The sequence below is a fragment of the Numenius arquata genome, chromosome 7, assembly GCF_964106895.1.
Source record: "Numenius arquata chromosome 7, bNumArq3.hap1.1, whole genome shotgun sequence".
In the NCBI taxonomy this organism is placed as follows: Eukaryota; Metazoa; Chordata; class Aves; order Charadriiformes; family Scolopacidae; genus Numenius; species Numenius arquata.
In genome coordinates this window covers 56,638,474-56,782,652 of record NC_133582.1, presented here as the reverse complement: position 1 = coordinate 56,782,652, position 144,179 = coordinate 56,638,474, and the positions used below count along the sequence as shown (strand labels likewise).

Here is a 144,179-nt window from a genome sequence, read left to right as displayed (position 1 = left end):
CCATCAAACACCAATGTATATCTCTGTTCGCAACAAAAAACTGAGATACTGTCTGTATCTGCATTAGCAAGTGGTGGATTGTAATAGGAGCATATCTTTAGAGAAAAAAAAGTTGTTCCTGAGGACCCAGCTTCTCCACTTTGTTCATTGCAGAGGATTTTACTGCAGAATAGTTCTAGACTGACTCAACAGGTCTGAAGAGGTGTGAGAGCACGAGGTGCCCGGATGGATCTCATCTGCTGATTCGAAAGCTGGTCCAGTCTGGTCCACATTGTAATGTGGTCTTGGAGTGAACAAAGTGCAAAAAGTGGGCATAACAGGAGACTCGTTTCAGAAGTTAACTCCTGATATAGACTAAAATGGTAATGCTGACAGTCTTATAGCAGTTGCTTTTCCTCTGCTTCACTGGTGAACAGGTTGTGAGATCAACATCCTGATAACAGGCAGAAAGGAGATTTACTGACCTTGCCAAGGAATTAGAGTGATGATCCTTGGAAGGACGGATCCTGTCACTCCCTCTGGGGTCACATCAGAGGGGTGACTTTTGGTCAGGAGTTGTGAGATCGCAGCAAATCCACTGTTGAGAATACCCAAGCAGCTATGGCACGACACAAGCTCTCCATTCCAACCCAAAAACACCTGTGTGAGAGGGTATATTGCTTAACCACATAATACGTCTTCAATGAAAGTCTCTCCTATCCATCACCTTTACAAGCTTTTTGAAGTTTCCTAAGAATGAAGGCTAAAAAAAAAAAATTTCACCAGACAAGAATATCATGTTCAGAGCTGGTGAAAATAAATATTCTCTTGCTGTTCCTTTTCTTGTCCAGAACTGATTGTGGTGCTTTGCAGTAGTACAAGCGCAACCAACAACACTTGGTTGCAGAAGGAAGTCGAAGGATACTGAATCAGCTCTTGGTTGGCTGCCTGGCTTCCTCTGAGTTAGCAGCAGGCTCCAAAGAAAACACTTGGAAGAGTTCAGAAAGACTACTGTGAAGAAAATGATCACATGCAATAGTGTCTTCTACCCACTGTCAAGCAGTAGTAAGCCCAAACCTTTGGAAATGCAAGTCATTCATCTTCAGAAGACTACAGGAGAAGCAGTGCTTTCTGGAGGAAAGATGAAAAAGCAATCTGACAAAACTCCTACCATGCCCATCCTGCTGACACATGCCATACAAGAAATAGAGGCTGATCTTCTTACACTCCGACCTGGCTATGTGTGACTATATGCCGTACAAAATATTGTCAAACACCCAGAAATGTTATCAAAACAATATTAGTGTTCTTGCTTGCATATACACAGGCAGAGGAAGTCTAGAATTATGGCTGAAACTCCAGCCCCAAACACTATTCAAAGACAACTTTTAGAATACTTTGGCTGCTTATATATTTAGGAATATGAGGGCCTACTTAATTATAAGAAATACATCCAAATCTGTATCTCCTGATTTACCAAGCTCCTAAAGTCATTGGGTGATTTTAATTTCATTTTTGTGTAAATTTCTTTCCACACAGACAATCAGCTGACTAATCAACATCAGGGGGTTAACTATTGCCATTTTCTTCACTGAATGCACGTGAAAACAAGGATTTAAGTTCTTAATGCATCATATATTGAGGGAAAAAAAAAAAAAACAAAAAAAAAAAATGAAAAAACAAACCAGGATCAACTGAATTCAGTACAAAACCCCATTGATTTCACTGGGGCTGAGAATTTCCTGTGGTCCAACAGCAAAACAAAGAATGAGACCAGATCCTTCTTTTAGTCTTTTCTTTCTGTCTTGCTGTGCCAATATCTTGTTATTTGACTCTGTTGATAGTGTCTAACACGTTTCAGCTAGCATGAGTTTCATTATCATCAAAATTCTTATTTTAAGAGGAGCTATTTATTATTGTTATTATTTTAGTAAAAATCCACTTCGCAATGTCTATGAAAATGCATCATGGTTCCCTGGCCCGTCAGAGGTGAATGTTACTAAGACAATCCTTGAATGATCATTTTAATTCCCTATAAACAGAAAATCTTATTCTGTCATGCTTCATCTCTTCCTTTTGATCATTTCCATAACAGATGACTTCTGAAATTTTCCAAAGTAGGATTAAGTAGAAACAATGGTTAATCAATAGGTTCCATATCTATCAAAAGAGAAATCTTCATGCCTTATCAACTTCAACTTTTTGAACAGAACATGGTGTTCTTGCGTTGGGAGCGAAAACGCAGCGAAAATTAGCACACAGTGGGACTGAAGCACATGTACGAACATAAGCACACACTTCACTGTTAAGTCATCCTCTGAGTCTAAATTTGATTAATGAAAGCTGGTTTCTCCTATTAGTGATCAAAGCCTCCATTAAAACTAAGTGGCTGATGTAAGATTGGATGAAATCGCAACCCGTAGCCTCAAAGAAAACCTCCAAAGTGCGCGTGTGTGCGCACACACACTCACACGCACCACCACCTTCCAAAATGTTTCTAAGCTGTCTGATCCCCGAGCAGTTCTGTGGATAACTCAAATCTGATACGATTGTGTTGAAATCGGACACTCCATAAAAGGCCTTAGAATGAGCAAAAGGGAACATGTGGCCCAACTCTCCTCTCACACTCGTATCAGTGCAAATTAAGACTAATACTGGATTAACTTTTTTGACAAGTTGCAGAAGTTTTATGAAAGAATCCAGTTTCTTGGAAAACCAAGGCTTTCACAAATTTCTGTTTAGCCTGACAAAACATTTCAAATAGGAAAGCATTTTTGGCATTTTGCTCAGAAACATTTTCATTTTGAAACTAATTTTAACATTAAAAGGTGTTAAAGAAATCAAAAGTAAACCAAAACTTTATGGATCATTTCTTTGTCCTTTCTGCAAACAGGAAAATCTTACATCAAGTTGTCAGTTTCATTTCTGTAGTGAAAATTAAAAAAAGGCAAACAGATAATTTAATATAGTTTCCAAGTCAGTTCAACACCGTCCTAACTGTACGAAAGTAATAATGCACTCTCTTTCCATGGGTCAATTTTGCTTAAACTGTAAAATCAATTAATATTTTCAGATTGTTTCATTTCACAGACCAGAACCGGCCTCCGGCGAATTTGATAAATTCCTTAAAGATTTCTTGCATTTATACAAAGGAAATTACAAGGAGCTTTACAGAAATTTCATACTCAAGAGCCGTGATTAAAGTCAACATATTCCCACTTGCAGCAAGTACACTTTTCATTCCTTGAAGAGGACAAAGTAGTAATGTAAGGTGTACTCAGTTCATTCCAATTTATCTTCGCTTCTATTTTCCTTCTCCCTCCCAGGAAGGTTCAAAGGGGTCTCAACATCAATCATGAATCAAAATGTAAGTTATATTCCCATTTATGCTTGTAACAACCTTTCAATAATATGGTAATGAATGTTTTGTTGCAAATAGAGCTCAGTGCACTCAGCCAGACCCCACTGGCCAGCAATTCCAGCTCTGACAGACTACCTAATGCTTCACATCTGGCTAAAAGGGAATAAAAATGGCAGTCCTTGAGGTAACTCCTTTTGAGTTGAAATGACAATTCATTTTCTCTACTCAAGAACAGAAGCAGATGCCTCTACTGAAAACTGTGCTAGCTCTGAAGGTAGGTTTTGTGATGGGCCCATCTCTGCAGCTACGTTACTACTGAAGACTTAGTTCATTTACTCTGTGTTGACAACTTTCAGGCTTTTTCAGTCTAAGACTGGTTTGAATTGGTAACAAAAAAAGTGAACTGATGGGTATGCATTTTTTTTTCCGACTGAGCTTCTTAAAATCTTTGTAAGACTATAAGTATTACTAAATTCTAGCCTTCAGATCTTTTCCTCTTTAGCTTGAACTCCAGCTCTGGTAAGATATAATTTTCATACACTGATGGTTTGTTTACAGGAGACTCACTGTGACGGTCTGACCCTCTTAGTAATAATAATAATAATAATGATGCAACTTGGAAAAGAAAAAATGTGTACGCCCACCAGCTTACCAGGGAATCACACAACATTCTTGATTGCTGAGGAGCTGTGAACATACAAGATTGATGTTACGTGTATGCATACACACCCACTTTGCCTTGTTCACTTGAGCAATCTTCAACACTACTATGACTATTTATCAGTATCACTTGGCAGCCAAGACTGCATGATGTGGCCAGAGAGCTGATCCAGTGCCCTCTAAAGTCAACAGAAATCTTCCCACTCTTTGAAGGATTACGTCTTGATTTCTTTTTGTCTTTGGAAAGTATTTGGAACCTTATTTTCTATGCTTAGTCTTCCCTGAAAGGCAGACTTTTTAAGGGTTAAATAGTCCCATGAAGCGTAGCATGGACTGCTCTCTGTGATGTTTTAAAAGCTGGTAAAATAGTTGCTCTCACTCTGATTTCATTTTCTTAGTTATCTCTCTATAAGTCTAGGTTAGACCAATAGATAGCCATCCAGATTAGACAAGTAGATATCTAGGGAGGGAGAGAGTGAAAATACCAGTCCTAAATGGACAGGATGAATTAATGGCAGCATTATTAGCTAAATTCTTGTTTAGTTTGGGCACAGGAAAAACACTTCAAAATCCTCTCTGTCTTTAAAGGAAAAGATGAAGAATGACCACAACTTCAAGGTGCTGGTTGGCTTTTACCAGAAAAAAATACCTATTGAACATTGTCGTCACACAGATAAGTCACTGGGAAAAAGCAGGAGTGAAGTCACAAGGAAGAGTTATGTCTTGCCAGTTCTCATAAGGAGAGAAAGGATATTGCCAGGCCACCACCATTAATGAGTTCTCAGAGCTTTCCCGCACACTGTGAAGGACTCGGTCATTGTGTTGGAGCTGCAGAGAATTTCCTTCCCAAACCTGAGGCAGGAAACAGGGGCACAAGGGAACAAAAGAAGAAAAAGAAGTCCAAGGATAGTTCCATTATAACCACATGTGACACTGCAAAATATTTCCCTTCTCTTCCGCCATAAAAACATCTAAATTAAACTAAACTACGAACCTGGACAAGAAGGGGTCTTCAGTTCTTGGAGTTGCCCTCCTTGACTCCATGTTCAGACTTTTGTCATATGACTGGTATTACTTATTCTTTCCTTTCCTGCCCAGCAAAAAGCCTGAAGGGCCTGACTGGCCAGCCAGGAAAAAGACACAGAGAGATTGGTAAGTTACCAGAAAACCCTCCTGATTAGCTCCCTCTCAGTTGAAATGGGATTCAACGGATTTATTGCTTAAAAATCTAATTTTTTAAAAATCGCTTTTCTTTTCCTTCTTTTCCCAGAGCAAAACACTAGTGCTCATACTTTCCTGGAAAGATATCCACTCCAGTCTAGCAAGTGAAGATTAATAAGTCACTGTTATTGCTAAACCAAAGGCACTGGAAGTATGCTTGCACTCCAAGCCTCCATTGACTCCAGTAGGCTTTGTACTGGGACCTCTAGGGGAAACATAATATGAGACTAAACAGGTTTTCCAGTAATCGCATTTATTCATTCTTCCTAGTGCAATAAGACACACTGAAGATCACTCATTATTAACCAAGAAAATTTTTAGATTTCCAAATACATTTTTCCCCAGTTAAATGCATATATAAACAGCTTGAGGATATACTTTAATAGTTCCCCTCAGTATTAATCACTGAAACACACACACACAAAAAAATAACTCACACTTCCACTGAAATAGTTAAATGCTGACATTTAAAAAAGGATCTTTCCATAACAGGATTGGGAGTATTACCTCTGGGCTAATGCATACAGTAAAGGAAATTAAAAGAGGCTGCAAAGCAAAAGTAAAAGTAGAGCTGGCTCTTACTGAAGTCAATGGCAAAATTCCTTTAAACTGCAGTAAGACAAAACCAAGCCCCAGCAGCCTGGATTCACTACAAAGCCACGGGAGATTTTAAAACATAAGTAATAAAAATAAGGAACAGCAAAACAATTATTAATACTACGAAGGTAGAAATCACACCTATTAATATTTAAAATACTTCTCCAAATGCACATTTTACTTATTTATTTTAGGATTAGTATGTGTGTTATTAATACAAAGCAAGGATCTATTTTCTTAGTCTAATTGTTGGGTTTTTTTCTTCACAGCATACATGCAGCGTAAATGCATTCATATTTGTATATATCTTTACCATGTGTGCCTGCGGAGAGGGAAGGACCATAGTTACATGGGCAGGAAACAGAAAATGTTCCATTTTCCAAGCTTATCCTTGCCTTCAAATCATTACAATGCCAGATTTTATCAGGAACGCTGCTTTAAAAAAAATTAAAGAGAATTTCAGTTCCAGATGGAGTCTACAGTGATGTTACAAAGATAATATAAGGAACAGAAAGTGGAAACAGATGTGTCATTTTTGCAGAGATGGATTACATTAGTGTAAAACTCTCCAAATGTTATGTGAGTTGTGACATCTGCGGCAATATTTTCAGACCTGGGTAGATCTCTTCCCCTCCCCCTGTAGATTTCCTGGTGTGGATGGTCATTTCTTTCTTTACAGCTTCACAGATTGCAAGGGACCATCTAGCCTCACCCTCTCACAGACTGCAGGACTTCCCTGAATTGATTCCCAAAACAGGCTTGTCTGGAATTACAGCAATAGACAACCCATGACTATACTTGCTAGTCCTACCAATGAATTTTTAGTTGCCAGACTGAAAAGCTGAAACCAAACTTCTCAGCAGAGCCATCCTCTGAGCCCACTCGCAGGATTGTCATCACTTTTGCACAGTCATTAGCTCCTCTGTTGCATTGCTGTAGCTTTTTGTTCTTGGATGAATGACCTTTCTGTATGAAAATAAATTATTCTCTCTCTCTGTGCATCAATTCTCTGAGCCCTTCTCTTTGTATCATCTCCTTCATGCTCAGTCACCTCTGAAAACCCCATCAGAAATAACTTTCATATTTTCTTTTGTATTAATGATCAAAATGTTACCAATGTAAAGGCCAAGAACCACCTGTTCTCTTATTAATGACAGCTTCCTTACATGCTTACAATTTGAGACGTCCTGTTGAGGTTTTAATCTACGCTATATTACTGATTGTCCCCTTTGTGTCTTGACCATAATCCCCAAAGCCTAAACACATTGATGCTATTGTTTTTTTCAACCAAACTTAACTGTTTTAAAATAAAATATCAAAACCTGCTTTCTGTAAACCTATGTCAACTGATGTTGGCATTAGGACCATCCCTTCAATTTTCATGTAAAAGTTCTTCAGCAGCTTGCCACAGTTCCTCCAGCTATTGGCATTACTCTCTTAAGCTTTTAAAATATCGGTACAGGATTAATTTTTCCCAGTTCTAGGTGAGAGCAAATATTTAGAGGGAGGTTTATCAAGATAGCTAATTTCAAAATACATAATTTTAATGATATGTGTTTGATGTCCTCCCAAATACTGGATTACTGACATGAATATATTTCTTGGCTCTTTCTCTGTATTCGGGACATGACTAATTACTGAGCGGTTCTGCCCCTTTATGTCATTATAGACAATTCCACCACTTTCTTCTAGCGATGGAGCAATACAGTTGTAAGATTTCTTACTATATGTTAAAACTTTCCTCTTACACTTTAGAAGTAATCTGGGGTTCTCTCTTTCTCTGTTTTTATTTTCCCTTAACAAGTGTTGGATGATTCCTACCTTCTGATTCGTACCACTATCAAATTTCCCTTTCTTCCGGTTTTGATATAAATATGCATTTTCCTGTTTGTTTGGGGGGTTGGGGTTTTTTTGTTTCTTTTGGGGGGTTGGATTTTGCGTTGGGTTTTTTGTGTGGTGTTTCATATCTGTTTCCACTTTCCCTTTGAGCCAGGGTTGTGTTTTGTTTTGTTTGGGTGGTATTTTTTTTTTTAAAACCAATATGGCCTTCTCTCTCAATTGTGGCTTTTGGAGCATTTGGTAAAATATTCCTAAACAGCTCCCAATTATCATTCACATTTTTCTGTTTAAATGCTTTCTCCCAAATGATTTAGCTCTTAATTGTTTTCAGCTTTATGAAACTGCTCTTTCAAAGCACCAAGAGAGGGGGGGTGTGAGGATTTATTTTACAGTTTTTGCTAGTTTGAACACTGTTTTGCTTTCATATACCTAATATAATATTGCTGAAGATGCAGAGCTAAGCATTAATTATAGTATTAACACTGGGTTTTAATCTTCCTCTTACCTATCAGAGTAAAGTGCTGAATTGAGAAAAGGGTAAAAAAAGAATCCTACAACTGTTATAATGTTGAAAATAAGCATTTAAAGCACCAGTCATCATGGTCAGTCCTGTCACTTGGTGCTGCAATATTCTTACAAGAAAAAAAAAAAAAAAACCAGGGTTTGATTCATAATTTGTTACCAGATAAGCAGATGAATCTTCTCCGTGCAAGATTGGTTAGATTTTTTCAAGAGACACACTCACCAGTGCACTTCAGAGTTCCACCATTCCTCTGAAACGTTTCTCAAGTACCTTGACTTTTGCTGGATGCTTGGTGTAAAGGCAGGTGGGGTTTTCAGTCGAACAACCAATCTCTTTAGGTACCTGGGGGAAATGGGGTTTGAGAGAGCAACAGTACATCAATTTCTATATTGAAAAGCAATCAAGTTTATCTATTCAAAAGAAAAATATAATAAAAAATTGATTTTTTCAAAACCACTAAGTGCTCAACTACTTCTAATCAGCAGGTCAATAATCAAGCTATGTCATCAAGCTCAGTTGACAGACACTTCAGTTTGCTCAGAAAAATCACAACTGGATGGAAGTACTTTTTTTTATCCAATCCCAAATTTTTTAATCAATTCAGTGGTAACATAGAGAAAAATAAGAAACCTGACAAAGAATAACATCCTTCCCTTCTTTGTGCTTGTAGTCAAAGTTAAATACATTTGAAACTGATATTCATTGCTGACCCACTGGAAATATCTCCCACGTGTCAAATAATTCAATTATGGGGTTTGTTTAATGATTCAGAGCACACGTTAGATCATTTTTCCGATGAACTCCTTAACTAAATAATCACTATTCTCCTTTTAACAGGATTAAAAGATATGTAATAACTCACATGAATTACAAGAGAATTAGTTAAAGTAGTCACTTGAAGACATCCAGTGTGGAATAGGCAGAAGTAATTTGGATGCCAAGTTCAATTTCCTTGTTATTGTAAGGGAGCTGGTGCTTCTGAAACTACTGACACTGAATGAAAAAACTCAAGATTATACTGCCAAACAGTTTTAATGAATTATTTGGAAGGGGTGAGGGATGGTCACTTGTGGGAGATGTGCCAAAACAAGTAGCCTTCAGGTTTAGTGACATATCAAAAGTGTTTCCAGACAACTTTTAGATGTGTAGTTTGGATTCGCCTTTTGACACAATCAACTACACCCCTCAGGGATGACGTGTTGTGTCCAAGCCTGGTCAGTAATAGGCTCAGGAGGGGACCTGGGGAGTTAAGGGAGGGAGAGGGTTTTACAATGTAGTCATGGAGGTATTTATTCTTCAGTGGCAAACGCATTGACACATCAACCACTATCTTGAATGTTCCCAGTCGAGAACTATTTCAAGAGTAAGAGCAGACTTATTCTGGTCAGCCACTTCCGTTTTGTGTACCAGAGGAAAGGCACAAAATGTTTCAGAGCAGTTAGTCTTCATTTCACTTATCATAGCACGAAGTGAATGATTTAAACAGGTAAAAAGAGAAGTTCAAAGAATGTTTTTTTCTCAGTTCGATGACTGATTTGAGGGAAACAAAACAGTGCAGAGTGGTTAGAAATAAAAGTGCTGGTTTGGCTGAAAGAAAAAAAAAAGTTTTTTAAAAGAAGATATCACAGACTGAAAAGAAAGTTTTATTTAGAAAGAGAGTACTTCCTTTGAGGTGTCTGTAGTAAGAGCCTCAGAACCAAAAACCAGATTTAAGAAGAAGATTAACACTTTCCCCTAATGGCTCAACAAGTAAAATAATGGCCACACCTATAGGGACTTCAGTTCCATTTATTAAAGAACTTTTAAACCTACATCACCCAGTTCCTTAATAAACGAACAACCAAGCTTTAGACTGGTATTGGAGAGGGTACCCTCAATCTCTCATTCATATTAAAATACAAGGTTATAATAGGAAATAATCACAGATGAGAAATCTGCTTTCCCATCTCCCAAGGTGACGGACTTAGTTTTTAGGCTGGAAACTAATTTTCTCTGTGCTTCAAAAAATATTTAGATAACTTACATAAAGCAAAACACTACTGCTAGAAGAAGGTAGCCTGTAAGAGGAAACTTTAGAGAAGATTACTAGAGCACACTTCCAAGTTCAGATTATTCGTTTCATGCGTACAATGCTGTTAAAACTCTTTAGAGCTGAAAAGTGCTTAGGATTTAAATCTCCCACTTTCTAAAAAAGTCCTCTGACTTCTGGCTATTATTCACAATACTAAACCATGCTCTCCCAAATAGACACACACCACCAGCACGTGAAGATGAATCCTACGCCATTACTGTGTATTAGGAATCCTAGAAATTACATTCCCAGAAATAAACCCTTCAAACTAAGGCAAAGAGATGTCTAACTTCTTGACCCCAAACCTCATTAAGCAGAAGGCAGGCTACTGTCAGGAGTTCAGTCAAACCGGACAAGCTTCAGGTGCACACCCAGTCACCATCTCAAGTGACCCAGAATGCCTTTTTTCCAGTCATCACTGGGAGCTGTTGCATCAGGTATGCTCCCAGGGGCTGGACCAGACTTCTAGCTCTCCATCCTCTGCATGTGTACTGAAATTGCAACTTAGCTACTATTGCAAATCTTGCCTGCCATGCATTTTTCTAAAGCTTTGCAGTTATCAAAGCAAATTACTGGTTCTGCATACACAGATGTCTTAAGAAAGACCCAGTAAAACCATGCAATATTCTCCCAGGCGTCTGCTAGATTTCCACATGCCACTCGTCCATTAGAGCTCCACCTTAGTCTCTCCGCTGCCAAGGCCAAGTGCAGCGGTTGACGGTCTTCTCTTCCTCCAACACCTACATTATTAGCTCAAGAGTTGTGCTCTACACTGTCTACTTCCATTTTATAGGTATTACTGTGAGTCCCTAGCTCCCTGGTGGATTACCTTCCTTCTTTAGCAGCTGCATGCTAGATGGTAGTACTAAGAATCTCAGTTATTCAAAAAAGAAGAGTAAAAGTTTGCTCCTAAGTATATTTTGAGGTTCCAGTCACCTTCTCAGTAACAGAGAAGCAGTATGATTTAGGACAAGACAGACGATAGGGGAGGGAAGGGAGACCTCCAATGATGGAGATACGAAGAGCAAAAGAAAAAAATATATCCATACATACAGACATACATAAGTAAATAAAAATGGAAACTAATAAGTAGACAAAATGAACTGAAAATAGAAGCAAGATTCAAAGAAATGTGAGCAACAAAGTATAAGAAAACAGTCAATCAATCACATTTTTAACAGTCAGGCTGAAATTAAAAGTGAAAAAAACCCCAACATTTTTCAATTCAAAAGTTCTGTTTAGAAAATGCTTTTCTTGGGAAAAAAGTTACATTGTGAAACTATTTCTATTTATTGCCTTTAAAAGCTATTAAGTGCTTTTTTCTTTTTTTTTTTTTTTTTTTTAGTTTTGGAAATAAAAAGCTATATCAAAAGGTATTACAGTTTTTCTGCTGATGCAGAAGAAACAATTCTTAGCTGCACTGAAGTGAATGGCAAAACCGTTTATGACCATTTTGGTACAGAAATGTCAACCATGCTTTTACAAAAGGTACAAGCAGAACATTTCCATCCTGATCTGTCCACTAAAACCTGAAACGTTGTACCAAAGAGTGGAAAAAATATAACAGATTGGAAGGTTTAATTAGGAGATCCTGATGGATTGTGTCAGCTTTTCTTCTATTCAAAATTTAATCTGGTGTAAATCTGAAGCTGACATGGATAGAGTAATAATGATTAGGAGAAAATATAGAGCAAATGCCCTTCTCATTACTTTCTCATTTATGTATTGTTATATGAGTCAGCTGGCTCTCAAACAAATCAGGCAGTGGGAGAGATTTAAGAGAAGTCGCAACTCATCTGAATGGCAGCAGTTTTCCAGAATAAAGAGGAAAATGCATTTTATTTACAAAATCTCAGCTGCTTCAAAGTGGCAGAATATGTCTGCAAGAAAAAACATCTATAGTGAATATAGTTAAGAGACTGAAGCTTTGCAATTGGAAAAGCCTCTCCTCTAAATGAATAAGACATATGGGAGATCTCTTTCCTCCTCTGGTAATGGGCACAGACAGTGATGCAGTGTCAGAGCTGCCCCTCTCCTCGTGCCAGTAGCACTGACACTGCTGATGAAAATGAGATTTCCCTGGGTACACACAGTGTCCAAAAACCAAATAGGAAGGGACAGTGTCAATGAGTTTTTTTAATAATCATGGGAATGCTGAGGACATTGTCAGGGAAATGAAGGTTATGGGGAGACAGACTGCGTTGAAGACGGAAGGAGACGTCTTGAATTTCTGGAGTCAAGGACAAAACTTCTCGTGGCATCTGCAGGGCCAGGAGCTCACCCTCAATGTGTAAAACAGTGAATGTAAAACTTACTGAAGGGAGCGAATCATTTCCATATCAGAGAGAATTCTGTCAAGGAATCACTGCCCCTGATAAACCTACCACGATGATTTATAAGCAAATCTTCCCATTGCCTACTAATGGTGATGTAAATGAAGATTAAAACGACCGTGAGAAAGAAGTTTCCAAAATAATGGGATGGCAACATGTTTACTTGTGACAGGAGTCACAAGACTTTTCCCTAAACTGAATAATTTGAAATAAATTTCAGAGCACCACAGAGGTATGTCAATTCTCGTCTGTCAAGTTACTGCAGAAAACCTCCCTATGCACCCAGGGTGAGGGTCTTCCTATGATCTAACACAATTAAATAACGTATCTGTAGCTGGCCTTGGTCAGAATACACACATTAATCATCCTATTTTACCTAGTATCCAATAAAATCCGTAAGATGGCAGTTAGGAACACCAACAACCCAGAAGAGAATTAGCTTGGATGAAAAGCTTACATCCCAGTTTCCAAAAGCTAAAATCTATCCCAGCTTCTTTCCTCTCTGCTCGTTTTCCTCTGCTGAAAAGTGACAGTGATTGATGTCTTCTCCCACCCAAAGTATGCTGCGGTTATTGCTCCTTATGGTTAGAATTAAGCTAACAGCCCAGCTCAAACACTCACCCATTTAGATGAAGTATTTATTAGCCACGAATCCCTCTGTTCTTACACCACCTCAAAGTTCTTGTGTACGTCACTGAGGAACACAAAGGGAAGGACTCTGGCATTCAGTCGGAGGCTCCAGCAGCAAGCCCTCTAATAAGGCATGGAACGGCTCCGAAGGCCCAGATGTTTAAACCATATGAAGCTCCAGAAGAAAATAAAGAGCAGCTGAATTACAAAGGCGGGAAGGATACAATGTTTGTCTATGGTTAAACTACTGTAAACTTTGAAATCTGTATTATGGAATCCATTAGAAAACCCATAACTTTGATTTAAAAGTAATAGTCGTAAGATTCTTACTTTGCCATTATTTATGGTATAATGAGAAGGTACGTTACTACAATCCCACAGACTAAATAGATGGATTTCATTAAAACTGTCCTGATGAAGAGTAAAATCGAAGGAAAAAGGAAATAACAATTTTTATTTGATGCCAATTTATTTTCATAGAGCGCTTTGCGCAACAGAAACCTAACAAGATGAAAAGACGGGGAAAACTTCTCCCTTTCTTCCATAGTATAGTGGAGCTTTTTAATGGTATTTGAAGGGCGGAAATGACCTACTTCCAGTTGCTTCTATATTAAGAATCTGGCTACATATCCAAGACTTGCCTGAAGAATCAAAGCAACGTACAAATTCAGATCAGGATTGATTTGTCAACACATCGGTTAAATAGAAAATTTGTTGCTAAGAACGTGTTGTAAAAATGAGTACTTGAAAGTCTGCTCTGATAGGGTCCTTCAGGGACATACCTCCAATGCTCACTTTGCCTCCCTTCCTGCTCGTCCTTCTTCTCTCCACTCTGATGGCTGTCCTGGGGAAGCAGAAATTGCAGGAGAATTATGGCTTTGTGCCCTTCTTTTGGGTCAGCTTTTCACTCCAAAGTGCCCGCAGCCCAAGTCTGCACAAAGAGGAAACAGGACCGCCATGGGTATTGGGCTTTTCACAGGGACCTCTCTCCCTGCTGGACTCCAAGGAGCCCCATGAACTTACTTACTCACCTCTGTCCCGAAACTGCTCCTGCCAGAGCGTGTTCTCACAAGACACCTCTTCCAGGGAGACTAGAGGCTGTCCTATCTTACAGATTCAATGTCAAAACAAGCAGGAGGTGAAGTCTGCTGGACTGGCAGAAGCCCCAAGAACTTGTCTCCTGGCTGGCAAACCGTCACTGCACCAATGTCGGTGCAGGGCATGCAGTAGAAAAACTGCTCTCCGCTTTTTCCTCCCCAAGAACATTATGTGGTGGTTTATGCTTGTGGTATCGAGACAGATGATATCTCACGTAACGTCACTTCTGGGGCTGTGCCCACCCCATGCAGAGCGCAGGTGGGAGAGTAATGAATGATCCAGCATTTGTATTTGATTATCTCATGGAGACAGAGGGGACACAGGCCGTCCTGAACTGTTAACTCCAGTCTTGTGTTATAATTAAGGACATGATATAGTCTATAGTTAGTTTTACAGTAAATAGAGAAGGTTCTGTCCCTGAACTCTATCTCTCTGCTTTCCAGCCTAAAATGGCCACTTCCCCCCTACTAGTTCTGTGCTGCCACTTTCCTCCACCTCAGTCATGTCTCTGGCATGCTACAGTTAGCTTCCCCGAGCGTGCTAGTGCTTTTCCACTTCCACTTCCACCTCCCAAGGCAAAGAACCAGAGCTGGGTGCAGCTTTCAGGTGAGCACTCAATGCTCAGCCAGCCTTGGGTCGGAGGTGCCAAAGCTCTTCTGGCTCCACTGGAAACAACAACCCTCCTGTTTTATTCTAGGCCATACTTACATTTTTTGATGACAGATTATATCAGCAGCTCATTAGTAACCACCATAACTCGAGTTGTCTTCTCTTGTTGCCTTACTTCTGGATTACTGTTCCTGGGGGTGAGCCTTTGCATTTCATTTTAATACGTATATCCCCTTGGGACGGTGGAGCCCTCACGCACACCCACCCGTGCAGCACCACATTCCGGACCTTACCCACATCGGCAGCATTTCCCAAATCTGTGTCCCTCACTCGTTTAGTAACGGCCTCCGGTGCGTTGAGTTGAGGCACAGCCCAGCGGAAGCTGAAGCCTGCAAACAAACCACATCCCACTGAATACCTGGAAAACTACATACTTTTGCTCGCAGCTTTTCGTTAGGAAGTCGCATCCAGTGGTGCGCACATGTGCCTCTCAGATGTACCCCTGTGTGCGCACACAGAATACGAGCATTAAAGGAGTAGGCTTTAGAACTGCTCAGTCATTTTGGTAATTTCACACTCTCAGCTATTAAACTAATGGCCTGAGCAGCTGAATTTTCTTAGGGATGACATGTTCTCAGACAGACTGTAAATTCCAATTATGAAGAAACTTTGATGCTCCCATTTCTTGTTCCTATTCTAATGTTTTAAATTGTTGATGCTGATTTATTAGGAGTTAAAGAATCATTTCAAGAAAATAAGAGCCATGAAGTCCTTTTCACTCGTCTATTTTTAAATCTACAGACTTTGACCATCACTGCCTTACAGTGACACCTTCTGGAAAAGCTAGGAGGAGAGGGAAAGCTGCTCTATAGGGGAACAGGATGTGTGTGGGACAGGCATAAATCAGCATGGATCAGCATTGGAGCACTCTTTTCTGGAAGACGTCTGATGTTAAAATACCTGCACAGTTTCATAGCCATCCTACAGCTTCAGAACTCTTTAAGAAAATTTATCTAAGTCATTAATCTAGTCATATTTGTTTCCTTCCATAAAAGAATACTCAAGTGTAGGGTGGCAGAAGTATCACATTCTTGTTAGCATCTCACAGAGGTAAAAACAAATAAAACCAGAATAAATTATGTTTGTTGAACAAAAATTTATTCTGTTTCAAATCATCTCAAAAACTATTGCTGTATGTTGAGAGGGACACTTGTGCTAGTACTCAAAGTCTTCAAGGGAGAATAATAGATGAAGTACACATATTTCTAGCTTGGTTAGGCAGGCAAAAAAGGGAAAAAAACCTCAAAAATCCATGAGAGGAGAGCATCAGAAGATGTGAAAACACATTTTCCATTTCTAGACAGCAGTTCAGCTGCTGACAATCCACTGTTGTGGCACTGCTCCCAGTTTCATCCACTGTTCCCCCAGTGTTTAACTCGGAAAGGAGTTGGGATCAACGGTAGTTTCTGAGGCCGCTCACAACACACTGTCGCAAGAGCGGCTCTGTTGTGTCTCACTAGACTTAGAAACAAGAAAGACTTTGATGTTGGTTGCCATTTAAGCAAATACAAGTCTTACAAGTAAGGTCTGTGATCTGGGGATGGCCACATTCAGTTTGTTAGCAGCGCTACGCTGAAGAATAGCCTGTGCAGGAATGGCGTAGGAGGACAGTTTATTATAAAAAGCTGAAATCTAACTAAAAGCAGAGCCCTAGGCCCCCACAAAGAGTGTGGCAGGGTGACTTTCCAAATTCTCAGCTATGGACGTCACGAGTAGGAACTCCAAAATGTCTCAACATCCTTACCCACGTTGTCGCTGATGACCCCAGTGCCATGAGTCTCCATCAACTTGTATAACAGTGCTAGCTGTAAATTTCCAGCTCATTAGTTAGCATACGTAAGCATGAAATCAGCACAGCCATACTGATTTAAACCAGATGAGGATCTGACCTTTAGTTTGGACACAGGATCATGCGGGAGAGGAAATTGTATCATATGGGAAAGAGCCATTACAACTGTGGAAGCATTACTCAGGTGAACTGTACTCATAGGGGACTGAACCTTTGTGTCCAAACCCACCAGGCTGTCTGGCACTAAATCAGCCCAGAGGACGCCCATCGCCAAGACCTCACCCTGAGAGACAGGGCAGGCTGGCACCACGGTGTGGCAAACCCTGACCTGACCTGCCACCCATGCAGATACGCTGTGCCCAGGGGTACCTGCCGTGGGGACATCCCAGATTTCCAATCTCCAGAGCACTTGAGGCTTCACAATTGGCCCATCTGGTCCCAACGTGGAACCGGCAAATGGCCAAAATCTACATTCAGTGTCAAGAAACTGAAAATCGTCCCAGTGCTGTGAGCAAGAGAAGACTTCAGTCTTCAGGAGGCTGCTGAATTCACGGCAGAGGTCTTCCCAATGCTGATTATTCCAATTATTCATTTATTTCCAAAGGTTTCCATTATCCTTCATGCTTTGGTAGTTCTTTTTTTCTGATTCCATCTGAAAGAGGACTTTACCAGTCCCAAAAATAAATTGTACTTACAACACAAAAAGGAGACAGGGAGACTTTGCTATGCAGACACACTTTACAGACTAAAAGAGGAGAAAAATCCATGGAGCAATAAAACAAGATCTCATATAATTAGGGTTGATTACATATTTGGTCCAACACCCATAAAATTTCCAGACTTGTGCTTTCCACCCCTTTAGAATTGATTTAGTTTGGTCATTCAGCCTCACACAGAAGGTGAGGTTCTAAGGTGACAAACGCCCAGCAGCTGGGGGTTTCAGAAATACCAGGTACTGTAGGATTTGCAATAAAGCAAAGAGTTGTCAACCCTGATTTTATTTCTGTATATATTTAATCTTATTATGTTCATGTTATTCCAAAGGCTGTACCCTCTTGTACCAACTCACTACGAAGGAGGTCGCAAGGTTGGGTATAATAGGTGTATTATGGAGAGCTAAAATGGAAGGAGACATAATGGATATTCACTGGAACTCACAGGAGCAAAAAAGGAAAGAGGGAGAAGTAGCAGGAATGATCTGAGAAGAGTGAGGAGAGACCAGCGCAGTGATTTAAACGAAAGGGGTGTAGAGCTGGAACGCAAGCAGATGGCTATCTTAGAATTCTATTTTCTTTTTTAAAAAAAATGGTAATCAGATTTGTCACAATAAGCTCAGACCATTTTTGAAGTCGTGCAATAGCTGCTCTTGCTGAGAGTCTAGAAACACCGCTGCAGCAGAAGCACTACAGAAACTGAAAGAAGGAAAGGCTTTTTGCAAAGAGCAGCTGAAGACCGGGACTGTGAGGTTTTCTTTTTTCCTCAAGATCTGCTGAACGTTAAGCAAAAATTATTCAAGATACAAGGGATGCACGTATTTTTCACTGACAACTATGAGAGTCGCATGGCTATAACAAGAAGCTTATTTCAGCCTAGATGTAAACTACTGGTCTTGAAACCACCAAATTAGAGAGAAAGAGAGGAAGACTGAGACATAAAAAGAAAGAGAGAGAGTGTGTGTGTTTGCAAAATAACACAATATGCTGGCTGCTATTGCTCAGCAAAGGACAGGGAGCCTTCTGTACTGTAAATATAATTATGATAAACTGCCCCTCATAAAATATTTAAATGCACGTTTCTTTTCAATTCAAGAAGCAATCTTCAAAAAGGACCGTTTACTGTAATAGTAATCTATATTAATTTACTACTACAATAACAGAAGTCAGTTTGCCAGTTAGTGTTTTGCTTTTACTATAAAGCTTGAAATGGAAACTGTGGCCTTGATGAAAACTGTAAAATTCCAGTAAATGGGATTAGTCATCCTTTTGTGTGCCCCAGTTCCACATATCAAATAACAAGCAGTGACACTCGCAGCTACCAAGTGGAAGCAAACATACTTCAAAAAGGGAAAAAAGCCACAGAGAGGATGAGTAACATTTGACATTTTCATGTCCGGATTTTCTGTAAATGTCTCCCTCCCAGAGGAGAAATATCTTCCAAAATATTTAGTTCATTGTGGTATTTCTCTTTGATAGAGTACTGTGAAATCCAGAGGGGGAAACCCTTAATGAAAACATCTTAGTATTTAATTAACTCTTTGCAACCTGGGACAGTTTAAGGACTTTCAAATCAAGATGAATATAGCAGATGGCAAAGGGGAATGGATTTCAATCTAAAAGATTTCTGATGGTTATGGAGAACTTCACTGCTTGCTTTCTCCCCATCCAATAGAGCCCTGAGGCTTTTAATTTCATCCTCATGAGAAGAATTCCATTGAACAAGAACCTATTGATCATGCCAACATTGTATGCCTAATCTCTTTGGTTTTGATGGAATTTGAATTGCATCAGCCTTTAGAAAGGATTAATATTTCCATCACAGAGCTCAATGTCCCCAGCAGAAACCCTATATATTCATGTTCTGCATGTGTTTCCATGAGTCAAGGCCGGATGCATTCTGTTCCTTGTGCAATCCCAAGAAAGGCAACTGGATTGAAAAGGTTGCATATGTAAGTTTCTGAGTAAATTGTCTGTTGTTTTTGAGTAAAGCACCCAACTTTCATAAGATTTCAGCATACTGAATGGATCTTAAACACGTTTCCAGAGCAAACTTGCTGCCAAGAACATTGTATAACAGGGTTTTATTATTCTAATCCATGGTCAAATTACAGGACAATAAAAATACATTCTAAAAATGTAGTTACAAATTTCATCACTTGGCTCAAAATGAAATCAACTGTAGTAAACCTAAATCCTTGCAAGTACTTAGTGCTTTTGTTATTCTAACTTCATACCATGGATCAGAAATAAAAATCCCAACATAATACCCCACTAACATCAGTTAAATCCTCACAAATACTGGTAACTCCACAGCATTGGAAACATCCTAAGTCATCTCTCTCCATCTTGCAAGAAAGCCATGCTCCACAGCAGTCCTACTCTTCAGCCTGATGAAGAAGGGTGTTCCTCCAGAAAATCAGCCCTGGATGTCTTCCTTTGGTAATGTTGGTATAGAAGTCAGAATGGGAGAGCTCTAACCTCCAGGATGCCCGTGACCCATTTCTAAATGGACAACTGAACTTCAGAGAGTGGAATTTCTTCTGCAATGGCAGGATGTGGACACAAAGGGCCACATCCCAGTATTCCCACCCTGACGGACCAGCCCAACAGTCAAATGTACAGTTGAAGAACGGACTGAAGCCCTCATAGAAGCCACCTGCTCTGCTTCTCTTGGGCACCCACAGCCACAGCAGTAGGTTTACACCTCAAAATACATTTTTTTAAATAATAGTCCCAAAAGGGAAATGCTCCTCTCTTTACCACTGATACAAACATTAGTTGTGCCACGTTACTGAGTGCAGGAATGTCAGTTTCTTTTCGAGATGAAGAGGAGAATCCATACTGCATAACCAGGTAATTCTTTGCACATTGCGTATAAGTATTCCCCATTTTCAAAAGGGAAAAAACAAAGACCTGGGAAACTACAGGATGGTCAGTCTTACCTCTGTGCCCAGCAAGATTATGGAGGAGATCCTCCTGGAAACTGCTAAGGCACATGGAAAATAAGGAGGTGGGCACATGGCTTCACTAAGGGCAAATGATGCCTCAAAAAATTTGGTGGCCTTCTACAACGGGGTTACAGCATTAGTGGATAAGGGAAGATCAACTGACACCACCTATCTGGACTTGTGCAAGTCATTTGACACCATCCCACATGACATCCTTGTCTCTAAACTGGACACACATGGATTTGACAGGTAGACAACTCGGTGGATAAAGAATTGGCTGGATGGTCACACCCATGGAGTTGTGGTTAATGGCTTGATGTCCAAGTGGCAATCAGTGAGGAGTAATGTTCCTCAGGGGTTGGTACTGGGACCAGTACCATCTAACATTTTTGTTGGTTACATGGACAGAGAGATTGAGTGCACCCTCAGCAAGGTAGCCGACAACACCAAGCTGTGTGGTGCAGTTGACACATTGGAGGGAAGGGATGCCATCCAGAAGGACCTGGACAGGCTTGACAGATGTGCCTGTGCAAACTTCATGACGTTAAGCAAGGCCAAGTGCAAGGTCTTGCACATGTGTTGGGGCAATCCCAAGCACAAATATGGGCTGGGTGGAGAATGGGTCCAGAGCAGCCCTGAGGAAAAGGACTTGGGGGTGTTGGTTGATGAGAAGCTCGACATGAACCAATAATGTGTGTTTGCAGGCCAGAAAGCCATCCACATCCTGGGCTGCACCAAAAGAAGCATGGCCAACAAGGTGAGGGAGGGGATTTCTGCCCTTCTACTCCACTCTGGTGAGACCCCACTTGGAGTACTGCATCCAACTCTGGGCCTACTGACGTAAGAAGAACGTGGACCTATTGGAGCAAGTCCAGAAGAGGGCCACGAAGATGTCAGAGGGCTGAAGCACCTCTTCTATGAAGACAGACTGAGAGAGTTGGGGTTGTGCAGCCTGGAGAAGAGAAGGCTCCGGGGAGAGTTTATAGTAGCCTTCCAGTACCTAAAGGGGGCTACAGGAGAGATGGGGAGGGACTCTTGATCAGGGAGTGTAGTGATAGGATGAGGGGGAACGGTTTTAAACTGAAAGAGGGAAGATTTAGATTAGATATTAGGAAAAAATTCTTTCCTGTGAGGATGGTGAGACAGTGGAACAGGTTGCCCAGAGAAGTTGTGGATGCCCCATCCCTGAAGGTGTTCAAAGGCAGGTTGTAGGGGGGCTTTGAGCAACCTGGTCTGGTGGAAGATGCCCCTGCTTAGGGCAGGGGGGGTTGGAACTCAATGATCTTTAAGGTCTCTTCCAACTCAAACCATTCTATGATTCTATGATTTCGTGGGCCCCAGGTTGAAATTCGCAGTATTTCACTGTTTGGTTTTCACAAGTTTATGTCATACGTTTCGTAGCCACTCTTTCCCAAGAAGAACTAAGTTGAATGAAGAAAATTAAGGTACTCTTCTCTGCATTCACTCACAAACCATGCCAGGCAATGCCTGTGGATGAAAGGACAGCTGACACAGGCTGACCGAGGTAGTTCAAACAACAGCAGGAAAAGGCTGTGTTCTCCAGGCTCACAGCAATTGCAGCACATGAGCTGCACAAAGCCTGGCAAACCCAAACGGGGCTGCAGGCAGAGCTGGCAGCGATGCCAGCAGAAAATCCCAAACGCCCTCAAAGTTCTCCTTTTAAGCTACAGCTGGCAGCCAACTGTTCAACAGCTGCAGAGAAGAGGAGGAGGAGGAACAGGGAAACTTTATCATTTAACAGCATATAGCTTTGGTAGGAATAATTTCAGGGAAAAATGCAGGAAGGAAAAAAAAAAAAAATACATGAAACATATTGCCGCCCTCCTCTATTTTAAAAGGAAAATGACATGGCCATTTACAAACACCAGGTTTCTGTCAGCAATAACAGCACTGATTATACCATTTGTGAGATGGGGAGAACTGGAGTTTAACTGCCCTAGAAATATCCAAAGGAGACTCTTCAAAGTCTACAAAATAGAAATGCACAAACCCCAGAAATGTTGACATTTAAAGAAAGCAAAGGCGTATGAACAGATGACTCAGGACACCTGAATCAGAGCACGATTATCAAATAAGACACCAGACCCGTCAGTACACTCCTCTAGGCTGATAGCATCCGCTGATGAGAAGATGTATCACCCATTAAGCTAAATTAAGATGCACAAAGGAAGAGTGGCTTCTGGGAAAGAATTCCCAGTAAAGCCACACTGGCACGAGTAGCACAGACCACGTAGTCTGACACAGAGCAGACCCACCGCAGAACAAAAATTAATATCAGATCTTCATGTTCCCCAGGCTGCCTGCTAAAAGAGGCCAATAGGTACAGCACGGAAGAGAAAACCCGGAGCAGCGTGTTGCTGCTTTTCAAAACATACTGATATGGGAGTTTTAAACTCATATGCTGATGATTTCCTCATTAGAACAGCGCTATGGCACTATTTGCAGACTAAATTGCTACTCAGCATGTGCACTGTGTCCCTAATCTGGCCCTTAATAGGAACATATTGATACACACTCCACCAGATGGAATGCATTACACATTAAATATAAAAGTTGTTTTTGTTTTTAGAAGTCTATGTAACTTCACACACATACAAAAAAAAATCCCATAGAGTATATATTAATCATGTTTACTGATCTCTGGAGAGCATTAGTACACTTTGAAGTTAGCCTACTGTGCCAAGCCTCTGTCAGCTGAAGGCATAAATTTTCTTCTTTGCTCCTTGTGTAACTTTTTCTTTCTCTTCCCACCTCCCCCCAAAATGAAGCAAGGTTAGATTGGAACTAGATGCATTTTTATCTTAGCCTGCAAGAACTTACTAGATGTGTGAATGGGTGACTCCACTTTGAAGGTACGTGTTCTAGTACCCAAGCCATCTTTTCCACCCAGTGAACTTCTCAAACAAGCATCTTTTTCAAATTGTTCTGCAACAGAATAAAAACTTTTTGAAAGTACAACTCTACCCATTAGCACATCATTAGATAGCCAAGATTCAAACCTAAGGCTGCAATTTACCTTTAGAAAGCAGTGATTATCTATAAAGCATCTGAGAGATGGTTTCCCACACGTTGTAAGGCTTAGCAATAACACTCCTCCTTTAAATGAATAAGTATTTTGAATCAGAGTACAGAAAATATAGTTTTCATTTAAAAAAACAAAAACAAAACAGCTGCTAGAACATAATGGAAAGATGTGCTGATAAAACTGAACACAGAGTCATGCAGCATTTCCTTCCTTAAGACACAATGCCATCTAGCAGTGGAAAAGGAGTGATCTTTCAGCCATCAGCTGGTGCAGGCATTCACGGATGTGGCATCAGCACGGACGTGGCATCAGCCATCCAGCTCCTGGATGTTGTTCCCAGCATCTCTCTGCAAATCCTAGCAAAGTGGGAATATCTCTTGAGTCTCTCGGCAAGAGGCTCTGAGAATTATTACGAATGCCACGTATAAAAGCACTTATTGGACACCAAAGCTTGATAGGAGCAGCTCAGGGAAGTCAGTCTAAACTATGTGTGTTTCCACTGTTAACACCATCCTTAGCAGAGCAAACAAGTAAATAAATACTACAAAAACTTCATCCTGTTCCTGCACTCAGATGAAACACGGACTGCATATAAACAAGAAAGGCACACAGAAATCTCAGCTGTGAGATTTCTAGCATACAAGTCAAAGTTAAGGAAGCAAGGCAAATTTTCCTTTCAATCATAGCAGCATAAGTGATTAGTTGTGGCTATGCATAATCAATATCTATATCCATCTGCATTGCACTTGAAAATTCAGGCTTCTGATTTTGACTGTCTGAACTGTATTGAAGAAAGTCAGCTGCAGTAGCCTGAAATCCACGATGAACATACATGAGCCTCAGTGTATTATTCATAGCAGAGAATGACTGCAGTCACTAGTTGCCATCTGAGTTCAGTTGTTTAAGATCAAAGATAGCTCTCTCAGCTGGAAAGGCCAAAAATCAAATAGCCTTGAAAGCTTATTGAGAGCCTTTTTCCTCTCCCTTCCAAAAAGACAGCCCCCCCACAGCTAATCAAAGAGAAATTGAAAGACAGAGTGCACAGAAAGCCAAAGTGCCTCTTAAGCTACCAATAACACCAAAGATGGCAAAACTGGCCAAACACACTAGAGCATTTCAAACATATTAACAGATAACTTTATTTATTTAAGTATGAAGTGGGTTTTTTGCCGAGGCAGTGTTAAAAGCCAACCTGCAACAAGTCCTGCTGTGTGAACCTGTTCCTTCAGGGTGGACCCAGACCACCAAGCAGGGCCACTGTTCTTTGGGGGGAAAATCACGAAGAGGCTCGTAGTTACCAAATGTGGTCTTCTCCATGCAGCCATGATGGGAAGCTGCTCAAACTTTGCTTTTCTTCAGTGTTGATAGGTTGGGAACGTATAAAATTCAAGAATGGGAGCATAGGAGAGGTGTTTAAGACAGGGATGTGACACAAAAGCTTGTCTCTGCCCCAGGGAAACTATCATTAACCCAACAACACCTGGAAAGACATCGATTTGCCTCACAAATGGACAAGTAGGTTTTATTTGTCCATGCAGCCAAAAAAATACAGCCTGTGTGTCCGAGTTGTGTGATCCCATGCCAAGACCTGTGCTGGCTCTCAAAAAGAACAGGTTTGAAATAGATCTATCTCCATCCCCTTGGAGGGGCCTGTCCTGTGCTATTCCTGTAAATGGTGGGTGCCAAAAACTTACCCCAGCCTGGGTTCCTCACCATTTTCTGGTTTGGTTTGGTGGGGTTTTTTTTCTGGCATTGTCTGGGGACAAGAAGAGTTTAGTAAAACATTGTTAAAATATTAAAGAAAAATGCTACATTCATTTTGAAATGCTGAAAAAATCCTAAGACTTTCTAGTCCACTTAAGTCTTCCCATAGTCTTCCCATTACACCCTAAATATACACACGTTGAAAGGGAAAAACTGTATGAGGAGCACACTCAAAATATATTGGTAGGTCAGACCAGACAGTGTTACCATGATTGTGTCGTGAAAGATCCTGCTATCAAAACAAACGCACGTTATTCACAAGGAAGTATGACTAAGGTAACAACAAGCCACCTGAACTCTAAATTCCCACTTTTTTATTTATATATGAAATTTAACCTAATAACAGTTTGATTTAGGGCATTAAACAGGATGGCCTCTTGGGAAAAAATGCCTGCCAGCATCTTTGTTGTTGCACCAACACAAGATCTCTCTCCCTATTCTTAGCACGCCCAGAGTACACAAGCTCTTTCACCCGCAACCCAGCATGGATAATGATAAAAGATCAGAGACCCTTTTGAAGGCTTTAGAATTTGTTTCTACTTTGGACGAGTTAGTTATCAAGGCTGCAACGCAATTCAGAGGCAGTTTTCTGATGAAGCTGAAATGGCCACTCTCTCGGGCTGGGAAAGGATGTTACTTAAAGGGCTCCATTAGTCACCAAAGCGTTTTTCTCTTAAATGTGCAAGTTTTTGACCTTGGAGGTCAGCAATAGACTCTGCATCTGTTGGTGGTTGGTTTTCCTGAAGACTCATGTCTAAGCGCTCAGGCTGCTGTTTCCCTAATTGCATTTCCTTTCTACGACAATTTGCCGTGGCCCCATTCAAGAAGAGGGTTCAACCAGCCTGGAAGCGCTTTGAGAGGCAGTCGGGACAGAGTCTGCTCCGTTATTTCTGGCTGAGGAAGACCTGCCACGCAGAGCAATCTCAGACCTTCACATCCCAGTAAAACTAACCAAAGGGATCCGTTCAGAGAAGGGGAGGGGAAAAAAGAACAATAATAATATACAATTAAATCAGAGACATCCCACAACAGGGCCCAGCCAGGCTGCGTCAGGCCACAAGGCAGCTTTTATTTCCACTCAGCTACAGGCAGAGAGCTCCTAGCATACAAACAACGGTATAAGAAGGGGAATAACAGCAATTACTAGCAAAATCAACAGAAAAATGCAAGAAAGAAATAAAGAAAATTATTTCCTAAATCCTTCAAACAGAGTACAACTACAAAGAAAAATTTCTTCTTTAAGAATCTCTCTCTCTCTTTTAGCAAAAGACAAGCACATCAAAGCAGGAAGCAAGCAGTGTGACACATCAAGGTTATTGATGGTAAGTGTTCTTGTTTCCAGTAACTATTTTGATCTCAAATGTGTGTTTCAGATGGCTTAAATAGAAGAAAGAATACAACAAAAATACAAGAAACGCTTCAGCCAAATACAGAGAGGCAATCTTTTTTTTTTTTCCTTGTTTTTCCTTCCATGTTACTTGAATTGCTCTTTTTGTGTGTGTGTGCATATTTTAAAGCAAATACCTTCAGAAACCTGTTTGCATTCACCCAGGTTGTGATATACAAGAAAGAGACACCACCGAGTATCCTGTATGTATCTTCTGCAGGTGCGCAAGACCTAAAGCGCACATCTCTGTGCAAAGTCATGTTATTGGGCTACAATGGAGAAAATCAGTTTTTCTTCACCCCAGCAGCTGAGCAGGTCACCAGTAGCCAAGACAGTGCCTGAAATCACTCAGGGTTTCATCATGTTAAAAACAGTCCCTCAAGGAAGAGAAAGTGGTCCCCCAGGTCACCTTGGAAATGACAGATAACAACATATGGATTAATATTTCCAATCAAAATCTGAGATTTCAAAATTTCTTAACAAAAGGAAAGGAGGAAAAAAAAAAAAAAATACAGCTGCACTTCATTTCCTGTTGTCCTATCCTTAAACCCTGCCAGGGAAAATGTCATTCAGGAACAGCATTAAATGCACATGCTACCCCTGTGTGCATACTTGAGCATAAAACAAGTTTATATAGACACAGAATGGGAAACTTTGCAAAGAGGTCACAAAAAATAACTTGCACTGGCTTGATGAGAAATTACATATCTGGAAAAAAAAAAAAGTCCATGGTGTAGTAGTATCTATTACCTTGAGGCAATACTTTGCCAAATAGACAAGCCTTTGCACAGTAGCATAAATACAGTCTGTTGTTTAAAGCCCAAAAATTTCAGACTTGAAATCCAAGGAAAATATATTTACTTCTTCAAGCTACTCTTTTTACACTTTATGATATAATTGCAGAAGCTGAAAATTCATTTAGTAGAGGGTTGTCTAAATTTGCTAATTCTTGCTTCTTCACTAGGTGGCACTATTAGTCCGTCAGTCCTCTGCTAAGAAACTTGGAGCTCATGGGCATTTCTCCTGTAGTTGATCTCTGTCTGAAAAGCAATGTCATGTTTTTAAGCCTTCCTTAAGAGCTCTTCTGAGTTTTAACGTGGCACGTTCTGTCATCTTAAGCAAGAGAGCAATTTTTGAAAAAAGGCTGTAGAAATTAAAGGTGCAAAATGCAGCGCATACATACGTCACTTCATATTTATAATGCTCTGAATGGCGATACAACCACGTAAAGCAAAAGATCCAGCATGGGAGGGGAAGGAAGAACTAACACGTGTCTAAAGCTTCACTTAAAGTGTTTAGACTTGGAAGAAAATATTGAAGGAAGTTAAAAAAAAGAATTCTGAGGCAGCAAAGAATTTCATCCATTTCTATGTGTTCAGTTGTGGAGCCTGAGCTATAATAATAATACAAGATACTTACTTGGTAAGCATTTGGTTATTGATTACTAAAACGTAAAGCAATAGCCCATGTAGTAGAGGTTTGCTGACCTTTATGGAGAAAATGATGTGAAGATGAGGGAAACTGAAGTTAAAGCCTGACTTTCCTTAATCTGAAGGGCTAATAATGTGGGACAAAACACCCAGAACTTTCCACCGAGGACCATACACTAACAGGGAGGGCAGATGTGCCAACCCAAGGGTTTCTCACTGAAGAGCGCATCAAAACGCTTTGAAACCCAACTGGAGCTCTAACATCGGCTTGGTCAGAAAGTCATCAATTCACAAGGCTGATTAGAAAGAGAAAGACAGAAAGAAAAAGCTGATTTTGCTGTGATGGCCCTGCTGTATGCCTGTGCTGCTTCTCCAGCCCGCTTGGTGGATTATTTTTCCTGGAGGCCCCTGCAGCTTGTCCATTAAGCTGCGGACATGGCAGGGGCAGCCAGGAGCTGGCATGGTCTGACCACAGCAACAGCCCATGGAGAAGGAAAAGGCAAAGGAAAGCCAAAATAAGAAATAGCTGTGGCGCTGCTCAGTCCAAGTGCAGACTCAATGGTTGCTCATGAATGGCCAGTGCCCACTCCCCATGGGAGTCTTCTTGAGGTAAAGGTCACTGGCAGGTTCTGCTATAAAGCTCCTTTCCACTTCCACAGGAGAAAGGGCCTCTATGCATGAGGAACAGTTTTTTAGAACAATTTTAGAACAGTTTTTCATGGCCTAGCTACGAAATGGAGCTAATTCTGGAGGCATTAGGTGAGAGCTGAAGAGTAGAGGCCATAGTGCCAGGGCAGGTCCAACAGCCACCTAGTGCCTAGGGAGGAGGTGTAGGAGCTTTTGCAAGTGCTTATGAAGGCCACGATTCATGTCTAATCAGTGCGTCACAGAAAAGAAAGGTCCATTCACACCTGTGTCCCGTTCTTCCCACGGGACAAACCCCAGCCTTGCTCAGAGAGTAAATCATGCACCAGGTTTCCGAATGACCAAGAGGACTTTAGGATTATGTTTTCAAAGGCACTTACCGGTTTGGCTACTTCTGAAAATCAGGATCTCGGGTGATGAAATAGGATATGGGATAAACCTGACTCTTAGGAGGTGTCAGGATCATAAATATTAGAGATGAAAATCCCTGTTAAATCATCCCTTCCATATTAAACATATTTCCAGTGTTTCCATGCAGGCCTTTTTTTTTTTAATCATACATTAATATTCAGGGGAATGGGTGCTTCTGAGTAATTCCCGAGGCCTTTTAAAAGTATTTATTTGAATGTTTTTCTTCTTCCACTTTGTCACTTACTCACATACCAGAAGTTTAGGAAAAGGCACAGAGCACCACTGTGCTCACAAGCAGCTCCCTGAATAGTCCCTCTGCAGCTGTAACTCAGCAGGAAAGCTAAGCTGCTTGGATGTGTTAATTAGTTGGCAGCTCTCCTCAAATTTTCAGCAGTAATGCTTAGTGCTATAGGTCCGTCTCCAGGCATCCACTTTCATTTTGCTGTTTCACCAAGCAAATCCTGTGAAAGGAAGAACAAGCACCGAGTTTAATAGGAGTTAATGCATTACTTTATGAGCTCTTCATGGTTGGGAGTCTAAAGTCTTCCTTGCGGTGATGTAACAGACAGCTGCGAAACGCGAGTAATGACCTCCCCTAAATGAGTCAGTGGGGTCAGTCCAAGTCCCAGCAGAAGAATAACCGCAGATATATCTACCCTTCAGCTATTTGACTCAGCTTGGGGAAGGGAACAGCGTATGTGAGCTCTGCGGCGATGCAGCTTCACATGACCGGCTAAGTGAGCAAGCGTGACCTTGCAGCCACGGTGCGATGGGATGTCCCCGTCCCACAAACCACCAGAGAGCCTTAACAGCCTCCAACACAGCATCAGTTCATTACACACAGAACCTGGGCAGCTTTTTGTTCTACTTCATGCTATATCAGTGGCTCACTGCATCACCTCAGCCAAACGAGTGATCACCCAAAACTGTGAGACGGGTTTTTTTTTTTTATTATTATTATTTAAACTCAAGGCAGTATCTACCACAAACAGTCAGCTCAAGCAGTTCTCTTTCAAAGCAAGACTTTAAAAGCGCTTATTTTATACATCACTGAGTTTAAACACAATTTAGAGTACTGTGCTCTCTCTCCTCAACACTTGAGCACTTTCAGACAGCGTGTTCCCAGCACCTTCCACATGTTATGTGCACTGCAGGAAGCTATCTCTGTTGTCAAAAACAACGTTAGGCAAAACCAGAGTCACCTCTGAGCACTGGACAGGTCCAGTTTCCAAAAGCTTGGGAATTTTATTTTTCTCTGTTTCATCAATAAGCAGCAAGTAATTTGCACTCACAGGGTTACTTTTACCTCTGTTTTCTGGATGTCCTTAAAGTACACACTGAAAAGGTTTCTTTCACGAGTAGGTTTTCCTCTGCAGCTTTTCCTTAACATCATAAGAGGACTTCAGTCACCTGTATGTAGTAGATACGAGTTCAGCTCACTTGAAGTGCCATATTGTAACCAACAATCACATATAATTATTTGTAGTGGTGCAAAATAAATGCATGAGGTAAAAATAAAATGCAACACATGAACATATTCAGAGGTCAGTTAAGGTAAATGGAGTTTTCCTAGTTTTGTTTGGGTGATACAGCATTTAGCCACATCTCATACACACCGGATAAGTGTGTTTATCCTTAGTTTGGATGTATGACTACACGACTTCCATACAGCCTGTCTGCTCTTCCCTTACAGTTGAAAAAAGATCAGTGAAGCAACTTCAGTTTTCATAAATAATTCTGCATTATGATGGTGTAACACAAGTGCCATTTCAAGTGGCATTTGAACGGCAGAAAACAGCTGCCAGTAAGTGTGGCCCTTCACGGAAATGGGTCAGGAAGATTAAGTTGTGTTTAGGTAAACTGTGCAAAAAGTGCAAAGAGCCAAACATGCTGCTTATCTCCGTTATTAGCGTCCCAAGGGAGAGATCAGTCACAGCGAGAACCGGTAGCCAAGAAACAGCACAAACGTAATTTGGCAAGTGAGGAGAGGACCAGCCACTGTCACCATGCATGTGGCCAAGGCAAAGGTACCCACCAGGGCAGGGGACCCACAGCAGTGCTCCCCACACACCGTGGAGCCAGGCAGCTTGGAAAAACACTCCCTTTAAAATTATTAGGGATGCAGTTCATTTATAAAATACTGTGTCATAAGGTCTGTAGCCTCACTTTCTTCAAAGTGACTCACGCCAACTGTTAAATATACTCCTTTAAAAGGAGTATCTGCAATAGAAGAGGAAATGTGGTGTTGCTTGCTCCGCTGGAAAAATACTGGACCACCTCATCAGTGAAGTGATTCAGTTCTGATATTGCAGTTTCTGCTTTTTAAGGAAGTGACCTTTGGTTTGGAGCTGAATAGGACTGCCAGTGTTTACCCACACAGCTGTACATTGGGTATTGAGATATTATCACAGTGCTTAAGGCAATATTTGCTAGAGTCATTTCCAGGCATCAAACTGGGAAATTGAAAAGAAATTCTAAAAACAAGTTGTTGCTGGTAAACATCCACATTGCTCACAGCTGGATTTTTTAAGAGATAGTTTAAAGGCATCAAATATAAAATATCTGTCCTTTCTTATCCCCACAGGAATATCTGAGGCACTACAATTCTTTTCCCATTCTTAAAATGGCAAAGACAGCTTTAACTGGATGCACTTCCTACACCTATAATTACTTAATATCTTTAAATCCTTTATTATGTATGCCCCCGTGTAATCTAGGCCTTTCTAGGGTGCTCAGATCAGGCTAAAGGTGATGAACACCCTCCCTGTGATTGCAGCACCTTCCCCAAATGTCTCTCCCTGTGATACCATGCACTCATCATGGTGGGGGAACCCAGGCTTTGACGGGCTACGCAGTTACTTAGCCCATAGCTGGAAAAGCGGGTATTAATATTTACTGTCATCTTAGATCTGTTAAAAAAAAAAAAAATTAAATTAAAATTGCAATGCATCCCATTCAGTTCAATTTCCAAGGCCTTTCCAGAAGGTGGCAATCTTGTTTCATATTTGTGCATTTCCAGCCAGACTCCTGCAGCAGGACTGCGACCTCTGCACCTGCAGAATAAATAAAGAGAAATTCAACTCAATATTAAACTGGCAGCTACAGGCTTATTATAGGCACAAAATGAAAAGAAAAGGAAAAAACTCCTCATCCCTAGAGATAAAGATATTACAAAGCTGAGCATTTTGACTGAAAACAATGATCATTTTAAAAAGTTGTTCTTGGTAGATAAAATTATTTTGGAACTGTACTTTTATTTATAATTACCTTTTAGGACTGAGAAACTGATCATAAACCTATTTTTATAGGCAGAACTTTTTAAGGGGAAGTACGTGCAATGGAAACCTTTTGTTTCTTTCCTGTAGGTGCGATTTGTCTGCCTCACAAAATGAGCACAGAGGAGCTCTGTACAGGAACGATTTTGCTTCCTGGAAGAACCTGGAAAAATACAAAAGTAATACGTGTCTGAACACACAAAAAAGTTGTTTGAATAGGTATTTGAAAAACAAGGAACACCTCAAAGCAATTGAGTTTGCATAGAAAATGAGAATAATTTCCCACGAATAAAAGGGAAAGAGTTACTTCTTGCACAGCGCCCAATCCAACCTGTAACACCTTACTCAGTGAAGGACGTGGGAGATTTACCACAGCAAAGCCTGCAATCCCTATGGAACTGGAGGTAACACGAGTCTGGGATGATTTTTCACTCCTCAGGTCTACTCTTCCGCCACAGCTCTCCTGTACCTTTGGGGATAGTTTGGCCATTCTGCCCTTCCAAGGTCCTGGATGCAGACAGAAACACAAAAGTGTGTCACAGAAAATAATTTTACTGGGAGTTGGACTAGATGATCTCTATGGTCCCTTCCAACTCTAAAAATTCAGTGAAATCCAGTGAAATTCTACAGGCGTCACAGCCACAGGCCTGGGCTTTTGCCAGAGCCCGTGCTCTCTGGAGGGATAACTGTAACACAGGCAATACTTCACATAATTTGGTATTTCGCACCCCAGAAACGCTCTCCAGACCGAGGACCTCTTGAAAGAGATCTCCCTCTTGCACGCTGTGTGTAAAAACCCAGAGATTGGTCTCTACAGAAGCCTAACCAGGTAGTAATAAACCATTTCCAATGTTAAAGATTTCAAAACATTTAATGTTAAGGGAAGAGCTTGTCCACAAACAGCACCAGAAGCTGAGGTTTCTCAGGAGCATCCCATGATGTGCCTGGTGTCAGGATTTCCCATCGCTGTACTTCAGACACGTGCCAAATCAGGCTTTTGGTGCATTAATGTACTTCTGCACCTACAGAGGCAGCAGCTGAAATGGGTTGTTTTCTCCGAGACTCAGCTGTGCCTTGCAGCAGATGCTTTTTCATCATCACCTACATTTTTTTCAAAGATCCTCCCTGGTACTTTAAGCAGTCATATTTTAAAGGAAATAAGAGCACAGAAAAGTAAAATAAAAGTGTTTCTGGTTCTTTGAGGCATCATCCCTTCAAGTCACGTTGTGGCTGCTGGACCACAGGGGTCCTCATCCCCTGTCTCTGAAAATAATTGTTGACATGCAGAGGACATGTTTGTGCTAGTGTCTGTAGGAGCATCCAACTCTCAATCCTCTGCAAGCGGCCGTTGTTCTGGGCGTCAGCAGAGCGCAGTCACTGTAAAGGACAGAAAGCAAGAATTGAGCCAATAAATTATATGTTCCAAAGCACAACAATCATTATGTCGTGCACAGACATTCGCAGTTAGCTTAATGAAGTGAGAGTGAAGGCCCCAAGACCAAAGGGTGTGGAAACCTTCAATCCGCGGCCATGTAATCGCAGCAACTACCCAACTCAACATAAGGCCACAATAAATCACTGAGATAAGAGAAGATTTCTCCAGGAGACTGAAAAACACTGGAACATCTGGAAAGGAAAAAAAAAAAAAAAAAGATTTAGTTGAATGTGTGTTTTGGATGCTTTGTAGGAAAAATATCTGCAAGAGACTGTCTTGTCTTTAAGCACTGAACATTGAGACCCAGGACGTTTCCTGGGGATTAATAACTACCGAGGAGAGTTAATGACCCAGAGAAAAGCTGAGGGTCATTAAAACCAGTCAGTCATCAGCTCATCGGGAAATGCCCTCTGCTGAAGTTTGTTACGGTTGCTGCTAACACCCCTCCTTCTTGGTAAACACAGGAAAAGAAAAAAGCAGCAGCACTCTTCTCCCTGCGTAGCCAGAAAGCCCTGCAGCCGTGCCTCTGCCAGGGGAGATGATGGGGGGGGGGGGCCATCACGCTAGGCTTCCCAAGAAAACATGGTAAAAATTCTCCCCTTGAATTTAGACGACATCATGCAAACACTTAAATAAAATAGTTACAAAGCATTCAGCTAACAAGGTACCGATGAGGTACCCAGAGGAGAATGTCACTAACAGGGCAGCACGTTGATGCGTGACAGAAGCTGTCTCCCTCCTCACCGTCAGAAGAGCCTCAGGGGCTACAGGGAAAGGATGGAGAAAAATTTCTGCCGGTTTTCTATGTGTCCCCAAAAGTGAACATGGCATAATTCAAACTATAGAGGAGCTGGAAACAACATTTCCTCCACAAAAACATTTCTAGACCTAAGAATGGTTTCTCCCTCCCTTACTTTCGCCCAGCGAGCTTGCTGCCCCGCTCCCAAGCTCTCCCTGCGCTGAGCTGTGCTGCCCATCAGCCCGGGGTGGGGGTGGAGGGGGATCAAAGGGACACCTCAAAGCCCAGGTCACCCCCAGCGGCTCCATCTCACCCTGGGATCACAGTACACGTGTGATAAAGAGACCTGCTGTGACACAGCGGGCACAGCTCGGGCTGGGGCACCGCCAGTAACGCACCCAGCCCCCAGATGAACCTTATAAAACCCAGCGAGAAGGAAGAGTGAAAGCATGACCTAGAACGTATGGTGACAGCGCGCGTTCCTTCCAAAATTTTGTGCAACCATCTCTGTTTTTTTTTTTTTTCCCCTCAGTTGCCTTAACTCTGGAGTGTGGTGATGCACAAGAGGAAAGGCGGTGTTCTGTTGTGAAAGAGACCGAATACACCAAGTTGCCAGGCAAATCGTGGCAAATCTTTGCAAATCAAGTATTTCATCCATAAAATGAGGTACGTATTAAGGCATTTCACTAGCTTGTGGTTTGGGACACATGCAGTATCTGCACGTTTCAAACATGAAAAGTAGTGTTGGTACATCATCTTCCAGTGCCCTTACATTAGCTCTAGTTGCACCCGGAAAGCCTTAGAGGTCTTTCAGTAAATGCTAGACATCCATTAGTCTAAGTATTACTTATTTAAGGTGTTCTTTACATAAAATATTAACTTTATTAATAAAGTGCACTTAAAGTTATTAATAGCACTTTTAGCTGAACAAGGACAGAACAGGTTTCTGTCTTAAGGCACCCAAATATCATAGAATCATAGAATCATAGAATGGCTAGAGTTGGAAAGGACCTTAAAGATCATCTAGTTCCAACCCCCCTGCCATGGGCAGGGACACCTCTCACTAGAGCAGGTTGCTTAAAGCCCCATCCAGCCTGGCCTTGAACACTTCCAGGGATGGGGCATCCACAACTTCCCTGGGCAACCTGTTCCAGTGCCTCACCACCCTCACTGTAAAGAATTTCTTCCTTATATCTAATCTAAATCTCTTCTCTTCCAATTTAAAACCATTGCCCCTTGTCCTGTCACCACTCTTCCTGACAAAGAGTCCCTCTTCAGCTCTTCTGTAGGCTCCCTATTATTATCAGTTACTTGAACTCTCAGATTTGGCAATGAGCATTGGGAGAAACGTGCTTATCTGAACATTTCATTTGCCTGACAGTTTGCCAGTAACAAGGGCAAGTAGAAGATAGGCAACAACTACAGTCATGTATTTCCTACCTTAGTCATACTCCACGATACTGTTGCAGGAGCCGGCAGCCAAAAGCAACGTCACGATTGCTCTGGAGAAGGCATTCTCTCAGGGAAATCAGGGAATGTGTGTTTAAGTTAAGGCAGTCAGCCATAAAAATTTCAGGCAGGAAAGTTTCCTTTAACAAGTAGATTTGGTAGCGAAGCGTGTCTAATCTAAAAATGCATTTTTAAAAAAATCTGAACAGTAAGAGGCAAGGGGGTGCATTCAACAAAGATAGCTTGAACCAACAGCAGTTATCAGCTACGGCCATCAAAAGACCATTTTAATCATCAGCCATGTGGAAAGATCTAAGTGCACATAGATGGTTGAGGCAGTGAAATAACATGGGCACTACATGACTGGGGTCCTCCATATTGTCCTTAAGGCAAGAACAACCAGGGACTGCCCGGGTCACCTCCTTCAGCAACAGAGGCTTCAGATAATTTTCACAGAACCATTTAGGTTGGAAAAGGCCTTTACGATCGAGTCCAACCTTTAACCCAGCACTGCCAAGTCCATCACTAAACCACATCCCTCAGCACCACATCTACACGTCCTTTAAATACCTCCAGGGATGGTGAGTCAACCACTTCCCTAGGCAGCCTGTTCCGATGCTTGACAACCTTTTCAGTGAAGAAATTTTTTCCAATATCCATCCTAAACCTTCCCTGGCACAACCCGATCCCATTTCCTCTCATCCTGTCACTTGTTACTTGGGTGAAGAGACCAACCCCCACATTGCTACACCCTCCTTTCAGGTAGTTTTAGAGTTCGACAAGGTCTCCTCTCAGCCTCCTTTTCTCCAGGCTGAACAACCCCAGCTCCCTCAGCTGTTCCTCATAAGGCTTCTGCTTTAGACCCCTCACCAGCTTTGTTGCTCTTCTTTTGCTGCATGGTAAAAGGTCTACTGGGTTCTTCCCCCACCACGCTGGGGTGGGCAGTGGAGGTCTGTATGAGTAATTTAAGAAACACAGGGCAGAAGTTGTTCATCTCAGACAAACATTTCTATAGACACTGCAGCATCTATGCATGGGCAACCTTCTGTAACAGAGAGGCAATTCATTTGGAAGTCCCATTTTATTGATTTGGGTAAATTATTCAGAGCTGATAAAATAAATCTCTGTGTTTTCTTCTGTACAAAATCTTGCTGAACTTTCAACTGGGAAGCTTTCTTGCCTCAACATTTGGCTCCTCTCAAGAGAAGCGTTCCACCAAATTTCTCTTCCTCTCCATCCCTCACAGGAAAAGGATGCACCACTTCTCCTTACAAACTTTGTTTGAATGTTACTCCTCATGACTTTTCAAGATGTGCTGGGGCTGAAATACTCAGGGTAGCAGCTTCTCTTTTATTGCAGGAAAGGGAGAAGACTTATTTTTAAATGGTCCTACTTTTGAGCCAAGCACCTTAATCTTTGTTTTTAATTACAGAATTTCTCTGTGCTTAGAAAAAGAAAAGTTCATCAGGAGACAGAATGATCTTAGGAAGTTCAATCCAGCCCACTCTCACCAGTGCTAATTAGGCAAATGTATTTCCCCAGTGTTTACTTCCCTCCCAAGCTTCACTTTTATTTTCTCTCTCAATGTGACAATCTCAGGCAGCAGCATCCTTCGGCAAAGAGAACGGAAGAGAAATTCAGCAGCCTCCACAGATTAACCCACACACACTGGAGTTTTACCAGTCACTTCTGTCGTCAGCAACAGGCACACAAGTACAATTATTTGCAGTATCAGCACCGAGATACCTTTTGAAGGGGTAGGGCTCAATATAAGGCTTGAAATAAACATGGAAAAGCGAGGCAAGGGAGAGGGAAGACTGCCAGCGAGTCAGAAAGCTCTTCCAATATTTTATACAAACCTTTCGCTTTCTGAGTTTAGCTGGAAATCTGTCAAAATAAGGCCTTACCATCCGCATATTTTTGACTCAAAATAGCAGCAATCAGCACAAAACATAAGTAAATACAGGCAACACAGGCAAACAAACCAAAACATAGTCCACCTTTTAAGTTCTATAATGGCAAACCTGCAAGACTAGGAGAGGGGAAAATGAATATATAGAAGTTCAAAACATAGATGCAAAACATAGAGAAGCCTCCGATTTCACTGGCCTAATATTCTCAAATATCACGGAGAATGAATGTCAGCAAAATGAGTCTCTGTCGCTCAGTAGGTGGATCTCACGCATCACACCGGAACGATCAGGAAGGTGATGCCATGAGCAGACCAAGGTCTCCTACAGCTGCAGCCACTGGGCTTCACCTGGGCACCAGCCTCTTCGCTCCACATTTGCTTGAAGAAACATTTGCCGTACACAGAAAGAAGGTCTGGGAGGAGCATAAAGTAGTACAGCTGGTACAACTCCTCGGGGGAAAAAAGAGCCCACTGCAAATCAAAAGGGAGAGGGGTAATATCCCATGCCGAAGACTGGCAAAGAGGACTTTTTAGACTTCGTTACGGGATCTATCTTCAGCTTAATTTTTTCCTGTTGCTGTTACTGCTTCTGCAGGTTCTGGGGGACTAAAAAGACCGTGTACTTTGAAAACAGCTACAGCAGGAAAGCAGAAAATAATAACAGCCTAAGTTTAAAATATGGCCTTTGTGACAGCACTCTGGAGAGGTAAGATTGCACTGGCCAAGGCCAGGGGAAAAAGCAAGCTGCAATAACCTGAACAGCCTGTTGATAGCCTCGACACGCGTTAAGTTTCAAGCTTCAAGCAGTAACCGGCTGTGACAAGAGTGACTTTTCTAAAAATTCCTCTTTAGTCATCATGTGCAAGCAGAGACGAACTAAAAATCAAAACCTGAAGACTAAAGATTGTTTCTTCTCAAATATCAGTCCTACATCCATGAAATACACGCAGAATGAGGGTAACATTTGAACAGATACCGGTTCTCTTTCCCCCCAGGAATTTTCACAGATACACGGAGGCAGGAAACCGATTGAGAAGGGCAACAGAGAACGACCTGCTAAAACCAAGTAGGATATTGGGCCATCCTTAATATAAACAAAGCAACTGCTTTGGAGTTGGGGAAAACAAGAAAGAGTTTCTAGAGCTTCCTTACATAGTCCCTGTGAGCTGACAGGGCTGACAGCTCAGCCACAGCTTCCATCCAGGTCTCTGCCCTTTCCACCTACAAGATCTTGTGTGTGACGCCTGCTCTGCCAACACCATCTGCAACCACAGACTGCACTGGCCAAAATTGCTGCTAAATTAACTGCTTTTCCATTATTTCCCATGAAGCCATAAAAAAAAAAAAAAAAAATAAAAATTCTTCATGCAGCTCCTCAGTTTAGGACCCGTTTTCAGAAATACGTTTTCAATCTAACTTATTATCCAAAGACAACTGGTTACCATATTCACTCTCTGAAATAACTTAGGGAGAGGAAAAGGAGCAGCATCATTTAACATAGAGAACGTACTACTACACAGGGCTTTTCCCAAATTAAAATGGCAAAACTTGGTAACAGCAGTCATATTCTTGCGACAATAATAGCAAACTAGTAATTCCGACGATGAGTTTTGTAAGACAATGAGCTTATCTGGGTGGAAGTATCCTGAGCTAACAGGTTTCAGTGGTAGCCACAGCTGGTGACTTAGATTAGCTTCTGTAGAGCAAATTAACAGCCTATGCAGTAAGATGCATCACCACATACAGATTTTTAGAGATTTTTAGAGATTCACAGAGCTGACTGAAGACAAGAAACATTTGCTCAGGGAGAACAGGGCTGGGCAATTTTCTTCTTTTTTGACCCGGAATGCTGAGATCCTCTACAAAGGGAAGCTCTGGAGATAACACTGGCTTCTGTATCTTGCAAATTCATCATCTTTCAGGCTGTCTGTTAATTGTACCAGACAGCCACGCATCTTATTTTTGAAGATAACTCTTCTAGAGAGGAAGGATTAAGCTATCACAGCCTGAGGTCCAAGAAATGAAATTTGCTACTTCTCTGAACGTCACTTGGGGACTGCCTTAAACTTTTCTGGGGCACGGGGGTGGGATGTTGGATTTCTCCAGCCCTGCTGCTTTTTGTGTGCCTGCACATGGGAGGGAAGGAGAATGCAGCCCTTACACGTGACACAGAGTACAACTGCCAGGCAGCCTGCCCTTCTGCAAATACCATTAGGAACTTTCCTGTTCAGAAAAACAAACTTAAATCAACATTAGCACCGTAATTACTGCAAAGCTGCTGAATGGGCCACTCTGTTACCTAAAGTCCATTTTAATCCCAGAACAACATAGTTAGGATGGGAAAGACTTTTTAAAGCTATTTGAAATATGCATTACTCCATTTCAGGTCCAGAGAGTCGAGTTACCAGCCTGTAAGTGAGATAAGGCAGCGAGAGAGGGCTGAGACCCCGGGCGGCTGCGGGACTCGGGTAATTTGCTCGTCTCAGCCCTCGGGCCCAGCAAAAGCCCCCAGTAACACCAGCTGGAACGTGTGCACCGCAGCCCCGGACAGCTGGGAGGAGAAAAGGCCAGTCACAAATTAAATTAAGAGGTGTAATATGGTGTGAGAAGAAAAACAAATTGAGATTGTGAAAACAGGTGCCAACTGACATTTACTCAATACTCAGTCACACTTTCCTTTCTCTCTATGTGATTAGCAGCTAAGCTGAATTAGGATAGATTTCATGCTTTGGTGACCTTTGAGAACCCCCCTGCAGAAAAAGAAAAACACCTGTAGCTAGAAGTGGGTTTTTTTCCAAGAGGGTAAAAGTGCCCAACTACTGTGGAGCTGGGTTGGCCAGACTCATACATATTTTTTTACCTTAGTGTATATATTAAGTGACTGCAATCAGATTTATTTTCTTTTTAATTTTAATTTAGTGCAATAAGTAGCACTAAACACAGGGCTTTAAAAAGGCTGACAAACTAATGGATTACATTAACTGTATCATCCAAAGCTGTCTTAAAAGTTGTTGTTTGGAGAATAAACTGAAACCTGTGGTCACTATCCTGAAGTTGCGGGGAAGGGCCACAGTGAAGCGCAAGGGGCGCAGAGACTCGTGCTGTTTCTGTGCCTCTGAAAGCAGGACTGTGATTTTGCATCAGTCCCATTTGGGGCTCCTTGAAATAGAGGTGTTAGCTGGGAGGAGTGCAGGAGATCACCCTGATACCACTACACCTGAACACCATTCCTCCACCAGAGCTATAGCTGGTCACACCGCATGGTGGGAAACCAAACTCTTCTCCCTCTGCTTGGGCAACCTCTCCTGCTCGAGCATCAAGACTCCCACGAGTTCAGCTGCTCTCAGCTGGGGGACTCACCGGAGGTTTCTCAAGGCTTCTCCTGCTCAATGCAGGCTCCACACAACAAGGTCCTACTCTGAGCTTCTCTCCTGGCAGGGAAACAAATCGGTCATTCCTCTTGAGCCAAATCAGATGCCAAGGAGGTCCCTGACACAAACAAAACCTTCTGGTAGGGTAACATTAAGTAGAAGATGTGCCAGGTCTAACTGTTCAATCCAGGACAACCTCCTCATACACCCTCAGCTTCAGCAATTTCAGAAAAGCCTCCTTTGAAACAAAAGGACTGACAGTTCTGGTAAGTCGAGTCTGTGGCCTCAGAGCAACTTTCAAAGCAGACATTCCCTTTTTTCCCCAAAACCACCAGATTTATCAAATTATTCTGGTGGAGTTTACCAACTGGCTGTGTAAGGATGTACCCATCCCAATCACCTGTGGCTTACAGCAAATGTTCAGCCCCATCCTGCGGGGCTCAGAAACACACTCACTCCCGCCCCCCCAAACCTAACTGCGAAACATGAACCACCCCCAGACAACCCCAAACGTGCTACGATGCGCAGATCCCAGGCGCTTTGGGGGAAAATAATTCAAGCTACACCTTCCGCTCATTTTTAATCTCACCGATGTAACTTTATGTGATACTCACGAAACTTTATGCGATAACATGAAGTTTTGGGGCTCTGTTAAACACAGCAGCATCGAACTAACTTTTTTTTTTTTTCCCCCCCAAATCCCCACAGCTGAACAGATGATGGCAAGCGCGTACCGTAAGACCACTTGATGAAAATGTCAGGGGCCTTCGAAATAGTTCACATTCTCTGGCCTTCAGTTTCATGATCATTATCATAATAAAATGTTTTTGGTTATTCCTGGCACACCTGCTGTGTGTCAGTTTTCCCCCACTGCGGCTCCCTTACCCCGGGCACTGCTCACGCTGACACAGACAATCACCTCCTTTATACCAAGCAGATCCCGGGCACTACGGGCCCATCGCACGCTGATAAAAAGCACGGCATATAAAAAGCTTAATAAAGAGAGAGGGATGTAAGACGGGGAAGGTGGTTCAGGGTTAGATTAAATGAGAACAGAGGTCTGGAACTTGCTGTCGCGAAGTTTTGGATCAAAATTCACAAATATTTGAGGTATTTGTTTTCATCTCATATGACCAACGATTCTTGTGAAACGTCAGCAGCAAATCAAGCCAAGAGACAGACTCCTCGAATTCTGAAGCCATAAACCATAACCAAAACACTCTGCAGGGAGCGGGAAGGACAGACGGAAGGGGTGTAGATCCAAGAACTCCACCGCCTGACTTCTTTTTAACCTCTACAGTTCAAGGGGAGTTACACAGAATCATAGAATGGTTAGAGTTGGAAGGGACCTTAAAGATCACCCAGTTCCAACCACCCTGCCATGGGCAGGGACACCTCCCAGTAGGGCAGGTTGCTCAAAGCCCCATCCAGCCTGGCCTTAAACACTTTCAGGGATGGGGCAATTTGGTATTTCAGCTCCTTAAACCTAGTTCTTCTTAATTGCTCTCAGTAACTTCATTGCCCATCCACGAGTACCTTATCACATCTGTCACTCAACGTACACTTGCATTATGCAGTCTCCTCCAAAATAAATTTGCTTTTAGAAGCACAATAACCTGGTTGCGCTTAAAACCAACCCAATCCGAGGCATTAAAAAATGGTTACATATTGACTATATATAATTGAAACAGACCACATTTTAAATAACGCATTATCTGGTTTAGATGTATTTGGAACATCTTATTTTGTAAGTTTAATTAGTTTAACAAAACACTCATACAGATTCCTACACTACGTAAACAATAGCTGCTGCGGCAAAACCTACTAAGCACAAACAAGACTAGAAATGTCTGTTTTGCTTCAATTTAAAAAAATAAATCAATAGCAGAATTATTTTTTTTTACTTGACATCTTACACTGAGCAAATGTTGAAAATCTCAGGTAATTATCCTTGCAAGATTTTCCCTCTTAGGTCTTGTGAATTTAAGTTACCCAAAAGATGCAGCAGGCTGTTAGTATCAAGCAATGGAATTTATCCGGCATGTGGAATTGTTAAAGAGAATATTCATTTAAATGAAATTATTCCAGGCCCGTAAGAGACAGGCCCAGAAATAGAAGTCTAAATGTGATTTCTTTCCCAATTAACTTAAGGAACTGGCACCATGCAGAAGGCACAAGCATACATGGTCAAATCAGGCTCAAAGGCAGTAACTCAAGAATGCAGCTTTTGCATTACTATTTTGTAATCAGCTTCTGTTAGCCAAGATTTCCCTCTGTGCCCTTCCCTGCAGTTATACTGAAAATGCATTCTTCAACAACTCAGATAATTCCGTGCTCTGAACATCTGTAATTCCCACAAACCACAATTCTTTGCCCACATCTTCCCTACAGACACAACCCCTCTGCCTTTAAGCTAGTCCAGTGCTGCTTGAGCAACGCGTGGACCCATGGCACCACTCACCAAAAAGGTGTTTACACTGTCCATATGTCCAGAGCAACTTCATGGAAAACAGTTCAAGTACCAGAAAACACTCCATATCACTGAAAAAAGACATGCAAATGTATGCCACTCTCTTTCAGCCGCTTCTGGTGTAAGGGTCAGTTGCGAACATAAAAGTACTATGATGAGATTTAGAAAACTCAAGAAAACAATCAACCAAAAAGAAGTCTTCAAAACAGACATTAACATTGTCATATCTTTTATTTTTAAATGAAAAAATCAAAAGCATAATTCCGTTTCCCCATATTCAATTTTAAAATGGCAAAGTGCCTCAAAAGATTGACAGAAGGATCTGTCTGTACTTAATACTTTGCATTGCAACACATATAGATATGTAGAATTTTGTACGACGTATAAAAAACCTAAAGTTACAAAAGATAGCAATGGTGTATATTTTAGAACTCTGTTTTACTTTTCCTTGGAAAAAGGTAGATGGGATTTGCTGATAGGAAAAGAAATTAATCAGAGAAAAACTGTACATTACCTCTGGCAATTCCTAGTGGTGGTACTTAATCGTCTTCATCCTGTAACAAAAATACTATTATTTTCTAGCTAAGCTGACCAGCCAACAGAGATTTAACTGATATTTAACGTGGTCAACAAAAGCAGTTTACAAGGACTACGCAGTTTCTTTGGAGAATAACTCTCTCAATCTGTGGTAAAACCTACAAACAGTTTATGGGAAAGGAAACGAGTATTTCTTGTGAAATAACATTTCTCTGATGTGAAATGCATAATGCAAAATGTTTATCTTAGAACCACACATACACGATATTAGACACACACAAAAAATTAATAGATCAGTAAAGAAATTGCCACTCACAACCTGCAAAAGTTCAATTATTTATAGTGTAATTGGTACAAATGGTGTGAAAGCTTAGACGTGTGGGGGGAGGGAGGCTGGTGGGGTTTTTAAATTTTTATTTATTTTATTTTTATTTTATTTATACTCCCAAATTTTTTTATTTAAACTTCCAACTTCTGAAGTTGAGGGATTTCTGGCCCATCTAATTTTCTCTTCTGCAGTGCTTTCTCTTCAGTTTATTCAACTCCCTAAGTGAACGGAGACAGTGGGAATATTGCACTTCACGTGCTGTTACTAGATGGGTACAAAGTTTTACTGTTTGTTTTCTGAAGAACCTGGTTAATGGATCTATTGGGAGCACATCTCAGTGCTCAGTAAACCATCACTTGACTCAGTACAATAGTTTTCAGTTAAAATAATTTTTAAAGTTAAAATGTAGCTTCTTATGGATTGTTATTATTTCTAGTCCACGATACTCAAAGAAAAATGTTACAGTGGCCACAGAAATGCACAATTTCATGATGAAAATCAGGTTAAGGACTTCTTTTCAACATGGATAGCTGAAGCTGTGACTGTCATTTTATTTACATATGAATAGCAATCCAGTATTCTTAACTATGGATTTAGTAGAGGGTCTTGCACATAGGATATAACCCAATTATATTTCCTATATGCCATTTACAGTGAAGGGTATAACTATTGTCTTCTCTCTTTGCAGAGAAGATATCCCCAGAATGGATGGAGAATTATCCAGTATTCGCAATTCAATTTGCTACGTAGAGTGGAGAGAAAGTGCCGTGGCCCATCCCAGAGACTTCAGTTACACAAATCCCAGTGAGACAGAGAATCAGGCAAACTAGTCGTACCTAAGACCTCACTCTGGTAACCGCCCATATTGTTGCCTTCAAATTATTCCCTTATCTTCATTGCAAGAAACCCAATCATAAAGAAAATTGCCGAGAACAGTATTATATATGAATTCTGTAAGTTGTAGTGAATTACATTTTAGAGATTATATAGTCACGCTATTAGTCTTCTACCCAGTGAGTAAATAACAAACCATTTCATCCAGTGCTCAATCAAGAGTGGCAGCAACAGCACAGAGAAAAACAAAACAAACACACACCAAAACCAAACCAAACAGCTAAATTTAAAGAGTCAGATTCTTGATAGTGGCATCTCTTTACATACTACTTCAATCAGTTTTTATTCAGGTTTGGTTTGGTTTTTTTCTATTTGCGAGTTGGATTAAAATTTGGAAGTTTCCCTCTCCCATCACAGTCAAAAAATTTGACCGATGCTTTCCTGTCTGGTGTCCACCCGCACTCCAGTCCATCCCAGCCAGTGATGGTCTGTTGCGATAACCCGCTATGATCACCACGCGATCGATTCTGGTGTTCGAACCACAGTACAGCCTTCACCACAATAAAGATCTTGCCACGCAAGGTACCACAACACCAAAAATTTAACTTAAGAAATCAAATGACTGCTCCAGGAATTCTGTCTCTATATTCTTACTTCAATAAATTACTGCTTTATTTGGAATGGATACTACTTGATATCCTGGAAAGCATCAACCATGAATTTTACTCCCTTTCCTAATCCTGTCGAGCCAAACGAGTGCACCTACACAAACAGCTCTCCGCTGAGTGCTACTGCGCTTCTTACGGCTCCAGAGGACACACTCTCTGGAGACTATATTCTTGGTAATACCAATACCATTGAAAAAAATAATAATTGGGATCAATTCTATAGCAAGTGAAACAGCACAAATGCTTGTACGTGGAAACACTTGGAATCTCTCAGGTACTTCAGGCAAGTTCTTTCGCTGGTGAGAGCCCGTGCCTTGGTTCTAAAGAACCCCCGTCGGTAACAGCCACTCTCGCTGGCTGCCTTTACCTTATCAGCAGAACGGTTATGCCAGAGCGCATCCAAAGACAACTCGCACAACTGTTAACCGGAAGCCTCAGCACCACTTAGAACCTACGCATAAGAAAAATATCTTAGTTGTCTTTTTCTATACGTAATACACGAGAACCTCGGGCCGATGTTCCCGTCAGCCAGCCCTGCAGAGTCAGCACAACTGCTGAACCCCAAACGGCACCACATTTCAGTTCCAGATAGAATTACCCCCCCACAGCAGAAGACGGAATGAGGCTCCTGTCCTGGTGTGTCCAAGACACCCCCTGGGTTTTTACATTAGGTATAAGCAGGCCTCATCTGTTCACATGAATGACATTAGGGATTACTGGCAGGCCAGTGATTCTAATCAATACAGATAATATAGAACTGAGCAGGTAAGATGGAAAACCATTTTTTTTTTTTAAGCAGACTAAAAGGAATGTTTTGTACGAAGTCCTTGAAAACAAAAAGGATAACGTTGTCTTTGATAATCAAATTCTAACCTCACCTTCAAACTGAAAAATAAGACACCTGTAGCTTGAGGTGACTTGTGCAAAGAGAGTTTTGTTCCTACCCAAGTACTGGCTGGCTATTTTAAGGAAAAGAACCAAAAAAAGCGTTTGTTTCAAGTTCTGGCTACTCCGTGCATGGAATAATCAGGTAACTTGCACAAACATCTTCCACATGTTCTAAACAAACAAGAGTATTCCCAGTTCTCACAGTTTTATCAGAATCCCTTAGCTAGAACTCCAGTAAGTTAATAACAGAAAATTCCACCACTCACTCTCAACTTAATTCAGAATTAGCACGTTTCTAGCCTCAGGCTGAGACAATTGAGAACACAAAGATTCAAAAGACTACTCGGTGCTCGCTTTTAACACTCTTAGGGTAAGAAAGAGCAAGTCCATTCTTGAAAGCCCCATTCCTTACCCCCAACACGCAGCTCCTGGTTGCCAACAAATTCAACAGTCTAGCTCTCTACTTAACCCCAACTTCCGAATTAATTTATGTGCTATTCCAGTTCTAAAACGTCAAAGCAGAATTCCAGTTCCCCCTTTCTGAGCCAGATAACAGATAGTTTAACTGACCCATGCAGATTATCCCAAGCCCAACAGGCCACAGCAATTCCAAGAGGCACAGCACAGCAAACAATTCTTTGAGATATTTCGGGGGAAGAAAGGGGGGAATGCAGTGGCATAGATGTTTCCAGTGTTTCATGAAAATAAAGCTTAATTTCTTTTGAAATACATAATAAAAGCAAACACTGTCTTCATTATATAACTTCCTTTTTACCAAGAGATAAATCATTATATTTGTAGTTAAATCAGTGCAGCGTGAGGCCGATTACGAACTTCACAAAACCTTTAGCAATCCTCACACATTCACTAGAAACCAAAACCAATAAAAACCAGATAATGTGATAGGACTGGAGAGTTAAATAAGCCACAGACACATATTACACTCGCTTAGCAAACAGCAGATATTTTAAAGACTTCTTTTAAAAGAAAGCAGTTTATAATGGAGTGAATTTCTTGCCATTAAATTAACCTAGGATAACGGCTCCAACAAATAAGAACTTGCAATCAGGTAGTAAAATTCCTGAAATGTGTCTATATCCTGTAGCAAAAGTGAGTAAATTAGTGAAAATGGTAAATGCTTTACACTGGGGTCAAAGAACTAACATCTCTGTAGCTCCGGACATCTTTTTGATGAATGTGAAACAGCTGGGATAAATATATCAAGGGTAACAATTGTGCTCCCATGGTAGATCCAGCTGCTGCAAAAATAAACCCGGGGGAAAAAGGCAAAGAGTAAAAAAAACCCAACAATATAAAAAAAAACCCTACGCCATACAATCCTACTGTTTCTGCATATGTTCTTTTACAACACAGGACTCTGCAAATACTGGCTGAAAATGAATGTAGAGATTAACTTGTTAAAAGCAAAACCAGTTTATAAACTGTTTAAAAAAATAATCAAGGAATGACCGTTTTATTTAAACAGCACTTAACAGCAATATTTTTATCTTTATCGATTTTTTTTTTCCCCAGACTTAAGGAACATTCATACCCGCTAGCAACAAAGTTATTTTAAAAATAAACAGAGACTTATAATAATCCTGTTAATACTTTATTAGTGTAATTTTTTAGCTTTCTATTGGACAGAACATAAATGCAAACTCCAAAAAAAAAATAAATTTCAGAGTCCTCTGCCATTCAGTAGAATTGACCATGGCAGCCTGTTTCATATTCATTCTTTGTTACGGAAACGAGAGGAGGGGGAAGGGAGGGAAAAAAGCATCAATAGAACAATTAGGCACACAGCTGACACTTACTGTACAATGATATGCACAAGTAATTTATAACAGCTATATTCATGAGATGTTCTCTTCAGATTCCTCCCTTGTAGTATATGAGCTTTGCTCGAATGAGCAAAGATCACTGAGAACAAGGGAATTAACAAAGGAGTAACAAATAAGACTTTTAAAACAAGTCCTTAAATAAACTAACGCAACAACAGAATGCAAAATTGTTCAGCTGAGAAGACATTTTTAACCTAGACTTCAAAATATTAAAAATTCATTTATTTTACAGTTATTCAAATACACATGCATTAAATGAAAATATTGCACAAAATTAAAATTTAGATTGTGGAATTCATGTATTTTTATTTTGGTACACATTCTGGTAGCACTTAAAATTTACTGTTTAATTCTAGCAAACACCAGCAGCACAAGCTTGAGGATGAACCAAATGAGAAATTCAATTGCTCATTTTCTCTTAAAAATAATTAAGGCTAAAACAAGTGCATTTGTTGACAATGGCACAATTTTCAGCGGCCAGTCACAGCACCCAAAGGCCAGAAGATACACCCAGACACTTAAGTGCTGTATATTAAACATTCAGTTTTGGAGACTTTCCAGGATAATAGGCTGCATGGGTTGACAGGGCAGGTATTTTAAATCATCAACAGGAAAACCATTTAAATAAAGATACATACAAACTTTTTTTAACAAAAAAAAAAGTATTCATTTCTGATGATTCTTGCCAGCCAACAGGTACCACTGAATTAGGAAGCCACATTCTGTATTTAAATACAGAAGACAAAACTTCAATACATATATACATATGCACACACACGTATATAAATGTGTGTATAGGTATATATATGTAATAAATTCATTAAGTAAAATGATTAATAAACATGGTGTGTTATGTTCAGTTCACATTCCTAGAGATATTATTTTATTTTTGTACAGAAATGTACCAGATAATTAAAAAAATAATCCCAAATTTGCACATGATCACTATTCGCTTGAAATTTTTCATGGTACCTACAGATAGATAAGAGGTTCCACAGATTTGACAAAACAGTATTTGAACTTCCCACTCTCATACCGCATAACAAATTCAGTGATTTAAAAGACATGAATTAGATTTGGTAGGATCAACGATATATTTACTATATCGCCAAGAACAATCGCTGAACGATCTTTCATTGGGTCAGATGCCAGGTACGTCTGAGGCACCCTGACATCGGAGGAAGATCCGGGCATGTAAACAATAGGAGCTGGCTATGTTGATTACTTCACACAGAACTCAATAATTTTGTTAAATTCAACAGCACTTAATCAACACGCTTCTACAGAACCTGCAGAGAGGAAAGGGGAAGGTTTCTTACATATTTACCAACTTGTCTTCCTAGGGATTATAAAAGAAAGGGATTTCATTTACAGTATTTAGTTCTGCAATAAAGAAAAAAAAACCCAAGTGCACTTGAGCCCATGCATACTGTATGAGAACGTTAACAGTACAATATGTTCATCATTAAGTAGTATGATAGAAGGCTACATTGCATTAATAGAGTCCATGAGAAAAAATGATCTATATAGAGGCTTCAGTCAAATTAACTAGGTCCTTTGAGAGCCTTCTATCTTCTCTTAGAACGCTTTCATAAAAGGTCTGTGTTCCTCCCTCGCATAAAAGGATCATTTGTTCCCATTAAGACACAAATTGCTGTAAGGATCCTTGATCAATAGCTGTATCTTACCCTGTGTTTAGCGTTCAGAAAAGGAAAAACCCGAACGGACTCTATGGGATTGCTTTCTATTCACCCGGATAGCGGTGCTCAAATAGTAGGGGACTATGAAAAAGAAAACACAAAACTGAGATATGCTGTGGCCAAACAGGATTAATCAGTTGTTACTTTATTTTTAATGGGGCAGAAATTCTTCAATGAAACTAAAACAGATGGATGTGGGGCCTTGATGTCAAATTTTTATTAAAATTTCACGCTATGCAAAAAATAAAAAAATTATTTAAAAAAATATTGTAGTTTATCTCCTTTTTATTTTCATATATACACTGAGATGCATTCAGGAATTTCCAAGTGTTTGTATATGACTAATGAAATCCTTTACCTGTGAGGAACCAACTAATTCTATTATTTTCCCATATGAAGCTTACACACTAAAAGGTAAGGAATCTTTCATTTAAGTAGGACATAGTCTTTTACACCCAAAAAAGGTTTGAAATTTTAATGGGGAGTTGTGTGTAAACTGTGTCTTAGTGCAATTTCCTCATCTTCTAACGTGATGCCTATCCTTTTTGAAATAATGCACCCCCTTCCTTTCACAACCATCAGCTTGATATATGTTCAAATACAGCAATTGAACATAAATATGATGCCCCTTCTCCACTGAAGGTACATGCAAAATGTATGCCGGGTGCTATAAGAGCAAAATATGGCCCTTAATGCTACAGAATAACCAGAAAAAAGGGTTTATTTCTACCGCACCTCTGCCTTTACTAAAACCCCCATTAGATCTAATGTTAGTTTATTTTTCAAAACATGAAAGGTGAAGTAAATGTGGCACAAAAGCCACATTACCTCAACTTTTCTTTGATAAATGTACTTTTATGATGGGGCTATAACTATTTCTCCCCTCTCCTGTGAACCTGCTATTCCAGAGACTGCTTTTCCTTTTAGCTCAGCCTTTACAGGAATGTTAAGAGGGCCCTACAGAGCCTCAACAGCCACAATGCAGAACAATTCCACCTGATTCTCACACATTGCACTATCTCCCAGTGCCAAAACATCCTTTTCTTCCATTGTATCACCACGGTTGTGCTTTACTTGAACAGCCTGGCACTTCTCATTGCTGGCAAAAGATCGACTCAGGAACGGAAGGAATCAGCATTCTTAGATATCGGGCCAGTATTCTTCTCAATGTTGCATGAAGACGCACCAAATCATTTAAGACACACAAACCCTTCTGGTAGTGGTTGAATTACAAGTGAAGATGAGAAGATCCACAGGTCTTACAGATGCATTAATAATCTAATATGTGACACTAGAAGACTGGTGCAGAAATAACAGCATGTGAGTTTGAAGCCCCAGAGAATCTGCCCAAGTAATTAGTCCTGGACAAACGTACACCAGCTTAATAGGTTTGAAGTGTCACCTTTTCTGCAAGGAAGGCGCTTGAGTAGAATGTAGTCTCTGCTTATACCTCTGCATCTGCTTTGACCGTGAATGCAGTTTGTTGAAGAGCTCACGGAACTTATTTTGTGGAAATAGGGTTTCTAGGAATCTTTCCAGAAACACGTACACCATTCTCTTATTCAGCTGAGCGTGCTGGAACATTTCAAAGACCCGAAGAATGCCTTTCCGTGTTGTCTCAGCACCTATGATGTGCTTCAGTTCATCTACAAAAATGAAAATTGCACAGAAGTTTAAGCTAAATTCTGCTTCTGTATAAACAAACTTAATTTTAAGTTTTTCAAATTATGTAGCAAGTAACAGTGCCGCTATTATACATAAATGACTAAAAGTTCTCTTACTGCAGAAAGGATTCCTGAAAATTTCTTCACTTTTACACTATATATGTGGAATCCAATACAGCATGATTTCATGTAAAATACCAGCAATATAGGTATTTCATGCACTGAACTTCAATCCTCTAGTGAAACAAAATACCAGGTTGGTTCTAAGAGAAATACAGTTGCAAAGTCACAATACAGGTGAAAGTGTTCAGTGTGTAATAATTAAAAGCCTTTTTATATAAATACAGCTCATCTGTCGACGCTTCCTTTCACCATTTCAACAATCGAGAAGAATACTGACATTCATTCCAGTAACAATATATGGTAAGGACTATCAGGCTTCAATCCCAAACTCACTTACCTGGCATTACCTCCAGTAATTTGGTCTTCCCTGCCACTCTCGTTCTCATTCTAATAGCTTTGTCCCTCCGTGGAACCGTCTCTGCTAGAATGCCATTGGGCCAAAAAGCATCTCTGTAACAAAAGCAAATCTGTCAAAATACATTAACATTTTATGAAGTGAAAGGCTCTTTTTAATCCCTCAAAGCTATCTCAGAAAACAAATGCAAGGAAGTAATTTGCACACAACAACACACAGTTCAAATATGAGAAAAGGGAAAAGGCAAAAAAGAAATCAAAAGCAAAACGCACAATAGACTCAATCTATTAGTAGCTATCATATATTTTTTTAGTACAAGATTCAGATGATAGAAAATTTTAAGAAAATATTACACACCAAAACCATTCAAATACCAGTTGTTAGATAAAATATACCCCTAAGGTTTGCTTTTGCCATTCAGTCTCTATTGCCACTGAGAGATTTTAAGCTTAGGTCTATTAATTGCTTCACTAGATCTCAGACAGTAATTAACCTATCAACAAGCTAAAGCTGAGATGAAGTAGTTTCAGCATAGTATAAAGCCCAGTGCAAAAGACATGTCCCTGTCTTAAAAGGTATTTTGCCTCAGTGAATGACATACTCTTCCTGATTAAGAAGCGCACATTCTTACTTGGTTCTATTAAAGCATAACAGAATCTCTGTTGTATCTGCCCACATGCAAAACATGTTAGCTTAGAGCTAGGGGTCTTTTCCAGTAATAATTGTTTGCCTTTTAAGGCAAGGCATGTGCATGCCTCCAAGGTAAACAAGACACTTCACCCAGTAAAATGATGAAATTCATAAGTATACCCATGCTCTAGCTCTTCCAGGCTTAAGGAAGAGGTGAAAACTCAAAATATTTTTCTAGATGTGACAATTACTTTCTCTCACTTTACACATGTAAAAAGCAGCATATGCTCCAACTGGAATTCTGTACTAATAGTACTGTACTAATTCTGTACTAATAGTACAGAATAGTACTATTACTAATAATAATTTCCTCACATAAAAAGAACAGGAAGGATACAGAAATTTTAGACATCAATTGGCAAGAACTTCATATTTAACATCTATGATAAAAGACATACCTGAAGCGTTTCACCGCATCAGCTACTTGCTCAGGAGATGTCATCCAATCAACATGATCAACTATTTTTCTAAAAATCAAAGCAACAAGTCTTTCACATTTAATTTTTAAAACAGAAAAAATAAAAATTAAGTATAGTGTTTTAAAGAGCACTCTAGAGGAAATGGAGTATAATTTCAGCATTCCACAAGTAGGTTCTATAAAACTGCACACTAGGAAGGCAAACAGATTCTCAAGATAAAAATCTATGCTCACTGAGCACTCCTAAAGCTAAGGCCTTTTTATTTTTGAGTAAATGTAGGATGACTAAGCAGGCTGGAAAATTGATATTGCATCTCCCATCAGCATTAAATGTTCTGCTTGTAGAGTGCTCCTCTTCATGGAGCACTCTTCAAGTTCTGTTTCTGTAAGAAAAGAACCTACTTAAAATCTCAAATTACCATCCTCATGTATGCAGCTACTTCATAATCTTTAACAGGGGATAGAGACTAATCATAAACTTTGACCTTCGTTCATCAACACATACACACAGCTCAATATCCAGATCTAGTATGTTTACAGAAATTATATAGGCATCTGTGTATGACCATAATTCCCAGGGTTATTTCCCTAAACGTAATTTGAATTTAGTTTTCTAAGAAACAGGAAAACACAATTTTGCTGCAGAATGCCATTAAACCCCAAGAATCTGCTAGGACAAGGCATGATTGCTGAACCTGAGGAAGCTGGGAGTATCCGGAATAGCTTTAAATGCAGAAGCAAAATAGCTCCACACACATCTCTGCAGTAAGAAAGCAGCCGCCTCTGTGCAAACTCAGCAAGTTATACTACTATTTGTTGAACAGGGCAGCATGTTTTTGGAAGCACAGGTCTCAAGATAATTCCTTGGGGCCGGGTGACAGTTATTTCAAAAACACCCAGTGCTATTATTAATACATGGCTGCATCACTACCGGTACAACAAGAACTGTCTATAAGTTTAACAGCACTGATGGAAACATCGAAAATACACTTGTGAAGGGTAAAAAAAAAAAAAAAAAAGATACAGTAAAGAATGTCCTGAAAAACCAATAGGGATTAATAGGAATCTACTTCTCACCTGCCAGAAATTAAGATTTTTGATTCATCGGGAATTAGTGCCAATCCTCTTTCTAGAATTTTTTTTTGGTTTGTATTTTTCTTTACATTTCAGAAACAATTTATTAGAAGGGAAAGCCTGGAATCAGTAGATTTCTAAGGTGAGGGGAAGAAACATTACTTATTTCACACTAATTTGCTATGCATTTGCACGAAAAAGGGTATATGTGAATTACAGAGAACATGGGGGACAGAATGGACCCCATAACAGTCCTTCCTCTCCCCCCCGACTCAATTTTGTGAGAGCAAAAACTTAACACGGCAACTCGGCAGAGTTCACATAATTTGATAGTGCCAGGGTATCACTTGTGGCACCAGACAGATGTAAATAGAAACAGTGCAGATAGTAATAAATAGTATTAACAGAAAGTATAGTGTAAAGTAAAGACAGGGCAAAAAGCATAGACATCATCAGCACTAAGTTACATTCAAGTCCTCTGGCAGGTAAGAGTTGCTGCAATTTGTCTTTCAGCAATGTTTTGTGTTTATGTCCGTTTTACACATTTGTACTTAGTTTATTGATTCTCTTCAAACGGGAATGCATGCAGATCTGTAGCACAGTATACAGTAGTATCAAAAAGGATTTACAGACACAGCCCCCATAGTATCACTCACACAATTGCTCTAGATAAGAAAAGCGGTACCTATTAATTGTGTCACCATATGTTGCTCTAATAAGTTGCTGAAGCAGATTTTTTATATTTCTTCTTAACCACTGATTTCTTTCCTTTAAATCAAAGACTTCATCCATAAGGAGGAGCATTACTCTCAGTGGAATATTGTCATCCACCTGATCAAGTGAGTAAAAGTATAATCAGTAAAGTCTTATTTCAAGAAAGCTACAGTTTTAGTAGCTACTTCACAGCTCAAATGTTTCAGTACCAGCAGAACAACGTCACAAACACTTTGCTTTGTATTTTACTGTAATACGAAATCTTCCCTAGATCCTCTGTAACATCACTAATAGGAAAGATTGAAAATTAAGGATCAACTAGGGTTAAATCTATTGAATATTTAAAATAAAACAAAAAGAAATAGTTATTTTACCAGAGTTGGGCAAAGTTAATACAAGTAAATATGTCCTAAGAGAGAGCTTGTCCCTGACACTTACTTCGGCAACTGTGCTTCCAGCTGCCCCACGTGAAAACTCTGGAAGGTGCTGTTATTTGGCATCTTAGTGGTTGGTATGGTAATGGTTTTAAATTGAAAGAGGGGAGATTTAGATTAGATATTAGAAATAAATTCTTTACTGTGAGGGTGGTGAGACACTGGAACAGGTTGCCCAGGGAAGCTGTGGCTGCCCCATCCCTAGAGGCGTTTTTTCATTTTCATCTTAGTTGTTATTAATGTTTCTCTTACAGAAACAACAGCAGCTTCTCAGGCCTGAACATATGCCAAAATATGAGCCCACACAGTGTGAAGATGTGGCATAAAAAGACAGTATTCGGACTCACAGTTGTATTGAGGAAGAGACCACAAGTATTTATCTCAAATACAACAAACGTACTTGATTTTTTGACTATTTTTTGTCTGAGTGACTAAGTTGTGAACAATGCATCTGAAAAGAGCAGGTGAGAGCTGAAAGGTTTTAAAACATTTGAAATCTGCCTTTCAGAAACACTTGGTATGTTAATTTAGAGAAGGTATCGAGAACTGTGGCTTCTATTCATTTTACACCAGATCAGTGAAATATTTGCACAGAAGCTGCTCATATACTTGAATGATATTATTTGGTTTTGCCTGTGCAAAACAGAAGCCCCAGGAGTACTAAACATACACATTTGTAATTACAAATTCACAGATGCAGTCTGATATAGTGAAAAATAATGGAAAAAAAGAAAACCCAGAAGAATTCAAGCCTATGTTATTCAAGCAAAAACACATCTACTAAGCCATCATAGCAGTTATGCACAGGAAGACAAACTGGAATGCTTTGATGTGACCAAAAAACCCAAAATGTGAAGGGCAGAACAGGTGCAGGTTTATGACCATAGCAAATTGCATATAATCACTGCTAATCTTATGGCTTTTCTGTCCTACTTAGAGATAAAAGTTTTTTTTCCCCAATTGTTTTCACATATATGATCAATGTTTCAATCAAAATAATAGCAAAATACCATAGCTTATGATAACACCAAGAGCTTAAACTTCACTTTCAAGTTTCTAATATCACTACTTTAGACATTTCAGGTATCCACATACTAAAAGGTTATTATTTAGGAAAACATTCTGAAGGTTTTTTTTTCCCCTAAACATAGCAAACTACTTCTGATCCATTAAACAAATTCCCCCTAAAAGGTCATATCAGAAATCAGAATCCATAAAACGACAAAGGAAATGATGCTAATAGTCTGGCATTATACTATCTTTGAAGAGAAAGAAATTGCAGAGAGGAGGGAAAACAAAACAAAAACCCTGCCCACAAAACACAGAAGTATCAGCATCTACACTCTTAAATTATTCTACTGTTGTGCAAACCATTTCAGTAATAACAAAGATGTCAAGCTTACATGCTTCCTTCTAAAATGCTTTTTAAAAAGTTAAAAAGTTAAAAGTTTTAAAAAGTTTTTTAAAAAGTTAAAACTGTTTATAAGTATAATGTTATAATATCAGAAAACAATAAGTATGTAGTGTAACATAAAATAACTCATTAATTTGGTTTTAGAGGAGTCAACTTGGAAAGGGCAAACATCAGACTCACATTGTCATCAATTGGTGCTGCAACACGGCAATGATCAGGATCCGAATAGGTTTTCTGGATCAAAGGAGGCACCTACAATGAAAAAGGTAATGTTTATGAAGTAAAAAGTACTTTAGAACAACAATAAGTCAGATCAATTTTCATAATCAATTTGGTTATGAAAATGAAAACCAAACATTTGGTCAAAAGACGGTTGCATCCTACCGCAGATAAAGATACAGTAATCCCTTCATCTGCCAACACACCAGGCCTGCAGGGATTCTCCTACAGCTAGCAAAGTTATCAACACCTTTAAGACAATCCACATATATTTTCCCCAAGTGCCTAATGCTTCAACTGACAAACACCTAGGAATTCATATGGGACTGATATTTCTTCTGGTATTTCCTCTTGATCTAAAGTCCTGGCTAGTTACAGACTTCCCGGGGAGTCCAACTGGAGATATATTGTTAGTCACACACCGGGGAAGTTACCAGCAATGAGAAAGGCCAGAGCCAACCATTTTATCTCACAAGAAACCTAAAAAAAAAAAAAAAACCCACAAAAAAACCAACCCCAAACAAAAAACACCCACCACAAAAAAAAAACAACCCTGCACACCACAGGTTTATTATTCCCTTTCACAATTAACTCATCCTGGTTGCTGTTCTACATCTGCCACAGGTAACTGTTTTGGTAACAGAAAATGGAATAACCGCTGATGACAGACCTTACAGCTACACACAGAAAGAGGAGGCCGAGGGAAAGGAAGGTAAGATGGACATGTCAGGAAGATGACTACTTTCATAGGACTTCTAGATAGCATGTCATGCTAGCATTCCCCACCTCTAAGGTACTACATTTTAGGAATACAGGAGATGAGGAATGATGGCAGGATAGACAAAGAAAATTTAATTAAAAACAGAATTCAGCAAGGAATAAGCAGAAAAGAAGCTACCTCCTTATTGTAAGCTTCATAATTATGTTTTCTCTAACGAAAGCAGCAGATGCAGCGAACCAGCTTTATGAGAATGGGTGGTAAAAAGCTAAGAAAATCAGTGACACTTATTCTTCTCAAGTGGCTGCATGGAATTAAGTGAAGAAGGATCGCTGTAACAGTCTGTAGATGCCATCTTAAAACGTGTTACTCAATAGCAAAGAGAACGCCATGTCTGTAATATAAGGACCGCTGAACCTTATTAAAAGGGTACAGGTATAAAACAAGATTGCTTTCCTGTCTAACAACTTGACTCTTCATTACAGTATACAACATAAGTGAGTCGATAGCTAATCTCCTATTCATTTACTACTAGGTATTAACTACCAAATATTTTCTTACCTTGAAAAATGATTGCTTTATGTCTTGTCCCAATCTCTCTGACATTTTACCCATGTTGTCTGACATTTTAGTCATTCCCTCTGCCAGGCTGTCAGGGAGAGCCTTGACTGCATTTGATACATTTCTCATAGAGTTACGCAGTGGGTTTACAAATGTGTCCATCTGAAGGGGAAGATGTTTAACCACAATTGTATAATCTATGAGGACACCAGTATATTAATACACTATGAGAAGTATCACACTGTTCCAGAGAACAATAATATAAAGAACAACTCAAATTGCTTTACTTCAGTACAGAACGCAGAATAAAGTTTGAGCTTCACTTTCATTTATTTTTCTCGTTCCTTACAGCCCTACTGCAACTATTCACATCTTTCAACAGATCTTTTTCCTGAGTCATTTCCATTTCTCATCCCTCAGCTTTTTTTAGCTTGAAGTTATTTTCCTTTTCTTCTTCATTCAATGCCATTTCTCCCTTCCAAGCTTCCTACTTCCAGATGTTTCACTTCTGCTTTCAACTCTTCATCTTTGAAACATGCCTCTTAAACAGCACTGGAGTAATATCCTTTAATATCATGGCAAATATAATTAAAAACATAAAGTAGTTCCACAGAAACTGTTACAATTTCTCTTTCAGTATATACTCTAAATCCAGTCCAGAGGCAAAAATACTAGTGTGATGCCCTTAAAAATTAAGTTTATGAAGAACCTGATAAGCTGGAAATCAAATCTCACTCAGTCATTACGTAAACCTTGATAAACATTTAACTGTTTCACTGTTAAATATTTAAGGAATATAGGCAGAACAACAACTTAAAGTGACAATACAGTTGCAAATGCTTTTTGTAACAAAAAAAAAAAAATCACTAGAAGTTTAGAAATACTTCTATCAGCAAAGCAGTCGCCCACACAAACTGGTCAACTGAACATAGAACCACTTGTCTGAAGAGAGCTCTGGAGGTTTAACAGAAAGGACGTGCAGCTCAGAGCTCCCAATTCGACCATCGCCTCTGAACAGTTACAACGGCTAAATACATAACGGCTGCTTCTGAAGGGAAACGCATTTCATCTTTTTGGGCTGAAGAGCAGAGAGCACGGTAACAGCAGCAAATACAGAGTAAAGAACTGAAACAAGAAATCAGAAGGAATGAGACTACAAAAAAAAAAAATAATCACAGATGTCTGACAGAAAGTAACTTGGAAGAACACACTGTTAAAGCAGTCGTGGTGCAACACACCGGCTGATTTGAAAATTTTATTTCCTTGCCATACAAATAAATGTAACTGTTATCAAACAAGTAAATTTTTAGTTCCTTATGTCCTCAGATACTTTGCCACTCACAAAGTATTAAAGCAACTCGCAAATTTTTTTCAAAGTGCTATATAGCTGTTTAGTATCAGTTCAACATCTCTGTTTAATGCAATCACTGCACTAACGAATGCTCTGAAGTTCCCTTGTCAGTGAAAAAAGGTTCTTACCTTCCGTGCAAAATCCCCCTTCCCTTTGCTGTAGGCTTTATTCTCCAGGAAGTCATACACATAATGGGCTAGAGCCGGAGAAGCCTTCATCATTTCAGGATTCAACAAGAGCTGAGTGAAATAATTTTTAAAAGGTGCTTTTTAATAAACAACGAAAAAGGCTATACCATTCAGTTTAGTAAAAGTTTACCATGCACAAAGACACTACATCTTGCAAAATATTTTCTCATTCATTCTCTAAGTTTTATTGCAATGTTACACTATTCTCAAGATGGAAACAACATGCTTCTTGGTAATTGCCAGAATTTTAACTAGTATGTTAATTATACCATCTCACAGAAAAATATATACCTTTATGACCACTCATACTATTTCTAAAACTCTAAGAAAAAAACCAAATAGCTGTGACTGAAAAAATATTGCTATTAAAAATGGGACATGTATCTCACAAAGGAAAAAATATTAACACTCTAAACAGAACAATCAGATTTCACAATGTTTTATTAATCTTTACTATTTATCGTTAGCATGTCCATTGAATCGGTCAACATATTTTAGTGGTAAATGACCAGAAAGTCTCTATGAAGGAAGACAACTGAATTTCTTTAGCTGGGCTGATACAGGCGTGAACTGACAGGAGAAGCTGTGGGGTTGCGCTACGCCACCGCAGCAGGTGCCAGGCCAACCCTCGTGCAACGGCACAAGAGAAAGTAACCGCAAACACAAACATAACGGAAGAAAGTGAAGTGGTACAGAGCTCAAAGCCAGCACAGCTGGAACCTCACCAGCTCAGAGGAGCTGGGACAGAACCAGTCGAGAATAAGTCAAAACAGCAAAAAAAAAAGCAAACTTATTAGACAATACGAAGTTCTTATGGTGTACTATTTAGGGTTGCATACCACCTACAACACAGCTTTTTTTGTCTTTTTTTTTAAAGCACACTAGTAAATTTTTCTACCTAAGAAAAAAGAATTCCAACCTAAACCACAACTATAAAAAACACAGCCGCTTACCTGCAAATATGCATTTAAATCTTTTTTCCTTTTTTCTAAAAACTCTCTGTCCATATTGTTAAATGTCTTCTTGCCAGGAAGTTTCAGTATATTTGCAAGGTTTTCAAACTAGAAAAGAGAGAAGATATTTGTTCTGTTTAAAAAGAGTTTTATATCATCATATAAGCTCAGAAATGACAGGGTCATTACATTCACCTGTTCTTATTTACCATATAACACCTGATAAATATTTCTGCATCAAGCCCGTAACTCAGATTCCTTGGAGAAGCCAAAATGAAAGGTAGGCCATCAAGAACAAATGCACAAAAATTCTCAGAAGACTGTCAAGGGCAAAATTTCATTTCTGAACACATACATGATACTCATTTTTGAAATACAGACTAGTAATGTGTACAAATTATTTTTGTCATCACACCTGCTCAAAAAGATGCAGGCTCAAGATTTATCATTATTACTTGTGCAGAAGTCAGTAGGTTTATGAAACTACATCAAGACAAGTTGCAAGTCTTTCTAGAACATCTTCCCTTTCCTCTCCTGATCAAACCTACTAAGGAAATAATTAAGTTTTTGTCCCTGGAGTGGATGGTAACATATGTTATCATGCCATGCTTGATATGCCATCTGTGCCTTTTCTCCAGGTAATGGCAGTGATTGGCACTGGTTGACATGTCCTCCGCTGTTCCAGTTTTACAGAAAGAACTAGTGTTCCAAGGAAGCGACAAGGAAAGAAGAGGGCCTAACACTTAAGAAGGTTGAACATACCTGCTACAATGCACAAAAATAAGAAAGTGACACGAATAAAACTTAAAGAATCGGGATTATCCACATATAGAATCCAGACTTCCAGCAAATAATAAATAATATTCTGAAGGGGGTAAAGAGAGAAAGGTATGGTACATAGGCTTTAAGAAACAATCTGGAAAAATGTATCCTTTTCTCTCTAGAGAAGATAACAAAATCACAGATTTAATGAGATAGATTTGCATTCAGTCCCTGCATGCAAGGTGTCTTTTTGCAAAGAAATCATTAAACTTTTCAAGGTTAAAAAGCTCCAAGTTTATGGCCTGAGGAAGCATTGAAGAATAACTACGGGCACAAACTGGAACACAGGAAGTTCTATCTCAACGTGAGGAAAAACTTCTTTGAGGGTGCCAGAGCACTGGAACAGGCTGCCCAGAGAGGGGGTGGACTCTCCTTCTTCAGTGATATTCAGAACCTGCCTGGACGTGATCCTGTCCAGACTTCTCTAGGTAGACCTGCACTGGCAGGGGGGTTGGACTAGATGATCTCCAGAGATCCTTTCCAACCCCATATCATTCTCTGCTTCTGTGATTTCCAACTTTACAAATCCCATTCCCTTGCAAACAGGTCACGTAGGTCACGTGGGAAAATAACTGAACAGAAGATGGTCTAGTTTTTATTTGGATAGTTGTATCTAAAAAGAAGCAATGTAAGCAAAGAACAGCCCCTATTTTAAATACAGATATCTCTTTCAAATGATATTTATTACATTACTGACTAAAGCAACTGGTGTGAATCTATTTAGTACTTTAAGGAAAAAAGCTGATACAGATCCTATACACAGCTAACTTCAATTCTATTTTGCATCAAGCACCTATTTTAACTGAAAAACATAAATAATCATCCCCATCCTTCCTATTAATTTTCAATTAAAGATTCTAACCTTTATCCTTAACACATCAATAAAAATGTCTTAGACAAGCACACAAGAAGGGTGTTCAGGGTATCAGTGACATTCCTGTGTCCATAAACTCAGTAGGAATGTCTATTTTATTGTCAAAACAAAGCAAAATAGTTGGGAGCTTCTGAGATGCTACAGTAAAGCCCAGGAGTTTCTTTACTTTTTGCAATCTCAGTGATGGAGGATAACATTGCCATGTTCTGTAAATTCAAAGAACCCAGATTTAGCAACAAGAAATTTCTGAACTTTCATATTTTGAAAGTGTTGGAAGCAATTTTTTTCTAGGCATTTACTGGTAAGTCAGTTTTAATGACTGCCTCACATCAGCAGAACATTAACTCAGTGTAAGGTCAGGAAACACATACCTGTTTCAACATGTTATGATTCTTCAAAACAGTGAATTTATTAAAAAAAACATTAAAAAAATCAATTCAAAAAAAGTACAAAAATTGGTTTTTCAAATTTATTGACAGCACACTAATATAATGAGTAGTTCAAAGGAAAGTCAGACTTTGTTTATAATTGATACAAATATTCAACACGATGTTTACTTTTTTAATAAAGCCTTTTCCATTTTTACTACTGTTGAGGCTTCACAACGCTAACCTACCTGCACAGAATTTGTTCTCTGTGCCTCTCTATTAATAACAGAGTAAAGGGATGTAATCCAACACTTCGGACTAGTTCAAAGGTTATGCAGTCAAATCTGACTTCTCCAAAGGCTTGGTTTAAAAGCGTTTCACCCTCCTCTTTTAAAAGCACTGCATTTTCAACACTTTTTCATGTCAGCAGGTTCTACTTTGTACCAGCTGGTGAATTACATGTCTCTATTTTTTCTTCTTTCATTTTAGGAGGGTTAAGAGTCTGAGAAAACAAGTACAGCAATAAAAGGCAGATTGTATAGCAGTACACCCAACTGCCAACAGCTGTCCCTTTTGAGACCCCACCGATCCTTAACATTTCACTTAAAGCCTGAATACCTATTTCCCAAGCTCAGTTTTTATTTCTTAATCTCTGTGACAAATACAACAAACGAAATATGCCACTGTTTGAGACCAATAGCACTTCCATACAAACATTTTAAAGCAAAATTAAGCAAAGGGGGGTGGTGGGAAAAGCTTTTTAAGTTCCACTTCCTTTTGTTAGAGCAATTATATAGCCATCAGGTACTAAACTATATAAACGTGCACCTGTAAACTGCTCAGTACAAAAAACGTATAATACAAATGGTAAAAAAAGTAGACTATAATGGAAAAAAACATAATGTGCTGTAACTCCACATCTTAAAGTCACTTTGAGAAAGCCAATACTCATGCCATACCATCACACAGAAAAAGCAGCTTGCAAAGACACCTTAAAAGTTTTCTATGAGAGTAATTACCTGCTCAGTGATCCTCATGTGGAAGTCATGGAAGTCGCTGTAGCGTCGATATGTCTTCCACGTCTCTTCACTGTTTGGATTTCGCCGATGGACAGTGATAGCATACAGCGCGTATGTCTTGCCATGATCATTACACACTCCTGCCACAGCATATGGGTCATAGTCAGCATAGACTAGTAGTTTAAAAACGAAAATAAAAAAGGAACAAACAGAAAGAAGGAAGACGAAAGGACACAAACGTGAAGTGAAGAAATGTCTGGAATGACAGACTTGAGAGACAAAAATGGACATGCAAGCAGAAGAGTAAGCCATCCCTTTACCCAAAACACTGTATAAGTGATACCCACCAGAAACTTATTATGTGAACTTAAATATAGGGGTTAAGCAGCCTTAAAGTTAGACAAGTTTCACTGACATGCAAGATATAAAAAAAGAATAAAAAATATTTCAATTTAAGAATAGTGAACAGATCTTTAAAAAAAATAATTTTAACCTACAGAATTCAAGATATGGGTGAAGACAACTGTGAAACCAGAAGAAATTCTAGTCTGCAAAGTACTCTAATCATTGAAAAAGTTCATCCATGTAAATACAAAAGACAGTGCTAGCAAGCTTTAAGCATGTGGTTTTGTTATTAACATCAGCAATTTGTTAATTGCTGATAATAAAAAAATACCATCCACACTATTTAAGTCAACAGAAGCAATATACATACACATGTATGTATTCTGTATGTGTATGCACATATATTTAATGAATTGAACGTGCACACACAGAGGCACATGTTTTATGGAGAAGCCAATTTATAAATGGAAAGAACACAGGTAATTATCTTAAAGAGAAGCAATCAACTTTGTGTTTTTCACTGAATATTTAAGCTCTCTTGGACATTCCTCCATCACAGAATTCGTCCCATATAGAGTTTGTTTCAAAAACTTCCATTTAATCTACGGAATAACCCAGGACCAATATTGTTTATACTGCACACTGTTTAAATTGGTAACGTCGCCACCAGACCACATCTCAGGGGCACTGCTAAGTTGCACCTTTAGGAGTACCTAAGTGCCCCTAAGTACACTTTAGGAGTGCAAGCTCATCAAACAGTATCTGAGAAGTGTTTGTTATTTACTCTCAAGTAAGAAAAATGTTTAATTTATTACTAGGCAAACTATTTCCAAAGAGAACCAAAAAATGCCACCACTGTAAAGACTGAAGCTGCTACCTTAAATTAAGCTAAATCAATAAAGAAGAAGAAAAAATAGGGGAGAGTGTTATAATAAGAAAAGTAATCAGTCAGGAATTAGAATTACGTGACTAGAAAAAAAAAAAGATGGCTTTTAGAATTGGTTCTTGAAATTATTTTTAAAATAAATGCTACTCCATTAAGGTTAATGAATGATTCTCCAGAGATAGGAAAAATAATGATATCATAAACAATAAAAATTAAATCACATTTTAAGTACAAATATATAGTCTATGACCTACATCACTAATTGTGTAAGGATTTCCATTATAAAGATTTCATGGAAATATGAATTCAAATGTTTTATGAGGTTAAAAAATGAAAGGATTAGGATTTCAAGGGCCTTTAACATCAAAACACTGAAAATAAGTGGTGGAATCAAGTAAGCAGCCATCGTAACAGATTCACTTACCAGTATCTGAGATGTATGCATGGAGTTGAACTGTCTCATCAGAAGGGACATTTGAAAGGTCATCTAAGGACTGCAGAGTAGGGGAGAGAGGGGAGAAGGAAGAAATGGGTAAGAAAGAATAAGATCATAGACACAATTCATTTGAGAGATGCTTTTTGATTCATCTATTTCATTTTGAAACTTTCCATTAACTACACTAATAGAATAGTTTAACAATGTAACAATGCAAGTGTTAGCATTACCTGATGACTAAAGCCTTGCTTTCACAGAGTGTAAGGTCCTTCATTTCCCCTACTGGTTTCACATAGTTTTGTGATCACTAACGTATTTGCCACTTTCATTTGATATCTCAGATCTAAAATAAGTACAGCTAGAAATAGTCTTTTACTGAGAGTCTTTACTTCAAGAATTCCCAAATCTGTAAGTTACTGACTGGATGCTGGAGAGTATCCTGGTAAAGCTTTTGGTCATTGTTGGACATAGGCTACGCTTTCTCTGCCCTAGTCCACTCTTAGAGAGCAATAAGCCTCTGAGGTGCTCTCTATACTGCAGTGCCCAAACCTAAGAGCAGAGTATCACCCGAGACTGACGAATGGCAGGAATTTATGGGAACTTGGGTAAGCGTTTGATATTCTGAGAGCTCCAGGATTTGATTATCAGTGAGATGGAAGGGATGCTATTAAAGACGACAAGTAACAGTCAACTGCTCTAATATTTTGTTTGCTATGAAATACTGACATTAAGCTACTATTTTTTAAAAGGCATAACTATTTCTTGTTTTCCTGCTCCCCTCAGTGCCACCCCGACAGTTCAGTTTTCTTCTTGATAACTGAATGGGGTTCAAGCTGACATATACTAGTGACTAGCAGAACTATGACTAGCAGAAGTTCAACCCAGCCGTTTCTGCTGCCGTTCAAGGTCTTAGGGAAGTAAAACCTGTGCAACTCCCTCTATTTACTCAATGCAAAAGCAATACATAAAGCTCACATTATGAATCCATTTAGATGAAATCTGCAAGAGTCTATAAATATTCTACAATGGCTTTATACCCCCAAAATATGCCCCACTGGTTTAATACAGCAGATTAGTGTGTCAAATTAACAGGATGAATTTAAGATATTTTTGTAAAGTAACTTTTCCTCAAAATAGTTTTGAGACTCTCTTCCAAATAATGTTAAAACGCAATTTATACTTTTACTGTAAGAACGTAAGTGATGTATTTTATAATGGAAACTTTAGGAAGCACTCAACTGCTGTGGCAAGGCACTATGCAGCAACATTTAATACACGTCAATGAAATGGTTAAAAATGTAATAGATAACCAAGAGATAGTTTGTATTTAATATGATTGAATATCTTTGACATTACGCATATTCACAGGAACACAAGTTCATTAAAAAGCAAAAATATCGCACCACAACCCAATCTTATTTAATACATTGTCATTAGCTAAACATGCAGAAATTCCCTGACCTTCGAAGTAACCTTTCCAAGGTCTATTTTTCTTCATGTAACTGACTAACACAAGGGAGCTAAACTATGTGTAAAGAAGTTTACTCTTGACATGGAATTCAGCCAGGAAAAACCAATCTACCAATATCCAAACACCTGTAAAAGCACGGAAAACCCGGAACAATACGGACTACAGAAAGCAAAAGTTCTTCTGCATAAACAGAGCTTGATTACACGCTTCTGCAAGAATGTTCTTCACTCTATAAAGACAGTAAATGTAGTATTCTCTAAACATACTTTTCCTAACAACAAAAATCACTACTTTGAAGTGTGCCATGCAACTATCTATTTGTATTGCGATAGTGCTTGACGAAGGCTTTAAGACTTTCTAGCTTAGTTTGAAAGGGCCACATGAAACTGAGCAGCAAATAACCACGAACCAGATGAGCCACTGCCATGACAAATCCCCAGCCATAAAATAGGACTTTTATATGTCAGAACATTCTTAGAAAAAGTACTGAAGAGACATCTGAAAAATCTTTTAAGAGATTAGTCAATTAAAGGAATCTCTTGGGAAGCGTTACCAGAATTGTATATAAATTTATAAAAATATGGCTAAATTACATTTTCCTTCTGCATCTATCGGGAGTTTGTGTAAATTGCATGAACTGACTATCTCCCCTCTACTTTCTATTTCAAAATGTAAACAAGAGGAAAACAAAAGGAAAAAAAACCCCAAACTTCAAAAAAAAAATTTAAAATAACAACCAACCAACTCCCACATGGAAACAGGTTTATATTTATGTTAAATGTGTTCCTTTACAAAATAAACTCTATTCCTCTGCGTGCAAGCATGATCTAAACCAATGTACTGGAACTCCTAAGGAGCAACAGCATCTTCCAAAAATGAATTAGAAGGGCCTATGAATCACATAAGCCAGGAAATTGCATGCAGATTGCAAACATTTCTAAAACTAAAAGATTTGGAAAAATATTCTCATACGCACAATTGAACCTTGCATATCATTGGCTTTGCTTACATATACATAGTCTGAAGAAACAGCTAAGAGGGAGGGGAGGAAATACACCGATTTTAAAATTATTTTTTCTTTTTAAATAACTGTGATTTGCTTTTCAGTTTAACACAGTTTAAACCTAGTAAGATCTATGTGGAACAGCTTATTTGGAAAAAGTCTGGTCAAGTATACAGTTGTCTTCATACATACACAATCACTAGTACACGCAGAAGCATATTTCAAATATTTAGGTACATTCATGTAACAAAGAGAAGGTTCTGAAAAACTGACCCAGTCAAGATCTGCTTAAAAAAATAATATCAAAAATAGCTTGAAATTGGTCAGACAAGAAAACAAAGGTTTATATTTTGTATAGATAAACTCAAGATACTTTTATCTTTCCAAATCAAGTCCTAACTCAAAAACAAAATAATCAACCTATAAAAATCTAATTAAATGCTTCATTTTACAGTCTCCTTGAATTTTATCCTTCGCAATTTCAGTTTCAAGGGATTTGTTTTCACCTATTATTACCAAATTCATTTCCATTTAAAAAAATAAACAGGGATAAGAAAGTATGCTTTGCATAAATTAACTATAGATTATTACTGGTTTTGTGAGAAACTGCAAAAATTTCATTAAACACAGGGGAAAGGACAAAAGGGACAGCTTTATCTTACAGATTAATTGATACCTTATGTGTGTTTCAATTTGGTTCCAGAACTTTTTCAGAAATTGAACTGCAGTGAGGTAAAGTCTCTAGCGTACATAATTTAAACTATTTTATAACACTTTCCCTACTGCTGAGGGAAAAAAGTAATAATAATTTAAAAAAAATACAAGCACTTACCAGATTTATGCTGCCAGTAGGAGACCCATTAAAAGATTCTGGGAGCAGTGAGGAAGGGAACAGGAAAAAACAGGTTAGAAGATTTTCTCTGATGTAGGGCCACACAGAAGAAATAAAAATGCAAAGACAAACCATTATGGAAAATAATGCACAACTGTGGCATTGGGCAAAATGTTGCGCCCAACATGTAAGTAATTCAAGTTTCCAATAAAGACACCTAAAGGGAAATGTATGTAAGTTTATACAGCTATAGATATGAATTAAATACTTCAGAGATCATTCCTTTTTAAGATCATGAAATTGCTTAAAGAGCCTCAAATATTTTTGAGTAAAAAATGAGAATGAGAGAGTTGCATACTTGTTTTAGCAACACACTTATTACCAAGACTTAACAAAGAATTTACGTGAGACTAATAAAGTTACTATAGAAAAAACTATTTGACTAAAAAGAAAGAAGAAAGGTCCCTGGATACCCCCCTTACAGATACAGAGCTCACCTCCTTCACCATCATCTGAACCTCTGAAACTAGGATCCTTCAGCATATCCAGCTCAGCTAACATACGCACGTACAACACGTTCTGTTTGAACGAAGGGTAGAATCTTTCATCTCGCAGCATCAATTCATACACCTTGTTGAAATAAAAACCCCAAATTTAGAAGTACTTATTACATTTTTTTAATTAATCAGACAAGCTTTCATAAATTCTACTTGACCAACATATATCTGTGCATTCGATTAAGTGTCTCTGGGTTTCTTTTAAAACCCTAATGAAAGTTTGTGAAATTTCAATTCAGGTTTACTCTTAACAGAAAGGTTTTGAGAACCAGTTGTGCTAAAAGTGTAATACAATCTCAGAAAATACCTAACCAGTGAGACACGCACATATAGGAAGGAAAACAGCATGTTAGCTAAAAGCATTTCCTTCCTCTCCTTATAACTCTTCTAATTACTCTATAGACATATTTGGTCTTTCCCCATTTCACAATACGTTATATCTCAAAGTCCTTCTTTGCTGATAAACTATAAATGCAGACTTGTGAACACTTGGAGGAGAGGTGAGAAGAGGGAAAGAAAGGGAGGGAAGACACCACATACTACTTTTCCTGAAAAATTCCAGTTCAGCCAATGCAGCACAACCCTACCTCATGAAGATTCAACCACACCACCTCAAAAAAGTTACCTATGTAGCCCGTATAGTGACAGTATATATACATACACACACATGTATCTATATATAGTGGAAATTAATTCATAATGCTTGGATATTCATGTCAACTCTAGGCTATTTTAATGACGACGTTTTTTTTCATGGAACACTTTGTACAAGTGATATCACCTAGTAAGAATGGAAAATAAATTCTTGCAAGTCTGAGGAAGTCAATTTCTTTTGTAACGCATCAGAACTCTATGCTCTTCAGCAGAAATCACACACAAGGCCCTTGTAACCTACTTTGAGCAATACAGATTTCACAAGGTGTTTCCATTAGTCTTAAATGTGGGTCTCAAGTACAATTGAGTGAATCTAAGTTCGACAGTTCATATGACTAATTTTTAGCATGAATAAGAACATTAAGTTAATGACCTAAAGTAAAAACCTCCCAGACTGGGTATATAATTTACTGCCAGAATATTAATCATTCGCTTTTTTTTTTTTAAATATATACCAAACTTGAGTGATAAAGTATATGTATGCAAGTAGTAAAAATTCTGTTTTATCTTCAGTACTTGCTGCTTCTGAGTGCCACACTGTGCAGGCTTGAAGAAACAGAACAGTCAAATTAACCGCTGGAAAGAGATACAGAATTTAACATGGAAACACGCTTACATCCACCTTTGAAAAAGGGAGCGAAAAACTCCCTTTGAAAAAGGGAGCGAAAAGCGGACCAAAACTGCACAACTTCGTTATTCTACACAGGCACGTTTTCTTAAATTGGTGCATAAACACAAGTAATGATTTTGTAATTCTAAGTTGTGCTTCATCATTAATTTCATACAGGACACCTACTCCTTCTGTCTGAGGCTAAGCAGATTTCGGCAATTTAGAGTATGTTTTTTATGGAATAGGAAAATGGTAGAATAGATATTAGGCTTCAGATATTTGACTCGCCTCCTCCTTTTTCAATGGCTGCAGTGAAGTTCAATACTCTATAGCATTAACAGATCTTATGAAATACAGGATGAATAGAGTATACCTTTCTCTGAATGTCATCAAAGATTTCAGGTGTTGGATCCTCATGGTTCAGTGTTTCTGCCAGTTTTGCTACTAAGTTGTCGTCAATATTAACTCTCGGAGATGCCTGTCATAGACATTTAAATCAACTTTTACAGCATAAAAGAAAGTAAGCTTCTATTTTCATAAATAAAATCCAGTACAATTCTACAGTTCTCTAAGTAAACTAAATTTCTTCTTGATGAGTTATCTCTAGAACTGTGTAGAATATAACAGGATTCAGACTCCCTCCTCCCCCCAAAATTAAGTCCAGACTTTGTATTAAAACTCAGACGTTTCAGGATTAAATACTAAGAATCACCTCAAAAACAATTTATCCACATTATTTTGAAGGAATATTAAACCTGAGTCACTCAGACTTAAAAACAGATTTTATTTATTTATGAACAAAAAGATCTAGATTCAGAAATGAAGAACAAGTAAGAAAGTAAATGGATGGAGTCCTGAAGCCTGAGGAAAGGCTAACAATTCATCAACTCGCCCATTTCGACAAAGATTATCAACAGCTGTAATCACAGTAGCTTTTTATGCAGATTTTCGTACAGCTACCACCATACTAACAACATCAGCCATCAGAATCCCAGTCATCCCTTGGTATGGCATATTTCAAACCACTGCCTGTTAAGTGTTCTTTTACATGGGCCCAAGTTCACACACTTTCCCCTTTTTCTGTAACAGAGAGAGGGAGCCAGCACTGAGCCAGATGCAACATCGCTCACTTTATCTATTAAGCACAGCCAAGAGGCTTAGTTTATCAGCTCTGGTGTTAGGTGGCTTCAAACTGGCAAGCATTTGGTCAGCCCAAACACCCATCAGAGCAAGCTCTGGACAGTCTAAAGACCACAGTGTCGACAGAATATTGACGTGCAAAAAAAAAGTGAAAGAAACGATACGGAAAGAGCAGCATCCTGTAGGCAAATCTAGGAGACTCCTAGAATGCACTGAACATAACTTCTTAAGCCAGGTAATAGCCCTACAAGAGGGGATGCAATACTGGACCTGCTGGTCACCAATGCAAGTGAGCTAGTCAGTGACATCAAGATTGTACACAGATCCCCACAACATCGTCTTCTCTAAAATGGAGAGCTACGGATTTGATGGGTGGGCTGTTTGGTGGATGATGATGATCCCAAGGGTCTCTTCCAACCTAGACGATTCTATGATTCTATGATGAATTAATTGGTTGGATGGTTGCATCCAGAGGGCAGCGGTCAACAGTGACAAGTGGTGTCCCTCAGTGGTCTGGTATTGGGATCAGTACTGTTCAATACCTTCATCAATGATATAGGCAGTGGGATCGAGTGCACCCTCAATAAGTTGGCAGATGACACCACACTGAGTGGTGTGGTTGACATGCCTGAAGGACAGAATGTCATCCAGAGGTACCTGGACACGCTCAAGAAACGAGCCAGTGTGAACCTCATGAGGTTCAAGGCCAAGTGCAGGGAGACCTTATCAGGGCATTTCAGAACTTAAAGGGGGCTTATAAGAAAGATGGGGACAGACTTTTTAGCAGGGCCTATTGCAACAGGACAAGGAGTAATGGCTTTAAACTGAAAGAGGGAAGATTTAGACAACATATAAAGGAAGAATTTTTTTTCCATGAGGGTGGTGAAACAACAGAACAGGTTGCGCAGAGGGATGGTAGATAACCCATCCCTGGAAACAGCCAAGGTCAAACTGGATGGGGCTCTGTGCAACCTTATCTAGTTGAAGATGTCCCTGCTCATTGCCAGGGGTTGGACTAGACGACCTTTAAAGGTCCCTTGCAACCCAAATTATGCTATGGTTACAGGAGATTTGAGGGATAATTTGTTAAGGGAAGCTTTTCAGCAAGTTGAAAGGTGATTTTTATGCATACACAAATTCAGAACAAAGATGCTTTGTTGTTAACACAAGTTGACAAGTGTTTCTTTCACAAAAGACTTATTACAAGACTACTAGAAGCAGTCAAGCTTATCCTGTTGAAAGATACCCAACGGTGATATTTGAGCAATCTATACAGACAACTGTAGAGAGACACAGAGAGTTACTTCATTTGAAAACCCAATCTTAATCCAAGTTTGTACAAATATTGGGTTGCATCTTTTTGAAAAAGATTTCTTTCGGGGGTGGGAAGGTGGCGGAGGGCAGGGTAAAAGGATGAGAAAGGGGAAAGGACAGCATACAAAGGGACCAAATTTCTTATTCTGTCTTCATATTTTCTCCAGGTTTTCTCTATTCTAGAAAGTCAGCTTCCAAGGAACACATCCAGTACAATTGACAGGATAGCTAGTACCAGTATGTGCCTTTTTAAATGGAGAAGGGAAAAAAAACCAAACCAACACCCAAAAGAGAAAGAATTTCTTACTGTTTGTCATAAGTAGAGAGAAGATACCCAAGTAATACGTTAAACGTCAACTTATAGACACCTTGTGCTACATCACATCCATTTCATATTAATGTAGCCATAACTATCAAAGAAGCCTCTGTACAAAGAATAAATTTCCCCCAAAATTCCAAACAACACAGAAGTAAGGGGTTTTTCCTACCTTTTCTGATAAATATTGCTCATAAACTCCAAATGCAGCTGCTCTTAATAGACCCTTGGTTTGATTACTCTGATGTTTTCCATCTTTCTGCCGGCTTTGAAGTACCTCCAGCTGTTGCTGTGCCGTAACCCTGTATCCTTCCACTGTCATCCAGAAAAACAGATGTGCTTGGCCACCGGTCTGCTGCATGTAATCTACAGAAAACAGCCACCACGCAACCACAGTTATTGTTGTGCATTTTAGAATAAGAATTCTCTGTGATGTTAACCACATGGAACTCCAGGATCTGGTTATACATCTGGAATACTTGTCACCTAAACTCAAAAAAATCAAGAGTACTGAATGCATATCAGTGATAATCAGTAAACAAAATTGGGAGCAAAATCTAGGAACTAACCACTGAATCCTAAAATGCAATGTAAAAAAGTCCATCATTACTGCCTAGATGTAACAGGCTTGTACAGCATGATACAAGTTGAGAGGAAGTTCAAACTGAAATTCTAACAAATCATGTGCATCTACAGCATCAAAAGGACTATCACCACCACTAAGATTGATCAATATTCTTAATAATGACCATCAGCAGCTCAATTCATTCACAGAATACAATCAAGCATTACAAAGTATTAAAAATTAATTATACAACTTTAATCCATCCATTTCTTGATTATATAAGCCTAAAATAGTACATAAATTACTGCTGTATTTTAGCTTCTCAGACAACCTTCAGTACCCTTGTAATCCTCTAAACTTCAGTCTAATATCTATAGTCATTAGTTCTACCAGCTTCAGCGAGACCAGCGAAAGTCTAACAATTCCAGTAAGTTTCAGAATCATTCCAATTATAAACCTCAAAGTGATTCTTGCAATGATTCTGTTCTAAACAGAACAAACCTGTTATGTGACATACTAAAGAAACATTGCAAGAAGAGTCTTACGGAGAGATCGGTGTTGAAACAAGCATGACAAAAGCTTTTGGAAGTACTGAGTATGGTGTTCTGAACAGCTAATTATGAACTGATTTGCAAAAAAAGTCTTGGTTCCCTCTGGCAAGGGGCTTATACACATTTACTCTCAATAGACACCTACATTCAGTGAGTTTAAGTGTACAGTCCTGTGAGTTAGCATATTCTTTATTAATAGAAAAGATCGGATAAATTAACACTTACCCATAAAAAATTGTAGTGCAACATTGTCTACCAGAATATGGTCCAGAGGGACTGTGCAAAGTTTTCCAAAGTTTGCTGCCAGTTTCACAGTATCTATTTCCTGTAAGACACAGTTCTGTGTTCACAGGCATTATTTTTTTAAATTAACTTTTAAAACTCCTGCTTACCACAAAGCAGACATAATAAAGAATAATTTACATTATAGATAATAAAGCATCCTCTCAATGATTAGTTATTTTCACAATCACTACTAAGTGAAGATCTAGATCATAAGGTCATGGTCTCATAACTATTTGCCTTCAACATAGATGATTTCTGCTACATGGGAAACTGGCTTTTAAAACCGCCATTCAGGTAATACTATACAGGTCAAATCAACCCCAAATCCCTCACCAACAGTGATAGTAGCATGAAAATGAATTAACAGGATGAACTAGTTTCAGAAATTGGTGGGGTTCAGGTCAGCACAAGTTAAATTCATCTCTGCCCAACTTTCTTCTGTTAACATGACATTTCTTGGTACCTTTAATCAACAAGAAAAGAGATCTTTGCCAAAGGCTTAGCTTGAGGCACAGCAAACCAGAACCAAATCTAGGTGTATAAATACAAAGATGCTTTGCATCTATGTGTAACATCTTATTTTAACTCTTGTATTGAGAAGGTATGAATAGTTTTAAGATTCACTGACACATCTAACTGTGAAAGCCAGAATCGAAAAAACTCCAAATATCTGAGCCCTTAAAAATTCTTTTCATACTTAAATTGCAAATATAAAACTAACTTCACTTATATAATGTATTGCTATAACTGCATACTTCAAGTTGTGTTTCAAAATACAAGAATCAAAAAGCTAGATCAAACTAGTCATTTGCAACTTCACTCTTTCAGAACTAAAAAAATTCTGAACTACTTACTTTTCCTGACTGCAACCTCTGAATTCTTGAATCACATACTTTAATAACATATAATAAACTGTTTATTTGATTTTTTATAGTGTTGATATCTGAAAGCAAAAAAAAAAAGAGGATTAAGCAATACAGATGGGCAAATAAACTCTTGTTCTGAAATGTTCTAAAAACATCGTACAAAAACCAACATACCACATACAAAGCACATGAGCTCTGTAGCGAAGGGGTTTTTTTTCAGTTTAAATACCTTACTGATGGAAGTGAGCAGGAAAAAATATTTTTCTCTTTCCTTTTCCAGACTAACTGTTAACTGACCAACCATTAATACCTAAAGCACTACTGAAATTCAGAACCTGAAATTCAGTCAGGCAAGTTTGAATTCAGTGGATGTAGACGTACATAACCAATTAGTCTGTTTTTTGTTTTGTTTTTTTAAAAACCCACATTTGAAGATTTAAGTTTTAACACTTCACATGTAATTTATTTTTTTTTTAAATAACAAAATACTTTATACCATGCTGCAAAGTTTTTATTTTTCTAAATGTTTGGAATATTCTTCAGAGATCATGCTGGTAAATGCATTTCATATTTTGTAAAACACAGCACTAACCATCTCCCGCTGTATCTAGAGATCGAAGATATTGCAGTTCTTCACTTGCTTTATCTTTCACTGCTTCCAACTCTCCAATATTATCACTTAATTTAATAATATTCATAAAGGCCTCATAGTTACAGTTGGAATCACGAATCTGAAACAGAAATTTTTACAGTGTGAATAATGCAAAACAGGTAAAACCTGATTTTTCACTACATGAATCATTTTGATACAGTACTGCGGAGTAGCATTTTGAAAACATTTTGATGCTTCCAAACCTTCCTTTTGATACTAAAATTTTACACAGACCAAGAAAGAGGACGCATGCACACAGCCAAAACCTATTTCAGACCATCATCTTCTGTTTCCAAGAAGTACAAAGACACATGGAAAGTGCATCAACCTCCTTAATGAAGATCTTGTCCAAAACACAATCAATCTTCTGCCATTACCCATCTCCTTAGCTAAGCAGGCAGAAACTGCTGAGACCACTGAAGAGGTTTCAGCTTTGCCAAGGTCTCCTGCAAGGCTACAACATGCTCCCAGTGTAATGGTTTCTTAAGATACAGAATTAGAAAAAGAATTAAAACATTCTGCAATGTAACCATTAACCATAACCTACTAGGGGGGAAAAAAATGTAGGAAATGACTGAATTACTATCCTCTCTGAAAATCTAATTCAGATACCCCTGTAAATACAATTAAGCTATTTCAATATATACTCTTTTCCAGTATTGGCACAGGGTGAACTTGCTCTGGGGACTCAAAGGACTTCATGCAAGTGAAGGCAGGCTCCCGGGCTGCTGAGATCACAGGGAAGCGTGCTTTGAACGCAACACTGAGATCGGGGGGAAGGCTGGCAGCTTTACAGCACGTGCAGGCAGGTGCAGAGGGTTGAGTTCTAGTGCTGTCTTTACCTTCTCAAACCAAAAAAAAAGTCACTTCACCCACACCCTTCATAAACGCTCGCTTTGATATGGAAATGTCATACTTGGTTTGTACCGCAGAAGTGCACTGACATGAGCTGCACGAGCAGAGAGAATCAGAGAAGGGGATACCTTCAACCAGTTAATGGAAAATCTTCCAAGAAATCTGCTTTTAAAAAAGTAATAGTAGAAGCAATACTTGAACTTCAAACATTTTGTAAAATTGTGACCTTCACAATGAAGATACAAGTTTGGATTAACTTCTCATTTTATATTGAAGCTTTACATCTTACTGCAAGAGAATTAGTATCAAAATAAGTTGTGCCTAGGAACATGGAATTAAATTTCTCATTTTCATAAATCAAGTTTTTTCATAAATCTGATTTTATGTCAAAGGCTCCAAAAGGAACCAGAATTTGAGTCATCTCTACCTCTGACCTTCATTTTTACAACAATCCTCATTTCATAAGACTTGTATTAAGTTTTTGAAAGCATTTATTCTTCCTTATCTTTCCCCCCGCACATTTACTCCCTCATCTCAGAAAGCAATTATGAAAATTAATATTTGGGACATCACCATCATAACAGAAAGCTTTATAAAAACCACAGAATTCTATCTTTGGATGCAGCCAGGGGCAGTGCTCAGTAAATAAAGAATGAGGCCAAGTTACAAATAAAGAACATGCGTAGGAGGAAAGGGGAAACAAAAATTGAAAAGCTTGGTCCATATGAGCAGCAGCATTTTTCATATTAAAGCCAGGTTCCTGTAAGAAAAGCAGCGTGCGAACTTTGACATAAATGGAAGTGGCCGGAGCAAAGGAAACACTGTATATGTACACTTGAATTTATTCCATACGTAAGAATCTTTACTGTGAGTTCTGAGGGTGTTTTCAGCATAGTACTCGAATGCCCACTCTAAGACTAAAATATATGGATAAATGTAGAGAGAACATGGGGAAATAAAAAAATATTAAAACTTGACTCATGACCTATAAAGGATAATAAACTATAAGAGTAACTTGCAACTTGCTTTGCAAAAAATAAAAAAAAAAATCAATAACATTAAAGTATGAATATTCTATTTATGTTAGTTTTAATGTTAGTTTTACTATATGTATTTCTTTAAAAGTTTGTTGTGTTCTTTTGCAGTTGCATTAAAGAGATATGGACGTAAAGAATTCATTCTTCCCATTCAGTTAAATTATTAAGGATTATCGCAAATATCCCTAAAAAAACCACACCCTGAAATTCCTTAGCAGAGGCAAAAAAAAAAAATCTTATTACTTGTCATTCTGGAGGGCTCTTAAGCTTTAAAGGACACACTGAAAAAAAACCAAAACCTTCCAAGGTTACTGCAGTACTTCCTGACCAGCTGAGTAGAACAGCCAAAGGACTCAACTTTACACTTCGCCATACATCTGTCCTCAGCCCACTTGTGCCAAACTACAACACAAAGTAAATATAATACAGATAGAGTGTATGTACATACACAAAAAAATTAGTATAGCAGCCAGAAGTTTACTATCTCTGCTAATATATCCATTGGGAACTTTTTAACCAGATCTGTCTGCCATGATTAGAGGAAACACAAGTAAAAGTTTTATATGAACATATTTGGGAATTATCATTCATTTTAAACATCATAAATCTTACCATCCATATGACATACTGATTAATATAATCAGGATCACTGAGCTGGTTTACTAATGGAAGAAGAATTCCTCGGGAGAGGATTTCCTGAAAAACAAAATATAATAAATCGTTTTCATACATTTATTCATAAAGCTAATATAATTGCAACAATTTAAAAATCACAGTGTAGAGGCTAAACAAAAAATGTTTACTTGCAGAAATAATTTAGTAGGTACTAGCACATTCCCTTCCAATCAACATTAGAAGATGTTAATATCTCAAGAAAAACAACATCAATTTTATCATGCTTTTCTAATGTTGCTAGAGCAAAAGGAAACTTCTAAAACTTTTCACACAAACTGTTCTCTGCTATTACTTTTCAAGACAGTACTGCATTTAAAAGAACGTAATATTAAATTAGATCAATTTCAGAAAATAAAATAAGAAAAGCAGCTCAGATCTGAAGTTTCTGACGGCATTAAACCAAAGAATTGGGATGGCTTTTAAGAGTCTGTACTTACCCTGACAAAGTATCGCATGATCTTGTTCTGGAAGTCTCCAGGAGGTAGCAATATATACAGTAAAACCTCACACAGATCCCTTAGGAATCCTAAAGGGGAGAAAAACCAAAACCCCCTCAGCACAATTTTATATTATTTCCCCATCTTACCTGACGTCATAAAAACCAAATTTGAGATAAATCCTCAAAATGAAATTCTAATATAGAATCACATATCTTTTTATAGTTCGAGCATCACTGTAACACCTTTCAGACTGACGATAAGGAGCACTGATGAAAGCCCAAATGAGAGAGATCTAGAGTCTCAAAACCAAGGCAAAAGAAAGCCAAAGACCAAGAACCAAAAAACTCAAATGTATTTTCCTTACTTAACATATACAGGGCTTTCTTCCCCTCCTTCACACTTTGCCCAAAAAGATAAACTGATTTTTTTTTTTTTTAATGAAGACTATGGAGTAATGATAAGTAAGGCAGATATAACAAAAATCAGTAAGAATCTGCAAATCCATTCCCTGCCTTCCAGAAAATATTTCTACTCTAAAATTCTTCCAATGAAAAGAGGACTAACTAAATACGTACATCGTTACAGTATAGCTTTGAAAGTCACACGCTAAGATTCCAGTATATTTCATATGGTTAACATAATTGCTAGTATTTTAATTTAGTCTGCTATACTAAAATAACTTCAGAAGACAATATTGAGAGACCTTCTTCATCTTTGGGAGAAGTGCAGACTAGATCACGACAGACTTCTTTTTCCATTTCAACTTCAACCTCAAAGAATGTATCTACAAGTTCCTCAGCTTGGTCTATACAAAAGAAAATGAAAAGAAACATACTTTTTTGTAAAAGATCAGAAACTTGAGAGTAAACTTGAATTATAAAATAAAGCTAACTATATTTCACACATCTAAGATAGCTACCTACTCAGATACAAAGAAAAAAAAATTAAATCTTAACATTACCTTTCATCTGATCACCTTTCTCTGCTATTCTTTGCTGAGCTTTTCTGAAAACTCGAAGATGAGTGCCAAAGTCATCAACAAGTCGTGTAGTGAAATAAGGCTGCCAGTCTGTTTCCTTTGACCTATCAGAAAAGGGCATCCATGAAAATTAGCTATTTTAGCCTGAATACAAAGAACAATAATAAATTTCTAATTCTCCTTCATTCCAAGAGCCACACTGATAGTAAACATGGAAAAGCAAAGAAATAAATCTTGTAATTTCCTATTCACTGAAAACAAATAAAATATTGTAACACACCACTCTCACACCACATTAATATTTATGCTTGATTTACTTTAACGTAAACATTAATACCTGGAAAAAAGTGTTCTGATTCATAATGTTGTCAAATATCTGTGAAAAAACACTGGTATTAACAGCCTATGAACACCTACAAACTAAACTAAAATACTCTCCAGGTCTTTTCTGTCATTTTGGAAGGCACCGAAACAAAATAACTTTCTTCTCAATTTGCAGGATACACCTGAGTGAGAAAACACACATTTACAGCAACCTAATATTGATTAGGCTGATTAATTACAGCTTACATGAGAGGTAGCTAGTGTGACTCTCCAGCAATGCATATGGATTTGCGTCAGAAAACGGTCACTGTTAGATTTGCATAAAACCACTTCATTAGTGGTACACAAAAGATGCAGAGATACTCTTGCAATGGCCTTACTAGCCAAACTAAAAAGGTACTTTTGAGTTACAGGCTTAATAAGCTAGAGGTTGGTGATGGCTTTTACGCTGCACTAAATATTCCACTACCTGAACTCTCTCAGATACCTAATTCGTTATAGCAGAAACCTTCTACAACACTTTCTTTTCTGTGTTTATTCTCTCATCTGCTCTTTCTTCCCTTCAAAAGAGGAGAAAGAGATAAGGAACTCTGGAAGAGAGGGAAGCCTACTGCAGAATCTAGATGTAGAAATAAGAAGCGGAGCTGCCTCAACAGGCAGAAACACCAAAACCATCAATAATCCAGATCCACCATCTGCACAACCAACAAAACACACAAACACACTAGGTGGCAGCCTTACATCAGTCTTCTAAATGTGTAACTCGAGGGGAAAAAGAAAAAAAAAAAAAAAACCAGCCCACTATACTCATTCTCTCCAGAAGCTCACGGGATATATGGTATTAGAGATCATGGTACTAATCTAAGACTTCTACAGCTATATCCAACTACAGTCATGATAAATAACACTAGATTATTTAATAATAACAAACTGCTGCTCCCTGTGAAACTGATTTGATTTGTACAGAACATGACTGCACAGGAGTTGCGGCTATTTTTGAAGAGTTATAGTACTATAGGGAAAAAAACCCCACACAATTTGCTATAACTTGGCCTGCTTTGACACAAACTCAGCACTTGATACTGTTCAATGAAGTAACTTTGCCAAATAGGCAAAAACATTGAAGTTGGGACCCAGGTCCATTTCACATAAACACAAGATTGCTTGCTCTAATGTACAGCTGCATTTAGCCTTGTTTTCTCTATTTCCAACACTGTTTCCTAGGATTTCCATTATTTCACAATCAATAAGATTTTATTATAATGAATTTTTCCAAGCATTAAATCTAGCTCTCCATCTTTGACCTTTCTTGCCAGAAAGGCACACTGACCTACATTTTCAAGTCAACAGAGGGAGGGGATAACACCTCCTCAAAATTGCTAAGTTTTTTATTATATTTAGGTGACCCAAAACCTCTTCTGAAGAGAAAACAGGTAACAATCAGCAGAGCGGGATGAATACATGAAATCATTACTTAAAAAAGAAGCAGAAGGATATAAAGGCATGTGGTACCTGGGCTTAGAAACCAGCCACGCTAAAGAAAATAGTTTCCCAGACAAGTGCTCTGAGTTACTGCTGCTTGATCAGGCAACAGCAGAAAAAACATGGGACCATTAGCAAACTAACCATTTGTACTGAATCAAACCTATTTTTAAAAAAGATTTACATATGTGACATTATTTCATTCCCCAGATAACTTTTAAAAGTGGTATAGCTCTTCAATACATAAGAACAAAGAGTTTTTTTGAAGGAACACTTATCTCAGCTGACACAGAGTTAAATTAAAGGCTTTCAAATTGACTTACCTTGGGAATAGCCCTGCTGCTTATATGAAACAGACCTGCATGTAAAAAGGTGATGATTCATGCAACTCAATACTTAAATTGCAGAAAAAAAAAAAAAAAAAAAATCTCTTCGGTAATTTTAGACATTAATCTGAATTTTGAAAAGGCCATTTTGCAAAAGACCATGACTACAAACATTATCTCCACTCATTCCTTAAGGGATCAGCAAGAGTCTGTAGTTCTTGGATTATTCTTTCTGTAAATATGCACTGAACTATGCCACTAGATAAACGTAATCATTTATCTACTACCACACAACCCACAGAGGTCTTTGTCCACTTGCTTAGACAGTGTATTGATGTAAACACAAATAACCTTACCTGGCAGAAAACTGAACAAGTGCATACTGAAGAGCCTGCCTGATTTCCAGAAGAAACGATTCATCATCACTTAGTGTGTAATACCAATACTGCACATAGTCTCTCAGGGAAAACTGGATTACCTGAAATTGGAAAGTAAAAAAAAAAAAAAGATGATGAACAAAACAAAACATAAAATAGCTTTTTGTGCCTGATAATGTAACAGCAGTCGTCTTAAAAGATTAACATAGTGAACCATATGGAATGGTTCCATATGGAATGAAATTCCCCTGCCATTATGGAATTGAGTGAAACAATACAACAACTCATATACGAAACCTCTTTTTCATATTGGTTTATGTTTACTCATCATCATTATGCTGAGAAACTCTAATATACAGAAAACAGGCTCAAATATTGCCCAATATCCTGTCTCATCCTCAATGTTTTTTCACTTAGCACTCTCAAATGCGACAAAATGTCTCAACTCCTATTGGTCTCTCAGCTACTTAGATATTACATAGTCAACTCATGCAAAAATAAAGATAGGTTAAAAAATCCTGGTTAGAACTTACCTGTTGCAAAGGCTCATCAATTATATTTGCACCTGTCAGTCTTCTGTCAATCTTAATAGGTCTGGCTTCACGTTTCATTTCTTCTATGCACTTGAAAGAGATTAGGAAACGTAAGTTTACAGGTTTTAGCTATAATTAAAAGTCAGCTCCACTGTTCATGATGTATGCATACTTCCAGTAAAGACTTTATACAACATCTCCCCTATTATTATAATTTATAGAGTAGATATGATATAATCATAGAATGGTTTGGGTTGGAATGGAGGATTAAAGGTCATCTAGTCTGACCCACCCTGGAATGGGCTGGGACATCTTCAACTAAATCGAGTTGCTCAGAGCCCTGTCCAACCTGACCTTGAACGTTTCCAGAGATGGGGCATCTACCACCTCTCTGGGCAACAACGGTATCTGTATTTTTCATTATATGGTAAATAATGGCGAGAAACTAACCTGAAAACCTACTTCTTGCTTACTGTAAAGGAGCAAGTTTGCTAAATAACTAGATCAGAAGGAAATAAAACTCAAATAGGCATAAAAGCGTGTCCAGAGGAGAGCCACCGAGCTGGTGAGGGGTCTAGAGAACAAGTCACATGAGGAGAGGCTGAGGAAACTGGGCATGTTTAGTTTGGAGAAGAGGAGGCTGAGGGGGGACCTCATTGCCCTCTACAACTACCTGAAAGGAGGTTGTAGAGAGGTGGGTGTTGGCCTCTTCTCCCAAGGGAATAATGACAGGACCAGAGGAAATGGTCTGAAGTTGGGGCAGGGGAGGTTTAGGTTAGATATTAGGAAGAATTACTTTACTGAGAGAGTGGTCAGGCACTGGAACAGCCTGCCCAGGGAGGTGGTGGAGTCGCCATCCCTGGAGGTATTTAAGAAACGTGTAGACATGGCACTTCAGGGCATGCTCTAGTGGCTGAGATTGTTGGTTTGTGTCTGTTTGTGGGTGGGGTGTGGTTGTGGGTGTTTGTTCTGGTTTGGTTTTGGTGTTTGGTGTTCTGGGATTTTTTGGGGTTTTCGGTTTTTGTGGGTTTTTTTGTTTGTTTGTTTTTTTGTTGGTTGGACTCGGTGATCTCAAAGGTCCCATCCAACCAAAAATATTCTGTGATAAAAGGAGGGAGGGGGTACACATGACAGCGGCACGAGACAGTTTTTGGGCAAGACCCCAGTTCCACATTTGATTATGAACTCCCTGTGCAACCTCAGGCAGGTAATTGTTCAGTTGGTTTTTTTCCTCTCCGTTTCTTTATCCACCTTAGTTTTTTTTCTATATGCCAGAAGAGAAATTACTCTTTTGTACCATCACTACTTGACAGATGAATCTTTAAAAATTAATTGGTGAAGGGGTAAAAAATTTTATAGAAGGACTTGCAACACAGAGTGGTTAACTCCAAGAATGACCTCATCAGAGCTGACTTTTGGCAAGTGACATACTGAAAAAGAACACCTGTCATCAGTGCTTCTTGAGTGGACTAATACAGTGTCTTTCTACAAACTTAAGATGAAATCAGCAAAAAACCTATTTTCATAGAAATAACAACCCAAAAACCTATGCTATTGCTCAAAAAAAAATCAAATTTTATTCCTTGATCCAGAGAGAAAGTGATGGCTGCATTGGAAACATCGAACTACCAAAAACCATTAATGAAAAAGTTATAAACCGTATGTCCGATGTTTCTGATCTACATCTCTCCCTAAGTCTCTCTCATTCAAACCAGTTAACAGTGAATGGCAGTGAAATACCTGAGGCCAGAAAACATTCCTCCTCCTACTTAGTAACACCTCTTATCACAACACAAAAGCATATTGTTGCAAAATTCTGTGTATTTTTTAACTTTCGAGACAAGGGAACAGTTAAATGCGCTTTAATATGAATAAAGTTGACTCATATTCAAACAATACTCCAGCTATATAGTAATGAATTTGCAACATATTTTTGCCTTGACAGTGTCAAAAACACCAAAAAAATAGAGAATGGAATGATTAAATATTTTTACTAAGCACAGCACAACTCAAATTGCCAAACAAAATTGTTAAAAGAGAATTTTGAATTTTGAGGACTGAATGCATACACCCCCCCCCCACCCCCCCCCCCATTTAGAAAGCACAGAAGAAACAATATCAGACTGAAGAAAGAGAGAGAAAGGGATAAGCAGAGAACATGTAAGTTATGTGGTAAAGATCCAAATGTTCATAGGCTCATAGGTTTCAGGTTTGGGTCTGGACTTCAGGAAGTCACCCTGTCCACAACCCTCCTGCTCAAATCAGAGCCAACTACGAGGTTAGATCATTCTTTCCTATTCTTTTTTCTCCAGTGAAATATTTATGTACACGCAGCATAATTTCATTTGCTTTTGATATGTCTGAACAAATCTAAAATTCAGAATATCTGCTTTTATTTCACTGCAGCTTCAACAACTGACCACAGCTCTCACTTGGAAAGTGCTGCCGGTTTTAAGCATGGCCTTCCAGACACTGACTTAAAAGACTGATTTAAAGGAAGGACCCAACTCACATGAAGAAAACTGTCCTACTTGACTGTCATTTCATACGTAATATCAGTCTGACATACTCTATCAGTATTAAATCATTAGTTGGGAAAAATGAATATCACTTGTAATTGTTAAATTTGACATCCACCTACTATTTAAGCAGGTAGGAAGCACTTACAAAGAACGTGGGACGTACTCTCCACCAAGTGAGACGCAGCACAGAGTAAAGAAACCCAGGCTCCACCAGCACGTAGTTGCAGTGACTGGGTAGACCTCAGACTTTGCTTTGCTGCACTAATAGACATTTTTGAAGTCCTTTTTTGAAACTACGCTAGATAAAGATGAAAAACTCCTCATTTAGACTGTGCCACTATTTCCCAAATCACGTACTTGTGGTTACAGGCTTTGATGAGTGGACAGGACACAGGGGATTCACACATCTGCATCAAATCCATAGCATAGTGTATGACCCCCTGACTCAAAGTAAGGCGATTCGGAGCCCAGTCAGGGATCAAATACGCAACTAGCACTTGTAACAGTGATAACAACTCATTGTGATTTGGCAATATAGAATCATAGAATCATCTAGGTTGGAAGAGACCCTTGGGATCATCGAGTCCAACCATCTACCCTACTCTACAAAGTTCTCCCCTATACCATATCCCCCAACACCACATCTAAACGTCTCTTAAACACATCCAGGGATGGTGACTCAACCACCTCCCTGGGCAGCCTATTCCAATGCCCGACCACTCTTTCTGTGAAAAATTCTTTCCTAATGTTCAGTCTAAACCTACCCTGCTGGAGCTTGAAGCCATTCCCTCTCGTTCTGTCATTAATTACCTGTGCGAAGAGACCAGCACCAACTTCTCTACAGTGTCCTTTCAAGTAGTTGTAGAGAGTGATGAGGTCTCCCCTCAGCCTCCTCTTCCTCATACTAAACAGTCCCAGCTCCTTCAACCGCTCTTCATAGGATTTGTTTTCCAGGCCCTTCACCAGCTTCGTTGCCCTCCTCTGCACTCGCTCCAGCACCTCCATATCTCTCTTGTATTGAGGTGCCCAAAACCGGACACAATACTCGAGGTGTGGCCTCACCAGTGCTGAGTACAGGGGCACAATCACCTCCCTACTTCTGCTGGTCACGCTATTTCTAATACAAGCCAGGATGCCGTTGGCTTTCTTGGCCACCTGGGCACACTGCCGGCTCATATTCAGCCGCTTGTCAATTAGAACCCCCAGGTCTCTTTCTTCCAGGCAGCTTTCCAACCACACTTCCCCAAGCCTGTAGCGCTGCTTGGGGTAGGCTTGTATCCAGCCTACAGAAACTCCTTGTCTTTTGCATGAAGCATGAGAGACATCACTTATAGCAATAACCGGACATTCAATACGTCTGGTGGAGTTGGACAGAATCTGTAATTTTTATCAAAAATGGCATTCCAGTTAACAGTTCAGGAAGCTCTAAACTTGCCTTTCAGTCAATGTTATTTTAATATAAACCAGTGGGCAATTGTGTATCTTACAGAGCCAGTACATTATATCGAGTACATTCCTGAGTTATATCAAAGACTTGCAAAAGGAAAAGCAAGTCTATTCCTAAACTTTAAACCTCCCTGCAGGTATGCAAACAAAGAAAATGGCAGAAAGGTAAATAATCTTCCATCAAACTTACATATATTTCTCCTTAATGTAGGGCATTCATTATATATTCGCTAGGGGCAACCAAGGAAACCTATTCTGCACTAAATCCTGTGTTGTAACTGGTACATCCTCCACATCATTTCCATCCACCATTTTGTTACCCTGAATTATAACTTATTTCTTTAAAATCACACATTTGAACATTCATCTCAACCTAAAAAAAAAATAATCCCCAAACAACAAAGACCCTCAAAACAATCAATAAAACTCTGCCTTTGGGGAAAACAGCTTCTCACAAAGAACTTGTATCATCAGATTACTTCTCAAAATACAGTATCACAAATGAATTTAACACGGAAGTAAATTCAGTTTGTACTTGGTTCACAGAAGAAGTGTAATGTATGCACTTGCCACTTGAAAGAATATTCATTGTTCAAGACCACTTAAGGCCACAATAGTTTTAAACACAATTTCAAGTTAAAAAAATTACTTTCCAATAAGGATAAGTCAGCAGAAACTTAATACACAAATGGCAAATAGGAATCCCAAGCAAATCGCGCATTTGGTTTTGATTAGGACTCCTCTCTTCTTGCTCTGCTACCGAAAAGCTCAGCTAAACTAGCTAATGCTGTTTTAATACAGTGGCAAAAAAAGAAATACAAAACACTACTGTAGAAGACAAACAGATTTTAGTTGAAGAACAGCTTCAAACAGCATTTGGTAAAGCCAGCTAAAAACAAGCACTTTCATACTACAAAACTTAAAACCAAAGGTTAGTCAAGAGAGGTCAGTTGAGAAAAGTAATGTGTCAATAATCTACTCTCAAATCAAAACAACTGAGTTTGCCAGGATTACACAAAAAAACCCCACAACTTTTTATTCTTTTATAAAGGAAGCAGAGCATACATATGTACTGAGCTCAAAAGAAGTAACATTAACACAAAAGCAGTTTCAGCAATGTAGAGGAAATTTAAAAGACAGAAAAACTTCTTGTATATTTGCTCTCAAAACATGAAACATAAACAACGCTCCAAAATCAACATAATATAAGCACTAAAGTCTAAATAGCACCAAGAACCATAGTCCCCTAAAATGAGGTTTCATTAACATAACAGAATCATTAGTTGACTGCTGATTTGCCCTCTTTTAGCCTTAAACTTTCTATTTTTCATTTGAACCAGTGAGGTTACTTTATGCTTTACAATATATTTAAGTTCCTGATTTATCTCAACAGATTCAAAGACTTAAGTGAAAATACTGCTTACCAGTCACCAAAAAAGTTTTGTGATTAGAAAACATACTGCTGAATCACTAAATAAATTTATTTCTATGTGCTACTGATAAGAAAGCTGAAACACTCTCCCCGTTTTCACAGATAATATGAAGTGACCTGACAGCTAAGAAAGGGCAGGATGTTTCAGTCAAAATAGCTGTATGATTAGATATAACTAGCAATGTTTGGGTGAAAGTGTTTTCTCTAGTCTGATGAAATATATTTCTACTTCTCTAGGCCAATATATTTCTAAACTTCTGGGTTGCCAAGACGTATTGGTTCATAAACCAGGAATTCCTATAAATTCTACCTCTCGGCTATTAAGAATTTATTCTGTATTAAAGAGATGCAGGTTTATCCAATTAGGAACCCTGAATTTAGGTCCATCAATCAAAATGATGTGTCTGTTAACAATTCCGTAAAAGAAGAGTTGAAAAGGGGATCCCACTGCTGCTCCGGATTTCGGTATGCGTTTCCAAGATTTTTGCTTGGTCTTAAAGATAGTCAAAGATATAAACTAATACATCCCTGAAGTACTGTAAATCTAGACTTTATTTAATCTTGTTAGTTAGGCAAGCAACTTTCTGGCCACAATCAAAAGAATCACAACTGGAGAGCCTACAGATCCAGTGAAGGAAGAATCCTAAATTAGTCATGACAATCATGCAAGAAAAAGCATGAAGGAGCTACCACTCCCCCTGCAAAAAAATATACAATACACATAAGTAGTCTAGAAAGGAACAGTTTAGTAACTGCCTCGCAGACAGTATTAGCCAGTTACATCTTACTCATTTCTTATAACAAAGCCAGAAACAATACTTGAAACAAACTTTCCACAAATGCTTAAAAAGCTTGTATTTCAAAAAGGAAAAATATCACGTTTCACTTGCACGATGCAACTGACTCAAAACATAAAAGCAGGCTTTTTTACCTTGAGAAAAGGGACAATTCTTAGATTAAAAGTGATTATTAGTGTTATTCTAATTTTCGAAGTTATAAAATCTGATCTAGAAGTTAAGACCAGTAAACTCTCCTTACCTTAGGGATCCCAACTGATGTACAAGGAAGAAATGAATGTTCACACTGCTCAAGGTATTTTTCCGAGTTGCTTTTTCCAAATAAAAGAGTAACCACAAACCCCCTAAAATAGAAAAAGAAAGACCAGTTAGAACAAGTCATCTTTCCCCCCCTCTAGAAAATATTTCACAAGTTATAAAATGACAATATATGACAGTTCTCAGTGTTTACTCTCCTAGTGGAGTGTAGCATAATGCTCAAAATAACTGACAAAATACTAAGTATGAAGTTTCCCAGTCTTGTATTATCAGTCTTGATATATTCTTATCAGACAGTAGATCTATAGAGCACAATCTACACTACAATCCTGAGAAGAACCCGTGACGGCTTGTCACCTATGCCCACAAATATCAGCACACAGAAATAGGGGTACATACATAAGCTGCTCTGGTTGTATTTATACAAAGATTCTTTTATTTCAATACTATGAAGAAATAGATCATTTAGGCCATTGCATTGTGGCATAAGACACAAAAAGACCAGGAAGAAACTGATGTATTAAGCATAGTAAGCAACTACTGATTGCGTATGTTTAAATAAGTAGTAAGAAAGTTTTCAACTGTGAACTTCTTTTAAGCTGAAAAAAAACACCAAAACAAACCAACCCCCAAAAAAAACCAAACCAAACAAACCCAAACGAGTAGTCCTGCCCGGCTGCAGAAGAACAGAGTCAAGGAAAAAGTCAACACTAGGTGTTGGGTTTTTGAGGTGTTATGAGTTTTTTGGGGTGTTGGGTTTTTTTGTTGTTGTTGCTCTGTTCTTAATCAATTCAGCATATAAAATCTAACTAAATAAATGCACTCCTAGACATTTAGAATGTTAGATCAGGAATTCATTATCTTCTTTCCTCACAATTCTACAATGATATTTAAATTATGACTTATAGTTAAGCAGGACAGGAGTTAATTGTATTATTGTTTTCTTTATGATACAATGAAGGCATAAGGGAAAAAGCAACATCACAAAAAGTTCAACCTTGCTACAACAGCAATAATTTATTTACAGCTTATGACACTAGGGCACAAAAACACATAAACATAAAGCTGGTTTTACTAATAAATAGATGAAAACCTAAAGGCTGTGCCAATTAGAGCATAACCAAAGTATGCAGTCTTTGAAAAAGTCAAGCACAAAAAAAAAAAAAAATGAGAATATGAAGTTACTGCTGCTTGACTAGCCTTGGAATGGCTAAACACGTGTAGTTTTAACATAAATTTCAAAGTATTCAATTTAAAGGCCAGCTGACCAACGTTTGTGACCACAGGAACTCACAAAGTTATTCCAGGCTTGAAACGTGCTGAAAGAACACAATCTAATAATATAATTGCTGTTGATATACGATATTCTTAATTATATGATTAGAATAAAATTCCTACCAAGGTAAAAATACACCACTTGAAGGCTTTGATTCCCAAACTAGGAACCATTCTTTTTAAGCACTCTAGAGGCTCAGTAATTCAAAAGCGGGGAGATTATCAGTAACATAAGGCATAAGAAAATGTCACTTGATATGCTGATTCTCTTACAGTCGTCTTTATCTGCCAAACACGTGTACTTTCTACATGAGGACAAAAAAATAAAAGCAGGTCTAATTGCTCTTCTGCTCCAGATATTTCCAGACAGCTTTAAAATCATAATACCAATGGTGCCAGTAGCATCAAAATTCAGTTCAAGGACAAAAACTTGCTTAGAAAAAACTCAATATTAGTTTCACTATGCTTAAAAGTTAACTAAAGTATTGATTTGGGGAAGAGGGGTGTTTTGTTGGGTTTCTTTTTATTTATTACGAAGTCTGGCTTTTCTTTTTATTATCTACCCCTTCTCCATTAAAAAGCCCAGTCTTCTTTTAAAGAAAACAGCATACCCAAAATGCATTTTTTGGGCCAAAAAACAGTTTTAACTTCAAACATATATGATTAACTTGGGGAGAGAGGGAATAAGGAGGAGAGAGATCCTTCTCTTATTCAGAAGGATTGAAGCCTCAGAAATAACTAGCTATGTATTTGTTTTCTCTCAAACGTTATGACATTTCTAAAGTTAATGACCAATTATAAAAATCATAGAATGGTTTGGGTTGGAAGGGATCTTAAAGATCATCTAGTTCCAACCCCTCTGCCATGGACAGGGACACCTCCCACCAGACCAGGTTGCTCAAAGCCCCCAGCCTGGCCTTGAACACCTTCAGGGATGGGGCAGCCACAGCTTCTCTGGGCAACCTGTTCCACTGTCTCACCACCCTCACAGCAAAGAAATTCTTTCTAGTATCTAATCTAAAACTCCTCTCTTTCAGTTTAAAGCCATTACCCCTCATCCTATCACTCCACTCCCTGATAAAGAGTCCCTCCCCATCTCTCCTGTAGCCCCCTTCAGGTACTGGAAGGGGCTATAAGGTCTCCTCGCAGCTTTCTCCAGGTGGAACAACCCCAGCTGTGTTGATAGCAGAGGTGCTCCAGCCCTCTCATTATCTTTTGTGGATCTTCTCTGGACTTCCTCCAACAGGTCCATGTTTTTCTTATGGTGGGGGCCCCAGCGCTGGACACAGTACTAATACACTACCAAAATAATTTAAGTATATGCTCATTTTCTTAGATACCTTTATGTATTTTCATTTTTAGGCTAGAAATGCTAGGAGCTTCTGCCTCTATAGCAGAAATTAATACATTTTATTCCCCAATTTAAAACACTGTGCACCTTAGAGAGGTATATATAGCCTGACCATTCAGTCCAAATGCTCCTCTAATTCATCAAGAGGATATTCAATGCAGTAAATAAGATATCATTTTAGTCTTTTCGCTATATGAATAGAGCAGAAAAAGGAAAAGACTGTGTTTTGCTTAAATTTTTGTTGCTAAGTTTTTCCAAAGATTATTGGAAGACTAGCTTTTTACAGGGACAGATTAACAACAGAACAAAGATGACAAAGAAAAATAAAGTCCACAGATTTATCTTTTTCCCTGTCAAGTTTGAAAAGTAACAGCCTCAGCTGAACACTTTGTGAAAGTCAAAAAGCAGCTTCAGAACCATTCCCGATGTGGTCAGCAGTCAGAATCATCAGTGTAGGCAGCCAGTCACATATATATGGATGTGATTAAGTACCAATAATTATGCTTTTTGACGACAGAGCAAATTCCTTTAAACAGCAAAGCAACTGATGGTCCAAGAAATTTCAATTCTCTCAACATCTGAAGTGCAAGGCTGTTGGCAGAGCCACAATTCACATTATTTTTATTTCACTTCCTTAGGACCAAAAGAGGGAAGGAGAAAAAGGTAAGAAACATGCAGGGTACAAAGGAAAGGCAGATGGTAAGAAAGGCCCAGCACTCAGGTTAGAGGTTTTGCACCAATATTGAAGTAAAAAATATTTCATGAAGATTAAGACCTTGTAATAGTTTTGGCTACACAGGTTAAAGAAACAGTATCTATCTTTTCCCTCCTGTTTCTGGTGGAAAGAGCGCTATTCCCTAAGGCATGAGTTACCAGATCCTGAATTGAAGAGGGATGTGCTACAATACAAAACAGAACAAAAAAACCACTAACGTTTTATAAATCACTCTTGAAACAAAACAAAATTAAACCAAGATAACTTTTGCTTTAAAACTTTTAAACTTTTATTCATACCCACAAGTGGTTTCAGTGTCCTTCCATGGACACAACATTACACTTACTACAAGCTATCTGCTTAAGAGGAGATGCACAGTTAAGAGTAAATAAAAAAGAAATAATTAGCACATAGCAGAAGTGAAATTGTATAAACAGATTGCTTATGTTGATACAGCTACGGCATCAACATTGTCTTCCTTCACAACTCACTGGTTTATACTTTACTAGGGGTACAACCAGTGACAATTCAACATTTTCTTTTGAAGAACTGCAAAATGGGACAGAAGTGAACTCCCAGCTGCTGCAAGTCAGAAACTATTGATAAAGGCCACTGTTTTCTGACCCAGCATAAAAAGTTACAAAACTGCATGTCAAACTGGATAAGAACTCCAAGTTTCAACATAAAATTCTACCATAAAAATCCATGTACAAAATTGATATTTTGTTCCAGATACGAGGAGGGTAAGTATTAAGGAAACTACTATAATCATAAAGCAAAACTAGATTTTTATTTCCTTAATTTATATAAATGATGTTATGATACATAATTGCTAATCTTAAGTGAAACCTTTACTTCATAACAACAATTTCTGTTGGTTTCTAAGAGAAATGGGACCAAGTATTTTGCGTAACTTACAGGAATTAATTCAGAAAGAAAAAGCAAGCAGGAATAATTTAGACATAAATCTATTTGACCTAGTTAGCACTCACAGATGTGTATGCTGACTGTTAAAGTAGGTGTGTCACTCTGAAAAAGATTAACAGTGTAAAAAAGGGCTAGATCACAGGCTTAGCCAAGATGCGTATGTTAAAGTAATGAAGTAATGACATTACACTGGAAGGGCTAAGACTTCATATCTGTCTACATAAGTAAACACGTAATAGGAAGATGGATACAAAACCTGCTTTAAACAGACACACCACCACAAGATGAATTTATCCTTAAGATCAACGTTCACTGACTCGCTACAAAAATAACCGAAGCAGAAAAAGAATCAGAGCAAAGAGGTATCTGAGCTGATTAAAGAATGAGCAAGCTCAAGGCACTAGAGGCAGTCTCATGGTGGCAAACTGTACTGACTTCAGACGTGCTCCATGAGAGCTTTGAAAAGCCAAGCAAACAAAACTGAGCAAGAAGGAAGGGTAAGCTTCTAAGAAGTTATTATATCCCACGTTATTTTTCCTACTGCAAATACTAAGGAAGCAGTAATACAAAACTGTAAATGGACAACCTCTTTGTCTTTTGCCCTGGACAAAGAGCCAGCACAATATGCCAATTATACATGTATCAAGACAAAAGCACTTAAAATTTAGTTTTATTTCACCTAAATCCTTGCTGAGAGACTGATTATTCTGATTCCTGAGAGATGGAATTCCAAGTTTAACACAGCTGAAACCCAAGCATAGCAGCTCTAATTCTAGCCACTGAACTCTAGGACATTTTTTGATGAGACTTACAGGAATATACATACATTCTGTACTGCATCCAATAAGAAGGTTAAAAGGGAGGAAAAAAAAATATTAATGATAGCCCAAACACCTCATAAGTCAAGCAGGTCTTGGAGAGTCTGGAAACGTTACTGTCCTGCAGATTACTCTTATGCATCAGAGGAAGGAGGAATATCCCACTAATACATTTAGACTTGGCATGAAAAAATAAAAGTTTTAATGGTTACAAGGCAGACATTATAATATACAATGTAATAATGGTGCTAAAGACTATAAAAAAAAACATCACCTGTTTGCTCCCTTCCTGTCTATAGATAAAGTATGAAATGTGTACAGCTGACAAAGTGATCTACTTGCTCAAGATGTAGCATCATTTCCACACACCCAGGAAAACACTCACACACTCACTTCCCTCATGAACAAAGTCTCTTAAGTAGGAAAATGAGATTGTGATAAGGAAAGAGGACATAATTACTTATGAAGTATCTGGGAAAAGAACTGGTATAGTAGTAGAAAGTATGAACTGAAGTTAACATTGGTTTAATGTGAGTACTTGTTCTCCAATACCTGTTATAAATAGCTTTTTTTAATATCAGAGATTTTTTTTTATTGCCTGGGCAAAGGTAGTATAAGGACTGTTCAGCAGCAAAAAAAAAAAAAAAAATATTTTGATAAAATTGAGATTTCAAGAAAAAAATTTGGCTGATAAAGAGCTGCTCAAATGCAGAAATATTAATTACACTGAAGTCTTCAGACAAAATACTTCAGATTTTCAGACCAAACTATTCGCTAACACACACATTAAAATTTTACTTTCATAGTAGATTATACAAAACACGAAGTAGTATACTTACCCACCCACAAAGCAGAGGATATAAAATGCAAAGTAAAATATAGCGAAGGGTCCAAAAGTTACTAGAAAAAGCACAACGCCAAGACTTCCCCATCCCCATATGGAAAGACTGGTCTGTAAACAAGAACACATAAAGAAGGAATAATTAATATGATATTTGTACAACTTTAAGTCTCCAAAGAAATATTTGTAGTTTTTAGAAAGCTTGATATATTTTAACTAGATATGAAATAAGCTTTGCTTTATGAAATAAAAAGTTACCTTTATTTTTTTAAAAAGCTTATTACTATCAAGTTATATTGTGGGCCAGTAGCCCACTTTAACTAACGTTAGAGCATTTTTCTTTCAAGTATCATTAGTCATCTCTCACTTCAGATGCAACTATCACCCTTAAAGTATCAATTCTTTTTCTTCTCTGTTCTCATTTTGTGCCCTTTTGTTTCTCGAAATTCTTTTTTCTTTCCCGCTGTGAAATTCTCCACTACTTCCAAGAAAAATGCAGGCTTTGTCACAGAACAGGGAGAAACTAATACAACCTCGTTTTACACAACTAAACGTGATTTTCCCACAGCCAAGCAGCCCTATTTCTTCCCTAAATCAAAGCAGTTGCAAGACCAGAAAAAGCGTCCCTTTCTCCAGTCAAGCCACACAGGGGTCAGCAGGTGCACCAAATATTTGGCACCAGTTTACTTTCACTCTTTCCTTAAAATAAAAGGGAGGGAAACTTAAGAAACTGGTTACTGTATGTAACAAGATACAGAAATTAAGAGCATTCAAACAAAACAGTTATATGATATATTTACATACAATTCTGTTTTAAAATAAGGAAATTTAATATATTCTTCAAAAAAATCCTGTAATGCAGCAGGTAGAACTTTTTCGTGCTTCTGGTGAGTCCACCAGCGCAGGTAAAAGCAGGAAGATTCAGGTTATTATGCTGATATAGGTTACAGTATAAGTGCATTCATATACACATACATACACACTTGATCTGGCTATCTAGATAGGTGTGTGTATGTACCTATATATACATATATGCAGGGTGATCTAAAAAGCAAGGTAGTGAAAACCTGACTGAACTGAGCTACAGTAGTTTTTGGACCTTCACAATACTGCAATGCAGTCAACAAAGATTATATAAATTTAATTCAATGTAGTCTCTAGTTCAATATGGAAAGCATGTTTCAGCCAAGTCCCAAGAGTGTGAAGCCGATGATGACAAGTATTTATAGGCCACCAAAACTGTTCCAGCTCCAAGGTTCTCAACTTTTCTTTTTCTGTTGTCTAATTTACACCTTTCCTGCCACTGATCAAATGACACCCTGATGGGAACTCAGACAACTGCTATGTCAACAAGTAACACGAAGAAAGTATTTAAATAAACTTGTCTTGCAGTTTGACATTTAGAAAACAAGCAGAGATCAAACACCATATTTGCAGAGAGCCCTTTTTTAGCTTTTAATAGGGAGGACAGGGGAAGCTTGCTTACAGCTCTTATTTCTTTAAAGTGACTATTCAGATTTCATCTTTCCATCTTAGGCATGGCATTCAGAAAAATCAACTGCTTGACAAGAGTTTTTAAAATCCTATAAACCCTGAAAAATAATATAAAATTAGGTTCCTACGTAAAGAAGCTTCAGTTCTTCTCTGAGAGCAAACCATCAGACTGCACAAACGCAGAATCACAGCTCTAAGGAGACTGTTTCATATATGGAAATTGTAATCAACAGAATAATTTAATTCATGTTGAGATGAAATTCTATTTTCTTCCTTGTTAAAAGTTTCACAGCAAGAGATGGAGGAGCTCTACCGGCTTTTTTTCATGGTGTTTGAGGCTGGAAAAAATTACACTCTTCTACACACTTCTATATTCAATTAAAGTGTTGCAATTCAAAAACCAGATTGCAAGTGATTCAAAAGTGCTTCATTAGATGATATTAACCATACAATCCACCCAGTGAAAATGCTGAAGATCCGTGCTACAATAAAAAAAAAAAATCTTGGCCACAGCTGAGCGCGATTTTGTTGACTCATAACAAGTAAATACAGTAGATAAACTGTCTGGGGGTTGGGGAGGAGAGAGAAGGGAAGGACACCAATCTAAAAAAAACTTGCCAATACAATTAACTAAAAAAGACACAAGCTCTCATTATACGTTTACATTTCAATACAGGAAGATTACTTGTACCCTTGGAAATACGTTTTATCACTTCTGCAGAACACTACAAGCAACAGGAAGATACGCACACAGAAGATAACATTTAATCATGGTCTTTTTTTGTCAAAAAATCAGTATGCTTAATGGCATTATACAAAAAAGTTTAAGTTCTAAATATGGGATAAGCACTCTAAATGACTTAACAAAACTTAATTAAACTAGATAGCAGGATACATATTCAGAGTTGGATGAATGCATAATTAACAAAGGAAGTTCTATAACTCCAATAGATAGAACAGTGACCTTTTGTCCTACGCTCTAGTTTTGCAATTTAGCATATGGCTACAGAGATTCAAATCTCATTTGGTATTTTAATAGGATTTCTTAAAACTCGTACAACTTGGTACGCTGCAGTAAGTACAACAGATACTGGCCCAATTCTTGTACACTTTAGATGGGTGGTTTATAGTCTTACGGATTTGAAGATGTTCAAAGGGATCTAATCATCAGCATGGTCCCATTTAGGCTGACTCTAAATAAAATTTCCCAGAACTTCACACTTCTTATAAGGCCTTTAGCAGTATGACTCCCAGATAAACTGAAAACTTTGTTTAAAGTTCCTTTACCATGTCAAAAATCAACTATTAAAAGAAAAAAGATTAAAAAGTTTAACTGTTACACAAGACTATGCAGCTGGTCAGTAGCGTGCAACTAGCTCAGGTATTTAAATTCAAACCTCACTACTTGCAATTTACGAATAAGTTTTACTTTTTTTTATATATATTTATACAATAGTCACAGATTTACTCAAACTCCACCTAGCCTTACTAAAGTTAACTGCAGGGTGAATGCTCTTGACAGAAACAAGAAGCCAGTCTTCTGAAGAGACGCTATAATGCTGGTATTTAAGTAGCAGCTATCCAGGGCCTTGAGAAGAAGCTGACATGCCCTATGCTGGGAGGGCAAACTTCCAAACTGGACTGCCATAGTACTATTTACTGAATTTCAAGTAACTAGGGACAGTAACCAAAATGCTAAAAAAGAAATAGGCCTTAATCCTGTGGTAGACACGTATGGGTATACACTGTATGCACAGACACATGCACACACGTACGAAAGATCTTTATTCCAGATCAACCACCTCATCAGTTTTAGCCACTTTTGCTTACCCTCACTAGAGATGCCACGTTAGCCTCACCATCCCCACTTCTTATCGCTCACGTCTGAAGTCTTACAAAGAAGGTTCTGCAGTGTATTAGTAAGGGGCTAAGGTAACATCATACTCACACCCAGGAATTTTCTTCCCATGGTATGGAACTGCTTTAGCAAAATAAACCACAATTGGAGTAAAGGGCTGCCTGTAAGTCCAAAGAGCACACTGACGAGACACACCAAGGTGAATATTCACATGAGCTTGACTCAGCTGTTAGAGATAACAAGACTATCACCTCCTAACGACACCTTTTTTTTTTTTTTTAACTAGGCTTTGCCCATTTTTCCCCACTGAATGTTTTTTCCACAGTATACAGCCAACTACTAGAAGTACATAAAGACCTTGCTTTCTTATATGCATCTTCTTTTCCATTCTTTGACTTCTGCTTTCTAATTAATGTAGCCTTTTGATGACCCCTGTTGCACACTGTTATGGCTAACAGTGCTGAGCTAAGACCAACTACACAACTTAACGTGACCGTTCACACGGGAGCTTATGTAAATCCACAAGATTCACTGCCTAGAAACTGCGCATTTAAAGCCACACAGTCTTAAATCAAAAATTTAAAAGAAGAAAAATCCCACTGTTATTTAGTATGCATGCAGTTATGCATAATATAATTTACTAGTTATAAATTAGCTACTTTTGCAGACAAATCAATGGGAACATGGCAGGGATTTAATGTACCAACCACAACAACAAAGATTTATTCCAGTAAGAAAAACAACTATGACTTACTATAAACTAGCTTCAATAGGTTTCTTTTTTGCTTAATCCAGAGCTTTGCCTCTATCCCATCTGTAAGCAAAATCCTCAGCCTTGATACAGCTTTCACTAAAATGATTCACCAAGGTAAGCATAGTTTGTTATCTGGATTTAAACTGGTGCTGGCAATTTTAGCTTGCAACTGCCAGTAAGATACATGTGTGTTTCCAGTTCAGTGCAAATCCACTGCTACTCCTGAAGTTGGGCCACAGATAGTCATTTTCTTCCTATTGTCCCCTTTGCCACCAAGCAGCAGACAGGTGTATTCCCTCTCAAACGGCTCCAGATGCCACCATTCTCCTACTCCAGGTGGGAACTCCTGTTCCAGGCACTGGGTCCCTCCACGATCCCCCAACAAGCTCAGAGCAGTTGTGGTGTCAAGTCTGGAGAAGACGGGGCAACAAGGAACATTCCTATAGGAAGGCTGAGCTGTGGAAGCATCCGCGTCTCAATCTTAAAGGTTCAGCAGCAAACTACTGAAATCTTATGGCTCAAGCATTCAAAAGGCCCAGACCACTTCTGATGGTTGCCATGTGACGGTTTTCAAATTTAATAGTTGCAAAAGAATAATCTCAGCTTTGAAAGAACAGTGTCATTTAAAAACAAAAACACATTTCTTTGCCCGTAATTCTCTTACTCTGTATATCCAGTCACATTTGTCCATTACTATTTTTAAAATGACAGTGGCTGACCTGTCCCTAACTAAAGGGTGAACAGCAAACTATTCTTTGCCATTTGGGTAGTTTAAACTTTTTTTTTTTCCCAAATATGATGTTTTGCCAAATGAATTTAATGCCACCTCAGGGCTCACATTAAAAAAAAAATTGTCAAGGATTGCATATATAGTAGATGTCAAGTTTAATTTTGTTAATTTTACACATCTGCCTTTTGACTTCCATTTTGAGTGTAAATGGAATGTGTTCCTGTAGAAACCTTTCTATAATTAAGGTGAGTGTCATTTTTGTCAAGTGATTAAAAACATTATTTTTAGGATTCAAATTACTGTCTCTTCACCGGTATGACAAGTAAAATTGGAAAGCTGCAACAACTGGAGTGCCAATTTCATCCATGGCAAAATTGTTATGTTACATGACTAGGAAAAACATTTAACTATTGTGAAATAAACCACTAACATCTTTGTAGTTCCATTCTCCTATCTGCCAAAGTTAACAGCAATCAAGTGAAAGACACCTTGGTTGGTTCAAAAACAAGAGTTTTGAAAAGAGTTCTGCACATCCTTGTTTCCTAACGTCGCTAAAGGTCTCTTTTTAACCTCTTCCTTCTTATCTTTTTGCCCCTTTTCCTTCCTTAGACCAAAAAGGCAATGCAAAGCAAAACCATGCAAAGCTCCATTCCTACTTCAGGCTACATAAAAATAATTGTAGTGAATCTAAACATGCAGTACTCACAAGAAAATTCCTTTAAAAAAAATAATTCCCAAGAGTTTTATACACTGTATTTTGTTTTTATTGTTCTAAGTTTAGGTATCTTCTTCCCAAAGCAAGCCCAAAATATTGAAGTGTATAAATATACATTACTCATCTTTTAAATAAAAAAAAAATACACAATTACTGTTAAGTTTTAAGAAGTGAGACCAATGAAGTTTCTCCTGGCTAAGCACAGTATTCCTGCTGATCCCTCCTGGTTGCAGAGGCTGGAAACTCTCCTCTCCTGAGCAAGAATCAGGCTGTTCCTTCTGTCTCACCACCTCCTCTGCCGCTCAACGCACGCTTTGTATGTCAAATGCCTTAATTGGTTAACAGTTGGATTAATTCAAGTGCAATCATGTCTAACTGTATTCAGTTTGGATTTTTCTGCTGCTTCTCACGCTGCACGAGACAGAAAAGCTTTTGGGATCATTTTCCCCTGTGCTCCCCCACAGCTATACAAGGTGGTATAACAAAGCTCTAATGGACTGGCAATAATATTTCATTTATATTCCAAAATCACCATTACTGCACTGTGTCAACAACTCACGAAGTTCATTTTTAAAAATGCAAACCTTTAAATGTAAATATATGCTAACATTTCCTGAAAGGACATAACATTAAAGTACCGTATGTAACTAAAAAGTTTAGAAGCTACTGTGTGCATGTTACTTCAATTTCAGCATTTATCCAGAGAGAAAAAAATTCCATTACTAAAATAAAACCTGCCTGATTGCTATGATCAGAATACTACTATTGAAATAAAAATAGAAAAAATATGTTCTGTATTTTGATACAATTGGTTTGTGCAATAAAGCTGATGAAGATAGATAACAGTCTTCTGATTAACACTGATAATTGTTCGACCAGAAATGGTAAATATTTTCAACACTAAACTTTCTTCTCAAGTTAAAAAAAAAACAACAGAGTGAAAGTAAAAAACAGCCTGGATTCAAGAGTCCAGATCACTTTTTTCCCCCCTCTCACACCTGCTTTGCCAGCATTGCTGATCACAACATGAAATGAAGAAGTGGACCTTTTTAATTTTAAACCGACCTTCATTTTCCTAACATTTATTTTCAGCGCTAACAGCTGTTTTATTATACAGCAGAACTATCAGCAAGGGACAGAAAGCCTCATTTCATGTAACCTTATTTTGAAAGTGGAATAAGTATTTATCTTACTATGAAAAACAAGACGCCACTTCAGAGGCCACACACACTCTTTCTGATAATATGTTTGCATTAAAACCCATTCTGAATTGTATTCTAGTTTAAAAGGATATGGAGTTTTGGTCAAGTTTAAAAGAAGCACTTGAGCATCCTGGATAATGATGGGAAATAGGAGATGCTAGCCCACTTTCAGCTACTTTCTTAAATATAGAAGTGACATAATCATAACTCATTTTTAATATAATTTCAAAGAAAGTGATCCCTTTCCTTTGCAACAATCCATATTGACTTGTACCTAAGCTAGTTTGGCCACGTGGACAGAAAACGGACAAAAAGGATCAAAGCATTTTGGATCGCCTTAGGTGATCTAAACAGGGCCAGGCTTATTGCTTGACAGGATCACCTGAGGTGATCCAAAGTGAGAAAATAAAGTAATCCCTCTAATTTTAGCTTGAATTCACGCCAGTGAGATAATCTAGACTTTTCTACGTTCAGCCTCTGGATAAACAGATTACATCTATTTCAACTTTTGCTAGTGCAAAACACTGACAAAGGGAGAGAGGGGGGAAGTCCCCAGAAGCTTTACCAACTTTAAAAAAAAAAAAGTCTGTTCTCCTAAAAGGCTAAAAATAATTATGTTCTTTCGTCAAGAAACTGTTTTTGCATATTTCATTTGTGATTACCGCTCAAGCAGCATTTTAAACTTTTTACTTTCTTGCCCAAAATTGCAGCAAGGCGTTACTTAGAACTTCCTTTCACCACTGTTTTCTCTCTTTCTTTCACTGCTAAAGAAACCTGATCCCACTAAACAAACTTAAAGAATCATCAACTTCACTTCTAGAACAATTTCTACCACTTAAGAATCCCAATACTTATCTTGACAGAAATACATTAAATCAGTCTCTCTCCATAACAGTCAGATCTAGTAGGCTACCTCTTTATGTTCCACTTCACCAAAAAAACTTGTAGGCAGAGCTCAGGGCTACTGCAGAAATATTCACACAAGACATCTTTAAAAAGGTTTCTTCATACCTTTACAACGATGCTTTTTAAAGGTAGAAAAGCAATTTCTTTAGTTTTAAGCTCATGATCCATGCTAGTGGTAACTTCAGCTGAGCATCCTTTCTGCCAAGCATTAACCAGCTGCCTATTCCTTCAACTCAAATCTCCACTATACTGCCCAATTCATGCCATTACCTATACCAGCTCATACTTGCTAAGAAAATATATATAAAGATTTTATATACATATATCATAGAACGGTTAGAGTTGGAAGGGACCTTAAAGATCATCTAGTTCCAACCCCTCTGCCATGAGCAGCGACACCTCCCACCAGACCAGGTTGCTCAAAGCCCCATCCAGCCTGGCCTTGAACACTTCCAGGGATGGGGCAGCCACAACTTCCCTGGGCAACCTGTTCCAGTGCCTCACCACCCTCGCAGCAAAGAATGTCTTTCTGGTATCTAATCTAAATCTCCCCTCTTCCAATTTAAAACCACTACCCCTCATCCTATCACTCCACTCCCTGATCAAAGAGTCCCTCCCCATCTCTCCTGTAGCCCCCTTTAGGTACCGGAAGGCTGTTATAAGGTCTCGGTGGAGCCTTCTCTTCTCCAGACCGAACAACCCCAACTCTCTCAGCCTGTCCCCGTAAATATCTATATTTGGCTTGGGACACAGCCTTCTGCTCAGAGGCAACCTACCCTTGCCCATCATCTTTAGAGGGAGAAGAAAGTGCAAAAAGATGGGTTATAAGAGGTCTCATGAACAATGATTACTTTTCATAAAATAAATCCCTTATTTTTTCTATGGAGATACTACACAATTTCAAAGCTGTTGCAGTGCACAAAGTACGTTGCGCAACCTGAAATGGATAGAATTAGCTACAAATTAAAGGAAAAAAAGGACACACAACAACCCAGTATCTACTTTAGGAAATCTCAGAAACTTCAAACAGTAAGAGCCTCACAAAAATAGAAAGTGAAACAAAGTGAAAATGCCTAGTTTTTGCAAATGCAGAACTGTCAAAGACATGAAGGCATAAAATAAAATAAATTCCATAAAATTATGAACAGTTTCGAACTGCACACTGCAGCAGCAGTTACCACGGGTTTTTTTGCTTTTTCCTAAACAACTCATCACATATGAAACAGCAGACAATAGCTTCAACTTTTATACTGAAAAAGAAAAAAAAAATTGTTTCTACCACTTGATGACTTGTTTAGAAGCATCTATAAGCAAAAAATTATTCTCAAGCAAACTCCTTAAAACCAGTAATATCCATAAAGACTGATAAACCATACATTTCAATGACATATCTGCAGGATGTGTGTGATTTTTTACTGAGAATTAAGCTTAATATATGAAATACATATAAACACATATAGATGTAAAAATTATATATACACACACACAAAATCCAGTACTTAAGTTTACTGAAGAAAGATTTAGTCATTACCTCCTGAGTAATCTTTCAGTACCCCGGCTCTCAGGCTATAAAATTCGTCACCTGAGAGTTTTGTTTATTTCTTTAATCCATTGGTAATATTATATCTGCTATTTGCTACTTGCAGCACAATTTTCAGAGTCCTCTGGACTACAGCATCATCCCACCAACTTTAAGATGAAACTGCTCTGGTGCAGTGTAGTATTTTACTGTAGTATTTTATTACCTAAAAGTACACACCACCATCTAAAAGTTCATAAATAAGCAACACTCCTCATTTAGATTAAAAAGTTACTTTAAAAATGTTAAGTTTGCAACACAACTTTAGAATATTTTTATCCGAGATTGGACTAAATATAAAGAGAAATTGCCTTATTAGGTCAGGTTACAAACGTGAAGGAATACAAGTGGAAGGAGCTAATTCACATTATCTACCACAATTGCCAGGAGGAGTCCTCCAGTAACGGACACACTTAAGACTGAAAATTAATTTCCACATGATCCTAGTGATCAAGGCCGTTGTCTCTAACTACAGTCAGTCATGTCACATATCTTTGTAGAGTTATTTTGGTAAATGAAATAATGCGTTTAGAACATCCCCATCCCTCTCCACCCTTGAAAAGAGTAATTTTTTCTTTATTAAAAAGGTGAAAGCAAGCTATAAACAATAACGTAGGGCTCAGAAAGGAAAACCACTTGAGTTTTTCAGCTGTAGTGTCAAATGGCACCTTGACTAGAAGTAGTACTGCAATCCGGAAAGCCAAAGCTCAACAGAAAGCCAACATAAATAATTTTTCAAATTATACTGGCAATAGAAGAGGGTCTGCAAGAAGGAAGGTCCTTCCAGGCCAGGAAGGAAGGAAAATACATGCCAGTCAGCCTTACCTCAGTCCCTAAGACGGTTGTGAACAACCAAAGTAAGATTTACCAGGCGCAAATCATGTCTGACCAAACCAATTGCTTTCTGTGATGAGGTGACTGATGTTAAGGACAAGGAGTGGGGCTTAAATGTTGTGTACCTTGCCTTCAGTAAAGCCTTTGACACAATATCCCCGAGTCTCCTTATCACCAAGTTGGTGAGGCATGCGCTAAATAAGTAGATAAGGTAAGTGAAAAATTGACTGGATTGCTGGACGCAGAGCCATGATCAATGCTGCAAAGTTCAGCGGCCAGCCAGCAACTAGGTGGGTACCCTCAATGATCAACACAGGGACCCATACTGTTTAATGTCTTCATTAACAACCTGGGTAATGGGACAGAGTGCATCCTCAGTAAGTTTGCACAGAATATCAAATTGGGGTGAGCGCTCAATGTGCTGGAGCGTCAGAGCTATTGTTCAGAGGGATGCCGACAGGCTAGAGAAAGGGGTTGACAGGAACCTCATGAAATTCAAAAACAAGTATAGACTTGCATATGGAGTAGAATAACCCTGGGCCATAATACAATCTGGGAGCCAACTCTCTGGGAATCAGGTCTACAGAAAGGGACCCAGGGGTCCTGGTGGGCAGTAAGATAAACAGGAGTTGGCAGTGTGCCCTTGTAGCAAAGGCAGCCAACAGCATCAGCTAAAGTGTCACCAGCAGGTCCAGCGAAGTGATCCTTCTTCTCTGTTTGGACATACAAGACTACCCGTGTCCAGTTTTGGTCTCCTCATCACAATACAAACTCATCTGGAAACCAATGTACAGTATCCAATTCCACCACAAGGGATTTTGTGCCAAAATCAGAATAAATCCATATACTGAAGCCACATACTGGCTACACTGGCCACCAAGGGAACAGTGGATTTAAAAAGTTTATTGGCGCTCCCAGTTAATGTTCTAACCCCCTTTATGTGACTGGGAAATAACACAACTTTTAAAAGTATTACCTCTCTCCTCCATGCCCTCGTGCTCACCTTTATCTTCAAAAATAAGCAAAAGCAGTAGTCTCCCACACACCTTCTGCCAAAATAAAGGGCATCTACTGCCTAAACACTGGAATCCAAAGAAACATCTACCAACATTATATTCACTGATTTTAATACTTTGGGGGGTTGTTCTGTTCTTTTAATTCCCAGAGCTCAACCAGTGCCACCACCATGAATCCAGTTCCAATGCTTGCAATGATCACCCCTTCACTATATCCAATTTCTCTTCTGAAAAATTTACTGGTAGTTCCCCAACATTTTTTAAACCAGCATCATAATTAACAAACCAGAAAATGAGACAGATGTAAAAGTAGAGGAGCCTCAATAATCAGAGTATTCACCATAAAGGAGTAGTTTTCAGTAGCCAAATAACAAATAGATTCCCAAGTTGCAAATACAGTGCATTTTCAAGAAGAAAACTGAAATCCACTGACAGAATACTAGCACCTTCCTCTGAAGACTGTTTCCTTCTTAAGTTTAAACTTGCAGTTAAGTGCAGTAAGTTTTCTCCAGTAACAAAATATAAAAACTCTGATACAACCACTATTTCACTAAAAAATTCCCAGTAGTATCTGAGAGTACATCAGAAGTCCTACAAGGCCAAATTTCCTATGAAGTATGCTTGCTGAATGAAGACAAAATAACTGTGAAAACAGATGTTATACAAAATTACTAAAACCTTTACAAAGCTAAAATAAGCCTCAAAACTTCCAGTTCCTTGCAACTGTTTTTCTGGACAGAATATCATCCAGCTGCATAAAGTAAAGAAAGAGAAAGAGATTAGTTCAGTGTCTCCAAATTATTCGGTAGACCACAAAGAACAGAACTTCTTTAATGAGTAGTTGATGCCTGACTCCTGGCAGAATGGACAGTGCCAACAAAAAAAAAGCAGCGCTTGGATGCTATGGCTATGGCAAAAAATGCCTTTACTTAGGAGGGGAAAAAAAAGTGTTTAAACATTATTGCTTTTTTCCAGTGGAATAGATGTAATGGGAATGATTCTGCCCTTCTACTCCACTGTGGTGAGACCCCACCCGGAGTACTGTGTCCAGCTGTGGGGACCCCAACATAAGAAGGACACGGAGCTCCCATTGGAGCAAGTCTAGAGGAGAGCCATGAAGATGCTTAGAGGGCTGGAGCATGTCTCCTATGAGGACAGGCTGAGAGAGTTGGGTTTGTGCAGCCTGGAGAAGAGAAGGCTCCAGGGAGACCTTCTAGCAGTCTTCCAGTACCTAAAGGGGGCTACAGGAGAGATGGGGAGGGACTCTTGATCAGGGAGTGGAGTGATAGGATGAGGGGTAATGGTTTTAAACTGAAAAAGGGGAGATTTAGATTGGATACTAGAAAGAAATTATTTCACATGAGGGCAGTGAGACAGTGAAACAGGTTACCCAGAGAAGCTCTGGCTGCCCCATCCCTGGAAGTGTTCAAGGCCAGGCTGGATGGGGCTTTGAGCAACCTGGTCTGGTGGGAGGTGTCCCTGCCCAGGGCAGAAGCATTGGAACTCAATGATCTTTGAAGACCTTCCAACTCTAACCATTCTACCATCTCACAGATACGTATATTACCTCCTGCTCACTGCGACACTGAAGAGGGAAAGCAAGCATGAACATCTGCAGATAAGGTTTACACAGAGAGACAGTTCTATGAACTCGGTGGAACACTTGATTCTCAGACATTAGGGCATGGAATATTTCCAAGAAATTTCAATGAATTTGGAGGGGGCGCAGGGGAGAGGATACCATAGAAATGGTGCATTAATTCTTGCCACTAACTACTTCAAGATTATAGACTGAAACTAATTATAGACAAAACTAATTAAGTCATTTGAGTATCCAGCTCTCAGGGCAAGTTTACAGAAGATACCTAAATTCCTCAATCATTGCCACTTGCTCAAGAACATCAACAACAAAAGAGAAAACTAACTCAAGGAGAAGACCTGACTAACCTTACTCATGTAACTTTTTCTGGAGGCACAGATGCATTCAGAAGTCACAGAAGGAGTGATGACATTCCCTGTTTTCAAAAGGACAGGAGTTATTTTGGATATTGATTCAGTTTAGATCTAAACAGAAGGAAATGCAGGAAAGCACTATGCACTTCCCTTGCACCGGGCCATGCAGCTGTTGACTTGGCAACTTCTCCTGTGTTCCCACCCTCATGCCTCTCCAGAAGGCTGGTTCACCACGACAAAACAATTCCAGTTGCTGCTTAGCTACAAGACCTGACACAAGAAGCAGCGTCACACCAGTTGTGTCTGGTGGGAGGGAGAAAACCCCTTTACTAGCAGCCCAAACTAGATCCAGTTAAGTTAAACCTGAAATGACACTTTTAGTGTCTTAAATTCCTTTATGCAGGTAGGATATCTGAAGAAAAATACACGACTGAGCCAGTGACAGCAGCAGGAAAGCAAAAATAAAGATATAAGAAAGAAAAGTAAAGAGGAAGGAAACACACAAAAGCAACAAGTAATAAGCAAAAGAAGAACCGTACTGACAGCAAGGTCTGCATTTATAGACTAACTTAGGTGAACTATTCCACACAGCAGCAGAATTACTTTGATCATTGGAAAACAGAAAAATGCTTTGCATAATGCATCAAAAAAATAGAGAACAGTTATGGGGCAAATCTCTAGAAATCCAGGGAAAAAAATTAAGAAGAGTACAAGTATAACATTATATTGAGATTATTAAAACAGAAAAATAATTTCAAATAGAAAAAAAAGAGGGCATTGATAAAATAAAACACAATTAAATAGGAATGGGCAACAGCAGACCATCATTAATCGAAGTATTCAATAAAGGCAAATACCCATAAAGCAATGGAAGAGCTTAGAAACATTCATAGAATCATGAAGTTTGCCTTTGGTGTAACTGTTGCTAACTCGTAAGCTTCTCAAGAATTCTTTAAGAAGCTATAGTAGGACAACTGCCAACTGAAAGACACAAGACCAATATTATTTAAAGTCTGGACCTTAAAACCAACAAAGAAATAAGACTTATTTCAAAGTTTTAGTCACACGTGCAAGTTGAATTAACACAAGAACAAAGCACAAAAGAGAATGCAGAGAATTGTAAGACCAGAAGGCAAGGTGCTAGTACTAAATGCTCGTAAACACGTACAGCGAGGGTGAATTATCTTTAACCCAACTACTAGAGAGGACTCTTATTTAGAGCAAAATGTTGACTGTGAAAAGGAAAACTATGGTAAGAGTGAAAATTTAAAATAAAGCCTTATTCGCATAGCCTAGCATTATAAAGAAATATCATCTTATCAAACCAATTAAAGTTATATTCACACAAAACAATGTTTTCCACAAGGATTTTTAAATTGTATGTAAGCAATAAACTCTAATAAGTAATTCCCATTTCACTGTATGTGCCATCAGATTAAACCTGCAATTGAAACATTACATCACAAGATTTAAAATTTCCATAGTACATGATTTTACTTTATAAAGTTAATGAAATTTCAATTTGTTAGCATTGTGATCAGAAATCCTAATTTGAGCATATAAACTGTAAAAAAAGTATTTTAAAATATGTTAAAAGAGGTTAGCTACCTCAATCAAATCTAGGTTTCATTAAAAATTAAGATATCTATCAGTAACAAATATGCCAAGATATACTGGGGGAAAAAACAACACTCGGCATAGCATTTTAGGGAAAAAAAGCTTTTAAAAAAATTGCACACCAAGATACAGATGCAATTTCAAGCACAAATACTTCCTTCAGTGGATAAGGAATACACATCATTATTACTGATCCTACTATTTTTAAGATATCACAGAAATCATTACCTATGCTTCAGACACAATTTTATAAAATACTACAACATTTGGGAAAAGTGAAAATAAACACAGTTTTGAGTTATTAAAAAGGACACAGAATGCCAAGGTTTAAGTGAGGAGGTGCCAGGCCTCACACAGAAGAAAGAAGTCAAAATTTAGAGGCATCTCTCCTCAGTCTGCAGCACGTGTTAGAACAGGAGCACAGCAACGAGCAAGGCTTCATTACATCTCCAAGTCAAACAGTTCCAAGATTATTTTGATGACCAGCAAAATTTTAAAGCAATTGCTCTTTCTATAGTTGCACAGGTTGGACACTTATTTCCTAAAGCATGTACACCACCAGATTTTTAACTCTTCCACACAGTCTGGAATGCCAAATGCTGAATACAGGATGACTGGGAACATCAGGTACATTCTTTCCCATGGTTTTCAGTACCGATTAAGAGCTATGAGAGAAATTACCCCATGTCTGAGGCGCTGTTTCATCATCAGTTGGTGAGCTGTGGCAAGAATTTCATGGTGAATTTCTAGAGTATTTTCTACTTGGCCTTGTCTGACAGCACCGACAGGAAAAGTGGAAAAGCAGAGCATCCTACAGGATATGTAGCAATTCAAACTTCCTGCTCAAGTTCGTTCCCATACATCACAAGGGACAACCCAACCTACACCACACCAGCAGGAGCGCTGAGTAGTTATTTCTTAGAATTGCAAAAATACACTGAAGAACGGGAATATGTGATCTTAAAATAGCAATATTTATGAAATAAGAGCATTCTGACACAAACAGATTTGATTAAAATAGAACTGGGATCACCCCGTTCCTCCCAGAAGCATGGAATTAAGCAACAAATGGCAGAAGAACACTATAACAGAAGTACAGTTGCATTTAAGCAGCTAATACTCTTCAAAGGAAGCCCCCAAATTAATGAACATTCTTAGAAAGAAAATGCATAAAGCTCATCTTCCTACCCAAAACTCCAACTGCAATGGGATATTGAATTAAGCATTTTAGACATCAATGTTATAGAGAACAGGTACCTGTGAACTTTTAATTTGGCCATGCTAGCCCTCACTTTAAACACAGCGCTATTTCTAACTGTGAAATACAAAGAAGTTCTTGATATTTAATATTTCTGATTATCAAAAATTCTTCTAACCAAGTCACAGAAAGGACATCATACAGGCATCTGATGCAGGATGGGACTTAATGGAAAGTAAGCAATCAGAAATGGGTTTATCCCCTTCTCCTGCTGGCAACTGGTGGACTGACTAACTGGTGAGCTTCAAATCAAATTGGTGTTAACAAATCTTGTACTGACTGTCCAAGAAACTATATAGAGCTGCAGGACTCCAGAAGTTTAAGGGCCAATGGTGAAATATCATCAAAATAAAATACCGAACTAACCACTATGGTCAAACTCTGTATTCTGTTCTGGGAAATCCCTGGATTTTCAGAGAATCCCACTTGAACAGAACTAGCTAAAAATTTGTGGGGCTTTTTAAATGTTTGTAAAATGTCAACGTTAAAATAAAAGAATACGTTTGACTCGTGAAGTTTTAACTGCAACACTCAGATCACACCCCAGAAAACAGAAAGCCAACCAACACCGTAACTTCTTCAGAAAGTTCTTCCACCTCCACTCTCTGAGGATTTTACAGCTACTTCTTCAGAGCAAGAATAAAATCTTTAACAGGCATTCCCAAATTCTGATAGGGTAGGAATTAACCTCTTTCCCAAAATAAATGGCAGTTATGAAAAGAGTCCCCTAGCTGAACACACCTAGATTTATGCTTGCTTACATTAAAAATAAGCGCCTATTTCACCTCATATGTATCTTCACAATTCCACAGTCATCATTTAAAGGTGCAATACTATATAAATTCCATAAACAAGGTTAGAGCGCTCTTGCTAAAACATTTCAGTATGTTTACATAATGAAATAATGTCTTTTTTTTTTTTTTTTTTTCAATTCAGAAAGCAGATGTTACTTATTGGGGTAAGGAAGGGAGAGAACAAGCAATTAAGCCCAAGATCATGATGCCTTGTACTTCTTGAAAGTTTCTCTCCCATGTAACTGCAAGTGCCAATTGCAATCGATTTTTCTATTATTCCAGCCTTGGTACTCTCAGCCAAGCAATGGTGAAAAGTGCTAATGGGACTTCAAAACATTAATTCTTTAAGCATTGCCATACAACACCAGTGGTTTCTTGTTTCTAACAATAGCAACTCTCCTAATGCTGGTTCAAATGCTTTGTCATCTTCATAAGGGTGGGGAGAAAGGGACAAACATATTTAAACCAGAGATAATTCCCTAGAGTGCAACCAGACAGAGGAAATCAACATTTGGAGCTCCTTCAGCTAGCTAACCAGACAACCTATTACTATTTTTATTGAACTGAGGAACTTTACACTTTTCTTCTTCTTCCACACTGTTTTGGGGAATGGTCCAGACCGACATTTTTGAGTTGTTGCAGAACTCCACATTCAGCCCCAGCAGTTCAGTCACAACTGTACGCTCTAAGAATAGTCACGAGTGTTTAGACACTAGTTTTTACTACTAGTCAGCAAAATATTTAAAAAAAAAATATTAGGAACATATGATGTCCATTCTTTGTAAAAGGTTAATTTTCCTAATTTTTCCATTCCTCACATAATTTTAGCTGACACTCCACAGAATATGGAGTTATTAAAAGAGCTGTCAGAGCAACAAATAGGGACACAAAGCAGACCAGCGATAGTGTAGACTTTGTTCACAGAATATACTGAAGGACAAAAAGAGGCTTTTTACCTCCCAAGGGCCTGCAACTTATCCTCCAGCTACTCCTCATCTGGCAAAACACTGGCACCAAAGCAAAGCCCCAGCATACAAGCTCCACAAAAGGACAGAAAATTAATTTCTTTCCACACCCTGGCTAATTGTCTACACACTTGAAGTTGTCTCTACCCGCAAAACATAGTTCAGTCACATGAAGCATCAGAGCAACCTTCCACAGCCACGTATCAAGGAACAGAAAAAATTAACGATGCTATAGTATACCAAGCAGTTAACTGTGTCCTGCATCTTTCAAAGCTGGACTAACATATACATTACAATGCGCTACTGTTTCAGTAAGGCTAATTCATTATTATTCTAAAGCAAGTTAAAACAAGCTGCTGAATCAACCTTTATTCTTAAAAATCAGGCTGATTTGCTCGGTTTTGCTCCAAAAACAGTTCTCAATGGTCAGTAGTTATCAAAGTTTAAAGTTTGTTAAACATCTCTCAAAAAAAAAAAAAAAAAAAGAAAAAAAAGTAGGCTGTTTAATAGAAAGGAAATACTACATGTAGTTAGTGAATTATCTTGACCGGCTGCAATAACAAGAAATACCAACATGTCAAAGCTCATTTTCTATGGCACATTTTCAGCTGTGGACAAGGAAAAAAAAAAGTTTTCCTACTTTGTCAAATTTCAAAAACCTTCTCAACTGTCACTAGTATTGCAACAAAGTACTCTTGCTAAGCTGAGAATTAAGTTGTCGAAAATTCAGCTGCTGATAAATTCAGAAGGAAGGCCTCACTAAGCATCTCAAAGCAGTTTAATGAGCAAGTGAGGGAAAAAACTGGAAAAAGAAACCTACCCCTCACTTTAGAAAAAGTGCCTTCTTTAGAAGCAACACGGGCTGCAAATGCTGACACAGCACAGGCCATCAATTTGAAAGACATTCTAAAACTTCTTGTAAACTAAGTCCCAACAAAATCCTATTTAATGTTTGTTCCCATCAGAATTTAAGACGGTATTGACCAGCAAGAGCCAGAGCTGTAAAACATCAGCTGCCCCGCTGTGGTCAGGGCAGCACAGTTGTTCCCATGCAAGAGTCAAGAATGGTAAAGACAGTTGTCTGAAAACACAAGAGACGGACCATGGCAACTTGTGTCTGTCGTGGCCTCACCAGACGAGAAAGTGCTGAAACAGTAAGTCGGGTGGAAACAGGCCACGCTGGGTCTTGAAAAGCAAAGGAGACGTCTGATGAACGAGAAAAGAGGAACAAGTGAAAAGACACAGAAAGGCCAACCCAAGAGTAAGGAAATGATCGCTGCAGCAAGACTCCGAACGCAGGCAGACAGAATGGATTCAACCTGGCTGCAGAAATAAGTTCCGATAACCAAGATGATGAAAAATTCAGGAATGATGTTTGCTAATTAGGTAAATAAGTATCTGTGCTTGGCACCCAGCAACCATGATTTCTGATGCAACTAAAATAAGACCGCCTGCCGTAAGGGCCAAATAAAAAACGCACAGTATTTTTTCCTGACGGGAAGTGCGATCTTCCCCTGAAATTACTGATTACAAGGTCCTAATCCTAACTGCATCCACACAAAACTGGACTGAATCTGCTGGGGTCTGCATATATGGGTACAGTCAAAGGATGTAGGAAACTGATCTTCAGAAACTGAAAGTTATGATTTAACTGCATAACAATACATGTAGAACCAGATTCTGCCTTTCGCTTAAGAATAATATTGTCAGCATCGTTAAATTACAAAACTAACAGTTATAGTGGAGGGAATGTTTCTAAATTTTTTATGGTTTAAAAAAAAAAAAAATGACAGCAATCTTGGCCATTCTACACAAAAGCAAACTATGTAAGTCCACAAATACCCAGCATTTTTTTTTTTTCTCATTTCACTATATGTTCTTAAATAAAATCGTTACTTTAAGAGAGGGAAAGAAAACAACAGACTTACTAGCTGTCGAGTGTTCCCCCTCCTTCAAAGTTATTAAGATAAATTTAGGCAGCCTACAGACGTGCAGTTTCAACTATTGCCCTATTCTAATGTCAGTCTGACATACATTCCAACTCAATTTTCACATACAAATAAAATAAAAAAAAAAAAGAGTGAGATTTAGGTGTTTATAGAATACTATACATATATCAGTAGGCTTGAAGCAAACTTCATCTTCCTGCAAAGCATGCAAAGGGTTCATGGGTGCGACTGCATGCAGTTTTCACAAGGTGTTTCAGCCAGCAAGTCACCACTGGAACACCCAAAAAAAGCACACTGGAAAGGACTCCTTGTAGTTCCCGTGCCAGGTGAGTCCTCTGACAGCCAAGAGCTGTCTGGTTGTTAGAAGAACTTCCCACAACTGCTTTTCAGGCAGACAAGCAAAGCCTGCAACTTTGCTAGACCCCTCCAAAATTTAAAGTCATCTCCTCGGCAGAGATCAAGCCTGGAATACTTCACCCTGAAGCACCTTGTCTACAGATATTTTATATACAGGAACTAGAAGTAAAGTACATCAGAATCCAGTCCGCCAGGCACCAAGGTTAAGTATCCTAACTGGTAACCACATAGAGAAGCACTAGGTTTTACCTCAAAAAGCCAATGGAGCAAATGTCATCCATGCTGCTACACCAGTGCTTTTAGAAATAACAAAAAATTCAATTCCAGTACTACAAAGTGTCTTGGATAGGCACACACAGCCATCAAAGAACAAACAGTCCAGTATGAGGCACCGACCCAGAACTTTCCATGCCACCCTTAAAATAATCTAAATTACTATGGCTAATGCTTACGGATCACACTCACCAACCCTATTTAATGGAGATTATCAACCCTGATTGCCCACCAAATACCCTTCATGCAAAAATAGGTCATGTATTTTTACAGGTTTAACTCACTCGGCAAATTTTACCCTCCCTGAGAAATCTGAGAACTCATAGCACTACAGAACCACTGTCCCAAGGCCATGAAACTTCGAACTGATGCAAAGTGAAAGCTTCAAGATACTTTTTTAGCTATCATTCAGCAAAGGAAAGCTAAATTTTTCAGGTGTCAGGAAGCAAGCTTTCACCGTTCAAGACTTAGGGCAATTCAGTTTTGGGCAAATAACCTTCAGTGCAGGATAAAACGACAAGTTCTAAAACACAGGTAACGCAATCGTTGTGTTGGAGAAGTATCTGTATGCCAGACACCCCACTGACATAGTAAAAATAGAAAATCAATCGGTCTTTGTAGAGACAAATTGAGTACGGGGGGGGAAAGTCTCCCTTCCAGCAACTAGAACAGACAGCCAGACCCCCCCCCTTGAGAGCACCTTTGGACACAGTAGCCATTTCTGGCCCACACTGATCCTCCAATACCTTGCTGGCCTCAGGGCTCCGCTCTCCAACTGCTTTGGGACAGAAACCCCCTACCAAGGAGAGACGAAACGAGGCAGCCCACTTCCACCAGTTACCTGCAACCACAAACTCCTGCATCAGCAACATTGTTGGGTTTAAGCCCGTTTTAAGAAGAAAGCGAACAAGGAGCCCCGTCGGAGCTACCGCAGGGGAGGAGGCCGGAGTGGATGAAGTGGGAGCCGGCGCTCGGGGCCCGGGTGGGGACATCTCTCCGCCGAGGCCTAGGACGGCGGCAGGCCCCCTCCTCACCAGGTGTGCTCCCCGAGAACCGGGGCCGGCCGCGGAGAAGCAGCCCCGCGGCCCCTCGCCGGGCGGCTGGCGGGCCCGCCCCAGCCGGCTGCCGCACGGAGCAGGCAAGACCGGGCCGGGCTCCGCCACGGCCGCTGGAGTGTCTCCCTTCCCCGTCCCGTCCTGCCCTACTGGGGAAAGGAGGGCCCGGGCCGGGGAGGAGGGAAGGGTGATAAGAGGGGCCCGGCACTGCCCTCCCCGGCCAAGGGGGTAGGCTGCCCGCTACCTCAGCAGGTCGGAGGCCCTGACGGAGGGCAAAACCTCCTCCCCGCCGCGGGCCGCGGCGCGCAGTCGCCTGCCGGGGCGGACGGAGAGCCGCTCCCTCCCCTCCCGCACCCCGCCGGCCGTGGCGGGGCTCTTACCTCTGCTAACATTATTACCCCGCTGCGCTGCGGCGCCTCGGCGGCTCTAGCCCCGCAGCATGGTGAAGCCTCGGCGGCCGCGCGGAAAGCTTCCCCTCCCCAACCCTGCGGGGAGGCGAGGCGAGGCGAGAGCCGCCAGCCCCCTGCCGCCTCCCTCAGCGGCCGCCCGCCGCCCCCAGCCCCGCAGCCGCCCTCGCAACTGGCTCGGGAGAGGCCGCCATCTTGGGGAAGCTACGTGCCACCGCCGCCGCCGCTCCCCGCCCGGCGCGCCCGCCCATTGGGGCTGCGGGACGCGGGGCCGCCCCTGCTGGGGCCGGCTCACTCCTCTCCCCGCCCCGCCGCGGCCCGCCCGGATCTAACCGCTGCCTACCTGGGTCGGGGGGGCCATCGGCGGCACCGGCGGCCGCTCTGCCAGGGTCTGGCGGTCGGGAAGGGCGCCGGGGCCCCGCGGTCGGGTTATGGCTCGGGGGGTGAGGGCCGGAGCCCGTCCCGCCCTGTCAGCGGCCCTGAGGCGCTGTGCGGCCCGAAGGGAGAAGTTGAGGGCAGCAGAACTTGAAATGTTATTGTCAAAGCCATTCGGCTGTGGGTTTTTTGGTTGTTTTTTTTTGTCCTGTCTCTCTTGAGGCGCCGGGGTGCCTTCTCTCTGAGCTCTTCGGTGCCGGGCAGCCGGCCTGAGGACGCTAAATGAAATATTGTTTGAAAATTTCTGACCCGAGCAGCATGCCTCTTATCCGCCAAGTAGCCTACATGGCACGGCGTGTCTTTCCTTGCTCTGGGTGCGGAGAAAGAGACATAATCTCTGTGAGTCTGTTAACTACAGTGTTGTTAAGTAGCGGTGCAAATTGTGGAAGCGAAACACATCTCCTCAGGAGCCCGGAGCCGTGTCCCCCCCACGACAAGGCAGCCCCGCTCCCAGGGCCACGTACCCCCACAGCTTGGCATTTGGGTACACAGAAAGGATTCCTGCCCTTTTCCTTTATTTTCCTTTAAATACCTTTTAAGTGGGGTTTTGTTTGTTTGTTTGCTTGCTTGCTTTTTTAACTAGACTTTAAAGTTACAAAGTTAACCTTGGGGGCGTTAGGAAGACTAGAAACAGGATGGGATTTTTTTCTGCCGATCACCGAAAACACACACCAAAGAAGTAGTAATGGTTAGCAGTGAAGGTGGAGGAGAAGCAACACTACTATTATAATATAAAGAAAACCAACCTTTTTTAATTGCACTTTAATTTTCACCCTGATTAAAAGCAAAACCCCTGTTCTTGCAGAGGTGCAAAGGGCCTTAGGCAGCCTTTAAAGCTGGTGGGATTTGTAGAAGTTCTCTAATTTTTCCAGTGATTGTTAAATACTTAGCACTTCGAAGTTGCGTGCTTCTTAGTTTTATTTGTATTACTGAGTTCCAGTTTTACTCGTACAACTGTTTTTCCCCTGTCAGAGACCCAGCTGTTAGTCACGTGGATCACCCTTTCCAAAAAGCAGACCCTCGATATTCAGAATAGTTTTTTTGCCCTTTCTAAATAATCAGAAATATTAACGTTTTAAAGTATCTAGTAAGCTTTGTACTTCTGAGTCTGTATTTTTGAATGTTTCATGCTAGCATTACTCTTTCTTCCAAGCTGATTCCTCAGAGAAAATTCAAATCTCACAGCACACATAACTATTTTAAACAATAGGTTTAACAATAACGGAACCATGCAGTGGTCTTGCACATGGTATTTCACCATCTTGATAAATTTAAAAAATTGTTCAAAAATATTGAGCAACGGGAGTTGTGAAATACCAATTCCATTGTATTGCTTTGGTCCCCTAATATTTATTTACAGCATTCTGTAGGGCCTTATTTGGAAGACAGTCATATAGATACACAGCTGTGGTTCTCCGTTTGTGGCTTTCATCCCACTTCAATTCAGCCAAATGATGCCCTGTGCTCAGGTCTGTGGTAGAGGAAACCCTGAAGGGACCCATAATATAGCAGAGTGCTCAGTAAATCATCACTTGTGTAATTACGCAAAAACACCAACACATACTTAGCTGGGCAGAAAATAGAATCAAAATACTTACAGCACCTACTCTTTGCCGTGTCACTTAGTCATAAACACATTCTCTGGGCAAGGCACAGTATCACTGATAAGCTAAATTACCCAGCTTATAAAATGTAAGGAGTAAACAGGAGATAAAAGTCTCATGATGAATATATATAAATGATAGTAGTTGAAGCAAGATGATGGTCTAGCAAAAGAAACTGTCTCTTGGCAGCATATTTCTTTACCTTGGATGTTTAGGTTTTCAAAAGAAGTAGTCACCTTTGAAAACTGTATATATCCTAAGTATGCTAGATGTAAAATAAGAGCAAATCTCATGCAAATCTCATAGCAAGATGAAGTCACAATTAATAATTTGTACTTGAATTTGAATTTGCTCCTACTTCTGCTTGGGATGTGGCAGTCCAACAGCATATACCAGTCAGGGAAGCACCTTCCACATACTGCTGGAATAAATGTACCACGACTTCTACTAAAAACTGTTCTCTGATTTTACACCAGTCAGCATAGCCTTAATATTGCTGCAAAATAGTTATTAAAGTCATAATCCATTGTTCTAGGTTTTGGTTAATGCCTTCTCAACTCCGAAAGGGAAAGGTGGGATAATTGTAACAGCAGGAATGAGGCTGCGAGGAAGGACTGAACCACACAAAAGTAGACTCACGGCAGAAGAGGAGGCAGCATCGTCAAGGAGAGGTGGGAAGAGGCAGAGGATGATATGAGGAACTTCTTGGAAAACTAGTCTGCTGGTAGTACCACAAAGGAGGAAGAGAAACGAAAGCTGCCCATCACTGACGAACTAAAGAGCCTGTTCCCGTTCTTTGGATAAACTGAAAAAATGTAGGTACAAATTCTTTTTGTTTTTCTGGGGAGGAGGATATTTCTAATTTAATATGAGCAGGTCTGGCAACAAGGCCTCAGCTGTGATTGAAAGGTTTATCAATGGTGGGCCAGAAGCACTTGAACACTTATTTGTTTCCCTGAGCCCATCTTCAAGTGACGGTAACGCTGATAGACTTGGTGAGTCATCCTTAAGAGAGTCCTATTCCTTACATGTTGTCCTTGTGCATGCGTTACACGCACAGCTTGGGACGGGCGGTGCAAAGAGCTGGTGCACTTTAATGGAAGCGGTGCAGCCGCATCAGCACCGCGCTCGCTCAGGCGGAGCAGCACCTTCCTTATTCTCTTGTCGCTCCCCCAAACCCACAAGCACTCTGCGAATAACTGTGTTAGGGTAAGTATATATATCTCTGTAGTCAAATGCAAACCTGGCAGGAAGCTTTTGCACCCGGTCCTTAAAATACTCTGAGAATTTTCTTTCTCATAGGCATAGACAAATGCTTCATTCAACTAGGAGTACCTTAACGCTGATGGCTGCAAATACATTCCCATTTCTAAGACAATTCCTACCTGTTGCCAAATGTCTTAGTGTTCTTTGCATTTATTGTAGTTTTCACTGAGTATAAGCACAGAAAGTTGTCTGATGGTCTAGATCCACATTTTGAAATCCCACTGCATTGGAAGTTGTGGGGGATATCTACTGAAATTATGGATGACTGCAGCATTAAAATCTGAAATAGAGCATGAGGATTTAGATTAGATATTAGGAAGACATTCTTTCCTGTGAGGGTGGTGAGACACTGGAACAGGTTGCCCAGAGAAGCTGTGGATGCCCCATCCCTGGAGGTGTTTAAGGCCAGGCTGGATGGGGCGCTGAGCAACCTGCTCTAGTGGGAGATGTCCCTGCCCATGGCAGGGGGGTTGGAACTTGATGATCTTTAAGGTCCCTTCCAACTCTAACCATTCTATGATTTTATGATTCTATGATAGGGATAGCACCAGCAGGCTCTCCACTTAGAAGTTTATAAAGAATTTTTGTAAAGCAGAAGCATAGTGAGTGCACTAAGTTAGGAGGCAGGCTCAGAGACAAAAATATAGTTGTGAGGGGGAGGATGCAGCACACACAGAAGAAGGGGGACAGGCAAGATTTAGCAATAAAAGAGCAACTGTGCCAACTTGCAGTGAAGCACAAAAGAGAGCAAATTATTTTCCAGCCCTGAAAGGAGGGCGGTCCCACAACCTAAATAACTGTTAGCTCACTGGCTTACGAAGAATGAAATTGGTGACCTAATTGCCATCAAGATAACCTCTGAAGCAGCAGTAACCGGCATTTGGAGAGCAAAAGTGTATGTTCTCTTGGTGTATACACGAAGACAAGTGAAGACTAAGGAAAGGGGAAACAGCAGACAGGGTTGGGGGAGGGACAGACTGAACGGACAACAAATCCATTTTGCTTTACTAAGCAGTTTCACTAGAATGGCTTCAAGACTTTCTAACTTCATGAGCAGGCCTTAGCTTTTGTACCTTTTTTTACAGTCTAGAAAAGATCTTTTACAGAATTATTTCTGTATACTATAAATTAGCTCTGATTGTCCATAACCAACTGATGTAAACCAAAACTTGGCTTCTGTTCTCTTGTTATTTAAGTTGTTTGTAGCTTAAGCTGGCAGTATGGTTGGAATTTGCCTAGGGTTGTTTAGTTTGGGATTCATTTTTTTGAAGGGGGAGAAGATGAGGTCAAGGAGGTCTGAAAAATTTGTAGACATTAAATGTTTCAAGTGTTAAGTCTTGCTGTTTAAAAGCCATTCTCTGTCTTTATGGTTGCATTCCATTACTTTTCAAGTAAGATCAGATGACCCCAAAAGTCTACATAGCAACATGATTGAAAGGGGAACTCAGAGCATCTTTTACGGGTGAAATTTGAATATTCTGTTATTTCAGGATGTTGCCTATTCTGAGCTCTTTGGTCTGAGCTTCCTGATCAGAAGTAAAACTTCTGATCAGGATCACAACTCTCTAATTTCCAATCAAAGATCTCATTCACTTTCTGCTTTCTCAGCATTCACCTGAGATGCAGCACAGACAGAAAAAACAAGGGTGTAGGAAAAGGGGGCACTCTAGATAATACAATGTGACTGTTAGCCATTAGATAAATAATTACTGAAGAAGCATCAGGTATAATTCCTGATTCATCCTTTGCAATAAGGATGTAATATCTGCCCACTGTTCATATTCTCAGAATTGTTTATTGGAGGCTGAAATTTCTTTTAAAGCTTTTGCCGGGTTACATGTCTTCACTGTAGTGAGCTTTCTACTATTCAAGCAGCTCTCTCCAGCTACGACAGACACTGTTTGCCTCAACAGCTTAATCATAGTTGTCTAAGCAAGTATTAGAATAAAGATAAACATTAATACAAAGGAAAGTCTCTCAAAATTATGCTGATGTCTCTTTCAGAAGTCTATAATGACAACTAGAGTCATCTCAGAATTGTAACACAGATGTTAGTCATCAGCTGCTTAACTTCTGGCCATGGATTTTCTGTGAAAATAATGCACACAAACAGCAGGCTTCCTATGCTATTTGCACACTGCTGCTACAGAGAGGAGAAAGATAGGATACAAAACTGTTTAAAAAAGTCACCGTATTTCTTAAAATTCCTTTGGAAGCAACCAATGCAATTCTTTATCTGAATGATACACTGATTTGAAGATAAAACTGTTAAATGGAATTTTTATTCTGCAGTACGGTACATGATCCCATTCCCTCCTTTCAAGCGAGTCAGGAGTCATGGGAACCTATCTGCAGTTTGAAGATATTTCTGTTACTCTTTAGAGTAATTGCCTTTACCCATGCTTGACCTGATGGCAGCAACTACCTGTTGCAAAAGGGTTTGGCTGGTTTCTCTTTGGAGATTTGAACTCCTGAATGTGTCCGGCAGGTAGATCAGCCTAGGTGATGGGCCCACAGGTCTGATAAGTACCTTCTTTTCCTGTCTTCTTGAGCATACATATGGCCATTTTTGGAACATATTGCAAACAATTTGTGTACGTGGGTTTTAGTTTTGTTTGGTGATGGAGACCCAGTGGACTCAGTTTATTTTTCTGGTAAGAAGAATTCGTTTGCGTCATTATGTCATGGTTATCCTTCCAGGCATTTGGTGTATGTCACAAGCAGATGAAGTTTGGGGCTGAATTTTCAGGTTACAAACTGGTTTAATAGTTATTACAGTGATACTGACACCATGATGAAGTGTTGTGGTGATACTGAACTTAGTGACTTAAGACAAAAATGAAGGTATTCAATGGCATGGAGAACACAAAATGGGTTATATCTAAAACATTTTGGTAGAAAATACCCTTATAATAAGACTGACAGCTAGCAAAAGAAAGACAAGTAGTAAACAAAGTTTTTCATTATGCATTAAAAAAATTGAGCTTCGTTTACCATATTTATATTCTGCAAAATTTGTATCAATGGTGTCTTTACAGAAATCCAGATGAATTTATCATCCTGAGAAATCTGACTGACTGTACTGCAGTTAACACATCATATGAGAGGTCCTTTAGTTAGGAAATAATATATGTAAAAAACAAAAGCTGAGCAGAGGGGAATTAGAAGTGATTCTAAAACTTTCTTCTTCTTTTTTTGTCAAGTGATGTTTTCCACAGAGTCCTAAATGCCTAATTCATCATCAACAAATTTTCTAAGACAGTTAATCTGTTTATGGGAGGTGGGTGGAGGAGGGAGAAAATGAGAAGAATGGAATAGCTATGAGTTAAATAACTATTCTGTCTGCAGGACCAGCAACCCAGGTGTTCAGAACCATTAGCCAACCTCTAAGAATCATGACATTGGAAATGAAAGTTGCTTACATTTTCCCTGTTTCCTGAATCTCGATAAGAAGCAGTCAAGTCATATTTTCAGGCTCTGCTTTGCAATCAAAAAGGCTGCAAACTCTTTTTAAAGCTTCTTTCTTCTTGCACTGAATGTCGTGGCTCCACAAACTGTAAGAAAGAAGCTAAATATTGTAAGTTACAATAAAATCGTGGGAGTTGGCAAAAATTGTGAGGATACTGGAGGGCTTTATTATACGTTTCCTCCATTGTGCTTCACTAATGTTTGCGTCTTCTCTCCGGGTGAAGGAGTTTATTAGTATTGTATATGCTCTCAGAGCTGAAGCTCTCAGTGCTTAGACCTTCGACGTCACTTTGCAAATTGGCTTCATTCTTCTGGTTGTTTGTTTTGCTTCCCACTTACAGCAGTTTCTTCATAGCAAAGACTGATGCAAAAAACCTCTACAAAATGTAGAGCTTTAATTTAATCATCGAAGAGAGCCACAGGAAATCCAAACTCCTGAAATAAAATGCTGTTTGTAATGCATTAGGAAGGGGACAATACAGAGGAGTACAACAATCATTGCTTGTTTGAATGACGACATTTCCCCTGGGTTTGTTAAAAACAGACCCAGAATACTCTCCCCTATGCACTTTACAACATAATTCAGTTGTTGTTCCTCTGAGGGAGGTTTAAAAACTGGTACTATGTCAACCCCAAATTGCTTTTCGCATATTACGATGACTACCAGATCCCTCCTTCACTAGAAAAACCTGTTCCTCAGGCACTCCTCTTCCTCATAGTTAGACGCACAGTCAGAGAGGCCATTATGAAGACTCTTTAACTGGGTGGATTTTATATACAAAATATGTCCTTGACTAAAGATTTGATAGTTCTGACTGTTTCTATGGTGTGTTTGGTTTATCTTTGAGATCCTGTTTTTCACTCCAAGTTTTTCACCAGATTTTTTTTAATGTTACTTCTTGAAAAAATGGCTATTTCTGATTGTAACACTCCCTCTACAAGGTAGGAGACCTTCTGTAAGCCCACTGCAAGCCCTTTAGGATTAAATTAAGGATCATTGCACTCTTAACTTCAACCCCTACTCACGTGTTCCCAGTAGTTCCTTTTCCCTTAACACACAAGAATGTCTCATCTCTCAGCCGGAGCCACCTAGACAGGGAGGTGTGAGGTGGAGTCCCCCTTTCCTGTGCGGGTTCTTCCCTCGCTTAACCAGGAGGACTAATTGCCACTTGTCCGTTCTCATAATTTACATCCAGTTCCCAGAAAGACAGACGGGTTCCTCCACAGTTTATTGTGAAAGAATTGGAACAACGTATGCCACTGCTGCTGACATGAGGACATCAGCAACACATCTGAGGTCATGAAGGATCACTAAAGGCAGAATCTTAGGCTTTTGCAGAGTGACTGACAGACCTGAGTATTAATTCTTGCAATGAGGACATACGCCTGGAGAAGAGAAGGCTCCAGGGAGACCTCATAGCAGCCTACCAACATCTGAAGGGAGCCTGCTGGAGAGTGAGTCTTTGTCAGGAGATGTAGTGACAGGACAAGGGGTAATGGTTTTAAATTGGAAGAGGGGAGATTTAGATTAGATACCAGAAAGAAATTCTTTACTGTGAGGGTGGTGAGGCACTGGAACAGGTTGCCCAGGGAAGTTGTGGATGCCCCATCCCTGGAAGTGTTTAAGGCCAGGCTGGATGGGGCTTTGAGCAACCTGCTCTAGTGGGAGGTGTCCCTGCCCATGGCAGGGGGGTTGGAACTAGGTGATCTTTAAGGTCCCTTCCAACTCTAACCATTCTATGATTCTATATCCTAAAGTAGGACAGTGAAATTCTCCATATTCAATCCCATAATTTCCTGATAATTCCCATTCTCTCTTGAAACAGCTCCCCTGGAAATGCCAACTTGAAAAAGGATTTGTAAGCCTAAAATGCATGTTTTGTCTTTCCCTTCCTCCTTTTGTCAGTGGATTTAACAAAGGGTATAACTTTTTCTTCAGGCTGAGCGTACAGCACTTCAGGCTTATTTATGCCTCGTAGTACAAGCAGTACAGATGCTGCAGGCAAATTATATCCTCATATTAACCCAACAATACAATCACATAGATTTTATTTGGTAACACTGAATATAAACATCACTTGACCCAGACAACTCTGGAGTCAAAGTTGAGATTGCGAAATCGCAGACTAATCTATATTCTCTTCAACAGCTATGCACAGGAGTCCGCAATGCAGTTTTGAGTTGAAATTCAGATCTGCTTAGTCATCATACTGATAAAAGAGGTTGGATTTATGCAGATTGACTAACAGCCTTTTACAAACCTGTTCTTGCTAGATTCCCACCAGGATCACCATTTCACTTTTGAGATGTAACTGCCAGAAAAAAGCCTGATTTACTCCAAACTCACCATTCCTTTGGAGGTGAAAAAGGAAAGGAGAAAAGAAAAGATATAATCTGTCCAACTCTGATAAGTGACTGCTTTTAACATGTTATTTTGAATTTTTATTCATGTATTCAGTTAAAAACTTGCCAGTCAAGAACAATATTAGCTACATCAAGTTCTTCCTCAATACAAGATGCAATTAAAAACTTATTTAATATCTTCAAGCGTTTTCAGAGTAAAAACCCAAACAGCAGCTAGTTCTCTCTTTCAAGCTCCAAATTATCTGATGACAGTGACAAAGAGCAAGGCTAAAACAGAGATTTTCTGGTTATAAAACATAAATCAACTGCACTAGATCTTTTCTTGCACTTTTCTGGAGCAATCCAATAAACACACAGTTAGAAAATATGTCAGGGGAAAGAAACAGAACCAGGTTAGAATAATATACTTATTGCACAATTATTTAAAAAAAAAAAAAAAAAAAAAAGAAAGAAAATCACAGTTCCAGCTACATCCAGCTGTGGAAAATAAACATCTGCCCTACAAAGTCTCCCAGTATTCACCTTCATCCATCTGTATTCTTTCTGCTCATCAAGTGCTATTTTTTTGTTGTTCCTTACTCTGCAATATTCTTTATTTCTATTCTTCCTTTTTCATGCTGGGAATATTTGTTCCTCCTCCTTTCTGCTCCTAGGACTCTTGTGTGGCAACAACTCCACATTCATAGAATCATAGAATGGTTTGGGTTGGAAGGAACCTTAAAGATCATCGAGTTCCAACCCCACTAGACCAGATTGCTCAAAGCCCCATCCAACCTGGTCTTGGACCTTACCTCCTCACAGAAATACCTCTCTTTCTCATGACTGAGCATGAACATGGGCTGATGTCTTCTACTTTGCACCTGGGGAGGGCATGGTCCCAGGGGAGTGAGCAAGCTGCCCAGCTTAGTCCACCTTCTCCTCTCCCTCAAGCCAAAGAGGTTCTGTCTCCGAGCGGAGAGGTGCTGTGGGATAAGGCTGATGGTAGCTACCAAAAGCACTTCTGGATCTAACATACAGGCGTTCTCACTAATGGAGAAAGGAAATGTTTGCTCTGTAACTTTAAACTGTATAGGTTTTCAGTAAACATGCAATAACTTTAAATAGACATATTGAATATATGTTGCAGTTCATTATTATAGCAGGTCTTGTGGTTGGTTTTGTTGTTTCACCTAAAGCCAGCGTCTGTGGAGTCATGTGTCTGAGCCATGTGATGATGAAAGACTCTGCTCTAGGCAAGCAAGTTTTCATCCTTCCTCTTGACAAAGAATTGCTTACGTACGTGAATCCTAAAGCCTTAGAAAACCAGGGAAGTACAGAAGTTACATTTCTGGTTTGTGATAGAGATGCTCTTGATTCGAAACCCTCCATCTTTGCTGCTCCAAAAGCTTTGAGCCTTTGAAAACATTTGTATCTGTTAACTTCACTACTAGAATAACTTTCCTAATCACTCTACACACAGAACTAAAGCAAACATGTTTAAGTGTCTGTAGGATTGTGACCAAAACACATTTAGCCATCTTCTGACACCTGCCTACTACTTGGGATTGGGTAGCTTTATTCCAAACAGTGCTCCACAGGCAGATTAATATTTCAAAGGACAAGTCATCAGTGTTCTGCTCCAAAATTGGAGATTTCCAGAATTCAGAAGACCTCTTTATCACTTCAGCATCCTGTACCCAATAATAACTATAAAGAGACAGAGCTTTGTTCCCCAAGGACATTTATTTCTGGGATAATAAGGAAAAATAATTTTCTTCTCTTACCTTAGGTACGAGCTGTGAGTAGAATTGCGTTAATTCATTGGAATGCACAGAGCTAGGACTGGGCTAGTTACACAGAAGTTGTCATAGCTTTGTAAACTCCTTCTAAAATCTTTATATTGTGTCCAGAGAAGGTTCAATTGTGGAATGAATTACAATGAATTGGAATTAATCTAGAACAAATTGGTTTGCTGCACTGGAGCTAGGGAAAGCAAAATTACATCTATTTATTTCCACAGAACATTTTCTTTTTTTTTTTTCCTTTGTAGTTAACATTCTCATCATGTATGTAAAGTACATAGCTGCTGATTAAAAGATTGCAAAAGGGATGTGGAAAAAACAATTTCATTCTGTATGTTTAAAGGATGAGTGGCACTTTGTGATTTGTTTTCCAATTAGGAATGACATTTAATTTTAAGAGTTGGGCTGTTTTTAAGATAACATTTTGTTGGTTCAGGTGCGTATGCCTACGATTGTGATTGCCAACTGTAATTTTCAGGATTTTAGGCACAGAGTAGGCCTTTTTCCACTAGTCTTAGTTTTAATGTGTAAGACTATACTTACTATTGTGAGTGACACAACCCCAAACTTATTTTTGGTCCCAGTTTTTATGTATTTCTAGATTCTTAGGCAAGCTGTAGGTTTTAGATCTTCACTGACTTCACAAGTATTTGGGGTAGAACAAGGGAAAATACAGTTTGTTACACAGATCATAAATCATCTTAAGATCAGTTTTGAGGTGTGTAGGTGTTAGCATTGGTTCGACAGTTTTCGCATTAAAATCCAGTGGTCAAACTAATAAAATGTATTTTCTTCATAATGAGTATCTGTAAGTCGTTTAGTTAAAAATGACAACAGTTACAAGGAAAATACACTTGTTTAAAGTACTGCAGCCGTATGAAATGCTTCATATAAATAAGTAAAGCTGCATCTGTACTGCTAACTTGCAAACAAGAGGCCTGCAGTGATGGCTACACGCTCACGTTAACCTGACAGAAATTCACTCTGTCTTCCCAGTTGCTCTCTCCCATCATTTTCCTTGTGCTGGTACAAGCACTGAGGCTTTGGAGAGGGCACAGTCAGGCAAGTTCAGGAGCACATGGCACCCATTTGGCAGCAGCATTCAATCAGCAGGATTTAATCACGTTAAACTGACGGTATAATCATGACCTGATTCTGCAAAACCCTAAGTTCGAGATTTGCATCTTAAGAGACTGCACATTTTAATCATAACTCGTATGGTACTAAGCACAAAGCAGGAGACCTATGGAAAAGAAATCCATTTCCACTTCAATATGATAAAGCTGACAGTATTACTGAAGGAAAACTGTGACGAGGGAATTAGGAGGTTGGATATGTGCTTTTTATATAATATCAAAAATAGGTGTGCCATGAAGTAAAAAGAGGAAGGATAGGGAACCTGATTATTTCCTGTTTTGCTTTCAGAAAATTGTTTACTTCAAAATGCTTGCACATCTTTAAAAAATGCTTTAAACAAACTGCCTGGATTAAATCAAAACAGTAATTATGATTTCATGAGTTATTCTGTGTCTTTTAGGACCGAGGCTTTGATCTCTGACATGCTGTATCATATTAGCGTTTATTACAGACCACCATGATGTTACTTGACAAAAAGTGAATCTTTCATTATGCCAGGACTTGCACATAGTTAAAGTATCTTGCTGAGACTATAAAAATAATATCTTTTCTCTATATAAGCTTAATGCTGTATTTCAATTTTGGTTTTCATGAGCAATGGGGAGATTTTCCAAACCAAATAAATAGTCAGCTGGTCTTTACATATCTGCTGTTGTATAACATGCAGATTACCAAGGAAGGGTTTGTTATAAATTGTATTTTCAGACTGATTTTTGTACGATAACAAGTTGCGTGTATGGGCGCATATGTATGTGTGTGAGCACGCATGTGTGCACACATGCATGTTTATCTCTCTGACTGCTTTCCATTAATACCTTTGAGCCCTTTGGCTAATTCCAATCAAATTAACTTAGGACTGGGGTTCTAAAAATAAATATGTTCCTACAAGGCTTGGAAAATGGCCAAGTAAAATAAGGAAATCTTATCAGCGTCCTGATTAAAGGAAAGGTTGTAGTGTAAGTGCGTATGTTATTAGACACTAGAGAATCTACCTCGAGGACACCCTGTATTAATATCTCAGATGTGGAAAAAAGGGACATTCTTGGCTTATGCCTAAACTGGATGGTGCATGTTGTGATATGTTCAACGTGCATAGCTGTCTGGTTTTATGTCTTTCTTTACCAGCCATGGGAGTATTTCCAACTCCTCCATTCAGACGCAGCCTTTGATGTTACAGACCTAAGTCCCCAGAATACCCGGCTCCATGAAACTACTTGTTGAAGAGTTTTAAGGGATACCTGATGCCTTCATCCAGTCTGTGTAGATGTTTGTTGCCTGCAGACAGCAGTGCCAAGCAGGCAGGGCCTGCTACAGGAACATACATCCAGCCCTGCTACCCTGTCTTCCACCCTCTGGGATCCCCCTGCGCTTGGTGGAAATGCTCTGCAATCAGATAGCTGACTGAAACGGCTAAAGATAGATTTGCAAAAGCTTCTCACCCCATTTTCACCTGTGAAGTCATAGGCCAGTCTCCGTGGTCTAGCAGAGACTTAGTGCTGCCGGCCACTTTCAGAAGTCTCCAGAGCACTAGATCACATAGCTTACAGGAACTGAAAGTGCACGAAACTTTGTGGGATGTGTTCCACTTGGTATTTTACAACTGGTTTGGGTTTTTTTTTTTTTTTTCATTTGTCTGACACTTCTATGCAAAATACTATATGGCAGTATGAAAGTTTATCCTTTCTCATGAGTCTCACATGTGTCTCAGGTACTTTTGTCAAAGCTCTTAAACTTACTAATTCTTATGTGATCTTGATTTTCTTTAAAAAAAAAAAAAACACAACAACAACCCCCAAAAACCCCCCACAAAACATAAGTTTCTTATTTTTGTGGTTGAAGAGAAAACTTTAAGAAGAGATGTAATGATGAAAAAGCAAATAAAAAGAAATAAAAAAACCCACAACCCCACACTTAGAAAAATAATCTCAGCTTGTTCGTAGACTGGTCTCATGATTTTGACTCATAATTTTGAATGTCCTTGTACATTAATAGTGTATCTTAACTGGACAAAGAAGTCAAAGGGGATGTGTAGAACACTCATAGCAACAGCAGTACTATAGTTACATATTACTTTTAGATTTTTTTGGTTTGCTGTAGCCTAGAAAAAGTGCTCTCCATTTGGCATAGGGTATAACTCTACTATAAAAATGTGCTGTAAGTTGTAATTTGGTCTTTTCTGGTTACCCTATATGCAAATATATTAAAAATGTTTGATGAAGAACTGAAGAAAACTGAAGTTTTCTTCTCTGTGAAACTGCATTTAGTATAGAAACTGGGAGGAGAAGAGACTGGTTTATTGTTATTCTTATTTAAATTGGCAGGCATTTGATTTGGCAATAGGTTTTCCAGGTTCTAAAAGGCTACAAAAATACAAGGACAACTATTTACCTCATTTAAATTAATTATGGAGGACATTTTGGGAAATAGTCATCACTCCTGCATGAAACTATTGCTTTAATGGCAAACAGCAGTCAAAAATACGTGGGTTATGGAGCTTTTTCGTGTAGTTGTGTACATATATAGTAAGAATTTAGAAGCTTTTATGGAGTTTATGATCTTTTATAGAGCTTTTGGGGAATGCTGGTATTTCTAAAATATTTTACTATAGAAACTCATATGGAAGACCACTGATGATATATAAAACAGAGTCTAATTAAAAACTGTTAAGTATCTGTGAATGCATTCCATAGTTCAATCATTAAACATATTTATAACCAAGGTGTTTTATAACTCAAGTTATATATGTACTTAAATCCAAAAGCTAAAACGCACAATGGAGAAAAGTTACCTTATTAAAGATACAGCTTCTTGCTATTTCAGTTTAGGTGTGAGATTTCAAAATAAAATGGTTGAGGCTCCAGTAATGTCTTTCCAAAAGGAAGGACCCTAGAAGGAACCTAGAATTACAAAACTCAATAGTCTTGATAACTTTAAGTTAAAAAAATACTTTCAAACCCTAGTTATGAATGATAAGGAGCAAAATAAGCTCTCTTAAAAACTGAAAATTAATATTAAAGTTTGGTTTCATGTGGATTTATGACTTAATCATGCATATGCTCTCACAATAATCCTGTGTTGCCCCAGGTCCATACAGCACACTCAGTGCAGAACTCTGGTCTTCTCCAAGACCTTTGCTGAACTCCTCCCTAGCAATATTTCCAATGTCCCCATGGTTTGCAAATATAACCCAAATACCCCAGCACCCAGCATATCCTATCTGGCTGGCCAGTGTGTGTAGATCAGCCAAGCACTTCTGTTAAGTAGGATGTAAAATGTCTGCATTCTTCATGTCTTTCTTTTAATGAACATTAGTAGCAGCTCTCTTCTCTCCCTCGCTGTCATTTTTTTTCACTTGAGGACAGCTACCAACTGTGAAGCCTCAGTGCTTTTGTTGTCACTGATGCTACCAGGTTCCAAGTTACCAAAACTTGCAGAAGCATATATTTACTTATATTTACTTTACTTACATAGGCATTTCATAACCCTCATTTTTTCAAACCCTCAGTTTAAAAAAGTCACATTACCTTCTGATTCTCTTCTGCATTTTTTCATAGTGATTTTAATATAAAAACCATGAGCGATTATTATATACAAGTAATCCTGAGCGTGTTCTTTTTGAAGCCCATGCATTTCAGCATAATGCATTGGCTCCTAAACTGATACTGGGTTAATTATAGGATTCTGAGCTACTGGAAATAGAGACGAACAAATGCTGAAGAAAAACAAGTGTCTGAATCAATATGTCTCATGTGAAGTCAGATCATGTTCCCTGGGTATGTATTCAGGGATGACCCTTTAATGTATGGCTCCAGGCGTGTAATACACTAGTCCTGCCATTTCCACAGTGGTTTTTCCATCCTTGGATTTTGAGTACAGGGTGTCACTGATGAACATTTCAGTTGTGAGGCTCGTTCTGCATTGTCTCTGTCAATCCAATTATAATTATGTTTATTCATGAAAATCTGTAGTAGTCTCTGATGCTCTCCCAAGCTTCTAACATTAGTGCAGGAATACCTTAAGATTCTTTATTTTGCCAACTTCATAACAACCTGTCTGAATTTCCTCTTAATCACATTATCTTCTTTCTTTCTTTTTCCCATGTAAGCCCCAGGAGACCTAATTTAGTGCATTTTATCATCCACAATGATGGCTCTACCTTTATGCTTAGCTGAAGAATTGACTAAAAATTAAAAATAAAAACCTCTACAATCAAACAAGGAAGCTACTATTAGCTAAATTATTTATAAATCAGAAAGGATACCTAATACAATTGCTGTCAAACAGACAACGATGCCAAAAACCACACTTATTGTAAAATTTGTGGCAAAATGTTTTCAAGAATTACTGTCTTTTATTCATCACCACAACTGCTTGGTGCAAAGTCTCTTGAAGACTAAAAATTGCATTCTCTGCTCATAACTAATGGAAAATAAGTATTTTCTCCACAGTCTTTGTCCCAGCTGGCGTTGCTGATGTTTATACACGTATACCTATGTTCAATTACCTTTTCAGGATAATTCTGAGAAGATGTCAGAGGCTGTTTGGTTGTTTAATTATATCAGTTGGCAATAGTTTTGACTTACCTTTTTTTCAGCAGGATAACTGTAATTCTGGAACCAGAGGAATTCTCCTGGTGAATGAAGACAGATGGTTCGTGTCATGGCCCCGAGTGCATGAAGAGGCTGCAACTGCTGTGAGAGGCCTCACCTGGGACCTTCACCCACACAGCTGCTGCCACTGGCCCAAGACCTCCATTTAAGCTCTGGCCCAGGCCATCAATCTCGGTTTGAGCTCTGCTGTAAGTGTACTTCTTTTAAGCCCTGTTTGTTGGGGTGTTGTTTTGTTTACATTTTGTGGGTTAAACTTGGGATTTGTTACCTTGCTTTTGCCTGCTGATGGCTGGGTAATTAGTGGGACCTGTTGTCATTGCTGTCGCTGCTGTAGTGTGGTGGGACCGTGTTCTGTTGGTGAGGTTCTACCCATGCTGCTGCCCTTCCCTCATGGGGCAACCCTGCTCTTATTCCTCTGTAGCAACTTCTGACTCGGTCTGCTGGCCACCTTAAGTTCCTGGCTTGGATTTTCTATCATTTCTTCAAATACGATGTCCTTCTATAAAAGGAGAAATATGGTGAGTCTTCATCTTAGAGTTCATTGTACCAATAAATAATTGGAAGAGGGACAGGCTCCTAATTCTGGAAGAGTATTGGGAGATCTCTGCTAATCTGAAAAGTTGCTGATACATATAGAAATCTTAACAAACTTAGCCAATTACTCTTCTTTCCTGGCTATAACTGTTAGCCACTTATTTACTTAAGTGTCAGCTTAAAATATGGAGTGTTGCTCTTTAAAGCCCATTACCGTATATTAAACAAACTGGAAAGTGTTTTGTAGTGCAGGATTGCATAATGTACTATTTCTATATGCCAGAAGCAACAAATGTTCAGTTTGGCCTGCTGAGTTTCATTAGGAGTATAGCACCAAAGAAAAACTTGGCATAACCTTGTCTTGTCTTATCTAAAGTCCCTTACCATTGACTGTAATGGATGCAGGGCTACGCCAAACCCATCGGTTTTCCCTGCATGCTACCAACCTATTGACACCTCAGAACAGAGCTAATAAAACTAGTTCCCTGTCCAGAAGTCTGCAACTAATTTATTGCAAGATCTAAGTTTCTACAGTAGCATATGAGGAAATGGAGGGAGGAGGGGTGAGGATAGTGGTATGAGTCAAATAAGCAAGAACATGGTTTGCTAGGAGATTCTAAGATGATTCTCCTTATTTTTTAAAAGGTTGGGTGTGTTTTTCACTCATCTGACAGATGATGTTGGTTTTATATTGGGGCTATGAATTGTCATGCTGATCTATTTACCATGTGTAATTCTGCAAGAAGTGCAATGTTTTGTTTCGGAATGTGCTAGAACACAAGATGAATTTTCCACTTCAGTAGAGCAAGTCAAGTCGTGGAACCTAATTACCTATTCTGAGACTAGAGCTCTGCTTCCTGCCGAAGGGCTTTGTAGGTGCCAAAGTTATTTTGGGTTAGTGAAACTAATTTCTGTCAATGAGGGATCATTTCAGCGTGAAACCTAAGGGTTACAAGAGCAGGGTGGAAGGAATACTCCCACAGGGAGCATCTGAGAACTGCAGCTGCGTAGCCAAGAGGCATGAAGTATTTTACACATCACTTCTCCACTGACAAGTGTAACTCCAGATCGGGGCTTCGTTTTTGTTTTCTCTGTGGCAGTTCTACGCAGCGGGTCTAAACCTATGAAATACCAGACAAGGGCAGGAAAACAGGGTTGCTCTGTTTCTAAAACAGCTAGTTTAAATTATTGCTAAGCACCCTTTCCAAGAGCCATTTCCCCTCCTGCCACACATGCTGGTGCTGCGGTCTCTGCTAGCACCCTGTGGTGATGCTGGGCAGGACCAGGAGTGCCTGTGGGGGCAGGAATCAAGGCTGTGACTCAGCCTGCTTCTTCCAGTCCTCTTTTACCCCAATTCAGTGCCAGCTCAGGCACGCTTTGTTGAGGTTATTTATTAGTTTTAGTTTCTTTTTGTCAGAAGATATAACTTTTACTGAATAAAAACACCAGCTGTTAACTGATAACACTTTACTGATTGGTGCTCGGAGAAACAGGACTTGACGTAGCTTGTGGAATTTAGACATAAGAACTTCTTACCTCAAGCAAGGACTGTATCCAGACTAATCCTGCATTTCTATCAGTATTTGGTGTATGCATTAAAAGTATTAGATTTTCTGAGGGAGGACTGTAAGGAAAGCTTGGTATGTGTTTGGGTACTGTGTGTTCTTCATTGTAAACTTATCTTTAGCTCTTAGCCTATTCAGTGACAACAGAAATAAGAGCAGGTTATTAACTGCTGCTTTTAGCTAAGCTCTGCAATTTGACTTTAAAATTGCAATACGGAGGGTTTCTGCTGCCAGAGGCGTATTCAAAGTAAGTGAAGCATCATCTCTCTTTAGTGCAGCACTATCTCCGGTGTCACTTGTGTGATTTCAGTGGTCCTAGATGAAGTTGGCAAAGTATGTGACTTGTGAATCAACTCAGCTGCAGCAAAGCAGATAGCGTTTGGCAGATAGAGACATGGATATTTCTCCCCTTCTCTTGTCTTCCAAGATGATACTGAGGTTCAAAATTCCAGACTGAAGACGTCATAGGTTGTGTTTGCTCATGTTAGAACTGGGTCATTACAGCTTATTTTTATATCTCCTATTTCTTATCTTGCAAGTATTTGGGCTGCTTGTTGAGCAAAGGCTGCCTGGGCTACTAATAGAGTTAAACCCAGACTCTGCATAGATTTTAAAAAGTGATCAACTGGAAACCTAGATTGTGAAGGAGTTCAGTTGTCTGAAAAAAAAAAAGTATGCTTTTCAGTAGTTTGACAGTTTCCCATCACTGAAGTACACAAGTGTCTGAAGAAATTAGTCTGTAAATACTGTAGGTGGAAGCAGTTCTGCAGCTGAGAATTTTATAATGACTTGCTTCTAGGGAAGAATCATGCATTTCTGGGTTGTCCAGGTCTTCACACTGCTTGTTCTAGGTATCTGAGGTCTTCAAGACTTTGACTGCTATGATAAATATCACTTTTGTACCTAAGTAAGGTATTGGCTGGGACCTCATGCTGTGGATCTTCTACAAATATAAATGTACTTTTAATACAAAGTATGTATTTGTAACTCTCTGGAAAATATCACATACCGTGTCCCTTTCAAATAATGCTATGATTCTGCATAACTCAGGTACACTCAGAAGGAAGAAAAAAATCCTTTAATTACTGCAGACAAGAAACATCCCTTATAATATTGCGTCTTTCTTCTATATTTAAAGAATGATAGTGATAATGAAATGAAACAAACATTTCCAAATGTGTGAAATGGATTATCTGCCATTACTATGTGTCCAAATCTTCTTTTCAAAGAGTATATAATTCTGATCAGGATGATGGACAGGTGTTAAGGAGAGGAGTGCAGACAGTCAAACAGAATTTAGCACCCTTCAGAAGATGCTGGAGGGGAAAAGAAAGGTTGATGTATTTGAGAAAGGGATCATATTATCCTCTCTGTGTATCCTATACCTGGTGGCAATTTAGCGTGAGGCTGCTGGCTGCTTCTGCAATGCAAACAGGGAAGCTTCTAAATGAATATATGATACTGATTTTTTTTTTTTTAAGGAAAAATAAGTGTCTTCTATAGCAGTATATTAGACTGATGTACTTTTACACAAGGAAAAAGTGTTTTCACTGGCATGAATGTCCTAATGCCTCCCTCCACTGCAACAGCCCCATTTCTCTCTGATATTCCTTTGAACCTTACCCTCCATATGGCAAATCAGACAAAAGCAAGTATGTGGTTTTTCCTAATGTGGAGTTACGTGCAAGCTGATCAGTTGGCTGCCGGGGGGGGAGGAGTAAAATGGTTTAATTTTGTTGGCCTTTCCTTTATAGGTGGCTATTAATTTAGGTTTATGCCCTTTACTCAATCACAGATTTCTCTGAAGCTTGTAGGAATTGAAATTTTCTTTTCAGGTTAGTTTGTAGTGGCCAATACATCAAAATCTTACTGGGGACAGACTTTTAGACTTGTGAACATACAGTGTGACTTGGTCAACATCACTGTATCAGAAAACTAGCAGAAAAAGGGTATGTAATAACCCTGTCCTACATGAGAGACTGGTGTTAGTGTAAGGGAAGGTATCAAAGTGGGCTAAGTCCCACTTCCCTTTCTGCCATAGACTTGTATGCATCTGTAATATACTTCTTGTTGTGTATTTCTAATAGGGAGATAATTTTTTTTAATATAAAAATCTGTCTAAACTTCTACAGGGAGTCAGATTACAGAAACCATCAGTAACTGGAGAAGTTAGGTATTCATAGGACAGGACGTTGGGCAATGACCACCTATGCTTCTTTCGTTACAGTGCCTTCATCTTCACCCACAAATTTGTCATCTTCTTTGCTCCCCCTGTCCTGTTGAGGAGGGGAAGTGAGAGAGCAGCTTGGTGGGCACCTGGTAGCCACCCCACTTATTAAATAATAATTTATAATATTTTAGTTCAAATACAAATGTGAAAATAAAATTCAGAATTCTTACAGCAGGTATAGAGAACAATATCTATTTATTGGCTTTAAAATGTGTCTATGATGAAATGAGCCAGCTAATGAATTTGTGTAGACTTGCTAATAATATGCAGTCCCAATGGACCGAAAATAACTGTCAAGAAAAAAAAAATATGGTACCTTGTTTTCAATCATACTTGCTCAGTCTATTGATCACCATTAATAGGGTGAGAATAACATATGCTAGTAATGATCTCTAGTTCCTTAGCGATATTTAAATAGATTGATACCTGTCAAGAAATTAAGCACATCGTCATATTCAATTTGTAATCTATGACAAATCTGTATTCACTTTACCGGTGTTCAAAGACTATGCTCACTAGTGATACTTGGGTCCTGAATATTGTAATATTAAAGCCATCTATCTTGAATATAAATATAACTGAAATTAACATCAAGGATTTAACTCTAGGTGGCAGTTTATTCCATCATTTTTTTTTAAATGCAGGCTTAGCAGCAGCATATTTATCAGCCAGCTTTTGTAAATGTGACATTATAAATGCTGTAAGAGGCAGCAAATCAAGCTGTGACAACAGCTATTCTGAATTTTTAAAATATATTTCTTTCTTTAGCCAGGTCACTGTGCAAATGGCTTTTAGAGGGTATGACTCAAATTTTACTTTCCTGAAGATTAGTCTTTTCGATAAATCTGATGTGGCTGGGAAGGGCCTGATCCTGATTCCCAAAACCCTCTGCCAGTTCTTCTTTTACCAAATTTGGGGTCTAACCAGTTGGTAGCTACTGAATAAATTCTCTATTCCTGCTGTTGCTACTGCAAGTACTTGGTGTTGGCTGCCGCTCCTGAGCGGCTGATGTTTGCTGTTGCCATGGGACCTCTTGTTCTGGCTTTCTGCAGGCCATTTGCACCAACACTGTGGGTTCACTGCCAAGGGGCTTGTCTGGTTGCACTTTGTGGTGGGCTGACCCTGGATGGACACCAGTGGCCCACCAAAGCTGCTCTCGTCACTGCACCTCTTCAGCTGGACAGGGGAGAGAAAATACAACGAAAGGCTCGTGAGTCAAGATAAGGACAGGGAGATCACTCAGCAATTTCCATCACAGGCAAAACAGACTTGACTTGGGGAAAATCAATTTATTACCAATCCAATCAGAGTAGGGTAATGAGAAATAAAAAGTAAATCTTAACACCTTCACCCCACCCCTCCCTTCTTCCTGGCCTCAACTTCGCTCCTGATTTCTCAACCTTCTCTTCCCTCCAGCAGTGCAGGGAGATGGGGACTGGGGGTTGTGGTCAGTTCATCACACATTGTCTCTGCCGCTCCTTTCCCCTCGGGAGAGGACTCCTCAAACTCTTCCCCTACTCCAGTGTGTGGTCCGTCCCATGGGAGATAGTTCTCCACGAATCTCTCCAACATGGGTCCATCCCATGGGCTGCAGTTTTTCATGAACTGCTCCATTGTGGGTCCCTTCCATGGGGTGCAGTCCTTCAGGAACAGACTGCTCCAGCGTGGGTCCCCTTCAGAGTCACACGTCCTGCCAGCAAACCTGCTCCAGCATAGGCTTCTCTCTCTACAGGTCCTGCCAGGAGCCTGCTCCAGGATGGGCTCTTCATGGGGTCACAGCCTCTTTCATGCATCCACCTGCTTCAGTGTGGGGTCCTCCATGGGCTGCAGGTGGAACTCTGCTCAACTATGGACCTCTATGGGCTGCAGGGGGACAACCTGCCTCACCATGGTTTTCACCACGGGCTGCAGGGGAATCTCTGCTGCAGTGCCTGGAGCACTTCCTCTCCTTCCTTCACTGACCTTGGTGTCTGGAGAGCTGTTCCTTTCACATGTCTTCACTCTTCTCCTCCAACTGCAGTTGAGCAGCAGGTTTTTTTCCCCTTCTTACATATGTTACCCCAGAGGCATGACCACTATTGCTGATGGGCTTGGCTTTGGCCAGCGGTGGGTCTGTCTTGGAGCCAGCTGGCATTGGCTCTGTCAGACATGGGGAAAGTTTCTGGCAACTTCTCACAGCAGCTACCCCTGTAGCCCCCCTGCTAGCAAAACCTTGCCATGCAAACCCACTTCCCATGCACACCTGCACTTGCTGAACTCCATGTGAAACTGCTTCCATTTAAGACACAGGAATTATAAACAATTAATTTAGGGGGGATGAATAATCACCAAGTGATGGTGTAATAAGACTGCTTTGGTCCCAGATCCAGGCAGTACAGTTCTGGAAGGACTCTGGTCAGGCCACTGACATTTTGAGGAAAAAAATAAAATAAATTTAAAAAAAAAAAAAGATTGGAGCAGCTGGGAGTGGTCCAATATATAGGCACTATGACGAAAATTTATTGGCAGATTTATCTGTTGCTAGAATTGCTAAAGATAACGAGCTCGCAGCACCGTTTTGGCTCTTTCAGTTTTACTCTTTGCCTTTTGCAGTGGTGAACGTTCATCATGGAACAGGCAGAGTCTTCACAGCCCATGTACATCCACCTCAGGAAAGGTATCATTAGATAAGCAATACCGCTCCACTGACACAGTAGATGAAAGCTCTACTCCGGTTTCTTCTAGAGATCAGGTTTACTGCAGATACCACTAAATGCAATTACATATTTGGGGAGGCAACCTGTCTGGTTACATAATTGAAATAAGGCTTGTCCTAAGCAACGTATATTCCCTGCTGAGCTCCACAACACTAATGCTCAGCTCATTCTCGTAGAAGTTTGCCACCAAAGGGGTTTCAGATGGGCCTGATAAGATGACAACAAATATAAGCACCAGTGGATTGACAGTGTAAAAAGGACTTTTTCATGTGAAGAAGAAAATGATAGGACCATAACATAATTCAGGCTGTAAGTGAAGAGCCCTGGAGGGTTCTATTCCTACCTCCTGCTCAAAGCAGGGTCAGCCAGGAATCAGGCCAGGTTACTCTGCTCTCTGCTGAGAGGCTCATTTTGCAGACTGGTGACAGATGTTGGGTTACACACGAAAGCCAAGGGAGAGGAATGGACATCCTTCACATTAACAGGAAATAATTTCTGAGACTGACAATATAACTCATAATTGAGAGAGTTGGTGAATGTTATTAAGTGTTACTTACAAGGAAAACTTTCCCTCTTAATAGATTTTCCCTTTCCTCCTACATACACCTAACTGCCTGAAGAATTTTATTAAGTCTCAAGTGATATACTGTGATACTTCAGGTATATGCTTTTGGAATGCAGCAATGAACAAGAATTGTGATTTGCAGTTGGAAAATTAAAATTTAAAACCAAATGACCTGGCAATGTCACTATAGAACTTTTTTGCAAAACCATCTACATTGGGAAACGTTGATAAAAAATATAAAGATAGGCAGGTACAGAGGAAGGGCATAACCTGTGGCAAACAAAACTCCAGCAGTTATTGCTGATGGACCAAACTCTGGTCTCTCTGCTAAGCTATGTATTTAATACATGAACTAAACCAAAATGTAGGCCAAGAGACTGCCTGGTCAAAGAAAGTGTGTTTTGTGGCACACACATAAGACTAGGTGATCTAATGTTCCCTTCTACGTAGAAAAAAATAAATCTCTGAATGCTTCAGATTTCATCTATTCATTTTGGGAGGGAAGTCAATACACAGTATGATATATTCTCAAGCACTAAGCATTCGGTAACTGGAAAATATATGGATCAGTCTGGTCAATTCTTTTTTTGTGTGGAGCTATAGATGATTAAACGCTACTTTCACAGAAATTGCTATATAAATAGTCAAAATCTTGGTGTGATATGGTTCACCAATGGAAATAATCTAAATAGATGATAGCTGAGGAAAAATGAGAAATGCATAGTATGGAGCTTAGAAAGAAGAATGAATAGGAAGGCAAGAAGCAGAATTAAAAGAAAATGTTCAAAGTTAAGTTGTGGAGTATTAACTTGGTATACTCTGAAAGCAGAAGCTGGAGAAGGAATTAAAAATGTCAAGAAGGAAACAGTGTGTAAACTTTTTAAACTGATTCAATAGCAAACAAACCTATCCTCCTGTAATTGATGCCAGTGACAAAAAATTTAGTGCCATCAGCAGTGGCCAGATTACTCTCACAGGTATCTGTGAGATAGATTACTATCACAGAAAAATCTAGCACCAACTAAGGTTGGAACAAATGTGTGTATGCTCTACCTAATCCATATGCAGAGTGTACCATATACCAGCTGTTTGGTTTGGAGTTGACTGGGAAGTCCCCAGCTTAGACTGAAATGTTATTTTCTTGCTTGTCATAAACTCCTTGTGGGGCAGTAATTCAGACCTAGTATACTTTGGATGGTGTTCAGTATTGCTAAAATTAGCTAAATATTCAAAAGCTAAATATTGCTTTCAAAAGCGACTAAACATTCAGGGGTTAGCGGGGAGTCTAAGGAGCAGTGTCCCTGTCTGATTGCAGCTGATCCAATCCTGTGACACAACACGGGTTTTGCTGATAAGACTGGCAGTTTCTAATTTTTAACTTAAATAGCTTTATGAAGATAATTTAAGTTTTGGGGAAGCACTTTAAGTTACAGGTCACAACCACTCTAAGCATTAATATTCATTACAATTATTTTAGAGTTTTATCACTGTTATGACTCCTCAAAGCAATGTGAAATTTGACTGATTCCAATGCTGAAGTTGCAGTATTTCCATTGCCACATGAAAAACAGAGTGATTTTTTTTTTTTTTTAAAAAAAAAAGAAGCTAGCTAGGAAAGGCACAAAACTGAATGAAGAGCTAATGGTTTTTAAAGTAACTTGTGTAGTTATTTGTGTACTCGTCTACATTTTAAACTGCCTTGCTTTTTCCCTACACCTTATATTCTGTTAACATGGGAACTCCCTGACTTCACACTACTATATAAGCACACGTTAGGAACTTGTCATCG

General features: G+C 39.2%; 1 protein-coding gene across 1 annotated transcript; it reads right to left on the bottom strand.

The window, feature by feature from the left end:
• Positions 1-48,620: 48,620 nt before the first annotated feature.
• SNX13 (sorting nexin 13) lies at positions 48,621-118,386 on the bottom strand. Its single transcript, XM_074150348.1, has 26 exons — positions 118,109-118,386; positions 96,418-96,530; positions 90,476-90,578; positions 84,038-84,127; positions 83,484-83,605; positions 80,978-81,099; positions 80,720-80,821; positions 80,014-80,102; positions 79,514-79,597; positions 76,950-77,088; positions 76,346-76,434; positions 75,432-75,531; positions 74,263-74,456; positions 71,694-71,798; positions 69,997-70,129; positions 69,500-69,537; positions 66,182-66,251; positions 64,527-64,699; positions 61,444-61,551; positions 60,431-60,541; positions 58,952-59,113; positions 57,634-57,705; positions 55,577-55,722; positions 53,798-53,866; positions 52,692-52,804; positions 48,621-52,213 (listed from the first exon to the last, which is right to left on the bottom strand). The coding sequence occupies exons 1-26, from the start codon at positions 118,118-118,120 to the stop codon at positions 51,966-51,968; spliced, it is 2,907 nt and encodes a 968-aa protein (XP_074006449.1). The 5' UTR covers positions 118,121-118,386; the 3' UTR covers positions 48,621-51,965.
• Between the last annotated feature and the right edge of the window lie 25,793 nt (positions 118,387-144,179).

Bases quoted from the DNA above. Each gene is read 5' to 3' on its own strand.
- SNX13 (XM_074150348.1), bottom strand. The intron at 53,867-55,576 runs GTACCGCTTTTC...TTTGATTTTTAG, and splicing joins TATGGTGACACAATTAATAG to AAAAATAGTTGATCATGTTG. The intron at 52,214-52,691 runs GTAAGTGAGTTT...TCATTTTTGTAG, and splicing joins ATTACTGGAGGTAATGCCAG to ATGAACTGAAGCACATCATA.